Raw genomic sequence first — 144,179 nt, 5'->3', positions numbered from 1 at the left:
GTACCCAGATATGGGAATGGAGATATGCTGCCTGCTTGAGGCCACTTCCCATAACAGCAGATTTAAACCCATTGCTAAAGGTCACTAAATATTCACCAAACTTGCAGTTCGGTAAAAGACACCTGCTTTCTAAAAAAATTCTGGAGTGGAAAATCGACCAAAAATTTCAAAAGAGGGCAACCTTCCAAGAACACAATTTCAAGAGTTCTATTGTACTCCCAATTGTTTCCTTTTTTTTAACAGAAAAGAAAACGGTGGAGAAAAATGATGAGTTTACGAATTTTCAAAGACATGCAAACCCAAATTACAAAAACCTATCAGCTCACAGCAGCCAGAAGGGCCATTAGCATAAATGCTGCAAACAATATATGCTGAAGCGATTGTGGAGAAATGCGTACCCTCGATTCTAAGGGGGACGTGGTAAGAGCCACTAATGAAAACACAAAGAAGGTGCTTTGAAAAGGGAAACACGGTGCTACCAGTCAATCAATCACACCCACTGCTGGGCCTATCACCTGAGAAAAAATGAGAATCGAAAAGTCACAGCCTGGCAATCCTGCACTCCAACAATATTTACCATAGCCAACACTTGGAAGCAATGAAAATGTCCATCAACCGAGGAATGCACAAAGTAGAAGTGGTCCACGTACACAGTGGAAAATTACTGCAATAAAAAATAAAAATTAAATGTAAAAATCCAACAAAAGTAAGGAGACATCAGCTTGTGTGGGTTTGTCCGGGCACACTCCACTCTAATTTATAACCGAGAAACACCACAGGCCGCAAGGGCTTTTCCCTAGTTACCAGGGTGGGGGACATAGAAAGGCTGCCGCCCTCTGGCAGTTACCTGCAAAAGCAGCTTTAAAGCCTGTGCTAATGGTCACTTCATAGGAACAAGTACTGCAGAACTGTAAGTGAAACAGGCCCTCAAAATGTCTTGAGGGAGGTAAAGGCCAAAACATTTCAAAATGTGACACATACTTAAAGAGAACACTTTGAAGAACTAAGGGGTAATCACAGCTTGAAAAATAGCAAAGGACATGCCTTAAAGCTCAATTTCAACAGATTATGTGGCACATTCGAATTCAACCACAGAGAGGTATCAGCTCACACTTGTCAGAATAACCATCAGCAAGAAAACTACAAACAATAAATGCTGAAAGTGTTGTGGAGAAATGCATACCCTCAACTTCAAAGGGGACGTAACTTGGAAAGGGCCACGAATGAGAACAGAATGGAGGTGCCTTAAAAAGGTAAACATTGAGCTACTATATGATCCAGCAGGCCCACTCCTCGACGTAAAACCTAAGAAGAGAGAATTGGAAAGACACAGGCAGGCAAATCTGCACTGCACAGTATTACAATAGCCAAGATATGGAAGTAACCAAAAAGTCCACCAACAGATGGATGGACAAAGAAGAACTCCTCCATGTACAGATGGAATATTCGCTAGTGAAAAAAATGAAACAATGCCATTTGCAGCACCATAGATGAGTCTAGACGTAATCACGCCACGTGTAGTAAGTGAGAAAGCAAAAGCCACATATCCTATCATATCACTTTTAAGAGTTACTTAAAAATTGATACCAATGAAGATATTTCCACAGAGAAAGGCAATCACAGATTCATTAAAAAACTTATGGTTCACCAAATAGAAAGGGATGAGGATTGGATACATGGCCACATTGGGGTTAACAGAGATATACAAACCATGTGAAATATATAACCACCAAAGACGTACGGAAGACCAGGAGAAGACTACTCAACATTGTGTCATAACCTACATGGGAAAAGGATGCGAGGAACAATAGATACATGTATATGTGTGAAAGAACCACATCTTGCACACCTAGAACAAACAAACCATTGTAATCATATTTACTGGGATAAAAAATAAAAAGTAAACTACAAATATGAACAAGAAGTAATGAGACATAAACTTAAAGGGCTTTTCCCTGGCACATTCCATTCTAATTTACAACCTACAACACCACTTCCATTAAGGCTCTGTTTCCCTAGTAACCAAATATGGTAAAGGGGAAATGCTGCCACCTTGTGGCCGTTTCCTGCAAGAACAGCTTTAAACTCACAGCTAATGGTCACTTAACATTCCCAAGGACTCAGGGCTGTAAAGGACACCTGCCCTAAAAAATTGTGCTGAAGGAGGGAATGGACAAAACAATTCAAAACAGGCAAATGTTTCAAGAAGAGAGTATGAAGAGTTAAGTTTTACTCACGCTCTTTTAAAAAAAAAGGAAAATGGATAAAAGCTCAAACTCAGGGAGTGTTAGACCCATGCAATCTAATCTACAAAAAGTTTCAACTTACACCAGTCGACTGAACATGAGCAAAAAGTCTACAAACAATAAATGCTGAAGGGGTTTTAGAGAACTGTGTACCCTCTACCTGCTGGTGAGACGTGAAGGGGTAACAGCCAATAATGAGAACAGAAAGGAGCTGTGTTTAAAAGTAAAACTGCAGGCACCATTCAATGCAGCAGGCGCACCATTGGACCTCTCACCTGAGAAGACAAGAATCGAGAAGACACAGGCCGCAAAAGCTGCAGTGCAGCCTTATTCACAATAGCCAAGACAGTGGAGCAATCAAAATGTCCAACAACAGGTGAATGGATAAAGAAGAAGTGGTCCATGTACACAAGGGAATAATAGCCATGGAAAACAATGAACCACTGCTCTCTGAGGCACCACAAATGAATCTGGAAATAATCACGAAACATGAGGTAAGTCGGAAAGCAAAAGACCTATATTCTATGATATCACTTATAGGCGTTATCTACTAACTGACACAAAGGAACATATTTCCACAGAGAAAGACACTCACAGACTTAGAAAACAAACTATGCTCATCTAAAAGGAAAGGTGGGGGGAATAGATAAATTAAGATTAGTGTTACTATATGTATACAAACACATATTGTATCCATATCTCAAAAAGACCAACCATATAGCAAGGGAGGTCTGCGGAACCGTCAGTAACATTTTACATGGGAAGAGGATCTGTACTTGAATAGACATATATAATGTACAAACGAACCAGATGGTGTACACCTAGGACAAACAATATTCTAAGCTTTACCCCAATTAAAAAAAAATTTTAAAACCAAGAAGAAATAATGAGACATATACTTATGGGGCTTTCTCCATGCACATTCCAATGTAATTTACAAACTAGGAACACGACTTCCAGAAAGGCTCTGCTGCCCTAGTACCCAGATATGGGAATGGAGATATGCTGCCTGCTTGAGGCCACTTCCCACAACAGCAGATTTAAACCCATTGCTAAAGGTCACTAAATATTCACCAAACTTGCAGTTCGGTAAAAGACACCTGCTTTCTAAAAAAATTCTGGAGTGGAAAATCGACCAAAAATTTCAAAAGAGGGCAACCTTCCAAGAACACAATTTCAAGAGTTCTATTGTACTCCCAATTGTTTCCTTTTTTTTAACAGAAAAGAAAACGGTGGAGAAAAATGATGAGTTTTACGAATTTTCAAAGACATGCAAACCCAAATTACAAAAACCTATCAGCTCACAGCAGCCAGAAGGGCCATTAGCATAAATGCTGCAAACAATATATGCTGAAGCGATTGTGGAGAAATGCGTACCCTCGATTCTAAGGGGGACGTGGTAAGAGCCACTAATGAAAACACAAAGAAGGTGCTTTGAAAAGGGAAACACGGTGCTACCAGTCAATCAATTACACCCACTGCTGGGCCTATCACCTGAGAAAATGAGAATCGAAAAGTCACAGCCTGGCAATCCTGCACTCCAACAATATTTACCATAGCCAACACTTGGAAGCAATGAAAATGTCCATCAACCGAGGAATGCACAAAGTAGAAGTGGTCCACGTACACAGTGGAAAATTACTCCAATAAAAAATAAAAATTAAATGTAAAAATCCAACAAAAGTAAGGAGACATCAGCTTGTGTGGGTTTGTCCGGGCACACTCCACTCTAATTTATAACCGAGAAACACCACAGGCCGCAAGGGCTTTTCCCTAGTTACCAGGGTGGGGGACCTAGAAAGGCTGCCGCCCTCTGGCAGTTACCTGCAAAAGCAGCTTTAAAGCCTGTGCTAATGGTCACTTCATAGGAACAAGTACTGCAGAACTGTAAGTGAAACAGGCCCTCAAAATGTCTTGAGGGAGGTAAAGGCCAAAACATTTCAAAATGTGACACATACTTAAAGAGAACACTTTGAAGAACTAAGGGGTAATCACAGCTTGAAAAATAGCAAAGGACATGCCTTAAAGCTCAATTTCAACAGATTATGTGGCACATTCGAATTCAACCACAGAGAGGTATCAGCTCACACTTGTCAGAATAACCATCAGCAAGAAAACTACAAACAATAAATGCTGAAAGTGTTGTGGAGAAATGCATACCCTCAACTTCAAAGGGGACGTAACTTGGAAAGGGCCACGAATGAGAACAGAATGGAGGTGCCTTAAAAAGGTAAACATTGAGCTACTATATGATCCAGCAGGCCCACTCCTCGACGTAAAACCTAAGAAGAGAGAATTGGAAAGACACAGGCAGGCAAATCTGCACTGCACAGTATTACAATAGCCAAGATATGGAAGTAACCAAAAAGTCCACCAACAGATGGATGGACAAAGAAGAACTCCTCCATGTACAGATGGAATATTCGCTAGTGAAAAAAATGAAACAATGCCGTTTGCAGCACCATAGATGAGTCTAGACGTAATCACGCCACGTGTAGTAAGTGAGAAAGCAAAAGACACATATCCTATCATATCACTTTTAAGAGTTACTTAAAAATTGATACCAATGAAGATATTTCCACAGAGAAAGGCAATCACAGATTCATTAAAAAACTTATGGTTCACCAAATAGAAAGGGATGAGGATTGGATACATTGCCACATTGGGGTTAACAGAGATATACAAACCATGTGAAATATATAACCACCAAAGACGTACGGAAGACCAGGAGAAGACTACTCAACATTGTGTCATAACCTACATGGGAAAAGGATGCGAGGAACAATAGATACATGTATATGTGTGAAAGAACCACATCTTGCACACCTAGAACAAACAAACCATTGTAATCATATTTACTGGGATAAAAAATAAAAAGTAAACTACAAATATGAACAAGAAGTAATGAGACATAAACTTAAAGGGCTTTTCCCTGGCACATTCCATTCTAATTTACAACCTACAACACCACTTCCATTAAGGCTCTGTTTCCCTAGTAACCAAATATGGTAAAGGGGAAATGCTGCCACCTTGTGGCCGTTTCCTGCAAGAACAGCTTTAAACTCACAGCTAATGGTCACGTAACATTCCCAAGGACTCAGGGCTGTAAAGGACACCTGCCCTAAAAAATTGTGCTGAAGGAGGGAATGGACAAAACAATTCAAAACAGGCAAATGTTTCAAGAAGTGAGTATGAAGAGTTAAGTTTTACTCACGCTCTTTTAAAAAAAAAGGAAAATGGATAAAAGCTCAACCTCAGGGAGTGTTAGACCCATGCAATCTAATCTACAAAAAGTTTCAACTTACACCAGTCGACTGAACATGAGCAAAAAGTCTACAAACAGTAAATGCTGAAGGGGTTTTAGAGAACTGTGTACACTCTACCTGCTGGTGAGACGTGAAGGGGTAACAGCCAATAATGAGAACAGAAAGGAGCTGTGTTTAAAAGTAAAACTGCAGGCACCATTCAATCCAGCAGGCGCACCATTGGACCTCTCACCTGAGAAGACAAGAATCGAGAAGACACAGGCCGCAAAAGCTGCAGTGCAGCCTTATTCACAATAGCCAAGACAGTGGAGCAATCAAAATGTCCAACAACAGGTGAATGGATAAAGAAGAAGTGGTCCATGTACACAATGGAATAATAGCCATGGAAAACAATGAACCACTGCTCTCTGAGGCACCACAAATGAGTCTGGAGATAATCACGAAACATGAGGTAAGTCGGAAAGCAAAAGACCTATATTCTATGATATCACTTATAGGCGTTATCTAATAACTGACACAAAGGAACATATTTCCACAGAGAAAGACACTCACAGACTTAGAAAACAAACTATGCTCATCTAAAAGGAAAGGTGGGGGGAATGGATAAATTAAGATTAGTGTTACTATATGTATACAAACACATATTATATCCATATCTCAAAAAGACCAACCATATAGCAAGGGAGGTCTGCGGAACCGTCAGTAACATTTTACATGGGAAGAGGATCTGTACTTGAATAGACATCTATAATGTACAAACGAACCAGATGGTGTACACCTAGGACAAACTATATTCTAAGCTTTACCCCAATTAAAAAAAAATTTTAAAACCAAGAAGAAATAATGAGACATATACTTATGGGGCTTTCTCCATGCACATTCCAATGTAATTTACAAACTAGGAACACGACTTCCAGAAAGGCTCTGCTGCCCTAGTACCCAGATATGGGAATGGAGATATGCTGCCTGCTTGAGGCCACTTCCCACAACAGCAGATTTAAACCCATTGCTAAAGGTCACTAAATATTCACCAAACTTGCAGTTCGGTAAAAGACACCTGCTTTCTAAAAAAATTCTGGAGTGGAAAATCGACCAAAAATTTCAAAAGAGGGCAACCTTCCAAGAACACAATTTCAAGAGTTCTATTGTACTCCCAATTGTTTCCTTTTTTTTAACAGAAAAGAAAACGGTGGAGAAAAATGATGAGTTTTACGAATTTTCAAAGACATGCAAACCCAAATTACAAAAACCTATCAGCTCACAGCAGCCAGAAGGGCCATTAGCATAAATGCTGCAAACAATATATGCTGAAGCGATTGTGGAGAAATGCGTACCCTCGATTCTAAGGGGGACGTGGTAAGAGCCACTAATGAAAACACAAAGAAGGTGCTTTGAAAAGGGAAACACGGTGCTACCAGTCAATCAATCACACCCACTGGTGGGCCTATCACCTGAGAAAAAATGAGAATCGAAAAGTCACAGCCTGGCAATCCTGCACTCCAACAATATTTACCATAGCCAACACTTGGAAGCAATGAAAATGTCCATCAACCGAGGAATGCACAAAGTAGAAGTGGTCCACGTACACAGTGGAAAATTACTCCAATAAAAAATAAAAATTAAATGTAAAAATCCAACAAAAGTAAGGAGACATCAGCTTGTGTGGGTTTGTCCGGGCACACTCCACTCTAATTTATAACCGAGAAACACCACAGGCCGCAAGGGCTTTTCCCTAGTTACCAGGGTGGGGGACCTAGAAAGGCTGCCGCCCTCTGGCAGTTACCTGCAAAAGCAGCTTTAAAGCCTGTGCTAATGGTCACTTCATAGGAACAAGTACTGCAGAACTGTAAGTGAAACAGGCCCTCAAAATGTCTTGAGGGAGGTAAAGGCCAAAACATTTCAAAATGTGACACATACTTAAAGAGAACACTTTGAAGAACTAAGGGGTAATCACAGCTTGAAAAATAGCAAAGGACATGCCTTAAAGCTCAATTTCAACAGATTATGTGGCACATTCGAATTCAACCACAGAGAGGTATCAGCTCACACTTGTCAGAATAACCATCAGCAAGAAAACTACAAACAATAAATGCTGAAAGTGTTGTGGAGAAATGCATACCCTCAACTTCAAAGGGGACGTAACTTGGAAAGGGCCACGAATGAGAACAGAATGGAGGTGCCTTAAAAAGGTAAACATTGAGCTACTATATGATCCAGCAGGCCCACTCCTCGACGTAAAACCTAAGAAGAGAGAATTGGAAAGACACAGGCAGGCAAATCTGCACTGCACAGTATTACAATAGCCAAGATATGGAAGTAACCAAAAGGTCCACCAACAGATGGATGGACAAAGAAGAACTCCTCCATGTACAGATGGAATATTCGCTAGTGAAAAAAATGAAACAATGCCGTTTGCAGCACCATAGATGAGTCTAGACGTAATCACGCCACGTGTAGTAAGTGAGAAAGCAAAAGACACATATCCTATCATATCACTTTTAAGAGTTACTTAAAAATTGATACCAATGAAGATATTTCCACAGAGAAAGGCAATCACAGATTCATTAAAAAACTTATGGTTCACCAAATAGAAAGGGATGAGGATTGGATACATTGCCACATTGGGGTTAACAGAGATATACAAACCATGTGAAATATATAACCACCAAAGACGTACGGAAGACCAGGAGAAGACTACTCAACATTGTGTCATAACCTACATGGGAAAAGGATGCGAGGAACAATAGATACATGTATATGTGTGAAAGAACCACATCTTGCACACCTAGAACAAACAAACCATTGTAATCATATTTACTGGGATAAAAAATAAAAAGTAAACTACAAATATGAACAAGAAGTAATGAGACATAAACTTAAAGGGCTTTTCCCTGGCACATTCCATTCTAATTTACAACCTACAACACCACTTCCATTAAGGCTCTGTTTCCCTAGTAACCAAATATGGTAAAGGGGAAATGCTGCCACCTTGTGGCCGTTTCCTGCAAGAACAGCTTTAAACTCACAGCTAATGGTCACGTAACATTCCCAAGGACTCAGGGCTGTAAAGGACACCTGCCCTAAAAAATTGTGCTGAAGGAGGGAATGGACAAAACAATTCAAAACAGGCAAATGTTTCAAGACGAGAGTATGAAGAGTTAAGTTTTACTCACGCTCTTTTAAAAAAAAAGGAAAATGGATAAAAGCTCAACCTCAGGGAGTGTTAGACCCATGCAATCTAATCTACAAAAAGTTTCAACTTACACCAGTCGCCTGAACATGAGCAAAAAGTCTACAAACAATAAATGCTGAAGGGGTTTTAGGGAACTGTGTACCCTCTACCTGCTGGTGAGACGTAAAGGGGTAACAGCCAATAATGAGAACAGAAAGGAGCTGTGTTTAAAAGTAAAACTGCAGGCACCATTCAATGCAGCAGGCGCACCATTGGACCTCTCACCTGAGAAGACAAGAATCGAGAAGACACAGGCCGCAAAAGCTGCAGTGCAGCCTTATTCACAATAGCCAAGACAGTGGAGCAATCAAAATGTCCAACAACAGGTGAATGGATAAAGAAGAAGTGGTCCATGTACACAATGGAATAATAGCCATGGAAAACAATGAACCACTGCTCTCTGAGGCACCACAAATGAGTCTGGAGATAATCACGAAACATGAGGTAAGTCGGAAAGCAAAAGACCTATATTCTATGATATCACTTATAGGCGTTATCTAATAACTGACACAAAGGAACATATTTCCACAGAGAAAGACACTCACAGACTTAGAAAACAAACTATGCTCATCTAAAAGGAAAGGTGGGGGGAATGGATAAATTAAGATTAGTGTTACTATATGTATACAAACACATATTATATCCATATCTCAAAAAGACCAACCATATAGCAAGGGAGGTCTGCGGAACCGTCAGTAACATTTTACATGGGAAGAGGATCTGTACTTGAATAGACATCTATAATGTACAAACGAACCAGATGGTGTACACCTAGGACAAACAATATTCTAAGCTTTACCCCAATTAAAAAAAATTTTAAAACCAAGAAGAAATAATGAGACATATACTTATGGGGCTTTCTCCATGCACATTCCAATGTAATTTACAAACTAGGAACACGACTTCCAGAAAGGCTCTGCTGCCCTAGTACCCAGATATGGGAATGGAGATATGCTGCCTGCTTGAGGCCACTTCCCACAACAGCAGATTTAAACCCATTGCTAAAGGTCACTAAATATTCACCAAACTTGCAGTTCGGTAAAAGACACCTGCTTTCTAAAAAAATTCTGGAGTGGAAAATCGACCAAAAATTTCAAAAGAGGGCAACCTTCCAAGAACACAATTTCAAGAGTTCTATTGTACTCCCAATTGTTTCCTTTTTTTTAACAGAAAAGAAAACGGTGGAGAAAAATGATGAGTTTTACGAATTTTCAAAGACATGCAAACCCAAATTACAAAAACCTATCAGCTCACAGCAGCCAGAAGGGCCATTAGCATAAATGCTGCAAACAATATATGCTGAAGCGATTGTGGAGAAATGCGTACCCTCGATTCTAAGGGGGACGTGGTAAGAGCCACTAATGAAAACACAAAGAAGGTGCTTTGAAAAGGGAAACACGGTGCTACCAGTCAATCAATCACACCCACTGGTGGGCCTATCACCTGAGAAAAAATGAGAATCGAAAAGTCACAGCCTGGCAATCCTGCACTCCAACAATATTTACCATAGCCAACACTTGGAAGCAATGAAAATGTCCATCAACCGAGGAATGCACAAAGTAGAAGTGGTCCACGTACACAGTGGAAAATTACTCCAATAAAAAATAAAAATTAAATGTAAAAATCCAACAAAAGTAAGGAGACATCAGCTTGTGTGGGTTTGTCCGGGCACACTCCACTCTAATTTATAACCGAGAAACACCACAGGCCGCAAGGGCTTTTCCCTAGTTACCAGGGTGGGGGACCTAGAAAGGCTGCCGCCCTCTGGCAGTTACCTGCAAAAGCAGCTTTAAAGCCTGTGCTAATGGTCACTTCATAGGAACAAGTACTGCAGAACTGTAAGTGAAACAGGCCCTCAAAATGTCTTGAGGGAGGTAAAGGCCAAAACATTTCAAAATGTGACACATACTTAAAGAGAACACTTTGAAGAACTAAGGGGTAATCACAGCTTGAAAAATAGCAAAGGACATGCCTTAAAGCTCAATTTCAACAGATTATGTGGCACATTCGAATTCAACCACAGAGAGGTATCAGCTCACACTTGTCAGAATAACCATCAGCAAGAAAACTACAAACAATAAATGCTGAAAGTGTTGTGGAGAAATGCATACCCTCAACTTCAAAGGGGACGTAACTTGGAAAGGGCCACGAATGAGAACAGAATGGAGGTGCCTTAAAAAGGTAAACATTGAGCTACTATATGATCCAGCAGGCCCACTCCTCGACGTAAAACCTAAGAAGAGAGAATTGGAAAGACACAGGCAGGCAAATCTGCACTGCACAGTATTACAATAGCCAAGATATGGAAGTAACCAAAAGGTCCACCAACAGATGGATGGACAAAGAAGAACTCCTCCATGTACAGATGGAATATTCGCTAGTGAAAAAAATGAAACAATGCCGTTTGCAGCACCATAGATGAGTCTAGACGTAATCACGCCACGTGTAGTAAGTGAGAAAGCAAAAGACACATATCCTATCATATCACTTTTAAGAGTTACTTAAAAATTGATACCAATGAAGATATTTCCACAGAGAAAGGCAATCACAGATTCATTAAAAAACTTATGGTTCACCAAATAGAAAGGGATGAGGATTGGATACATTGCCACATTGGGGTTAACAGAGATATACAAACAATGTGAAATATATAACCACCAAAGACGTACGGAAGACCAGGAGAAGACTACTCAACATTGTGTCATAACCTACATGGGAAAAGGATGCGAGGAACAATAGATACATGTATATGTGTGAAAGAACCACATCTTGCACACCTAGAACAAACAAACCATTGTAATCATATTTACTGGGATAAAAAATAAAAAGTAAACTACAAATATGAACAAGAAGTAATGAGACATAAACTTAAAGGGCTTTTCCCTGGCACATTCCATTCTAATTTACAACCTACAACACCACTTCCATTAAGGCTCTGTTTCCCTAGTAACCAAATATGGTAAAGGGGAAATGCTGCCACCTTGTGGCCGTTTCCTGCAAGAACAGCTTTAAACTCACAGCTAATGGTCACTTAACATTCCCAAGGACTCAGGGCTGTAAAGGACACCTGCCCTAAAAAATTGTGCTGAAGGAGGGAATGGACAAAACAATTCAAAACAGGCAAATGTTTCAAGACGAGAGTATGAAGAGTTAAGTTTTACTCACGCTCTTTTAAAAAAAAAGGAAAATGGATAAAAGCTCAACCTCAGGGAGTGTTAGACCCATGCAATCTAATCTACAAAAAGTTTCAACTTACACCAGTCGCCTGAACATGAGCAAAAAGTCTACAAACAATAAATGCTGAAGGGGTTTTAGGGAACTGTGTACCCTCTACCTGCTGGTGAGACGTAAAGGGGTAACAGCCAATAATGAGAACAGAAAGGAGCTGTGTTTAAAAGTAAAACTGCAGGCACCATTCAATGCAGCAGGCGCACCATTGGACCTCTCACCTGAGAAGACAAGAATCGAGAAGACACAGGCCGCAAAAGCTGCAGTGCAGCCTTATTCACAATAGCCAAGACAGTGGAGCAATCAAAATGTCCAACAACAGGTGAATGGATAAAGAAGAAGTGGTCCATGTACACAATGGAATAATAGCCATGGAAAACAATGAACCACTGCTCTCTGAGGCACCACAAATGAGTCTGGAGATAATCACGAAACATGAGGTAAGTCGGAAAGCAAAAGACCTATATTCTATGATATCACTTATAGGCGTTATCTAATAACTGACACAAAGGAACATATTTCCACAGAGAAAGACACTCACAGACTTAGAAAACAAACTATGCTCATCTAAAAGGAAAGGTGGGGGGAATGGATAAATTAAGATTAGTGTTACTATATGTATACAAACACATATTATATCCATATCTCAAAAAGACCAACCATATAGCAAGGGAGGTCTGCGGAACCGTCAGTAACATTTTACATGGGAAGAGGATCTGTACTTGAATAGACATCTATAATGTACAAACGAACCAGATGGTGTACACCTAGGACAAACAATATTCTAAGCTTTACCCCAATTAAAAAAAAATTTTAAAACCAAGAAGAAATAATGAGACATATACTTATGGGGCTTTCTCCATGCACATTCCAATGTAATTTACAAACTAGGAACACGACTTCCAGAAAGGCTCTGCTGCCCTAGTACCCAGATATGGGAATGGAGATATGCTGCCTGCTTGAGGCCACTTCCCACAACAGCAGATTTAAACCCATTGCTAAAGGTCACTAAATATTCACCAAACTTGCAGTTCGCTAAAAGACACCTGCTTTCTAAAAAAATTCTGGAGTGGAAAATCGACCAAAAATTTCAAAAGAGGGCAACCTTCCAAGAACACAATTTCAAGAGTTCTATTGTACTCCCAATTGTTTCCTTTTTTTTTAACAGAAAAGAAAACGGTGGAGAAAAATGATGAGTTTTACGAATTTTCAAAGACATGCAAACCCAAATTACAAAAACCTATCAGCTCACAGCAGCCAGAAGGGCCATTAGCATAAATGCTGCAAACAATATATGCTGAAGCGATTGTGGAGAAATGCGTACCCTCGATTCTAAGGGGGACGTGGTAAGAGCCACTAATGAAAACACAAAGAAGGTGCTTTGAAAAGGGAAACACGGTGCTACCAGTCAATCAATCACACCCACTGCTGGGCCTATCACCTGAGAAAAAATGAGAATCGAAAAGTCACAGCCTGGCAATCCTGCACTCCAACAATATTTACCATAGCCAACACTTGGAAGCAATGAAAATGTCCATCAACCGAGGAATGCACAAAGTAGAAGTGGTCCACGTACACAGTGGAAAATTACTCCAATAAAAAATAAAAATTAAATGTAAAAATCCAACAAAAGTAAGGAGACATCAGCTTGTGTGGGTTTGTCCGGGCACACTCCACTCTAATTTATAACCGAGAAACACCACAGGCTGCAAGGGCTTTTCCCTAGTTACCAGGGTGGGGGACCTAGAAAGGCTGCCGCCCTCTGGCAGTTACCTGCAAAAGCAGCTTTAAAGCCTGTGCTAATGGTCACTTCATAGGAACAAGTACTGCAGAACTGTAAGTGAAACAGGCCCTCAAAATGTCTTGAGGGAGGTAAAGGCCAAAACATTTCAAAATGTGACACATACTTAAAGAGAACACTTTGAAGAACTAAGGGGTAATCACAGCTTGAAAAATAGCAAAGGACATGCCTTAAAGCTCAATTTCAACAGATTATGTGGCACATTCGAATTCAACCACAGAGAGGTATCAGCTCACACTTGTCAGAATAACCATCAGCAAGAAAACTACAAACAATAAATGCTGAAAGTGTTGTGGAGAAATGCATACCCTCAACTTCAAAGGGGACGTAACTTGGAAAGGGCCACGAATGAGAACAGAATGGAGGTGCCTTAAAAAGGTAAACATTGAGCTACTATATGATCCAGCAGGCCCACTCCTCGACGTAAAACCTAAGAAGAGAGAATTGGAAAGACACAGGCAGGCAAATCTGCACTGCACAGTATTACAATAGCCAAGATATGGAAGTAACCAAAAGGTCCACCAACAGATGGATGGACAAAGAAGAACTCCTCCATGTACAGATGGAATATTCGCTAGTGAAAAAAATGAAACAATGCCGTTTGCAGCACCATAGATGAGTCTAGACGTAATCACGCCACGTGTAGTAAGTGAGAAAGCAAAAGACACATATCCTATCATATCACTTTTAAGAGTTACTTAAAAATTGATACCAATGAAGATATTTCCACAGAGAAAGGCAATCACAGATTCATTAAAAAACTTATGGTTCACCAAATAGAAAGGGATGAGGATTGGATACATTGCCACATTGGGGTTAACAGAGATATACAAACAATGTGAAATATATAACCACCAAAGACGTACGGAAGACCAGGAGAAGACTACTCAACATTGTGTCATAACCTACATGGGAAAAGGATGCGAGGAACAATAGATACATGTATATGTGTGAAAGAACCACATCTTGCACACCTAGAACAAACAAACCATTGTAATCATATTTACTGGGATAAAAAATAAAAAGTAAACTACAAATATGAACAAGAAGTAATGAGACATAAACTTAAAGGGCTTTTCCCTGGCACATTCCATTCTAATTTACAACCTACAACACCACTTCCATTAAGGCTCTGTTTCCCTAGTAACCAAATATGGTAAAGGGGAAATGCTGCCACCTTGTGGCCGTTTCCTGCAAGAACAGCTTTAAACTCACAGCTAATGGTCACTTAACATTCCCAAGGACTCAGGGCTGTAAAGGACACCTGCCCTAAAAAATTGTGCTGAAGGAGGGAATGGACAAAACAATTCAAAACAGGCAAATGTTTCAAGACGAGAGTATGAAGAGTTAAGTTTTACTCACGCTCTTTTAAAAAAAAAGGAAAATGGATAAAAGCTCAACCTCAGGGAGTGTTAGACCCATGCAATCTAATCTACAAAAAGTTTCAACTTACACCAGTCGCCTGAACATGAGCAAAAAGTCTACAAACAATAAATGCTGAAGGGGTTTTAGGGAACTGTGTACCCTCTACCTGCTGGTGAGACGTAAAGGGGTAACAGCCAATAATGAGAACAGAAAGGAGCTGTGTTTAAAAGTAAAACTGCAGGCACCATTCAATGCAGCAGGCGCACCATTGGACCTCTCACCTGAGAAGACAAGAATCGAGAAGACACAGGCCGCAAAAGCTGCAGTGCAGCCTTATTCACAATAGCCAAGACAGTGGAGCAATCAAAATGTCCAACAACAGGTGAATGGATAAAGAAGAAGTGGTCCATGTACACAATGGAATAATAGCCATGGAAAACAATGAACCACTGCTCTCTGAGGCACCACAAATGAGTCTGGAGATAATCACGAAACATGAGGTAAGTCGGAAAGCAAAAGACCTATATTCTATGATATCACTTATAGGCGTTATCTAATAACTGACACAAAGGAACATATTTCCACAGAGAAAGACACTCACAGACTTAGAAAACAAACTATGCTCATCTAAAAGGAAAGGTGGGGGGAATGGATAAATTAAGATTAGTGTTACTATATGTATACAAACACATATTATATCCATATCTCAAAAAGACCAACCATATAGCAAGGGAGGTCTGCGGAACCGTCAGTAACATTTTACATGGGAAGAGGATCTGTACTTGAATAGACATCTATAATGTACAAACGAACCAGATGGTGTACACCTAGGACAAACAATATTCTAAGCTTTACCCCAATTAAAAAAAAATTTTAAAACCAAGAAGAAATAATGAGACATATACTTATGGGGCTTTCTCCATGCACATTCCAATGTAATTTACAAACTAGGAACACGACTTCCAGAAAGGCTCTGCTGCCCTAGTACCCAGATATGGGAATGGAGATATGCTGCCTGCTTGAGGCCACTTCCCACAACAGCAGATTTAAACCCATTGCTAAAGGTCACTAAATATTCACCAAACTTGCAGTTCGCTAAAAGACACCTGCTTTCTAAAAAAATTCTGGAGTGGAAAATCGACCAAAAATTTCAAAAGAGGGCAACCTTCCAAGAACACAATTTCAAGAGTTCTATTGTACTCCCAATTGTTTCCTTTTTTTTTAACAGAAAAGAAAACGGTGGAGAAAAATGATGAGTTTTACGAATTTTCAAAGACATGCAAACCCAAATTACAAAAACCTATCAGCTCACAGCAGCCAGAAGGGCCATTAGCATAAATGCTGCAAACAATATATGCTGAAGCGATTGTGGAGAAATGCGTACCCTCGATTCTAAGGGGGACGTGGTAAGAGCCACTAATGAAAACACAAAGAAGGTGCTTTGAAAAGGGAAACACGGTGCTACCAGTCAATCAATCACACCCACTGCTGGGCCTATCACCTGAGAAAAAATGAGAATCGAAAAGTCACAGCCTGGCAATCCTGCACTCCAACAATATTTACCATAGCCAACACTTGGAAGCAATGAAAATGTCCATCAACCGAGGAATGCACAAAGTAGAAGTGGTCCACGTACACAGTGGAAAATTACTCCAATAAAAAATAAAAATTAAATGTAAAAATCCAACAAAAGTAAGGAGACATCAGCTTGTGTGGGTTTGTCCGGGCACACTCTACTCTAATTTATAACCGAGAAACACCACAGGCCGCAAGGGCTTTTCCCTAGTTACCAGGGTGGGGGACCTAGAAAGGCTGCCGCCCTCTGGCAGTTACCTGCAAAAGCAGCTTTAAAGCCTGTGCTAATGGTCACTTCATAGGAACAAGTACTGCAGAACTGTAAGTGAAACAGGCCCTCAAAATGTCTTGAGGGAGGTAAAGGACAAAACATTTCAAAATGTGACACATACTTAAAGAGAACACTTTGAAGAACTAAGGGGTAATCACAGCTTGAAAAATAGCAAAGGACATGCCTTAAAGCTCAATTTCAACAGATTATGTGGCACATTCGAATTCAACCACAGAGAGGTATCAGCTCACACTTGTCAGAATAACCATCAGCAAGAAAACTACAAACAATAAATGCTGAAAGTGTTGTGGAGAAATGCATACCCTCAACTTCAAAGGGGACGTAACTTGGAAAGGGCCACGAATGAGAACAGAATGGAGGTGCCTTAAAAAGGTAAACATTGAGCTACTATATGATCCAGCAGGCCCACTCCTCGACGTAAAACCTAAGAAGAGAGAATTGGAAAGACACAGGCAGGCAAATCTGCACTGCACAGTATTACAATAGCCAAGATATGGAAGTAACCAAAAGGTCCACCAACAGATGGATGGACAAAGAAGAACTCCTCCATGTACAGATGGAATATTCGCTAGTGAAAAAAATGAAACAATGCCGTTTGCAGCACCATAGATGAGTCTAGACGTAATCACGCCACGTGTAGTAAGTGAGAAAGCAAAAGACACATATCCTATCATATCACTTTTAAGAGTTACTTAAAAATTGATACCAATGAAGATATTTCCACAGAGAAAGGCAATCACAGATTCATTAAAAAACTTATGGTTCACCAAATAGAAAGGGATGAGGATTGGATACATGGCCACATTGGGGTTAACAGAGATATACAAACCATGTGAAATATATAACCACCAAAGACGTACGGAAGACCAGGAGAAGACTACTCAACATTGTGTCATAACCTACATGGGAAAAGGATGCGAGGAACAATAGATACATGTATATGTGTGAAAGAACCACATCTTGCACACCTAGAACAAACAAACCATTGTAATCCTATTTACTGGGATAAAAAATAAAAAGTAAACTACAAATATGAACAAGAAGTAATGAGACATAAACTTAAAGGGCTTTTCCCTGGCACATTCCATTCTAATTTACAACCTACAACACCACTTCCATTAAGGCTCTGTTTCCCTAGTAACCAAATATGGTAAAGGGGAAATGCTGCCACCTTGTGGCCGTTTCCTGCAAGAACAGCTTTAAACTCACAGCTAATGGTCACGTAACATTCCCAAGGACTCAGGGCTGTAAAGGACACCTGCCCTAAAAAATTGTGCTGAAGGAGGGAATGGACAAAACAATTCAAAACAGGCAAATGTTTCAAGAAGAGAGTATGAAGAGTTAAGTTTTACTCACGCTCTTTTAAAAAAAAAGGAAAATGGATAAAAGCTCAACCTCAGGGAGTGTTAGACCCATGCAATCTAATCTACAAAAAGTTTCAACTTACACCAGTCGCCTGAACATGAGCAAAAAGTCTACAAACAATAAATGCTGAAGGGGTTTTAGAGAACTGTGTACCCTCTACCTGCTGGTGAGACGTGAAGGGGTAACAGCCAATAATGAGAACAGAAAGGAGCTGTGTTTAAAAGTAAAACTGCAGGCACCATTCAATGCAGCAGGCGCACCATTGGACCTCTCACCTGAGAAGACAAGAATCGAGAAGACACAGGCCGCAAAAGCTGCAGTGCAGCCTTATTCACAATAGCCAAGACAGTGGAGCAATCAAAATGTCCAACAACAGGTGAATGGATAAAGAAGAAGTGGTCCATGTACACAAGGGAATAATAGCCATGGAAAACAATGAACCACTGCTCTCTGAGGCACCACAAATGAATCTGGAAATAATCACGAAACATGAGGTAAGTCGGAAAGCAAAAGACCTATATTCTATGATATCACTTATAGGCGTTATCTAATAACTGACACAAAGGAACATATTTCCACAGAGAAAGACACTCACAGACTTAGAAAACAAACTATGCTCATCTAAAGGGAAAGGTGGGGGGAATAGATAAATTAAGATTAGTGTTACTATATGTATACAAACACATATTGTATCCATATCTCAAAAAGACCAACCATATAGCAAGGGAGGTCTGCGGAACCGTCAGTAACATTTTACATGGGAAGAGGATCTGTACTTGAATAGACATATATAATGTACAAACGAACCAGATGGTGTACACCTAGGACAAACAATATTCTAAGCTTTACCCCAATTAAAAAAAAATTTTAAAACCAAGAAGAAATAATGAGACATATACTTATGGGGCTTTCTCCATGCACATTCCAATGTAATTTACAAACTAGGAACACGACTTCCAGAAAGGCTCTGCTGCCCTAGTACCCAGATATGGGAATGGAGATATGCTGCCTGCTTGAGGCCACTTCCCACAACAGCAGATTTAAACCCATTGCTAAAGGTCACTAAATATTCACCAAACTTGCAGTTCGCTAAAAGACACCTGCTTTCTAAAAAAATTCTGGAGTGGAAAATCGACCAAAAATTTCAAAAGAGGGCAACCTTCCAAGAACACAATTTCAAGAGTTCTATTGTACTCCCAATTGTTTCCTTTTTTTTAACAGAAAAGAAAACGGTGGAGAAAAATGATGAGTTTTACGAATTTTCAAAGACATGCAAACCCAAATTACAAAAACCTATCAGCTCACAGCAGCCAGAAGGGCCATTAGCATAAATGCTGCAAACAATATATGCTGAAGCGATTGTGGAGAAATGCGTACCCTCGATTCTAAGGGGGACGTGGTAAGAGCCACTAATGAAAACACAAAGAAGGTGCTTTGAAAAGGGAAACACTGTGCTACCAGTCAATCAATTACACCCACTGCTGGGCCTATCACCTGAGAAAATGAGAATCGAAAAGTCACAGCCTGGCAATCCTGCACTCCAACAATATTTACCATAGCCAACACTTGGAAGCAATGAAAATGTCCATCAACCGAGGAATGCACAAAGTAGAAGTGGTCCACGTACACAGTGGAAAATTACTCCAATAAAAAATAAAAATTAAATGTAAAAATCCAACAAAAGTAAGGAGACATCAGCTTGTGTGGGTTTGTCCGGGCACACTCCACTCTAATTTATAACCGAGAAACACCACAGGCCGCAAGGGCTTTTCCCTAGTTACCAGGGTGGGGGACCTAGAAAGGCTGCCGCCCTCTGGCAGTTACCTGCAAAAGCAGCTTTAAAGCCTGTGCTAATGGTCACTTCATAGGAACAAGTACTGCAGAACTGTAAGTGAAACAGGCCCTCAAAATGTCTTGAGGGAGGTAAAGGCCAAAACATTTCAAAATGTGACACATACTTAAAGAGAACACTTTGAAGAACTAAGGGGTAATCACAGCTTGAAAAATAGCAAAGGACATGCCTTAAAGCTCAATTTCAACAGATTATGTGGCACATTCGAATTCAACCACAGAGAGGTATCAGCTCACACTTGTCAGAATAACCATCAGCAAGAAAACTACAAACAATAAATGCTGAAAGTGTTGTGGAGAAATGCATACCCTCAACTTCAAAGGGGACGTAACTTGGAAAGGGCCACGAATGAGAACAGAATGGAGGTGCCTTAAAAAGGTAAACATTGAGCTACTATATGATCCAGCAGGCCCACTCCTCGACGTAAAACCTAAGAAGAGAGAATTGGAAAGACACAGGCAGGCAAATCTGCACTGCACAGTATTACAATAGCCAAGATATGGAAGTAACCAAAAAGTCCACCAACAGATGGATGGACAAAGAAGAACTCCTCCATGTACAGATGGAATATTCGCTAGTGAAAAAAATGAAACAATGCCGTTTGCAGCACCATAGATGAGTCTAGACGTAATCACGCCACGTGTAGTAAGTGAGAAAGCAAAAGACACATATCCTATCATATCACTTTTAAGAGTTACTTAAAAATTGATACCAATGAAGATATTTCCACAGAGAAAGGCAATCACAGATTCATTAAAAAACTTATGGTTCACCAAATAGAAAGGGATGAGGATTGGATACATTGCCACATTGGGGTTAACAGAGATATACAAACCATGTGAAATATATAACCACCAAAGACGTACGGAAGACCAGGAGAAGACTACTCAACATTGTGTCATAACCTACATGGGAAAAGGATGCGAGGAACAATAGATACATGTATATGTGTGAAAGAACCACATCTTGCACACCTAGAACAAACAAACCATTGTAATCCTATTTACTGGGATAAAAAATAAAAAGTAAACTACAAATATGAACAAGAAGTAATGAGACATAAACTTAAAGGGCTTTTCCCTGGCACATTCCATTCTAATTTACAACCTACAACACCACTTCCATTAAGGCTCTGTTTCCCTAGTAACCAAATATGGTAAAGGGGAAATGCTGCCACCTTGTGGCCGTTTCCTGCAAGAACAGCTTTAAACTCACAGCTAATGGTCACTTAACATTCCCAAGGACTCAGGGCTGTAAAGGACACCTGCCCTAAAAAATTGTGCTGAAGGAGGGAATGGACAAAACAATTCAAAACAGGCAAATGTTTCAAGACGAGAGTATGAAGAGTTAAGTTTTACTCACGCTCTTTTAAAAAAAAAGGAAAATGGATAAAAGCTCAACCTCAGGGAGTGTTAGACCCATGCAATCTAATCTACAAAAAGTTTCAACTTACACCAGTCGCCTGAACATGAGCAAAAAGTCTACAAACAATAAATGCTGAAGGGGTTTTAGGGAACTGTGTACCCTCTACCTGCTGGTGAGACGTAAAGGGGTAACAGCCAATAATGAGAACAGAAAGGAGCTGTGTTTAAAAGTAAAACTGCAGGCACCATTCAATGCAGCAGGCGCACCATTGGACCTCTCACCTGAGAAGACAAGAATCGAGAAGACACAGGCCGCAAAAGCTGCAGTGCAGCCTTATTCACAATAGCCAAGACAGTGGAGCAATCAAAATGTCCAACAACAGGTGAATGGATAAAGAAGAAGTGGTCCATGTACACAATGGAATAATAGCCATGGAAAACAATGAACCACTGCTCTCTGAGGCACCACAAATGAGTCTGGAGATAATCACGAAACATGAGGTAAGTCGGAAAGCAAAAGACCTATATTCTATGATATCACTTATAGGCGTTATCTAATAACTGACACAAAGGAACATATTTCCACAGAGAAAGACACTCACAGACTTAGAAAACAAACTATGCTCATCTAAAAGGAAAGGTGGGGGGAATGGATAAATTAAGATTAGTGTTACTATATGTATACAAACACATATTATATCCATATCTCAAAAAGACCAACCATATAGCAAGGGAGGTCTGCGGAACCGTCAGTAACATTTTACATGGGAAGAGGATCTGTACTTGAATAGACATCTATAATGTACAAACGAACCAGATGGTGTACACCTAGGACAAACAATATTCTAAGCTTTACCCCAATTAAAAAAAAATTTTAAAACCAAGAAGAAATAATGAGACATATACTTATGGGGCTTTCTCCATGCACATTCCAATGTAATTTACAAACTAGGAACACGACTTCCAGAAAGGCTCTGCTGCCCTAGTACCCAGATATGGGAATGGAGATATGCTGCCTGCTTGAGGCCACTTCCCACAACAGCAGATTTAAACCCATTGCTAAAGGTCACTAAATATTCACCAAACTTGCAGTTCGCTAAAAGACACCTGCTTTCTAAAAAAATTCTGGAGTGGAAAATCGACCAAAAATTTCAAAAGAGGGCAACCTTCCAAGAACACAATTTCAAGAGTTCTATTGTACTCCCAATTGTTTCCTTTTTTTTTAACAGAAAAGAAAACGGTGGAGAAAAATGATGAGTTTACGAATTTTCAAAGACATGCAAACCCAAATTACAAAAACCTATCAGCTCACAGCAGCCAGAAGGGCCATTAGCATAAATGCTGCAAACAATATATGCTGAAGCGATTGTGGAGAAATGCGTACCCTCGATTCTAAGGGGGACGTGGTAAGAGCCACTAATGAAAACACAAAGAAGGTGCTTTGAAAAGGGAAACACGGTGCTACCAGTCAATCAATCACACCCACTGCTGGGCCTATCACCTGAGAAAATGAGAATCGAAAAGTCACAGCCTGGCAATCCTGCACTCCAACAATATTTACCATAGCCAACACTTGGAAGCAATGAAAATGTCCATCAACCGAGGAATGCACAAAGTAGAAGTGGTCCACGTACACAGTGGAAAATTACTCCAATAAAAAATAAAAATTAAATGTAAAAATCCAACAAAAGTAAGGAGACATCAGCTTGTGTGGGTTTGTCCGGGCACACTCCACTCTAATTTATAACCGAGAAACACCACAGGCCGCAAGGGCTTTTCCCTAGTTACCAGGGTGGGGGACCTAGAAAGGCTGCCGCCCTCTGGCAGTTACCTGCAAAAGCAGCTTTAAAGCCTGTGCTAATGGTCACTTCATAGGAACAAGTACTGCAGAACTGTAAGTGAAACAGGCCCTCAAAATGTCTTGAGGGAGGTAAAGGCCAAAACATTTCAAAATGTGACACATACTTAAAGAGAACACTTTGAAGAACTAAGGGGTAATCACAGCTTGAAAAATAGCAAAGGACATGCCTTAAAGCTCAATTTCAACAGATTATGTGGCACATTCGAATTCAACCACAGAGAGGTATCAGCTCACACTTGTCAGAATAACCATCAGCAAGAAAACTACAAACAATAAATGCTGAAAGTGTTGTGGAGAAATGCATACCCTCAACTTCAAAGGGGACGTAACTTGGAAAGGGCCACGAATGAGAACAGAATGGAGGTGCCTTAAAAAGGTAAACATTGAGCTACTATATGATCCAGCAGGCCCACTCCTCGACGTAAAACCTAAGAAGAGAGAATTGGAAAGACACAGGCAGGCAAATCTGCACTGCACAGTATTACAATAGCCAAGATATGGAAGTAACCAAAAGGTCCACCAACAGATGGATGGACAAAGAAGAACTCCTCCATGTACAGATGGAATATTCGCTAGTGAAAAAAATGAAACAATGCCGTTTGCAGCACCATAGATGAGTCTAGACGTAATCACGCCACGTGTAGTAAGTGAGAAAGCAAAAGACACATATCCTATCATATCACTTTTAAGAGTTACTTAAAAATTGATACCAATGAAGATATTTCCACAGAGAAAGGCAATCACAGATTCATTAAAAAACTTATGGTTCACCAAATAGAAAGGGATGAGGATTGGATACATTGCCACATTGGGGTTAACAGAGATATACAAACAATGTGAAATATATAACCACCAAAGACGTACGGAAGACCAGGAGAAGACTACTCAACATTGTGTCATAACCTACATGGGAAAAGGATGCGAGGAACAATAGATACATGTATATGTGTGAAAGAACCACATCTTGCACACCTAGAACAAACAAACCATTGTAATCATATTTACTGGGATAAAAAATAAAAAGTAAACTACAAATATGAACAAGAAGTAATGAGACATAAACTTAAAGGGCTTTTCCCTGGCACATTCCATTCTAATTTACAACCTACAACACCACTTCCATTAAGGCTCTGTTTCCCTAGTAACCAAATATGGTAAAGGGGAAATGCTGCCACCTTGTGGCCGTTTCCTGCAAGAACAGCTTTAAACTCACAGCTAATGGTCACTTAACATTCCCAAGGACTCAGGGCTGTAAAGGACACCTGCCCTAAAAAATTGTGCTGAAGGAGGGAATGGACAAAACAATTCAAAACAGGCAAATGTTTCAAGACGAGAGTATGAAGAGTTAAGTTTTACTCACGCTCTTTTAAAAAAAAAGGAAAATGGATAAAAGCTCAACCTCAGGGAGTGTTAGACCCATGCAATCTAATCTACAAAAAGTTTCAACTTACACCAGTCGCCTGAACATGAGCAAAAAGTCTACAAACAATAAATGCTGAAGGGGTTTTAGGGAACTGTGTACCCTCTACCTGCTGGTGAGACGTAAAGGGGTAACAGCCAATAATGAGAACAGAAAGGAGCTGTGTTTAAAAGTAAAACTGCAGGCACCATTCAATGCAGCAGGCGCACCATTGGACCTCTCACCTGAGAAGACAAGAATCGAGAAGACACAGGCCGCAAAAGCTGCAGTGCAGCCTTATTCACAATAGCCAAGACAGTGGAGCAATCAAAATGTCCAACAACAGGTGAATGGATAAAGAAGAAGTGGTCCATGTACACAATGGAATAATAGCCATGGAAAACAATGAACCACTGCTCTCTGAGGCACCACAAATGAGTCTGGAGATAATCACGAAACATGAGGTAAGTCGGAAAGCAAAAGACCTATATTCTATGATATCACTTATAGGCGTTATCTAATAACTGACACAAAGGAACATATTTCCACAGAGAAAGACACTCACAGACTTAGAAAACAAACTATGCTCATCTAAAAGGAAAGGTGGGGGGAATGGATAAATTAAGATTAGTGTTACTATATGTATACAAACACATATTATATCCATATCTCAAAAAGACCAACCATATAGCAAGGGAGGTCTGCGGAACCGTCAGTAACATTTTACATGGGAAGAGGATCTGTACTTGAATAGACATCTATAATGTACAAACGAACCAGATGGTGTACACCTAGGACAAACAATATTCTAAGCTTTACCCCAATTAAAAAAAAATTTTAAAACCAAGAAGAAATAATGAGACATATACTTATGGGGCTTTCTCCATGCACATTCCAATGTAATTTACAAACTAGGAACACGACTTCCAGAAAGGCTCTGCTGCCCTAGTACCCAGATATGGGAATGGAGATATGCTGCCTGCTTGAGGCCACTTCCCACAACAGCAGATTTAAACCCATTGCTAAAGGTCACTAAATATTCACCAAACTTGCAGTTCGCTAAAAGACACCTGCTTTCTAAAAAAATTCTGGAGTGGAAAATCGACCAAAAATTTCAAAAGAGGGCAACCTTCCAAGAACACAATTTCAAGAGTTCTATTGTACTCCCAATTGTTTCCTTTTTTTTTAACAGAAAAGAAAACGGTGGAGAAAAATGATGAGTTTTACGAATTTTCAAAGACATGCAAACCCAAATTACAAAAACCTATCAGCTCACAGCAGCCAGAAGGGCCATTAGCATAAATGCTGCAAACAATATATGCTGAAGCGATTGTGGAGAAATGCGTACCCTCGATTCTAAGGGGGACGTGGTAAGAGCCACTAATGAAAACACAAAGAAGGTGCTTTGAAAAGGGAAACACGGTGCTACCAGTCAATCAATCACACCCACTGCTGGGCCTATCACCTGAGAAAAAATGAGAATCGAAAAGTCACAGCCTGGCAATCCTGCACTCCAACAATATTTACCATAGCCAACACTTGGAAGCAATGAAAATGTCCATCAACCGAGGAATGCACAAAGTAGAAGTGGTCCACGTACACAGTGGAAAATTACTCCAATAAAAAATAAAAATTAAATGTAAAAATCCAACAAAAGTAAGGAGACATCAGCTTGTGTGGGTTTGTCCGGGCACACTCCACTCTAATTTATAACCGAGAAACACCACAGGCCGCAAGGGCTTTTCCCTAGTTACCAGGGTGGGGGACCTAGAAAGGCTGCCGCCCTCTGGCAGTTACCTGCAAAAGCAGCTTTAAAGCCTGTGCTAATGGTCACTTCATAGGAACAAGTACTGCAGAACTGTAAGTGAAACAGGCCCTCAAAATGTCTTGAGGGAGGTAAAGGCCAAAACATTTCAAAATGTGACACATACTTAAAGAGAACACTTTGAAGAACTAAGGGGTAATCACAGCTTGAAAAATAGCAAAGGACATGCCTTAAAGCTCAATTTCAACAGATTATGTGGCACATTCGAATTCAACCACAGAGAGGTATCAGCTCACACTTGTCAGAATAACCATCAGCAAGAAAACTACAAACAATAAATGCTGAAAGTGTTGTGGAGAAATGCATACCCTCAACTTCAAAGGGGACGTAACTTGGAAAGGGCCACGAATGAGAACAGAATGGAGGTGCCTTAAAAAGGTAAACATTGAGCTACTATATGATCCAGCAGGCCCACTCCTCGACGTAAAACCTAAGAAGAGAGAATTGGAAAGACACAGGCAGGCAAATCTGCACTGCACAGTATTACAATAGCCAAGATATGGAAGTAACCAAAAGGTCCACCAACAGATGGATGGACAAAGAAGAACTCCTCCATGTACAGATGGAATATTCGCTAGTGAAAAAAATGAAACAATGCCGTTTGCAGCACCATAGATGAGTCTAGACGTAATCACGCCACGTGTAGTAAGTGAGAAAGCAAAAGACACATATCCTATCATATCACTTTTAAGAGTTACTTAAAAATTGATACCAATGAAGATATTTCCACAGAGAAAGGCAATCACAGATTCATTAAAAAACTTATGGTTCACCAAATAGAAAGGGATGAGGATTGGATACATTGCCACATTGGGGTTAACAGAGATATACAAACAATGTGAAATATATAACCACCAAAGACGTACGGAAGACCAGGAGAAGACTACTCAACATTGTGTCATAACCTACATGGGAAAAGGATGCGAGGAACAATAGATACATGTATATGTGTGAAAGAACCACATCTTGCACACCTAGAACAAACAAACCATTGTAATCATATTTACTGGGATAAAAAATAAAAAGTAAACTACAAATATGAACAAGAAGTAATGAGACATAAACTTAAAGGGCTTTTCCCTGGCACATTCCATTCTAATTTACAACCTACAACACCACTTCCATTAAGGCTCTGTTTCCCTAGTAACCAAATATGGTAAAGGGGAAATGCTGCCACCTTGTGGCCGTTTCCTGCAAGAACAGCTTTAAACTCACAGCTAATGGTCACTTAACATTCCCAAGGACTCAGGGCTGTAAAGGACACCTGCCCTAAAAAATTGTGCTGAAGGAGGGAATGGACAAAACAATTCAAAACAGGCAAATGTTTCAAGACGAGAGTATGAAGAGTTAAGTTTTACTCACGCTCTTTTAAAAAAAAAGGAAAATGGATAAAAGCTCAACCTCAGGGAGTGTTAGACCCATGCAATCTAATCTACAAAAAGTTTCAACTTACACCAGTCGCCTGAACATGAGCAAAAAGTCTACAAACAATAAATGCTGAAGGGGTTTTAGGGAACTGTGTACCCTCTACCTGCTGGTGAGACGTAAAGGGGTAACAGCCAATAATGAGAACAGAAAGGAGCTGTGTTTAAAAGTAAAACTGCAGGCACCATTCAATGCAGCAGGCGCACCATTGGACCTCTCACCTGAGAAGACAAGAATCGAGAAGACACAGGCCGCAAAAGCTGCAGTGCAGCCTTATTCACAATAGCCAAGACAGTGGAGCAATCAAAATGTCCAACAACAGGTGAATGGATAAAGAAGAAGTGGTCCATGTACACAATGGAATAATAGCCATGGAAAACAATGAACCACTGCTCTCTGAGGCACCACAAATGAGTCTGGAGATAATCACGAAACATGAGGTAAGTCGGAAAGCAAAAGACCTATATTCTATGATATCACTTATAGGCGTTATCTAATAACTGACACAAAGGAACATATTTCCACAGAGAAAGACACTCACAGACTTAGAAAACAAACTATGCTCATCTAAAAGGAAAGGTGGGGGGAATGGATAAATTAAGATTAGTGTTACTATATGTATACAAACACATATTATATCCATATCTCAAAAAGACCAACCATATAGCAAGGGAGGTCTGCGGAACCGTCAGTAACATTTTACATGGGAAGAGGATCTGTACTTGAATAGACATCTATAATGTACAAACGAACCAGATGGTGTACACCTAGGACAAACAATATTCTAAGCTTTACCCCAATTAAAAAAAAATTTTAAAACCAAGAAGAAATAATGAGACATATACTTATGGGGCTTTCTCCATGCACATTCCAATGTAATTTACAAACTAGGAACACGACTTCCAGAAAGGCTCTGCTGCCCTAGTACCCAGATATGGGAATGGAGATATGCTGCCTGCTTGAGGCCACTTCCCACAACAGCAGATTTAAACCCATTGCTAAAGGTCACTAAATATTCACCAAACTTGCAGTTCGCTAAAAGACACCTGCTTTCTAAAAAAATTCTGGAGTGGAAAATCGACCAAAAATTTCAAAAGAGGGCAACCTTCCAAGAACACAATTTCAAGAGTTCTATTGTACTCCCAATTGTTTCCTTTTTTTTTAACAGAAAAGAAAACGGTGGAGAAAAATGATGAGTTTTACGAATTTTCAAAGACATGCAAACCCAAATTACAAAAACCTATCAGCTCACAGCAGCCAGAAGGGCCATTAGCATAAATGCTGCAAACAATATATGCTGAAGCGATTGTGGAGAAATGCGTACCCTCGATTCTAAGGGGGACGTGGTAAGAGCCACTAATGAAAACACAAAGAAGGTGCTTTGAAAAGGGAAACACGGTGCTACCAGTCAATCAATCACACCCACTGCTGGGCCTATCACCTGAGAAAAAATGAGAATCGAAAAGTCACAGCCTGGCAATCCTGCACTCCAACAATATTTACCATAGCCAACACTTGGAAGCAATGAAAATGTCCATCAACCGAGGAATGCACAAAGTAGAAGTGGTCCACGTACACAGTGGAAAATTACTCCAATAAAAAATAAAAATTAAATGTAAAAATCCAACAAAAGTAAGGAGACATCAGCTTGTGTGGGTTTGTCCGGGCACACTCCACTCTAATTTATAACCGAGAAACACCACAGGCCGCAAGGGCTTTTCCCTAGTTACCAGGGTGGGGGACCTAGAAAGGCTGCCGCCCTCTGGCAGTTACCTGCAAAAGCAGCTTTAAAGCCTGTGCTAATGGTCACTTCATAGGAACAAGTACTGCAGAACTGTAAGTGAAACAGGCCCTCAAAATGTCTTGAGGGAGGTAAAGGCCAAAACATTTCAAAATGTGACACATACTTAAAGAGAACACTTTGAAGAACTAAGGGGTAATCACAGCTTGAAAAATAGCAAAGGACATGCCTTAAAGCTCAATTTCAACAGATTATGTGGCACATTCGAATTCAACCACAGAGAGGTATCAGCTCACACTTGTCAGAATAACCATCAGCAAGAAAACTACAAACAATAAATGCTGAAAGTGTTGTGGAGAAATGCATACCCTCAACTTCAAAGGGGACGTAACTTGGAAAGGGCCACGAATGAGAACAGAATGGAGGTGCCTTAAAAAGGTAAACATTGAGCTACTATATGATCCAGCAGGCCCACTCCTCGACGTAAAACCTAAGAAGAGAGAATTGGAAAGACACAGGCAGGCAAATCTGCACTGCACAGTATTACAATAGCCAAGATATGGAAGTAACCAAAAGGTCCACCAACAGATGGATGGACAAAGAAGAACTCCTCCATGTACAGATGGAATATTCGCTAGTGAAAAAAATGAAACAATGCCGTTTGCAGCACCATAGATGAGTCTAGACGTAATCACGCCACGTGTAGTAAGTGAGAAAGCAAAAGACACATATCCTATCATATCACTTTTAAGAGTTACTTAAAAATTGATACCAATGAAGATATTTCCACAGAGAAAGGCAATCACAGATTCATTAAAAAACTTATGGTTCACCAAATAGAAAGGGATGAGGATTGGATACATTGCCACATTGGGGTTAACAGAGATATACAAACAATGTGAAATATATAACCACCAAAGACGTACGGAAGACCAGGAGAAGACTACTCAACATTGTGTCATAACCTACATGGGAAAAGGATGCGAGGAACAATAGATACATGTATATGTGTGAAAGAACCACATCTTGCACACCTAGAACAAACAAACCATTGTAATCATATTTACTGGGATAAAAAATAAAAAGTAAACTACAAATATGAACAAGAAGTAATGAGACATAAACTTAAAGGGCTTTTCCCTGGCACATTCCATTCTAATTTACAACCTACAACACCACTTCCATTAAGGCTCTGTTTCCCTAGTAACCAAATATGGTAAAGGGGAAATGCTGCCACCTTGTGGCCGTTTCCTGCAAGAACAGCTTTAAACTCACAGCTAATGGTCACTTAACATTCCCAAGGACTCAGGGCTGTAAAGGACACCTGCCCTAAAAAATTGTGCTGAAGGAGGGAATGGACAAAACAATTCAAAACAGGCAAATGTTTCAAGACGAGAGTATGAAGAGTTAAGTTTTACTCACGCTCTTTTAAAAAAAAAGGAAAATGGATAAAAGCTCAACCTCAGGGAGTGTTAGACCCATGCAATCTAATCTACAAAAAGTTTCAACTTACACCAGTCGCCTGAACATGAGCAAAAAGTCTACAAACAATAAATGCTGAAGGGGTTTTAGGGAACTGTGTACCCTCTACCTGCTGGTGAGACGTAAAGGGGTAACAGCCAATAATGAGAACAGAAAGGAGCTGTGTTTAAAAGTAAAACTGCAGGCACCATTCAATGCAGCAGGCGCACCATTGGACCTCTCACCTGAGAAGACAAGAATCGAGAAGACACAGGCCGCAAAAGCTGCAGTGCAGCCTTATTCACAATAGCCAAGACAGTGGAGCAATCAAAATGTCCAACAACAGGTGAATGGATAAAGAAGAAGTGGTCCATGTACACAATGGAATAATAGCCATGGAAAACAATGAACCACTGCTCTCTGAGGCACCACAAATGAGTCTGGAGATAATCACGAAACATGAGGTAAGTCGGAAAGCAAAAGACCTATATTCTATGATATCACTTATAGGCGTTATCTAATAACTGACACAAAGGAACATATTTCCACAGAGAAAGACACTCACAGACTTAGAAAACAAACTATGCTCATCTAAAAGGAAAGGTGGGGGGAATGGATAAATTAAGATTAGTGTTACTATATGTATACAAACACATATTATATCCATATCTCAAAAAGACCAACCATATAGCAAGGGAGGTCTGCGGAACCGTCAGTAACATTTTACATGGGAAGAGGATCTGTACTTGAATAGACATCTATAATGTACAAACGAACCAGATGGTGTACACCTAGGACAAACAATATTCTAAGCTTTACCCCAATTAAAAAAAAATTTTAAAACCAAGAAGAAATAATGAGACATATACTTATGGGGCTTTCTCCATGCACATTCCAATGTAATTTACAAACTAGGAACACGACTTCCAGAAAGGCTCTGCTGCCCTAGTACCCAGATATGGGAATGGAGATATGCTGCCTGCTTGAGGCCACTTCCCACAACAGCAGATTTAAACCCATTGCTAAAGGTCACTAAATATTCACCAAACTTGCAGTTCGCTAAAAGACACCTGCTTTCTAAAAAAATTCTGGAGTGGAAAATCGACCAAAAATTTCAAAAGAGGGCAACCTTCCAAGAACACAATTTCAAGAGTTCTATTGTACTCCCAATTGTTTCCTTTTTTTTTAACAGAAAAGAAAACGGTGGAGAAAAATGATGAGTTTTACGAATTTTCAAAGACATGCAAACCCAAATTACAAAAACCTATCAGCTCACAGCAGCCAGAAGGGCCATTAGCATAAATGCTGCAAACAATATATGCTGAAGCGATTGTGGAGAAATGCGTACCCTCGATTCTAAGGGGGACGTGGTAAGAGCCACTAATGAAAACACAAAGAAGGTGCTTTGAAAAGGGAAACACGGTGCTACCAGTCAATCAATCACACCCACTGCTGGGCCTATCACCTGAGAAAAAATGAGAATCGAAAAGTCACAGCCTGGCAATCCTGCACTCCAACAATATTTACCATAGCCAACACTTGGAAGCAATGAAAATGTCCATCAACCGAGGAATGCACAAAGTAGAAGTGGTCCACGTACACAGTGGAAAATTACTCCAATAAAAAATAAAAATTAAATGTAAAAATCCAACAAAAGTAAGGAGACATCAGCTTGTGTGGGTTTGTCCGGGCACACTCCACTCTAATTTATAACCGAGAAACACCACAGGCCGCAAGGGCTTTTCCCTAGTTACCAGGGTGGGGGACCTAGAAAGGCTGCCGCCCTCTGGCAGTTACCTGCAAAAGCAGCTTTAAAGCCTGTGCTAATGGTCACTTCATAGGAACAAGTACTGCAGAACTGTAAGTGAAACAGGCCCTCAAAATGTCTTGAGGGAGGTAAAGGCCAAAACATTTCAAAATGTGACACATACTTAAAGAGAACACTTTGAAGAACTAAGGGGTAATCACAGCTTGAAAAATAGCAAAGGACATGCCTTAAAGCTCAATTTCAACAGATTATGTGGCACATTCGAATTCAACCACAGAGAGGTATCAGCTCACACTTGTCAGAATAACCATCAGCAAGAAAACTACAAACAATAAATGCTGAAAGTGTTGTGGAGAAATGCATACCCTCAACTTCAAAGGGGACGTAACTTGGAAAGGGCCACGAATGAGAACAGAATGGAGGTGCCTTAAAAAGGTAAACATTGAGCTACTATATGATCCAGCAGGCCCACTCCTCGACGTAAAACCTAAGAAGAGAGAATTGGAAAGACACAGGCAGGCAAATCTGCACTGCACAGTATTACAATAGCCAAGATATGGAAGTAACCAAAAGGTCCACCAACAGATGGATGGACAAAGAAGAACTCCTCCATGTACAGATGGAATATTCGCTAGTGAAAAAAATGAAACAATGCCGTTTGCAGCACCATAGATGAGTCTAGACGTAATCACGCCACGTGTAGTAAGTGAGAAAGCAAAAGACACATATCCTATCATATCACTTTTAAGAGTTACTTAAAAATTGATACCAATGAAGATATTTCCACAGAGAAAGGCAATCACAGATTCATTAAAAAACTTATGGTTCACCAAATAGAAAGGGATGAGGATTGGATACATGGCCACATTGGGGTTAACAGAGATATACAAACCATGTGAAATATATAACCACCAAAGACGTACGGAAGACCAGGAGAAGACTACTCAACATTGTGTCATAACCTACATGGGAAAAGGATGCGAGGAAGAACAGATACATGTATATGTGTGAAAGAACCACATCTTGCACACCTAGAACAAACAAACCATTGTAATCATATTTACTGGGATAAAAAATAAAAAGTAAACTACAAATATGAACAAGAAGTAATGAGACATAAACTTAAAGGGCTTTTCCCTGGCACATTCCATTCTAATTTACAACCTACAACACCACTTCCATTAAGGCTCTGTTTCCCTAGTAACCAAATATGGTAAAGGGGAAATGCTGCCACCTTGTGGCCGTTTCCTGCAAGAACAGCTTTAAACTCACAGCTAATGGTCACGTAACATTCCCAAGGACTCAGGGCTGTAAAGGACACCTGCCCTAAAAAATTGTGCTGAAGGAGGGAATGGACAAAACAATTCAAAACAGGCAAATGTTTCAAGAAGAGAGTATGAAGAGTTAAGTTTTACTCACGCTCTTTTAAAAAAAAAGGAAAATGGATAAAAGCTCAACCTCAGGGAGTGTTAGACCCATGCAATCTAATCTACAAAAAGTTTCAACTTACACCAGTCGCCTGAACATGAGCAAAAAGTCTACAAACAATAAATGCTGAAGGGGTTTTAGAGAACTGTGTACCCTCTACCTGCTGGTGAGACGTGAAGGGGTAACAGCCAATAATGAGAACAGAAAGGAGCTGTGTTTAAAAGTAAAACTGCAGGCACCATTCAATGCAGCAGGCGCACCATTGGACCTCTCACCTGAGAAGACAAGAATCGAGAAGACACAGGCCGCAAAAGCTGCAGTGCAGCCTTATTCACAATAGCCAAGACAGTGGAGCAATCAAAATGTCCAACAACAGGTGAATGGATAAAGAAGAAGTGGTCCATGTACACAAGGGAATAATAGCCATGGAAAACAATGAACCACTGCTCTCTGAGGCACCACAAATGAATCTGGAAATAATCACGAAACATGAGGTAAGTCGGAAAGCAAAAGACCTATATTCTATGATATCACTTATAGGCGTTATCTAATAACTGACACAAAGGAACATATTTCCACAGAGAAAGACACTCACAGACTTAGAAAACAAACTATGCTCATCTAAAAGGAAAGGTGGGGGGAATAGATAAATTAAGATTAGTGTTACTATATGTATACAAACACATATTGTATCCATATCTCAAAAAGACCAACCATATAGCAAGGGAGGTCTGCGGAACCGTCAGTAACATTTTACATGGGAAGAGGATCTGTACTTGAATAGACATCTATAATGTACAAACGAACCAGATGGTGTACACCTAGGACAAACAATATTCTAAGCTTTACCCCAATTAAAAAAAAATTTTAAAACCAAGAAGAAATAATGAGACATATACTTATGGGGCTTTCTCCATGCACATTCCAATGTAATTTACAAACTAGGAACACGACTTCCAGAAAGGCTCTGCTGCCCTAGTACCCAGATATGGGAATGGAGATATGCTGCCTGCTTGAGGCCACTTCCCACAACAGCAGATTTAAACCCATTGCTAAAGGTCACTAAATATTCACCAAACTTGCAGTTCGCTAAAAGACACCTGCTTTCTAAAAAAATTCTGGAGTGGAAAATCGACCAAAAATTTCAAAAGAGGGCAACCTTCCAAGAACACAATTTCAAGAGTTCTATTGTACTCCCAATTTTTTCCTTTTTTTTAACAGAAAAGAAAACGGTGGAGAAAAATGATGAGTTTTACGAATTTTCAAAGACATGCAAACCCAAATTACAAAAACCTATCAGCTCACAGCAGCCAGAAGGGCCATTAGCATAAATGCTGCAAACAATATATGCTGAAGCGATTGTGGAGAAATGTGTACCCTGGATTCTAAGGGGGACGTGGTAAGAGCCACTAATGAAAACACAAAGAAGGTGCTTTGAAAAGGGAAACACGGTGCTACCAGTCAATCAATTACACCCACTGCTGGGCCTATCACCTGAGAAAATGAGAATCGAAAAGTCACAGCCTGGCAATCCTGCACTCCAACAATATTTACCATAGCCAACACTTGGAAGCAATGAAAATGTCCATCAACCGAGGAATGCACAAAGTAGAAGTGGTCCACGTACACAGTGGAAAATTACTCCAATAAAAAATAAAAATTAAATGTAAAAATCCAACAAAAGTAAGGAGACATCAGCTTGTGTGGGTTTGTCCGGGCACACTCCACTCTAATTTATAACCGAGAAACACCACAGGCCGCAAGGGCTTTTCCCTAGTTACCAGGGTGGGGGACATAGAAAGGCTGCCGCCCTCTGGCAGTTACCTGCAAAAGCAGCTTTAAAGCCTGTGCTAATGGTCACTTCATAGGAACAAGTACTGCAGAACTGTAAATGAAACAGGCCCTCAAAATGTCTTGAGGGAGGTAAAGGCCAAAACATTTCAAAATGTGACACATACTTAAAGAGAACACTTTGAAGAACTAAGGGGTAATCACAGCTTGAAAAATAGCAAAGGACATGCCTTAAAGCTCAATTTCAACAGATTATGTGGCACATTCGAATTCAACCACAGAGAGGTATCAGCTCACACTTGTCAGAATAACCATCAGCAAGAAAACTACAAACAATAAATGCTGAAAGTGTTGTGGAGAAATGCATACCCTCAACTTCAAAGGGGACGTAACTTGGAAAGGGCCACGAATGAGAACAGAATGGAGGTGCCTTAAAAAGGTAAACATTGAGCTACTATATGATCCAGCAGGTCCACTCCTCGACGTAAAACCTAAGAAGAGAGAATTGGAAAGACACAGGCAGGCAAATCTGCACTGCACAGTATTACAATAGCCAAGATATGGAAGTAACCAAAAGGTCCACCAACAGATGGATGGACAAAGAAGAACTCCTCCATGTACAGATGGAATATTCGCTAGTGAAAAAAATGAAACAATGCCGTTTGCAGCACCATAGATGAGTCTAGACGTAATCACGCCACGTGTAGTAAGTGAGAAAGCAAAAGACACATATCCTATCATATCACTTTTAAGAGTTACTTAAAAATTGATACCAATGAAGATATTTCCACAGAGAAAGGCAATCACAGATTCATTAAAAAACTTATGGTTCACCAAATAGAAAGGGATGAGGATTGGATACATTGCCACATTGGGGTTAACAGAGATATACAAACCATGTGAAATATATAACCACCAAAGACGTACGGAAGACCAGGAGAAGACTACTCAACATTGTGTCATAACCTACATGGGAAAAGGATGCGAGGAACAATAGATACATGTATATGTTTGAAAGAACCACATCTTGCACACCTAGAACAAACAAACCATTGTAATCATATTTACTGGGATAAAAAATAAAAAGTAAACTACAAATATGAACAAGAAGTAATGAGACATAAACTTAAAGGGCTTTTCCCTGGCACATTCCATTCTAATTTACAACCTACAACACCACTTCCATTAAGGCTCTGTTTCCCTAGTAACCAAATATGGTAAAGGGGAAATGCTGCCACCTTGTGGCCGTTTCCTGCAAGAACAGCTTTAAACTCACAGCTAATGGTCACGTAACATTCCCAAGGACTCAGGGCTGTAAAGGACACCTGCCCTAAAAAATTGTGCTGAAGGAGGGAATGGACAAAACAATTCAAAACAGGCAAATGTTTCAAGAAGAGAGTATGAAGAGTTAAGTTTTACTCACGCTCTTTTAAAAAAAAAGGAAAATGGATAAAAGCTCAACCTCAGGGAGTGTTAGACCCATGCAATCTAATCTACAAAAAGTTTCAACTTACACCAGTCGACTGAACATGAGCAAAAAGTCTACAAACAATAAATGCTGAAGGGGTTTTAGAGAACTGTGTACCCTCTACCTGCTGGTGAGACGTGAAGGGGTAACAGCCAATAATGAGAACAGAAAGGAGCTGTGTTTAAAAGTAAAACTGCAGGCACCATTCAATGCAGCAGGCGCACCATTGGACCTCTCACCTGAGAAGACAAGAATCGAGAAGACACAGGCCGCAAAAGCTGCAGTGCAGCCTTATTCACATTAGCCAAGACAGTGGAGCAATCAAAATGTCCAACAACCGGTGAATGGATAAAGAAGAAGTGGTCCATGTACACAATGGAATAATAGCCATGGAAAACAATGAACCACTGTTCTCTGAGGCACCACAAATGAGTCTGGAGATAATCACGAAACATGAGGTAAGTCGGAAAGCAAAAGACCTATATTCTATGATATCACTTATAGGCGTTATCTAATAACTGACACAAAGGAACATATTTCCACAGAGAAAGACACTCACAGACTTAGAAAACAAACTATGCTCATCTAAAAGGAAAGGTGGGGGGAATGGATAAATTAAGATTAGTGTTACTATATGAATACAAACACATATTATATCCATATCTCAAAAAGACCAACCATATAGCAAGGGAGGTCTGCGGAACCGTCAGTAACATTTTACATGGGAAGAGGATCTGTACTTGAATAGACATATATAATGTACAAACGAACCAGATGGTGTACACCTAGGACAAACAATATTCTAAGCTTTACCCCAATTAAAAAAAAATTTTAAAAACAAGAAGAAATAATGAGACATATACTTATGGGGCTTTCTCCATGCACATTCCAATGTAATTTACAAACTAGGAACACGACTTCCAGAAAGGCTCTGCTGCCCTAGTACCCAGATATGGGAATGGAGATATGCTGCCTGCTTGAGGCCACTTCCCACAACAGCAGATTTAAACCCATTGCTAAAGGTCACTAAATATTCACCAAACTTGCAGTTCGCTAAAAGACACCTGCTTTCTAAAAAAATTCTGGAGTGGAAAATCGACCAAAAATTTTAAAAGAGGGCAACCTTCCAAGAACACAATTTCAAGAGTTCTATTGTACTCCCAATTGTTTCCTTTTTTTTAACAGAAAAGAAAACGGTGGAGAAAAATGATGAGTTTTACGAATTTTCAAAGACATGCAAACCCAAATTACAAAAACCTATCAGCTCACAGCAGCCAGAAGGGCCATTAGCATAAATGCTGCAAACAATATATGCTGAAGCGATTGTGGAGAAATGCGTACCCTCGATTCTAAGGGGGACGTGGTAAGAGCCACTAATGAAAACACAAAGAAGGTGCTTTGAAAAGGGAAACACGGTGCTACCAGTCAATCAATTACACCCACTGCTGGGCCTATCACCTGAGAAAATGAGAATCGAAAAGTCACAGGCTGGCAATCCTGCACTCCAACAATATTTACCATAGCCAACACTTGGAAGCAATGAAAATGTCCATCAACCGAGGAATGCACAAAGTAGAAGTGGTCCACGTACACAGTGGAAAATTACTCCAATAAAAAATAAAAATTAAATGTAAAAATCCAACAAAAGTAAGGAGACATCAGCTTGTGTGGGTTTGTCCGGGCACACTCCACTCTAATTTATAACCGAGAAACACCACAGGCCGCAAGGGCTTTTCCCTAGTTACCAGGGTGGGGGACCTAGAAAGGCTGCCGCCCTCTGGCAGTTACCTGCAAAAGCAGCTTTAAAGCCTGTGCTAATGGTCACTTCATAGGAACAAGTACTGCAGAACTGTAAGTGAAACAGGCCCTCAAAATGTCTTGAGGGAGGTAAAGGCCAAAACATTTCAAAATGTGACACATACTTAAAGAGAACACTTTGAAGAACTAAGGGGTAATCACAGCTTGAAAAATAGCAAAGGACATGCCTTAAAGCTCAATTTCAACAGATTATGTGGCACATTCGAATTCAACCACAGAGAGGTATCAGCTCACACTTGTCAGAATAACCATCAGCAAGAAAACTACAAACAATAAATGCTGAAAGTGTTGTGGAGAAATGCATACCCTCAACTTCAAAGGAGACGTAACTTGGAAAGGGCCACGAATGAGAACAGAATGGAGGTGCCTTAAAAAGGTAAACATTGAGCTACTATATGATCCAGCAGGCCCACTCCTCGACGTAATACCTAAGAAGAGAGAATTGGAAAGACACAGGCAGGCAAATCTGCACTGCACAGTATTACAATAGCCAAGATATGGAAGTAACCAAAAGGTCCACCAACAGATGGATGGACAAAGAAGAACTCCTCCATGTACAGATGGAATATTCGCTAGTGAAAAAAATGAAACAATGCCGTTTGCAGCACCATAGATGAGTCTAGACGTAATCACGCCACGTGTAGTAAGTGAGAAAGCAAAAGACACATATCCTATCATATCACTTTTAAGAGTTACTTAAAAATTGATACCAATGAAGATATTTCCACAGAGAAAGGCAATCACAGATTCATTAAAAAACTTATGGTTCACCAAATAGAAAGGGATGAGGATCGGATACATTGCCACATTGGGGTTAACAGAGATATACAAACCATGTGAAATATATAACCACCAAAGACGTACGGAAGACCAGGAGAAGACTACTCAACATTGTGTCATAACCTACATGGGAAAAGGATGCGAGGAACAATAGATACATGTATATGTGTGAAAGAACCACATCTTGCACACCTAGAACAAACAAACCATTGTAATCATATTTACTGGGATAAAAAATAAAAAGTAAACTACAAATATGAACAAGAAGTAATGAGACATAAACTTAAAGGGCTTTTCCCTGGCACATTCCATTCTGATTTACAACCTACAACACCACTTCCATTAAGGCTCTGTTTCCCTAGTAACCAAATATGGTAAAGGGGAAATGCTGCCACCTTGTGGCCGTTTCCTGCAAGAACAGCTTTAAACTCACAGCTAATGGTCACTTAACATTCCCAAGGACTCAGGGCTGTAAAGGACACCTGCCCTAAAAAATTGTGCTGAAGGAGGGAATGGACAAAACAATTCAAAACAGGCAAATGTTTCAAGAAGAGAGTATGAAGAGTTAAGTTTTACTCACGCACTTTTAAAAAAAAGGAAAATGGATAAAAGCTCAACCTCAGGGAGTGTTAGACCCATGCAATCTAATCTACAAAAAGTTTCAACTTACACCAGTCGCCTGAACATGAGCAAAAAGTCTACAAACAATAAATGCTGAAGGGGTTTTAGGGAACTGTGTACCCTCTACCTGCTGGTGAGACGTAAAGTGGTAACAGCCAATAATGAGAACAGAAAGGAGCTGTGTTGAAAAGTAAAAATGGAGGTACCATTCAATCCAGCAGGCGCACCAATGGACCTCTCACTTGAGAAGACAAGAATCGAGAAGACACAGGCCGCAAAAGCTGCAGTGCAGCCTTATTCACAATAGCCAAGACAGTGAAGCAATCAAAATGTCCAACAACAGGTGAATGGATAAAGAAGAAGTGGTCCATGTACACAATGGAATAATAGCCATGGAAAACAATGAACCACTGCTCTCTGAGGCACCACAAATGAGTCTGGAGATAATCACGAAACATGAGGTAAGTCGGAAAGCAAAAGACCTATATTCTATGATATCACTTATAGGCGTTATCTAATAACTGACACAAAGGAACATATTTCCACAGAGAAAGACACTCACAGACTTAGAAAACAAACTATGCTCATCTAAAAGGAAAGGTGGGGGGAATGGATAAATTAAGATTAGTGTTACTATATGTATACAAACACATATTATATCCATATCTCAAAAAGACCAACCATATAGCAAGGGAGGTCTGCGGAACCGTCAGTAACATTTTACATGGGAAGAGGATCTGTACTTGAATAGACATATATAATGTACAAACGAACCAGATGGTGTACACCTAGGACAAACAATATTCTAAGCTTTACCCCAATTAAAAAAAAATTTTAAAACCAAGAAGAAATAATGAGACATATACTTATGGGGCTTTCTCCATGCACATTCCAATGTAATTTACAAACTAGGAACACGACTTCCAGAAAGGGTCTGCTGCCCTAGTACCCAGATATGGGAATGGAGATATGCTGCCTGCTTGAGGCCACTTCCCACAACAGCAGATTTAAACCCATTGCTAAAGGTCACTAAATATTCACCAAACTTGCAGTTCGGTAAAAGACACCTGCTTTCTAAAAAAATTCTGGAGTGGAAAATCGACCAAAAATTTCAAAAGAGGGCAACCTTCCAAGAACACAATTTCAAGAGTTCTATTGTACTCCCAATTGTTTCCTTTTTTTTTAACAGAAAAGAAAACGGTGGAGAAAAATGATGAGTTTTACGAATTTTCAAAGACATGCAAACCCAAATTACAAAAACCTATCAGCTCACAGCAGCCAGAAGGGCCATTAGCATAAATGCTGCAAACAATATATGCTGAAGCGATTGTGGAGAAATGCGTACCCTCGATTCTAAGGGGGACGTGGTAAGAGCCACTAATGAAAACACAAAGAAGGTGCTTTGAAAAGGGAAACACGGTGCTACCAATCAATCAATCACACCCACTGGTGGGCCTATCACCTGAGAAAAAATGAGAATCGAAAAGTCACAGCCTGGCAATCCTGCACTCCAACAATATTTACCATAGCCAACACTTGGAAGCAATGAAAATGTCCATCAACCGAGGAATGCACAAAGTAGAAGTGGTCCACGTACACAGTGGAAAATTACTCCAATAAAAAATAAAAATTAAATGTAAAAATCCAACAAAAGTAAGGAGACATCAGCTTGTGTGGGTTTGTCCGGGCACACTCCACTCTAATTTATAACCGAGAAACACCACAGGCCGCAAGGGCTTTTCCCTAGTTACCAGGGTGGGGGACCTAGAAAGGCTGCCGCCCTCTGGCAGTTACCTGCAAAAGCAGCTTTAAAGCCTGTGCTAATGGTCACTTCATAGGAACAAGTACTGCAGAACTGTAAGTGAAACAGGCCCTCAAAATGTCTTGAGGGAGGTAAAGGCCAAAACATTTCAAAATGTGACACATACTTAAAGAGAACACTTTGAAGAACTAAGGGGTAATCACAGCTTGAAAAATAGCAAAGGACATGCCTTAAAGCTCAATTTCAACAGATTATGTGGCACATTCGAATTCAACCACAGAGAGGTATCAGCTCACACTTGTCAGAATAACCATCAGCAAGAAAACTACAAACAATAAATGCTGAAAGTGTTGTGGAGAAATGCATACCCTCAACTTCAAAGGGGACGTAACTTGGAAAGGGCCACGAATGAGAACAGAATGGAGGTGCCTTAAAAAGGTAAACATTGAGCTACTATATGATCCAGCAGGCCCACTCCTCGACGTAAAACCTAAGAAGAGAGAATTGGAAAGACACAGGCAGGCAAATCTGCACTGCACAGTATTACAATAGCCAAGATATGGAAGTAACCAAAAAGTCCACCAACAGATGGATGGACAAAGAAGAACTCCTCCATGTACAGATGGAATATTCGCTAGTGAAAAAAATGAAACAATGCCATTTGCAGCACCATAGATGAGTCTAGACGTAATCACGCCACGTGTAGTAAGTGAGAAAGCAAAAGACACATATCCTATCATATCACTTTTAAGAGTTACTTAAAAATTGATACCAATGAAGATATTTCCACAGAGAAAGGCAATCACAGATTCATTAAAAAACTTATGGTTCACCAAATAGAAAGGGATGAGGATTGGATACATGGCCACATTGGGGTTAACAGAGATATACAAACCATGTGAAATATATAACCACCAAAGACGTACGGAAGACCAGGAGAAGACTACTCAACATTGTGTCATAACCTACATGGGAAAAGGAGGCGAGGAACAATAGATACATGTATATGTGTGAAAGAACCACATCTTGCACACCTAGAACAAACAAACCATTGTAATCATATTTACTGGGATAAAAAATAAAAAGTAAACTACAAATATGAACAAGAAGTAATGAGACATAAACTTAAAGGGCTTTTCCCTGGCACATTCCATTCTAATTTACAACCTACAACACCACTTCCATTAAGGCTCTGTTTCCCTAGTAACCAAATATGGTAAAGGGGAAATGCTGCCACCTTGTGGCCGTTTCCTGCAAGAACAGCTTTAAACTCACAGCTAATGGTCACGTAACATTCCCAAGGACTCAGGGCTGTAAAGGACACCTGCCCTAAAAAATTGTGCTGAAGGAGGGAATGGACAAAACAATTCAAAACAGGCAAATGTTTCAAGAAGAGAGTATGAAGAGTTAAGTTTTACTCACGCTCTTTTAAAAAAAAAGGAAAATGGATAAAAGCTCAACCTCAGGGAGTGTTAGACCCATGCAATCTAATCTACAAAAAGTTTCAACTTACACCAGTCGACTGAACATGAGCAAAAAGTCTACAAACAATAAATGCTGAAGGGGTTTTAGAGAACTGTGTACCCTCTACCTGCTGGTGAGACGTGAAGGGGTAACAGCCAATAATGAGAACAGAAAGGAGCTGTGTTTAAAAGTAAAACTGCAGGCACCATTCAATGCAGCAGGCGCACCATTGGACCTCTCACCTGAGAAGACAAGAATCGAGAAGACACAGGCCGCAAAAGCTGCAGTGCAGCCTTATTCACAATAGCCAAGACAGTGGAGCAATCAAAATGTCCAACAACAGGTGAATGGATAAAGAAGAAGTGGTCCATGTACACAAGGGAATAATAGCCATGGAAAACAATGAACCACTGCTCTCTGAGGCACCACAAATGAATCTGGAAATAATCACGAAACATGAGGTAAGTCGGAAAGCAAAAGACCTATATTCTATGATATCACTTATAGGCGTTATCTACTAACTGACACAAAGGAACATATTTCCACAGAGAAAGACACTCACAGACTTAGAAAACAAACTATGCTCATCTAAAAGGAAAGGTGGGGGGAATAGATAAATTAAGATTAGTGTTACTATATGTATACAAACACATATTGTATCCATATCTCAAAAAGACCAACCATATAGCAAGGGAGGTCTGCGGAACCGTCAGTAACATTTTACATGGGAAGAGGATCTGTACTTGAATAGTCATATATAATGTACAAACGAACCAGATGGTGTACACCTAGGACAAACAATATTCTAAGCTTTACCCCAATTAAAAAAAAATTTTAAAACCAAGAAGAAATAATGAGACATATACTTATGGGGCTTTCTCCATGCACATTCCAATGTAATTTACAAACTAGGAACACGACTTCCAGAAAGGCTCTGCTGCCCTAGTACCCAGATATGGGAATGGAGATATGCTGCCTGCTTGAGGCCACTTCCCACAACAGCAGATTTAAACCCATTGCTAAAGGTCACTAAATATTCACCAAACTTGCAGTTCGGTAAAAGACACCTGCTTTCTAAAAAAATTCTGGAGTGGAAAATCGACCAAAAATTTCAAAAGAGGGCAACCTTCCAAGAACACAATTTCAAGAGTTCTATTGTACTCCCAATTGTTTCCTTTTTTTTTAACAGAAAAGAAAACGGTGGAGAAAAATGATGAGTTTTACGAATTTTCAAAGACATGCAAACCCAAATTACAAAAACCTATCAGCTCACAGCAGCCAGAAGGGCCATTAGCATAAATGCTGCAAACAATATATGCTGAAGCGATTGTGGAGAAATGCGTACCCTCGATTCTAAGGGGGACGTGGTAAGAGCCACTAATGAAAACACAAAGAAGGTGCTTTGAAAAGGGAAACACGGTGCTACCAGTCAATCAATCACACCCACTGGTGGGCCTATCACCTGAGAAAAAATGAGAATCGAAAAGTCACAGCCTGGCAATCCTGCACTCCAACAATATTTACCATAGCCAACACTTGGAAGCAATGAAAATGTCCATCAACCGAGGAATGCACAAAGTAGAAGTGGTCCACGTACACAGTGGAAAATTACTCCAATAAAAAATAAAAATTAAATGTAAAAATCCAACAAAAGTAAGGAGACATCAGCTTGTGTGGGTTTGTCCGGGCACACTCCACTCTAATTTATAACCGAGAAACACCACAGGCCGCAAGGGCTTTTCCCTAGTTACCAGGGTGGGGGACCTAGAAAGGCTGCCGCCCTCTGGCAGTTACCTGCAAAAGCAGCTTTAAAGCCTGTGCTAATGGTCACTTCATAGGAACAAGTACTGCAGAACTGTAAGTGAAACAGGCCCTCAAAATGTCTTGAGGGAGGTAAAGGCCAAAACGTTTCAAAATGTGACACATACTTAAAGAGAACACTTTGAAGAACTAAGGGGTAATCACAGCTTGAAAAATAGCAAAGGACATGCCTTAAAGCTCAATTTCAACAGATTATGTGGCACATTCGAATTCAACCACAGAGAGGTATCAGCTCACACTTGTCAGAATAACCATCAGCAAGAAAACTACAAACAATAAATGCTGAAAGTGTTGTGGAGAAATGCATACCCTCAACTTCAAAGGGGACGTAACTTGGAAAGGGCCACGAATGAGAACAGAATGGAGGTGCCTTAAAAAGGTAAACATTGAGCTACTATATGATCCAGCAGGCCCACTCCTCGACGTAAAACCTAAGAAGAGAGAATTGGAAAGACACAGGCAGGCAAATCTGCACTGCACAGTATTACAATAGCCAAGATATGGAAGTAACCAAAAGGTCCACCAACAGATGGATGGACAAAGAAGAACTCCTCCATGTACAGATGGAATATTCGCTAGTGAAAAAAATGAAACAATGCCGTTTGCAGCACCATAGATGAGTCTAGACGTAATCACGCCACGTGTAGTAAGTGAGAAAGCAAAAGACACATATCCTATCATATCACTTTTAAGAGTTACTTAAAAATTGATACCAATGAAGATATTTCCACAGAGAAAGGCAATCACAGATTCATTAAAAAACTTATGGTTCACCAAATAGAAAGGGATGAGGATTGGATACATTGCCACATTGGGGTTAACAGAGATATACAAACAATGTGAAATATATAACCACCAAAGACGTACGGAAGACCAGGAGAAGACTACTCAACATTGTGTCATAACCTACATGGGAAAAGGATGCGAGGAACAATAGATACATGTATATGTGTGAAAGAACCACATCTTGCACACCTAGAACAAACAAACCATTGTAATCATATTTACTGGGATAAAAAATAAAAAGTAAACTACAAATATGAACAAGAAGTAATGAGACATAAACTTAAAGGGCTTTTCCCTGGCACATTCCATTCTAATTTACAACCTAGAACACCACTTCCATTAAGGCTCTGTTTCCCTAGTAACCAAATATGGTAAAGGGGAAATGCTGCCACCTTGTGGCCGTTTCCTGCAAGAACAGCTTTAAACTCACAGCTAATGGTCACTTAACATTCCCAAGGACTCAGGGCTGTAAAGGACACCTGCCCTAAAAAATTGTGCTGAAGGAGGGAATGGACAAAACAATTCAAAACAGGCAAATGTTTCAAGACGAGAGTATGAAGAGTTAAGTTTTACTCACGCTCTTTTAAAAAAAAAGGAAAATGGATAAAAGCTCAACCTCAGGGAGTGTTAGACCCATGCAATCTAATCTACAAAAAGTTTCAACTTACACCAGTCGCCTGAACATGAGCAAAAAGTCTACAAACAATAAATGCTGAAGGGGTTTTAGGGAACTGTGTACCCTCTACCTGCTGGTGAGACGTAAAGGGGTAACAGCCAATAATGAGAACAGAAAGGAGCTGTGTTTAAAAGTAAAACTGCAGGCACCATTCAATGCAGCAGGCGCACCATTGGACCTCTCACCTGAGAAGACAAGAATCGAGAAGACACAGGCCGCAAAAGCTGCAGTGCAGCCTTATTCACAATAGCCAAGACAGTGGAGCAATCAAAATGTCCAACAACAGGTGAATGGATAAAGAAGAAGTGGTCCATGTACACAATGGAATAATAGCCATGGAAAACAATGAACCACTGCTCTCTGAGGCACCACAAATGAGTCTGGAGATAATCACGAAACATGAGGTAAGTCGGAAAGCAAAAGACCTATATTCTATGATATCACTTATAGGCGTTATCTAATAACTGACACAAAGGAACATATTTCCACAGAGAAAGACACTCACAGACTTAGAAAACAAACTATGCTCATCTAAAAGGAAAGGTGGGGGGAATGGATAAATTAAGATTAGTGTTACTATATGTATACAAACACATATTATATCCATATCTCAAAAAGACCAACCATATAGCAAGGGAGGTCTGCGGAACCGTCAGTAACATTTTACATGGGAAGAGGATCTGTACTTGAATAGACATCTATAATGTACAAACGAACCAGATGGTGTACACCTAGGACAAACAATATTCTAAGCTTTACCCCAATTAAAAAAAAATTTTAAAACCAAGAAGAAATAATGAGACATATACTTATGGGGCTTTCTCCATGCACATTCCAATGTAATTTACAAACTAGGAACACGACTTCCAGAAAGGCTCTGCTGCCCTAGTACCCAGATATGGGAATGGAGATATGCTGCCTGCTTGAGGCCACTTCCCACAACAGCAGATTTAAACCCATTGCTAAAGGTCACTAAATATTCACCAAACTTGCAGTTCGCTAAAAGACACCTGCTTTCTAAAAAAATTCTGGAGTGGAAAATCGACCAAAAATTTCAAAAGAGGGCAACCTTCCAAGAACACAATTTCAAGAGTTCTATTGTACTCCCAATTGTTTCCTTTTTTTTTAACAGAAAAGAAAACGGTGGAGAAAAATGATGAGTTTTACGAATTTTCAAAGACATGCAAACCCAAATTACAAAAACCTATCAGCTCACAGCAGCCAGAAGGGCCATTAGCATAAATGCTGCAAACAATATATGCTGAAGCGATTGTGGAGAAATGCGTACCCTCGATTCTAAGGGGGACGTGGTAAGAGCCACTAATGAAAACACAAAGAAGGTGCTTTGAAAAGGGAAACACGGTGCTACCAGTCAATCAATCACACCCACTGCTGGGCCTATCACCTGAGAAAAAATGAGAATCGAAAAGTCACAGCCTGGCAATCCTGCACTCCAACAATATTTACCATAGCCAACACTTGGAAGCAATGAAAATGTCCATCAACCGAGGAATGCACAAAGTAGAAGTGGTCCACGTACACAGTGGAAAATTACTCCAATAAAAAATAAAAATTAAATGTAAAAATCCAACAAAAGTAAGGAGACATCAGCTTGTGTGGGTTTGTCCGGGCACACTCCACTCTAATTTATAACCGAGAAACACCACAGGCCGCAAGGGCTTTTCCCTAGTTACCAGGGTGGGGGACCTAGAAAGGCTGCCGCCCTCTGGCAGTTACCTGCAAAAGCAGCTTTAAAGCCTGTGCTAATGGTCACTTCATAGGAACAAGTACTGCAGAACTGTAAGTGAAACAGGCCCTCAAAATGTCTTGAGGGAGGTAAAGGCCAAAACATTTCAAAATGTGACACATACTTAAAGAGAACACTTTGAAGAACTAAGGGGTAATCACAGCTTGAAAAATAGCAAAGGACATGCCTTAAAGCTCAATTTCAACAGATTATGTGGCACATTCGAATTCAACCACAGAGAGGTATCAGCTCACACTTGTCAGAATAACCATCAGCAAGAAAACTACAAACAATAAATGCTGAAAGTGTTGTGGAGAAATGCATACCCTCAACTTCAAAGGGGACGTAACTTGGAAAGGGCCACGAATGAGAACAGAATGGAGGTGCCTTAAAAAGGTAAACATTGAGCTACTATATGATCCAGCAGGCCCACTCCTCGACGTAAAACCTAAGAAGAGAGAATTGGAAAGACACAGGCAGGCAAATCTGCACTGCACAGTATTACAATAGCCAAGATATGGAAGTAACCAAAAGGTCCACCAACAGATGGATGGACAAAGAAGAACTCCTCCATGTACAGATGGAATATTCGCTAGTGAAAAAAATGAAACAATGCCGTTTGCAGCACCATAGATGAGTCTAGACGTAATCACGCCACGTGTAGTAAGTGAGAAAGCAAAAGACACATATCCTATCATATCACTTTTAAGAGTTACTTAAAAATTGATACCAATGAAGATATTTCCACAGAGAAAGGCAATCACAGATTCATTAAAAAACTTATGGTTCACCAAATAGAAAGGGATGAGGATTGGATACATGGCCACATTGGGGTTAACAGAGATATACAAACCATGTGAAATATATAACCACCAAAGACGTACGGAAGACCAGGAGAAGACTACTCAACATTGTGTCATAACCTACATGGGAAAAGGATGCGAGGAACAATAGATACATGTATATGTGTGAAAGAACCACATCTTGCACACCTAGAACAAACAAACCATTGTAATCATATTTACTGGGATAAAAAATAAAAAGTAAACTACAAATATGAACAAGAAGTAATGAGACATAAACTTAAAGGGCTTTTCCCTGGCACATTCCATTCTAATTTACAACCTACAACACCACTTCCATTAAGGCTCTGTTTCCCTAGTAACCAAATATGGTAAAGGGGAAATGCTGCCACCTTGTGGCCGTTTCCTGCAAGAACAGCTTTAAACTCACAGCTAATGGTCACGTAACATTCCCAAGGACTCAGGGCTGTAAAGGACACCTGCCCTAAAAAATTGTGCTGAAGGAGGGAATGGACAAAACAATTCAAAACAGGCAAATGTTTCAAGAAGAGAGTATGAAGAGTTAAGTTTTACTCACGCTCTTTTAAAAAAAAAGGAAAATGGATAAAAGCTCAACCTCAGGGAGTGTTAGACCCATGCAATCTAATCTACAAAAAGTTTCAACTTACACCAGTCGCCTGAACATGAGCAAAAAGTCTACAAACAATAAATGCTGAAGGGGTTTTAGAGAACTGTGTACCCTCTACCTGCTGGTGAGACGTGAAGGGGTAACAGCCAATAATGAGAACAGAAAGGAGCTGTGTTTAAAAGTAAAACTGCAGGCACCATTCAATGCAGCAGGCGCACCATTGGACCTCTCACCTGAGAAGACAAGAATCGAGAAGACACAGGCCGCAAAAGCTGCAGTGCAGCCTTATTCACAATAGCCAAGACAGTGGAGCAATCAAAATGTCCAACAACAGGTGAATGGATAAAGAAGAAGTGGTCCATGTACACAAGGGAATAATAGCCATGGAAAACAATGAACCACTGCTCTCTGAGGCACCACAAATGAATCTGGAAATAATCACGAAACATGAGGTAAGTCGGAAAGCAAAAGACCTATATTCTATGATATCACTTATAGGCGTTATCTAATAACTGACACAAAGGAACATATTTCCACAGAGAAAGACACTCACAGACTTAGAAAACAAACTATGCTCATCTAAAAGGAAAGGTGGGGGGAATAGATAAATTAAGATTAGTGTTACTATATGTATACAAACACATATTGTATCCATATCTCAAAAAGACCAACCATATAGCAAGGGAGGTCTGCGGAACCGTCAGTAACATTTTACATGGGAAGAGGATCTGTACTTGAATAGACATCTATAATGTACAAACGAACCAGATGGTGTACACCTAGGACAAACAATATTCTAAGCTTTACCCCAATTAAAAAAAAATTTTAAAACCAAGAAGAAATAATGAGACATATACTTATGGGGCTTTCTCCATGCACATTCCAATGTAATTTACAAACTAGGAACACGACTTCCAGAAAGGCTCTGCTGCCCTAGTACCCAGATATGGGAATGGAGATATGCTGCCTGCTTGAGGCCACTTCCCACAACAGCAGATTTAAACCCATTGCTAAAGGTCACTAAATATTCACCAAACTTGCAGTTCGGTAAAAGACACCTGCTTTCTAAAAAAATTCTGGAGTGGAAAATCGACCAAAAATTTCAAAAGAGGGCAACCTTCCAAGAACACAATTTCAAGAGTTCTATTGTACTCCCAATTGTTTCCTTTTTTTTAACAGAAAAGAAAACGGTGGAGAAAAATGATGAGTTTTACGAATTTTCAAAGACATGCAAACCCAAATTACAAAAACCTATCAGCTCACAGCAGCCAGAAGGGCCATTAGCATAAATGCTGCAAACAATAAATGCTGGAGCGATTGTGGAGAAATGCGTACCCTGGATTCTAAGGGGGACGTGGTAAGAGCCACTAATGAAAACACAAAGAAGGTGCTTTGAAAAGGGAAACACGGTGCTACCAGTCAATCAATTACACCCACTGCTGGGCCTATCACCTGAGAAAATGAGAATCGAAAAGTCACAGCCTGGCAATCCTGCACTCCAACAATATTTACCATAGCCAACACTTGGAAGCAATGAAAATGTCCATCAACCGAGGAATGCACAAAGTAGAAGTGGTCCACGTACACAGTGGAAAATTACTCCAATAAAAAATAAAAATTAAATGTAAAAATCCAACAAAAGTAAGGAGACATCAGCTTGTGTGGGTTTGTCCGGGCACACTCCACTCTAATTTATAACCGAGAAACACCACAGGCCGCAAGGGCTTTTCCCTAGTTACCAGGGTGGGGGACCTAGAAAGGCTGCCGCCCTCTGGCAGTTACCTGCAAAAGCAGCTTTAAAGCCTGTGCTAATGGTCACTTCATAGGAACAAGTACTGCAGAACTGTAAATGAAACAGGCCCTCAAAATGTCTTGAGGGAGGTAAAGGCCTAAACATTTCAAAATGTGACACATACTTAAAGAGAACACTTTGAAGAACTAAGGGGTAATCACAGCTTGAAAAATAGCAAAGGACATGCCTTAAAGCTCAATTTCAACAGATTATGTGGCACATTCGAATTCAACCACAGAGAGGTATCAGCTCACACTTGTCAGAATAACCATCAGCAAGAAAACTACAAACAATAAATGCTGAAAGTGTTGTGGAGAAATGCATACCCTCAACTTCAAAGGGGACGTAACTTGGAAAGGGCCACGAATGAGAACAGAATGGAGGTGCCTTAAAAAGGTAAACATTGAGCTACTATATGATCCAGCAGGCCCACTCCTCGACGTAAAACCTAAGAAGAGAGAATTGGAAAGACACAGGCAGGCAAATCTGCACTGCACAGTATTACAATAGCCAAGATATGGAAGTAACCAAAAGGTCCACCAACAGATGGATGGACAAAGAAGAACTCCTCCATGTACAGATGGAATATTCGCTAGTGAAAAAAATGAAACAATGCCGTTTGCAGCACCATAGATGAGTCTAGACGTAATCACGCCACGTGTAGTAAGTGAGAAAGCAAAAGACACATATCCTATCATATCACTTTTAAGAGTTACTTAAAAATTGATACCAATGAAGATATTTCCACAGAGAAAGGCAATCACAGATTCATTAAAAAACTTATGGTTCACCAAATAGAAAGGGATGAGGATTGGATACATGGCCACATTGGGGTTAACAGAGATATACAAACCATGTGAAATATATAACCACCAAAGACGTACGGAAGACCAGGAGAAGACTACTCAACATTGTGTCATAACCTACATGGGAAAAGGATGCGAGGAACAATAGATACATGTATATGTGTGAAAGAACCACATCTTGCACACCTAGAACAAACAAACCATTGTAATCATATTTACTGGGATAAAAAATAAAAAGTAAACTACAAATATGAACAAGAAGTAATGAGACATAAACTTAAAGGGCTTTTCCCTGGCACATTCCATTCTAATTTACAACCTACAACACCACTTCCATTAAGGCTCTGTTTCCCTAGTAACCAAATATGGTAAAGGGGAAATGCTGCCACCTTGTGGCCGTTTCCTGCAAGAACAGCTTTAAACTCACAGCTAATGGTCACGTAACATTCCCAAGGACTCAGGGCTGTAAAGGACACCTGCCCTAAAAAATTGTGCTGAAGGAGGGAATGGACAAAACAATTCAAAACAGGCAAATGTTTCAAGAAGAGAGTATGAAGAGTTAAGTTTTACTCACGCTCTTTTAAAAAAAAAAGGAAAATGGATAAAAGCTCAACCTCAGGGAGTGTTAGACCCATGCAATCTAATCTACAAAAAGTTTCAACTTACACCAGTCGCCTGAACATGAGCAAAAAGTCTACAAACAATAAATGCTGAAGGGGTTTTAGAGAACTGTGTACCCTCTACCTGCTGGTGAGACATGAAGGGGTAACAGCCAATAATGAGAACAGAAAGGAGCTGTGTTTAAAAGTAAAACTGCAGGCACCATTCAATGCAGCAGGCGCACCATTGGACCTCCCACCTGAGAAGACAAGAATCGAGAAGACACAGGCCGCAAAAGCTGCAGTGCAGCCTTATTCACAATAGCCAAGACAGTGGAGCAATCAAAATGTCCAACAACAGGTGAATGGATAAAGAAGAAGTGGTCCATGTACACAAGGGAATAATAGCCATGGAAAACAATGAACCACTGCTCTCTGAGGCACCACAAATGAATCTGGAAATAATCACGAAACATGAGGTAAGTCGGAAAGCAAAAGACCTATATTCTATGATATCACTTATAGGCGTTATCTAATAACTGACACAAAGGAACATATTTCCACAGAGAAAGACACTCACAGACTTAGAAAACAAACTATGCTCATCTAAAAGGAAAGGTGGGGGGAATGGATAAATTAAGATTAGTGTTACTATATGTATACAAACATATATTATATCCATATCTCAAAAAGACCAACCATATAGCAAGGGAGGTCTGCGGAACCGTCAGTAACATTTTACATGGGAAGAGGATCTGTACCTGAATAGACATATATAATGTACAAACGAACCAGATGGTGTACACCTAGGACAAACAATATTCTAAGCTTTACCCCAATTAAAAAAAAATTTTAAAACCAAGAAGAAATAATGAGACATATACTTATGGGGCTTTCTCCATGCACATTCCAATGTAATTTACAAACTAGGAACACGACTTCCAGAAAGGCTCTGCTGCCCTAGTACCCAGATACGGGAATGGAGATATGCTGCCTGCTTGAGGCCACTTCCCACAACAGCAGATTTAAACCCATTGCTAAAGGTCACTAAATATTCACCAAACTTGCAGTTCGGTAAAAGACACCTGCTTTCTAAAAAAATTCTGGAGTGGAAAATCGACCAAAAATTTCAAAAGAGGGCAACCTTCCAAGAACACAATTTCAAGAGTTCTATTGTACTCCCAATTGTTTCCTTTTTTTTAACAGAAAAGAAAACGGTGGAGAAAAATGATGAGTTTTACGAATTTTCAAAGACATGCAAACCCAAATTACAAAAACCTATCAGCTCACAGCAGCCAGAAGGGCCATTAGCATAAATGCTGCAAACAATATATGCTGAAGCGATTGTGGAGAAATGCGTACCCTCGATTCTAAGGGGGACGTGGTAAGAGCCACTAATGAAAACACAAAGAAGGTGCTTTGAAAAGGGAAACACGGTGCTACCAGTCAATCAATTACACCCACTGCTGGGCCTATCACCTGAGAAAATGAGAATCGAAAAGTCACAGCCTGGCAATCCTGCACTCCAACAATATTTACCATAGCCAACACTTGGAAGCAATGAAAATGTCCATCAACCGAGGAATGCACAAAGTAGAAGTGGTCCACGTACACAGTGGAAAATTACTCCAATAAAAAATAAAAATTAAATGTAAAAATCCAACAAAAGTAAGGAGACATCAGCTTGTGTGGGTTTGTCCGGGCACACTCCACTCTAATTTATAACCGAGAAACACCACAGGCCGCAAGGGCTTTTCCCTAGTTACCAGGTTGGGGGACATAGAAAGGCTGCCGCCCTCTGGCAGTTACCTGCAAAAGCAGCTTTAAAGCCTGTGCTAATGGTCACTTCATAGGAACAAGTACCGCAGAACTGTAAATGAAACAGGCCCTCAAAATGTCTTGAGGGAGGTAAAGGCCAAAACATTTCAAAATGTGACACATACTTAAAGAGAACACTTTGAAGAACTAAGGGGTAATCACAGCTTGAAAAATAGAAAAGGACATGCCTTAAAGCTCAATTTCAACAGATTATGTGGCACATTCGAATTCAACCACAGAGAGGTATCAGCTCACACTTATCAGAGTAACCATCAGCAAGAAAACTACAAACAATAAATGCTGAAAGTGTTGTGGAGAAATGCATACCCTCAACTTCAAAGGGGACGTAACTTGGAAAGGGCCACGAATGAGAACAGAATGGAGGTGCCTTAAAAAGGTAAACATTGAGCTACTATATGATCCAGCAGGCCCACTCCTCGACGTAAAACCTAAGAAGAGAGAATTGGAAAGACACAGGCAGGCAAATCTGCACTGCACAGTATTAAAATAGCCAAGATATGGAAGTAACCAAAAAGTCCACCAACAGATGGATGGACAAAGAAGAACTCCTCCATGTACAGATGGAATATTCGCTAGTGAAAAAAATGAAACAATGCCGTTTGCAGCACCATAGATGAGTCTAGACGTAATCACGCCACGTGTAGTAAGTGAGAAAGCAAACGACACATATCCTATCATATCACTTTTAAGAGTTACTTAAAAATTGATACCAATGAAGATATTTCCACAGAGAAAGGCAATCACAGATTCATTAAAAAACTTATGGTTCACCAAATAGAAAGGGATGAGGATTGGATACATTGCCACATTGGGGTTAACAGAGATATACAAACCATGTGAAATATATAACCACCAAAGACGTACGGAAGACCAGGAGAAGACTACTCAACATTGTGTCATAACCTACATGGGAAAAGGATGCGAGGAACAATAGATACATGTATATGTGTGAAACAACCACATCTTGCACACCTAGAACAAACAAACCATTGTAATCATATTTACTGGGATAAAAAATAAAAAGTAAACTACAAATATGAACAAGAAGTAATGAGACATAAACTTAAAGGGCTTTTCCCTGGCACATTCCATTCTAATTTACAACCTACAACACCACTTCCATTAAGGCTCTGTTTCCCTAGTAACCAAATATGGTAAAGGGGAAATGCTGCCACCTTGTGGCCGTTTCCTGCAAGAACAGCTTTAAACTCACAGCTAATGGTCACTTAACATTCCCAAGGACTCAGGGCTGTAAAGGACACCTGCCCTAAAAAATTGTGCTGAAGGAAGGAATGGACAAAAAAATTCAAAACAGGCAAATGTTTCAAGAAGAGAGTATGAAGAGTTAAGTTTTACTCACGTTCTTTTAAAAAAAAGGAAAATGGATAAAAGCTCAACCTCACGGAGTGTTAGACCCATGCAATCTAATCTACAAAAAGTTTCAACTTACACCAGTTGACTTACCATCAGCAAAAGTCAACAAACAATAAATGCTGAAGGGGTTTTAGAGAACTGTGTACACTCTACCTGCTGGTGAGACGTGAAGGGGTAACAGCCAATAATGAGAACAGAAAGGAGCTGTGTTTAAAAGTAAAACTGCAGGCACCATTCAATGCAGCAGGCGCACCATTGGACCTCTCACCTGAGAAGACAAGAATCGAGAAGACACAGGCCGCAAAAGCTGCAGTGCAGCCTTATTCACAATAGCCAAGACAGTGGAGCAATCAAAATGTCCAACAACAGGTGAATGGATAAAGAAGAAGTGGTCCATGTACACAATGGAATAATAGCCATGGAAAACAATGAACCACTGCTCTCTGAGTCACCACAAATGAATCTGGGGATAATCACGAAACATGAGGTAAGTCGGAAAGCAAAAGACCTATATTCTATGATATCACTTATAGGCGTTATCTAATAACTGACACAAAGGAACATATTTCCACAGAGAAAGACACTCACAGACTTAGAAAACAAACTATGCTCATCTAAAAGGAAAGGTGGGGGGAATGGATAAATTAAGATTAGTGTTACTATATGTATACAAACACATATTATATCCATATCTCAAAAAGACCAACCATATAGCAAGGGAGGTCTGCGGAACCGTCAGTAACATTTTACATGGGAAGAGGATCTGTACTTGAATAGACATATATAATGTACAAACGAACCAGATTGTGTACACCTACGACAAACAATATTCTAAGCTTTACCCCAATTAAAAACAACTTTAAAACCAAGAAGAAATAATGAGACATATACTTATGGGGCTTTCTCCATGCACATTCCAATGTAATTTACAAACTAGGAACACGACTTCCAGAAAGGCTCTGCTGCCCTAGTACCCAGATATGGGAATGGAGATATGCTGCCTGCTTGAGGCCACTTCCCACAACAGCAGCTTTAAACCCATTGCTAAAGGTCACTAAATATTCACCAAACTTGCAGTTCGGTAAAAGACACCTGCTTTCTAAAAAAATTCTGGAGTGGAAAATCGACCAAAAATTTCAAAAGAGGGCAACCTTCCAAGAACACAATTTCAAGAGTTCTATTGTACTCCCACTTGTTTCCTTTTTTTTAACAGAAAAGAAAACGGTGGAGAAAAATGATGAGTTTTACGAATTTTCAAAGACATGCAAACCCAAATTACAAAAACCTATCAGCTCACAGCAGCCAGAAGGGCCATTAGCATAAATGCTGCAAACAACATATGCTGAAGCGATTGTGGAGAAATGCGTACCCTCGATTCTAAGGGGGACGTGGTAAGAGCCACTAATGAAAACACAAATAAGGTGCTTTGAAAAGGGAAACACGGTGCTACCAGTCAATCAATTACACCCACTGCTGGGCCTATCACCTGAGAAAATGAGAATCGAAAAGTCACAGCCTGGCAATCCTGCACTCCAACAATATTTACCATAGCCAACACTTGGAAGCAATGAAAATGTCCATCAACCGAGGATTGCACAAAGTAGAAGTGGTCCACGTACACAGTGGAAAATTACTCCAATAAAAAATAAAAATTAAATGCAAAAATCCAACAAAAGTAAGGAGACATCAGCTTGTGTGGGTTTGTCCGGGCACACTCCACTCTAATTTATAACCGAGAAACACCACAGGCCGCAAGGGCTTTTCCCTAGTTACCAGGGTGGGGGACATAGAAAGGCTGCCGCCCTCTGGCAGTTACCTGCAAAAGCAGCTTTAAAGCCTGTGCTAATGGTCACTTCATAGGAACAAGTACCGCAGAACTGTAAATGAAACAGGCCCTCAAAATGTCTTGAGGGAGGTAAAGGCCAAAACATTTCAAAATGTGACACATACTTAAAGAGAACACTTTGAAGAACTAAGGGGTAATCACAGCTTGAAAAATAGAAAAGGACATGCCTTAAAGCTCAATTTCAACAGATTATGTGGTACATTCGAATTCAACCACAGAGAGGTATCAGCTCACACTTATCAGAGTAACCATCAGCAAGAAAACTACAAACAATAAATGCTGAAAGTGTTGTGGAGAAATGCATACCCTCAACTTCAAAGGGGACGTAACTTGGAAAGGGCCACGAATGAGAACAGAATGGAGGTGCCTTAAAAAGGTAAACATTGAGCTACTATATGATCCAGCAGGCCCACTCCTCGACGTATAACCTAAGAAGAGAGAATTGGAAAGACACAGGCAGGCAAATCTGCATTGCACACCATTACAATAGCCAAGATATGGAAGTAACCAAAAAGTCCACCAACAGATGGATGGACAAAGAAGAACTCCTCCATGTACAGATGGAATATTCGCTAGTGAAAAAAATGAGACAATGCCATTTGAAGCACCATAGATGAGTCTAGACGTAATCACGCCACGTGTAGTAAGTGAGAAAGCAAAAGGCACATATCCTATCATATCACTTTTAAGAGTTACTTAAAAATTGATACCAATGAAGATATTTCCACAGAGAAAGGCAATCACAGATTCATTAAAAAACTTATGGTTCACCAAATAGAAAGGGATGAGGATTGGATACATTGCCACATTGGGGTTAACAGAGATATACAAACCATGTGAAATATATAACCACCAAAGACGTACGGAAGACCAGGAGAAGACTACTCAACATTGTGTCATAACCTACATGGGAAAAGGATGCGAGGAACAATAGATACATGTATATGTGGGAAAGAACCACATCTTGCACACCTAGAACAAACAAACCATTGTAATCATATTTACTGGGATAAAAAATAAAAAGTAAACTACAAATATGAACAAGAAGTAATGAGACATAAACTTAAAGGGCTTTTCCCTGGCACATTCCATTCTAATTTACAACCTACAACACCACTTCCATTAAGGCTCTGTTTCCCTAGTAACCAAATATGGTAAAGGGGAAATGCTGCCACCTTGTGGCCGTTTCCTGCAAGAACAGCTTTAAACTCACAGCTAATGGTCACTTAACATTCCCAAGGACTCAGGGCTGTAAAGGACACCTGCCCTTAAAAATTGTGCTGAAGGAAGGAATGGACAAAAAAATTCAAAACAGGCAAATGTTTCAAGAAGAGAGTATGAAGAGTTAAGTTTTACTCACGTTCTTTTAAAAAAAAGGAAAATGGATAAAAGCTCAACCTCAGGGAGTGTTAGACCCATGCAATCTAATCTACAAAAAGTTTCAACTTACACCAGTTGACTTACCATCAGCAAAAAGTCAACAAACAATAAATGCTGAAGGGGTTTTAGAGAACTGTGTACACTCTACCTGCTGGTGAGACGTGAAGGGGTAACAGCCAATAATGAGAACAGAAAGGAGCTGTGTTTAAAAGTAAAACTGCAGGCACCATTCAATGCAGCAGGCGCACCATTGGACCTCTCACCTAAGAAGACAAGAATCGAGAAGACACAGGCCGCAAAAGCTGCAGTGCAGCCTTATTCACAATAGCCAAGACAGTGGAGCAATCAAAATGTCCAACAACAGGTGAATGGATAAAGAAGAAGTGGTCCATGTACACAATGGAATAATAGCCATGGAAAACAATGAACCACTGCTCTCTGAGGCACCACAAATGAGTCTGGAGATAATCACGAAACATGAGGTAAGTCGGAAAGCAAAGGACCTATATTCTATGATATCACTTATAGGCGTTATCTAATAACTGACACAAAGGAACATATTTCCACAGAGAAAGACACTCACAGACTTAGAAAACAAACTATGCTCATCTAAAAGGAAAGGTGGGGGGAATGGATAAATTAAGATTAGTGTTACTATATGTATACAAACACATATTATATCCATATCTCAAAAAGACCAACCATATAGCAAGGGAGGTCTGCGGAACCGTCAGTAACATTTTACATGGGAAGAGGATCTGTACTTGAATAGACATATATAATGTACAAACGAACCAGATGGTGTACACCTAGGACAAACAATATTCTAAGCTTTACCCCAATTAAAAAAAAATTTTAAAAACAAGAAGAAATAATGAGACATATACTTATGGGGCTTTCTCCATGCACATTCCAATGTAATTTACAAACTAGGAACACGACTTCCAGAAAGGCTCTGCTGCCCTAGTACCCAGATATGGGAATGGAGATATGCTGCCTGCTTGAGGCCACTTCCCACAACAGCAGATTTAAACCCATTGCTAAAGGTCACTAAATATTCACCAAACTTGCAGTTCGCTAAAAGACACCTGCTTTCTAAAAAAATTCTGGAGTGGAAAATCGACCAAAAATTTTAAAAGAGGGCAACCTTCCAAGAACACAATTTCAAGAGTTCTATTGTACTCCCAATTGTTTCCTTTTTTTTAACAGAAAAGAAAACGGTGGAGAAAAATGATGAGTTTTACGAATTTTCAAAGACATGCAAACCCAAATTACAAAAACCTATCAGCTCACAGCAGCCAGAAGGGCCATTAGCATAAATGCTGCAAACAATATATGCTGAAGCGATTGTGGAGAAATGCGTACCCTCGATTCTAAGGGGGACGTGGTAAGAGCCACTAATGAAAACACAAAGAAGGTGCTTTGAAAAGGGAAACACGGTGCTACCAGTCAATCAATTACACCCACTGCTGGGCCTATCACCTGAGAAAATGAGAATCGAAAAGTCACAGGCTGGCAATCCTGCACTCCAACAATATTTACCATAGCCAACACTTGGAAGCAATGAAAATGTCCATCAACCGAGGAATGCACAAAGTAGAAGTGGTCCACGTACACAGTGGAAAATTACTCCAATAAAAAATAAAAATTAAATGTAAAAATCCAACAAAAGTAAGGAGACATCAGCTTGTGTGGGTTTGTCCGGGCACACTCCACTCTAATTTATAACCGAGAAACACCACAGGCCGCAAGGGCTTTTCCCTAGTTACCAGGGTGGGGGACCTAGAAAGGCTGCCGCCCTCTGGCAGTTACCTGCAAAAGCAGCTTTAAAGCCTGTGCTAATGGTCACTTCATAGGAACAAGTACTGCAGAACTGTAAGTGAAACAGGCCCTCAAAATGTCTTGAGGGAGGTAAAGGCCAAAACATTTCAAAATGTGACACATACTTAAAGAGAACACTTTGAAGAACTAAGGGGTAATCACAGCTTGAAAAATAGCAAAGGACATGCCTTAAAGCTCAATTTCAACAGATTATGTGGCACATTCGAATTCAACCACAGAGAGGTATCAGCTCACACTTGTCAGAATAACCATCAGCAAGAAAACTACAAACAATAAATGCTGAAAGTGTTGTGGAGAAATGCATACCCTCAACTTCAAAGGAGACGTAACTTGGAAAGGGCCACGAATGAGAACAGAATGGAGGTGCCTTAAAAAGGTAAACATTGAGCTACTATATGATCCAGCAGGCCCACTCCTCGACGTAATACCTAAGAAGAGAGAATTGGAAAGACACAGGCAGGCAAATCTGCACTGCACAGTATTACAATAGCCAAGATATGGAAGTAACCAAAAGGTCCACCAACAGATGGATGGACAAAGAAGAACTCCTCCATGTACAGATGGAATATTCGCTAGTGAAAAAAATGAAACAATGCCGTTTGCAGCACCATAGATGAGTCTAGACGTAATCACGCCACGTGTAGTAAGTGAGAAAGCAAAAGACACATATCCTATCATATCACTTTTAAGAGTTACTTAAAAATTGATACCAATGAAGATATTTCCACAGAGAAAGGCAATCACAGATTCATTAAAAAACTTATGGTTCACCAAATAGAAAGGGATGAGGATCGGATACATTGCCACATTGGGGTTAACAGAGATATACAAACCATGTGAAATATATAACCACCAAAGACGTACGGAAGACCAGGAGAAGACTACTCAACATTGTGTCATAACCTACATGGGAAAAGGATGCGAGGAACAATAGATACATGTATATGTGTGAAAGAACCACATCTTGCACACCTAGAACAAACAAACCATTGTAATCATATTTACTGGGATAAAAAATAAAAAGTAAACTACAAATATGAACAAGAAGTAATGAGACATAAACTTAAAGGGCTTTTCCCTGGCACATTCCATTCTGATTTACAACCTACAACACCACTTCCATTAAGGCTCTGTTTCCCTAGTAACCAAATATGGTAAAGGGGAAATGCTGCCACCTTGTGGCCGTTTCCTGCAAGAACAGCTTTAAACTCACAGCTAATGGTCACTTAACATTCCCAAGGACTCAGGGCTGTAAAGGACACCTGCCCTAAAAAATTGTGCTGAAGGAGGGAATGGACAAAACAATTCAAAACAGGCAAATGTTTCAAGAAGAGAGTATGAAGAGTTAAGTTTTACTCACGCACTTTTAAAAAAAAGGAAAATGGATAAAAGCTCAACCTCAGGGAGTGTTAGACCCATGCAATCTAATCTACAAAAAGTTTCAACTTACACCAGTCGCCTGAACATGAGCAAAAAGTCTACAAACAATAAATGCTGAAGGGGTTTTAGGGAACTGTGTACCCTCTACCTGCTGGTGAGACGTAAAGTGGTAACAGCCAATAATGAGAACAGAAAGGAGCTGTGTTGAAAAGTAAAAATGGAGGTACCATTCAATCCAGCAGGCGCACCAATGGACCTCTCACTTGAGAAGACAAGAATCGAGAAGACACAGGCCGCAAAAGCTGCAGTGCAGCCTTATTCACAATAGCCAAGACAGTGAAGCAATCAAAATGTCCAACAACAGGTGAATGGATAAAGAAGAAGTGGTCCATGTACACAATGGAATAATAGCCATGGAAAACAATGAACCACTGCTCTCTGAGGCACCACAAATGAGTCTGGAGATAATCACGAAACATGAGGTAAGTCGGAAAGCAAAAGACCTATATTCTATGATATCACTTATAGGCGTTATCTAATAACTGACACAAAGGAACATATTTCCACAGAGAAAGACACTCACAGACTTAGAAAACAAACTATGCTCATCTAAAAGGAAAGGTGGGGGGAATGGATAAATTAAGATTAGTGTTACTATATGTATACAAACACATATTATATCCATATCTCAAAAAGACCAACCATATAGCAAGGGAGGTCTGCGGAACCGTCAGTAACATTTTACATGGGAAGAGGATCTGTACTTGAATAGACATATATAATGTACAAACGAACCAGATGGTGTACACCTAGGACAAACAATATTCTAAGCTTTACCCCAATTAAAAAAAAATTTTAAAACCAAGAAGAAATAATGAGACATATACTTATGGGGCTTTCTCCATGCACATTCCAATGTAATTTACAAACTAGGAACACGACTTCCAGAAAGGGTCTGCTGCCCTAGTACCCAGATATGGGAATGGAGATATGCTGCCTGCTTGAGGCCACTTCCCACAACAGCAGATTTAAACCCATTGCTAAAGGTCACTAAATATTCACCAAACTTGCAGTTCGGTAAAAGACACCTGCTTTCTAAAAAAATTCTGGAGTGGAAAATCGACCAAAAATTTCAAAAGAGGGCAACCTTCCAAGAACACAATTTCAAGAGTTCTATTGTACTCCCAATTGTTTCCTTTTTTTTTAACAGAAAAGAAAACGGTGGAGAAAAATGATGAGTTTTACGAATTTTCAAAGACATGCAAACCCAAATTACAAAAACCTATCAGCTCACAGCAGCCAGAAGGGCCATTAGCATAAATGCTGCAAACAATATATGCTGAAGCGATTGTGGAGAAATGCGTACCCTCGATTCTAAGGGGGACGTGGTAAGAGCCACTAATGAAAACACAAAGAAGGTGCTTTGAAAAGGGAAACACGGTGCTACCAATCAATCAATCACACCCACTGGTGGGCCTATCACCTGAGAAAAAATGAGAATCGAAAAGTCACAGCCTGGCAATCCTGCACTCCAACAATATTTACCATAGCCAACACTTGGAAGCAATGAAAATGTCCATCAACCGAGGAATGCACAAAGTAGAAGTGGTCCACGTACACAGTGGAAAATTACTCCAATAAAAAATAAAAATTAAATGTAAAAATCCAACAAAAGTAAGGAGACATCAGCTTGTGTGGGTTTGTCCGGGCACACTCCACTCTAATTTATAACCGAGAAACACCACAGGCCGCAAGGGCTTTTCCCTAGTTACCAGGGTGGGGGACCTAGAAAGGCTGCCGCCCTCTGGCAGTTACCTGCAAAAGCAGCTTTAAAGCCTGTGCTAATGGTCACTTCATAGGAACAAGTACTGCAGAACTGTAAGTGAAACAGGCCCTCAAAATGTCTTGAGGGAGGTAAAGGCCAAAACATTTCAAAATGTGACACATACTTAAAGAGAACACTTTGAAGAACTAAGGGGTAATCACAGCTTGAAAAATAGCAAAGGACATGCCTTAAAGCTCAATTTCAACAGATTATGTGGCACATTCGAATTCAACCACAGAGAGGTATCAGCTCACACTTGTCAGAATAACCATCAGCAAGAAAACTACAAACAATAAATGCTGAAAGTGTTGTGGAGAAATGCATACCCTCAACTTCAAAGGGGACGTAACTTGGAAAGGGCCACGAATGAGAACAGAATGGAGGTGCCTTAAAAAGGTAAACATTGAGCTACTATATGATCCAGCAGGCCCACTCCTCGACGTAAAACCTAAGAAGAGAGAATTGGAAAGACACAGGCAGGCAAATCTGCACTGCACAGTATTACAATAGCCAAGATATGGAAGTAACCAAAAAGTCCACCAACAGATGGATGGACAAAGAAGAACTCCTCCATGTACAGATGGAATATTCGCTAGTGAAAAAAATGAAACAATGCCATTTGCAGCACCATAGATGAGTCTAGACGTAATCACGCCACGTGTAGTAAGTGAGAAAGCAAAAGACACATATCCTATCATATCACTTTTAAGAGTTACTTAAAAATTGATACCAATGAAGATATTTCCACAGAGAAAGGCAATCACAGATTCATTAAAAAACTTATGGTTCACCAAATAGAAAGGGATGAGGATTGGATACATGGCCACATTGGGGTTAACAGAGATATACAAACCATGTGAAATATATAACCACCAAAGACGTACGGAAGACCAGGAGAAGACTACTCAACATTGTGTCATAACCTACATGGGAAAAGGAGGCGAGGAACAATAGATACATGTATATGTGTGAAAGAACCACATCTTGCACACCTAGAACAAACAAACCATTGTAATCATATTTACTGGGATAAAAAATAAAAAGTAAACTACAAATATGAACAAGAAGTAATGAGACATAAACTTAAAGGGCTTTTCCCTGGCACATTCCATTCTAATTTACAACCTACAACACCACTTCCATTAAGGCTCTGTTTCCCTAGTAACCAAATATGGTAAAGGGGAAATGCTGCCACCTTGTGGCCGTTTCCTGCAAGAACAGCTTTAAACTCACAGCTAATGGTCACGTAACATTCCCAAGGACTCAGGGCTGTAAAGGACACCTGCCCTAAAAAATTGTGCTGAAGGAGGGAATGGACAAAACAATTCAAAACAGGCAAATGTTTCAAGAAGAGAGTATGAAGAGTTAAGTTTTACTCACGCTCTTTTAAAAAAAAAGGAAAATGGATAAAAGCTCAACCTCAGGGAGTGTTAGACCCATGCAATCTAATCTACAAAAAGTTTCAACTTACACCAGTCGACTGAACATGAGCAAAAAGTCTACAAACAATAAATGCTGAAGGGGTTTTAGAGAACTGTGTACCCTCTACCTGCTGGTGAGACGTGAAGGGGTAACAGCCAATAATGAGAACAGAAAGGAGCTGTGTTTAAAAGTAAAACTGCAGGCACCATTCAATGCAGCAGGCGCACCATTGGACCTCTCACCTGAGAAGACAAGAATCGAGAAGACACAGGCCGCAAAAGCTGCAGTGCAGCCTTATTCACAATAGCCAAGACAGTGGAGCAATCAAAATGTCCAACAACAGGTGAATGGATAAAGAAGAAGTGGTCCATGTACACAAGGGAATAATAGCCATGGAAAACAATGAACCACTGCTCTCTGAGGCACCACAAATGAATCTGGAAATAATCACGAAACATGAGGTAAGTCGGAAAGCAAAAGACCTATATTCTATGATATCACTTATAGGCGTTATCTACTAACTGACACAAAGGAACATATTTCCACAGAGAAAGACACTCACAGACTTAGAAAACAAACTATGCTCATCTAAAAGGAAAGGTGGGGGGAATAGATAAATTAAGATTAGTGTTACTATATGTATACAAACACATATTGTATCCATATCTCAAAAAGACCAACCATATAGCAAGGGAGGTCTGCGGAACCGTCAGTAACATTTTACATGGGAAGAGGATCTGTACTTGAATAGTCATATATAATGTACAAACGAACCAGATGGTGTACACCTAGGACAAACAATATTCTAAGCTTTACCCCAATTAAAAAAAAATTTTAAAACCAAGAAGAAATAATGAGACATATACTTATGGGGCTTTCTCCATGCACATTCCAATGTAATTTACAAACTAGGAACACGACTTCCAGAAAGGCTCTGCTGCCCTAGTACCCAGATATGGGAATGGAGATATGCTGCCTGCTTGAGGCCACTTCCCACAACAGCAGATTTAAACCCATTGCTAAAGGTCACTAAATATTCACCAAACTTGCAGTTCGGTAAAAGACACCTGCTTTCTAAAAAAATTCTGGAGTGGAAAATCGACCAAAAATTTCAAAAGAGGGCAACCTTCCAAGAACACAATTTCAAGAGTTCTATTGTACTCCCAATTGTTTCCTTTTTTTTTAACAGAAAAGAAAACGGTGGAGAAAAATGATGAGTTTTACGAATTTTCAAAGACATGCAAACCCAAATTACAAAAACCTATCAGCTCACAGCAGCCAGAAGGGCCATTAGCATAAATGCTGCAAACAATATATGCTGAAGCGATTGTGGAGAAATGCGTACCCTCGATTCTAAGGGGGACGTGGTAAGAGCCACTAATGAAAACACAAAGAAGGTGCTTTGAAAAGGGAAACACGGTGCTACCAGTCAATCAATCACACCCACTGGTGGGCCTATCACCTGAGAAAAAATGAGAATCGAAAAGTCACAGCCTGGCAATCCTGCACTCCAACAATATTTACCATAGCCAACACTTGGAAGCAATGAAAATGTCCATCAACCGAGGAATGCACAAAGTAGAAGTGGTCCACGTACACAGTGGAAAATTACTCCAATAAAAAATAAAAATTAAATGTAAAAATCCAACAAAAGTAAGGAGACATCAGCTTGTGTGGGTTTGTCCGGGCACACTCCACTCTAATTTATAACCGAGAAACACCACAGGCCGCAAGGGCTTTTCCCTAGTTACCAGGGTGGGGGACCTAGAAAGGCTGCCGCCCTCTGGCAGTTACCTGCAAAAGCAGCTTTAAAGCCTGTGCTAATGGTCACTTCATAGGAACAAGTACTGCAGAACTGTAAGTGAAACAGGCCCTCAAAATGTCTTGAGGGAGGTAAAGGCCAAAACGTTTCAAAATGTGACACATACTTAAAGAGAACACTTTGAAGAACTAAGGGGTAATCACAGCTTGAAAAATAGCAAAGGACATGCCTTAAAGCTCAATTTCAACAGATTATGTGGCACATTCGAATTCAACCACAGAGAGGTATCAGCTCACACTTGTCAGAATAACCATCAGCAAGAAAACTACAAACAATAAATGCTGAAAGTGTTGTGGAGAAATGCATACCCTCAACTTCAAAGGGGACGTAACTTGGAAAGGGCCACGAATGAGAACAGAATGGAGGTGCCTTAAAAAGGTAAACATTGAGCTACTATATGATCCAGCAGGCCCACTCCTCGACGTAAAACCTAAGAAGAGAGAATTGGAAAGACACAGGCAGGCAAATCTGCACTGCACAGTATTACAATAGCCAAGATATGGAAGTAACCAAAAGGTCCACCAACAGATGGATGGACAAAGAAGAACTCCTCCATGTACAGATGGAATATTCGCTAGTGAAAAAAATGAAACAATGCCGTTTGCAGCACCATAGATGAGTCTAGACGTAATCACGCCACGTGTAGTAAGTGAGAAAGCAAAAGACACATATCCTATCATATCACTTTTAAGAGTTACTTAAAAATTGATACCAATGAAGATATTTCCACAGAGAAAGGCAATCACAGATTCATTAAAAAACTTATGGTTCACCAAATAGAAAGGGATGAGGATTGGATACATTGCCACATTGGGGTTAACAGAGATATACAAACAATGTGAAATATATAACCACCAAAGACGTACGGAAGACCAGGAGAAGACTACTCAACATTGTGTCATAACCTACATGGGAAAAGGATGCGAGGAACAATAGATACATGTATATGTGTGAAAGAACCACATCTTGCACACCTAGAACAAACAAACCATTGTAATCATATTTACTGGGATAAAAAATAAAAAGTAAACTACAAATATGAACAAGAAGTAATGAGACATAAACTTAAAGGGCTTTTCCCTGGCACATTCCATTCTAATTTACAACCTAGAACACCACTTCCATTAAGGCTCTGTTTCCCTAGTAACCAAATATGGTAAAGGGGAAATGCTGCCACCTTGTGGCCGTTTCCTGCAAGAACAGCTTTAAACTCACAGCTAATGGTCACTTAACATTCCCAAGGACTCAGGGCTGTAAAGGACACCTGCCCTAAAAAATTGTGCTGAAGGAGGGAATGGACAAAACAATTCAAAACAGGCAAATGTTTCAAGACGAGAGTATGAAGAGTTAAGTTTTACTCACGCTCTTTTAAAAAAAAAGGAAAATGGATAAAAGCTCAACCTCAGGGAGTGTTAGACCCATGCAATCTAATCTACAAAAAGTTTCAACTTACACCAGTCGCCTGAACATGAGCAAAAAGTCTACAAACAATAAATGCTGAAGGGGTTTTAGGGAACTGTGTACCCTCTACCTGCTGGTGAGACGTAAAGGGGTAACAGCCAATAATGAGAACAGAAAGGAGCTGTGTTTAAAAGTAAAACTGCAGGCACCATTCAATGCAGCAGGCGCACCATTGGACCTCTCACCTGAGAAGACAAGAATCGAGAAGACACAGGCCGCAAAAGCTGCAGTGCAGCCTTATTCACAATAGCCAAGACAGTGGAGCAATCAAAATGTCCAACAACAGGTGAATGGATAAAGAAGAAGTGGTCCATGTACACAATGGAATAATAGCCATGGAAAACAATGAACCACTGCTCTCTGAGGCACCACAAATGAGTCTGGAGATAATCACGAAACATGAGGTAAGTCGGAAAGCAAAAGACCTATATTCTATGATATCACTTATAGGCGTTATCTAATAACTGACACAAAGGAACATATTTCCACAGAGAAAGACACTCACAGACTTAGAAAACAAACTATGCTCATCTAAAAGGAAAGGTGGGGGGAATGGATAAATTAAGATTAGTGTTACTATATGTATACAAACACATATTATATCCATATCTCAAAAAGACCAACCATATAGCAAGGGAGGTCTGCGGAACCGTCAGTAACATTTTACATGGGAAGAGGATCTGTACTTGAATAGACATCTATAATGTACAAACGAACCAGATGGTGTACACCTAGGACAAACAATATTCTAAGCTTTACCCCAATTAAAAAAAAATTTTAAAACCAAGAAGAAATAATGAGACATATACTTATGGGGCTTTCTCCATGCACATTCCAATGTAATTTACAAACTAGGAACACGACTTCCAGAAAGGCTCTGCTGCCCTAGTACCCAGATATGGGAATGGAGATATGCTGCCTGCTTGAGGCCACTTCCCACAACAGCAGATTTAAACCCATTGCTAAAGGTCACTAAATATTCACCAAACTTGCAGTTCGCTAAAAGACACCTGCTTTCTAAAAAAATTCTGGAGTGGAAAATCGACCAAAAATTTCAAAAGAGGGCAACCTTCCAAGAACACAATTTCAAGAGTTCTATTGTACTCCCAATTGTTTCCTTTTTTTTTAACAGAAAAGAAAACGGTGGAGAAAAATGATGAGTTTTACGAATTTTCAAAGACATGCAAACCCAAATTACAAAAACCTATCAGCTCACAGCAGCCAGAAGGGCCATTAGCATAAATGCTGCAAACAATATATGCTGAAGCGATTGTGGAGAAATGCGTACCCTCGATTCTAAGGGGGACGTGGTAAGAGCCACTAATGAAAACACAAAGAAGGTGCTTTGAAAAGGGAAACACGGTGCTACCAGTCAATCAATCACACCCACTGCTGGGCCTATCACCTGAGAAAAAATGAGAATCGAAAAGTCACAGCCTGGCAATCCTGCACTCCAACAATATTTACCATAGCCAACACTTGGAAGCAATGAAAATGTCCATCAACCGAGGAATGCACAAAGTAGAAGTGGTCCACGTACACAGTGGAAAATTACTCCAATAAAAAATAAAAATTAAATGTAAAAATCCAACAAAAGTAAGGAGACATCAGCTTGTGTGGGTTTGTCCGGGCACACTCCACTCTAATTTATAACCGAGAAACACCACAGGCCGCAAGGGCTTTTCCCTAGTTACCAGGGTGGGGGACCTAGAAAGGCTGCCGCCCTCTGGCAGTTACCTGCAAAAGCAGCTTTAAAGCCTGTGCTAATGGTCACTTCATAGGAACAAGTACTGCAGAACTGTAAGTGAAACAGGCCCTCAAAATGTCTTGAGGGAGGTAAAGGCCAAAACATTTCAAAATGTGACACATACTTAAAGAGAACACTTTGAAGAACTAAGGGGTAATCACAGCTTGAAAAATAGCAAAGGACATGCCTTAAAGCTCAATTTCAACAGATTATGTGGCACATTCGAATTCAACCACAGAGAGGTATCAGCTCACACTTGTCAGAATAACCATCAGCAAGAAAACTACAAACAATAAATGCTGAAAGTGTTGTGGAGAAATGCATACCCTCAACTTCAAAGGGGACGTAACTTGGAAAGGGCCACGAATGAGAACAGAATGGAGGTGCCTTAAAAAGGTAAACATTGAGCTACTATATGATCCAGCAGGCCCACTCCTCGACGTAAAACCTAAGAAGAGAGAATTGGAAAGACACAGGCAGGCAAATCTGCACTGCACAGTATTACAATAGCCAAGATATGGAAGTAACCAAAAGGTCCACCAACAGATGGATGGACAAAGAAGAACTCCTCCATGTACAGATGGAATATTCGCTAGTGAAAAAAATGAAACAATGCCGTTTGCAGCACCATAGATGAGTCTAGACGTAATCACGCCACGTGTAGTAAGTGAGAAAGCAAAAGACACATATCCTATCATATCACTTTTAAGAGTTACTTAAAAATTGATACCAATGAAGATATTTCCACAGAGAAAGGCAATCACAGATTCATTAAAAAACTTATGGTTCACCAAATAGAAAGGGATGAGGATTGGATACATGGCCACATTGGGGTTAACAGAGATATACAAACCATGTGAAATATATAACCACCAAAGACGTACGGAAGACCAGGAGAAGACTACTCAACATTGTGTCATAACCTACATGGGAAAAGGATGCGAGGAACAATAGATACATGTATATGTGTGAAAGAACCACATCTTGCACACCTAGAACAAACAAACCATTGTAATCATATTTACTGGGATAAAAAATAAAAAGTAAACTACAAATATGAACAAGAAGTAATGAGACATAAACTTAAAGGGCTTTTCCCTGGCACATTCCATTCTAATTTACAACCTACAACACCACTTCCATTAAGGCTCTGTTTCCCTAGTAACCAAATATGGTAAAGGGGAAATGCTGCCACCTTGTGGCCGTTTCCTGCAAGAACAGCTTTAAACTCACAGCTAATGGTCACGTAACATTCCCAAGGACTCAGGGCTGTAAAGGACACCTGCCCTAAAAAATTGTGCTGAAGGAGGGAATGGACAAAACAATTCAAAACAGGCAAATGTTTCAAGAAGAGAGTATGAAGAGTTAAGTTTTACTCACGCTCTTTTAAAAAAAAAGGAAAATGGATAAAAGCTCAACCTCAGGGAGTGTTAGACCCATGCAATCTAATCTACAAAAAGTTTCAACTTACACCAGTCGCCTGAACATGAGCAAAAAGTCTACAAACAATAAATGCTGAAGGGGTTTTAGAGAACTGTGTACCCTCTACCTGCTGGTGAGACGTGAAGGGGTAACAGCCAATAATGAGAACAGAAAGGAGCTGTGTTTAAAAGTAAAACTGCAGGCACCATTCAATGCAGCAGGCGCACCATTGGACCTCTCACCTGAGAAGACAAGAATCGAGAAGACACAGGCCGCAAAAGCTGCAGTGCAGCCTTATTCACAATAGCCAAGACAGTGGAGCAATCAAAATGTCCAACAACAGGTGAATGGATAAAGAAGAAGTGGTCCATGTACACAAGGGAATAATAGCCATGGAAAACAATGAACCACTGCTCTCTGAGGCACCACAAATGAATCTGGAAATAATCACGAAACATGAGGTAAGTCGGAAAGCAAAAGACCTATATTCTATGATATCACTTATAGGCGTTATCTAATAACTGACACAAAGGAACATATTTCCACAGAGAAAGACACTCACAGACTTAGAAAACAAACTATGCTCATCTAAAAGGAAAGGTGGGGGGAATAGATAAATTAAGATTAGTGTTACTATATGTATACAAACACATATTGTATCCATATCTCAAAAAGACCAACCATATAGCAAGGGAGGTCTGCGGAACCGTCAGTAACATTTTACATGGGAAGAGGATCTGTACTTGAATAGACATCTATAATGTACAAACGAACCAGATGGTGTACACCTAGGACAAACAATATTCTAAGCTTTACCCCAATTAAAAAAAAATTTTAAAACCAAGAAGAAATAATGAGACATATACTTATGGGGCTTTCTCCATGCACATTCCAATGTAATTTACAAACTAGGAACACGACTTCCAGAAAGGCTCTGCTGCCCTAGTACCCAGATATGGGAATGGAGATATGCTGCCTGCTTGAGGCCACTTCCCACAACAGCAGATTTAAACCCATTGCTAAAGGTCACTAAATATTCACCAAACTTGCAGTTCGGTAAAAGACACCTGCTTTCTAAAAAAATTCTGGAGTGGAAAATCGACCAAAAATTTCAAAAGAGGGCAACCTTCCAAGAACACAATTTCAAGAGTTCTATTGTACTCCCAATTGTTTCCTTTTTTTTAACAGAAAAGAAAACGGTGGAGAAAAATGATGAGTTTTACGAATTTTCAAAGACATGCAAACCCAAATTACAAAAACCTATCAGCTCACAGCAGCCAGAAGGGCCATTAGCATAAATGCTGCAAACAATAAATGCTGGAGCGATTGTGGAGAAATGCGTACCCTGGATTCTAAGGGGGACGTGGTAAGAGCCACTAATGAAAACACAAAGAAGGTGCTTTGAAAAGGGAAACACGGTGCTACCAGTCAATCAATTACACCCACTGCTGGGCCTATCACCTGAGAAAATGAGAATCGAAAAGTCACAGCCTGGCAATCCTGCACTCCAACAATATTTACCATAGCCAACACTTGGAAGCAATGAAAATGTCCATCAACCGAGGAATGCACAAAGTAGAAGTGGTCCACGTACACAGTGGAAAATTACTCCAATAAAAAATAAAAATTAAATGTAAAAATCCAACAAAAGTAAGGAGACATCAGCTTGTGTGGGTTTGTCCGGGCACACTCCACTCTAATTTATAACCGAGAAACACCACAGGCCGCAAGGGCTTTTCCCTAGTTACCAGGGTGGGGGACCTAGAAAGGCTGCCGCCCTCTGGCAGTTACCTGCAAAAGCAGCTTTAAAGCCTGTGCTAATGGTCACTTCATAGGAACAAGTACTGCAGAACTGTAAATGAAACAGGCCCTCAAAATGTCTTGAGGGAGGTAAAGGCCTAAACATTTCAAAATGTGACACATACTTAAAGAGAACACTTTGAAGAACTAAGGGGTAATCACAGCTTGAAAAATAGCAAAGGACATGCCTTAAAGCTCAATTTCAACAGATTATGTGGCACATTCGAATTCAACCACAGAGAGGTATCAGCTCACACTTGTCAGAATAACCATCAGCAAGAAAACTACAAACAATAAATGCTGAAAGTGTTGTGGAGAAATGCATACCCTCAACTTCAAAGGGGACGTAACTTGGAAAGGGCCACGAATGAGAACAGAATGGAGGTGCCTTAAAAAGGTAAACATTGAGCTACTATATGATCCAGCAGGCCCACTCCTCGACGTAAAACCTAAGAAGAGAGAATTGGAAAGACACAGGCAGGCAAATCTGCACTGCACAGTATTACAATAGCCAAGATATGGAAGTAACCAAAAGGTCCACCAACAGATGGATGGACAAAGAAGAACTCCTCCATGTACAGATGGAATATTCGCTAGTGAAAAAAATGAAACAATGCCGTTTGCAGCACCATAGATGAGTCTAGACGTAATCACGCCACGTGTAGTAAGTGAGAAAGCAAAAGACACATATCCTATCATATCACTTTTAAGAGTTACTTAAAAATTGATACCAATGAAGATATTTCCACAGAGAAAGGCAATCACAGATTCATTAAAAAACTTATGGTTCACCAAATAGAAAGGGATGAGGATTGGATACATGGCCACATTGGGGTTAACAGAGATATACAAACCATGTGAAATATATAACCACCAAAGACGTACGGAAGACCAGGAGAAGACTACTCAACATTGTGTCATAACCTACATGGGAAAAGGATGCGAGGAACAATAGATACATGTATATGTGTGAAAGAACCACATCTTGCACACCTAGAACAAACAAACCATTGTAATCATATTTACTGGGATAAAAAATAAAAAGTAAACTACAAATATGAACAAGAAGTAATGAGACATAAACTTAAAGGGCTTTTCCCTGGCACATTCCATTCTAATTTACAACCTACAACACCACTTCCATTAAGGCTCTGTTTCCCTAGTAACCAAATATGGTAAAGGGGAAATGCTGCCACCTTGTGGCCGTTTCCTGCAAGAACAGCTTTAAACTCACAGCTAATGGTCACGTAACATTCCCAAGGACTCAGGGCTGTAAAGGACACCTGCCCTAAAAAATTGTGCTGAAGGAGGGAATGGACAAAACAATTCAAAACAGGCAAATGTTTCAAGAAGAGAGTATGAAGAGTTAAGTTTTACTCACGCTCTTTTAAAAAAAAAAGGAAAATGGATAAAAGCTCAACCTCAGGGAGTGTTAGACCCATGCAATCTAATCTACAAAAAGTTTCAACTTACACCAGTCGCCTGAACATGAGCAAAAAGTCTACAAACAATAAATGCTGAAGGGGTTTTAGAGAACTGTGTACCCTCTACCTGCTGGTGAGACATGAAGGGGTAACAGCCAATAATGAGAACAGAAAGGAGCTGTGTTTAAAAGTAAAACTGCAGGCACCATTCAATGCAGCAGGCGCACCATTGGACCTCCCACCTGAGAAGACAAGAATCGAGAAGACACAGGCCGCAAAAGCTGCAGTGCAGCCTTATTCACAATAGCCAAGACAGTGGAGCAATCAAAATGTCCAACAACAGGTGAATGGATAAAGAAGAAGTGGTCCATGTACACAAGGGAATAATAGCCATGGAAAACAATGAACCACTGCTCTCTGAGGCACCACAAATGAATCTGGAAATAATCACGAAACATGAGGTAAGTCGGAAAGCAAAAGACCTATATTCTATGATATCACTTATAGGCGTTATCTAATAACTGACACAAAGGAACATATTTCCACAGAGAAAGACACTCACAGACTTAGAAAACAAACTATGCTCATCTAAAAGGAAAGGTGGGGGGAATGGATAAATTAAGATTAGTGTTACTATATGTATACAAACATATATTATATCCATATCTCAAAAAGACCAACCATATAGCAAGGGAGGTCTGCGGAACCGTCAGTAACATTTTACATGGGAAGAGGATCTGTACCTGAATAGACATATATAATGTACAAACGAACCAGATGGTGTACACCTAGGACAAACAATATTCTAAGCTTTACCCCAATTAAAAAAAAATTTTAAAACCAAGAAGAAATAATGAGACATATACTTATGGGGCTTTCTCCATGCACATTCCAATGTAATTTACAAACTAGGAACACGACTTCCAGAAAGGCTCTGCTGCCCTAGTACCCAGATACGGGAATGGAGATATGCTGCCTGCTTGAGGCCACTTCCCACAACAGCAGATTTAAACCCATTGCTAAAGGTCACTAAATATTCACCAAACTTGCAGTTCGGTAAAAGACACCTGCTTTCTAAAAAAATTCTGGAGTGGAAAATCGACCAAAAATTTCAAAAGAGGGCAACCTTCCAAGAACACAATTTCAAGAGTTCTATTGTACTCCCAATTGTTTCCTTTTTTTTAACAGAAAAGAAAACGGTGGAGAAAAATGATGAGTTTTACGAATTTTCAAAGACATGCAAACCCAAATTACAAAAACCTATCAGCTCACAGCAGCCAGAAGGGCCATTAGCATAAATGCTGCAAACAATATATGCTGAAGCGATTGTGGAGAAATGCGTACCCTCGATTCTAAGGGGGACGTGGTAAGAGCCACTAATGAAAACACAAAGAAGGTGCTTTGAAAAGGGAAACACGGTGCTACCAGTCAATCAATTACACCCACTGCTGGGCCTATCACCTGAGAAAATGAGAATCGAAAAGTCACAGCCTGGCAATCCTGCACTCCAACAATATTTACCATAGCCAACACTTGGAAGCAATGAAAATGTCCATCAACCGAGGAATGCACAAAGTAGAAGTGGTCCACGTACACAGTGGAAAATTACTCCAATAAAAAATAAAAATTAAATGTAAAAATCCAACAAAAGTAAGGAGACATCAGCTTGTGTGGGTTTGTCCGGGCACACTCCACTCTAATTTATAACCGAGAAACACCACAGGCCGCAAGGGCTTTTCCCTAGTTACCAGGTTGGGGGACATAGAAAGGCTGCCGCCCTCTGGCAGTTACCTGCAAAAGCAGCTTTAAAGCCTGTGCTAATGGTCACTTCATAGGAACAAGTACCGCAGAACTGTAAATGAAACAGGCCCTCAAAATGTCTTGAGGGAGGTAAAGGCCAAAACATTTCAAAATGTGACACATACTTAAAGAGAACACTTTGAAGAACTAAGGGGTAATCACAGCTTGAAAAATAGAAAAGGACATGCCTTAAAGCTCAATTTCAACAGATTATGTGGCACATTCGAATTCAACCACAGAGAGGTATCAGCTCACACTTATCAGAGTAACCATCAGCAAGAAAACTACAAACAATAAATGCTGAAAGTGTTGTGGAGAAATGCATACCCTCAACTTCAAAGGGGACGTAACTTGGAAAGGGCCACGAATGAGAACAGAATGGAGGTGCCTTAAAAAGGTAAACATTGAGCTACTATATGATCCAGCAGGCCCACTCCTCGACGTAAAACCTAAGAAGAGAGAATTGGAAAGACACAGGCAGGCAAATCTGCACTGCACAGTATTAAAATAGCCAAGATATGGAAGTAACCAAAAAGTCCACCAACAGATGGATGGACAAAGAAGAACTCCTCCATGTACAGATGGAATATTCGCTAGTGAAAAAAATGAAACAATGCCGTTTGCAGCACCATAGATGAGTCTAGACGTAATCACGCCACGTGTAGTAAGTGAGAAAGCAAACGACACATATCCTATCATATCACTTTTAAGAGTTACTTAAAAATTGATACCAATGAAGATATTTCCACAGAGAAAGGCAATCACAGATTCATTAAAAAACTTATGGTTCACCAAATAGAAAGGGATGAGGATTGGATACATTGCCACATTGGGGTTAACAGAGATATACAAACCATGTGAAATATATAACCACCAAAGACGTACGGAAGACCAGGAGAAGACTACTCAACATTGTGTCATAACCTACATGGGAAAAGGATGCGAGGAACAATAGATACATGTATATGTGTGAAACAACCACATCTTGCACACCTAGAACAAACAAACCATTGTAATCATATTTACTGGGATAAAAAATAAAAAGTAAACTACAAATATGAACAAGAAGTAATGAGACATAAACTTAAAGGGCTTTTCCCTGGCACATTCCATTCTAATTTACAACCTACAACACCACTTCCATTAAGGCTCTGTTTCCCTAGTAACCAAATATGGTAAAGGGGAAATGCTGCCACCTTGTGGCCGTTTCCTGCAAGAACAGCTTTAAACTCACAGCTAATGGTCACTTAACATTCCCAAGGACTCAGGGCTGTAAAGGACACCTGCCCTAAAAAATTGTGCTGAAGGAAGGAATGGACAAAAAAATTCAAAACAGGCAAATGTTTCAAGAAGAGAGTATGAAGAGTTAAGTTTTACTCACGTTCTTTTAAAAAAAAGGAAAATGGATAAAAGCTCAACCTCACGGAGTGTTAGACCCATGCAATCTAATCTACAAAAAGTTTCAACTTACACCAGTTGACTTACCATCAGCAAAAGTCAACAAACAATAAATGCTGAAGGGGTTTTAGAGAACTGTGTACACTCTACCTGCTGGTGAGACGTGAAGGGGTAACAGCCAATAATGAGAACAGAAAGGAGCTGTGTTTAAAAGTAAAACTGCAGGCACCATTCAATGCAGCAGGCGCACCATTGGACCTCTCACCTGAGAAGACAAGAATCGAGAAGACACAGGCCGCAAAAGCTGCAGTGCAGCCTTATTCACAATAGCCAAGACAGTGGAGCAATCAAAATGTCCAACAACAGGTGAATGGATAAAGAAGAAGTGGTCCATGTACACAATGGAATAATAGCCATGGAAAACAATGAACCACTGCTCTCTGAGTCACCACAAATGAATCTGGGGATAATCACGAAACATGAGGTAAGTCGGAAAGCAAAAGACCTATATTCTATGATATCACTTATAGGCGTTATCTAATAACTGACACAAAGGAACATATTTCCACAGAGAAAGACACTCACAGACTTAGAAAACAAACTATGCTCATCTAAAAGGAAAGGTGGGGGGAATGGATAAATTAAGATTAGTGTTACTATATGTATACAAACACATATTATATCCATATCTCAAAAAGACCAACCATATAGCAAGGGAGGTCTGCGGAACCGTCAGTAACATTTTACATGGGAAGAGGATCTGTACTTGAATAGACATATATAATGTACAAACGAACCAGATTGTGTACACCTACGACAAACAATATTCTAAGCTTTACCCCAATTAAAAACAACTTTAAAACCAAGAAGAAATAATGAGACATATACTTATGGGGCTTTCTCCATGCACATTCCAATGTAATTTACAAACTAGGAACACGACTTCCAGAAAGGCTCTGCTGCCCTAGTACCCAGATATGGGAATGGAGATATGCTGCCTGCTTGAGGCCACTTCCCACAACAGCAGCTTTAAACCCATTGCTAAAGGTCACTAAATATTCACCAAACTTGCAGTTCGGTAAAAGACACCTGCTTTCTAAAAAAATTCTGGAGTGGAAAATCGACCAAAAATTTCAAAAGAGGGCAACCTTCCAAGAACACAATTTCAAGAGTTCTATTGTACTCCCACTTGTTTCCTTTTTTTTAACAGAAAAGAAAACGGTGGAGAAAAATGATGAGTTTTACGAATTTTCAAAGACATGCAAACCCAAATTACAAAAACCTATCAGCTCACAGCAGCCAGAAGGGCCATTAGCATAAATGCTGCAAACAACATATGCTGAAGCGATTGTGGAGAAATGCGTACCCTCGATTCTAAGGGGGACGTGGTAAGAGCCACTAATGAAAACACAAATAAGGTGCTTTGAAAAGGGAAACACGGTGCTACCAGTCAATCAATTACACCCACTGCTGGGCCTATCACCTGAGAAAATGAGAATCGAAAAGTCACAGCCTGGCAATCCTGCACTCCAACAATATTTACCATAGCCAACACTTGGAAGCAATGAAAATGTCCATCAACCGAGGATTGCACAAAGTAGAAGTGGTCCACGTACACAGTGGAAAATTACTCCAATAAAAAATAAAAATTAAATGCAAAAATCCAACAAAAGTAAGGAGACATCAGCTTGTGTGGGTTTGTCCGGGCACACTCCACTCTAATTTATAACCGAGAAACACCACAGGCCGCAAGGGCTTTTCCCTAGTTACCAGGGTGGGGGACATAGAAAGGCTGCCGCCCTCTGGCAGTTACCTGCAAAAGCAGCTTTAAAGCCTGTGCTAATGGTCACTTCATAGGAACAAGTACCGCAGAACTGTAAATGAAACAGGCCCTCAAAATGTCTTGAGGGAGGTAAAGGCCAAAACATTTCAAAATGTGACACATACTTAAAGAGAACACTTTGAAGAACTAAGGGGTAATCACAGCTTGAAAAATAGAAAAGGACATGCCTTAAAGCTCAATTTCAACAGATTATGTGGTACATTCGAATTCAACCACAGAGAGGTATCAGCTCACACTTATCAGAGTAACCATCAGCAAGAAAACTACAAACAATAAATGCTGAAAGTGTTGTGGAGAAATGCATACCCTCAACTTCAAAGGGGACGTAACTTGGAAAGGGCCACGAATGAGAACAGAATGGAGGTGCCTTAAAAAGGTAAACATTGAGCTACTATATGATCCAGCAGGCCCACTCCTCGACGTATAACCTAAGAAGAGAGAATTGGAAAGACACAGGCAGGCAAATCTGCATTGCACACCATTACAATAGCCAAGATATGGAAGTAACCAAAAAGTCCACCAACAGATGGATGGACAAAGAAGAACTCCTCCATGTACAGATGGAATATTCGCTAGTGAAAAAAATGAGACAATGCCATTTGAAGCACCATAGATGAGTCTAGACGTAATCACGCCACGTGTAGTAAGTGAGAAAGCAAAAGGCACATATCCTATCATATCACTTTTAAGAGTTACTTAAAAATTGATACCAATGAAGATATTTCCACAGAGAAAGGCAATCACAGATTCATTAAAAAACTTATGGTTCACCAAATAGAAAGGGATGAGGATTGGATACATTGCCACATTGGGGTTAACAGAGATATACAAACCATGTGAAATATATAACCACCAAAGACGTACGGAAGACCAGGAGAAGACTACTCAACATTGTGTCATAACCTACATGGGAAAAGGATGCGAGGAACAATAGATACATGTATATGTGGGAAAGAACCACATCTTGCACACCTAGAACAAACAAACCATTGTAATCATATTTACTGGGATAAAAAATAAAAAGTAAACTACAAATATGAACAAGAAGTAATGAGACATAAACTTAAAGGGCTTTTCCCTGGCACATTCCATTCTAATTTACAACCTACAACACCACTTCCATTAAGGCTCTGTTTCCCTAGTAACCAAATATGGTAAAGGGGAAATGCTGCCACCTTGTGGCCGTTTCCTGCAAGAACAGCTTTAAACTCACAGCTAATGGTCACTTAACATTCCCAAGGACTCAGGGCTGTAAAGGACACCTGCCCTTAAAAATTGTGCTGAAGGAAGGAATGGACAAAAAAATTCAAAACAGGCAAATGTTTCAAGAAGAGAGTATGAAGAGTTAAGTTTTACTCACGTTCTTTTAAAAAAAAGGAAAATGGATAAAAGCTCAACCTCAGGGAGTGTTAGACCCATGCAATCTAATCTACAAAAAGTTTCAACTTACACCAGTTGACTTACCATCAGCAAAAAGTCAACAAACAATAAATGCTGAAGGGGTTTTAGAGAACTGTGTACACTCTACCTGCTGGTGAGACGTGAAGGGGTAACAGCCAATAATGAGAACAGAAAGGAGCTGTGTTTAAAAGTAAAACTGCAGGCACCATTCAATGCAGCAGGCGCACCATTGGACCTCTCACCTAAGAAGACAAGAATCGAGAAGACACAGGCCGCAAAAGCTGCAGTGCAGCCTTATTCACAATAGCCAAGACAGTGGAGCAATCAAAATGTCCAACAACAGGTGAATGGATAAAGAAGAAGTGGTCCATGTACACAATGGAATAATAGCCATGGAAAACAATGAACCACTGCTCTCTGAGGCACCACAAATGAGTCTGGAGATAATCACGAAACATGAGGTAAGTCGGAAAGCAAAGGACCTATATTCTATGATATCACTTATAGGCGTTATCTAATAACTGACACAAAGGAACATATTTCCACAGAGAAAGACACTCACAGACTTAGAAAACAAACTATGCTCATCTAAAAGGAAAGGTGGGGGGAATGGATAAATTAAGATTAGTGTTACTATATGTATACAAACACATATTATATCCATATCTCAAAAAGACCAACCATATAGCAAGGGAGGTCTGCGGAACCGTCAGTAATATTTTACATGGGAAGAAGATCTGTACTTGAATAGACATATATAATGTACAAACGAACCAGATTGTGTACACCTAGGACAAACAATATTCTAAGCTTTACCCCAATTAAAAACAAATTTAAAACCAAGAAGAAATAATGAGACATATACTTATGGGGCTTTCTCCATGCAGATTCCAATGTAATTTACAAACTAGGAACACGACTTCCAGAAAGGCTCTGCTGCTCTAGTACCCAGATATGGGAATGGAGATATGCTGCCTGCTTGAGGCCACTTCCCACAACAGCAGATTTAAACCCATTGCTAAAGGTCACTAAATATTCACCAAACTTGCAGTTCGGTAAAAGACACCTGCTTTCTAAAAAAATTCTGGAGTGAAAAATCGACCAAAAATTTCAAAAGAGGGCAACCTTCCAAGAACACAATTTCAAGAGTTCTATTGTACTCCCAATTGTTTCCTTTTTTTTAACAGAAAAGAAAACGGTGGAGAAAAATGATGAGTTTTACGAATTTTCAAAGACATGCAAACCCAAATTACAAAAACCTATCAGCTCACAGCAGCCAGAAGGGCCATTAGCATAAATGCTGCAAACAATATATGCTGAAGCGATTGTGGAGAAATGCGTACCCTCGATTCTAAGGGGGACGTGGTAAGAGCCACTAATGAAAACACAAAGAAGGTGCTTTGAAAAGGGAAACACGGTGCTACCAGTCAATCAATTACACCCACTGCTGGGCCTATCACCTGAGAAAATGAGAATCGAAAAGTCACAGCCTGGCAATCCTGCACTCCAACAATATTTACCATAGCCAACACTTGGAAGCAATGAAAATGTCCATCAACCGAGGATTGCACAAAGTAGAAGTGGTCCACGTACACAGTGGAAAATTACTCCAATAAAAAATAAAAATTAAATGTAAAAATCCAACAAAAGTAAGGAGACATCAGCTTGTGTGGGTTTGTCCGGGCACACTCCACTCTAATTTATAACCGAGAAACACCACAGGCCGCAAGGGCTTTTCCCTAGTTACCAGGGTGGGGGACATAGAAAGGCTGCCGCCCTCTGGCAGTTACCTGCAAAAACAGCTTTAAAGCCTGTGCTAATGGTCACTTCATAGGAACAAGTACTGCAGAACTGTAAATGAAACAGGCCCTCAAAATGTCTTGAGGGAGGTAAAGGCCTAAACATTTCAAAATGTGACACATACTTAAAGAGAACACTTTGAAGAACTAAGGGGTAATCACAGCTTGAAAAATAGAAAAGGACATGCCTTAAAGCTCAATTTCAACAGATTATGTGGCACATTCGAATTCAACCACAGAGAGGTATCAGCTCACACTTGTCAGAATAACCATCAGCAAGAAAACTACAAACAATAAATGCTGAAAGTGTTGTGGAGAAATGCATACCCTCAACTTCAAAGGGGACGTAACTTGGAAAGGGCCACGAATGAGAACAGAATGGAGGTGCCTTAAAAAGGTAAACATTGAGCTACTATATGATCCAGCAGGCCCACTCCTCGACGTATAACCTAAGAAGAGAGAATTGGAAAGACACAGGCAGGCAAATCTGCATTGCACACCATTACAATAGCCAAGATATGGAAGTAACCAAAAAGTCCACCAACAGATGGATGGACAAAGAAGAACTCCTCCATGTACAGATGGAATATTCGCTAGTGAAAAAAATGAGACAATGCCATTTGAAGCACCATAGATGAGTCTAGACGTAATCACGCCACGTGTAGTAAGTGAGAAAGCAAAAGGCACATATCCTATCATATCACTTTTAAGAGTTACTTAAAAATTGATACCAATGAAGATATTTCCACAGAGAAAGGCAATCACAGATTCATTAAAAAACTTATGGTTCACCAAATAGAAAGGGATGAGGATTGGATACATTGACACATTGGGGTTAACAGAGATATACAAACCATGTGAAATATATAACCACCAAAGACGTACGGAAGACCAGGAGAAGACTACTCAACATTGTGTCATAACCTACATGGGAAAAGGATGCGAGGAAGAATAGATACATGTATATGTGTGAAAGAACCACATCTTGCACACCTAGAACAAACAAACCATTGTAATCATATTTACTGGGATAAAAAATAAAAAGTAAACTACAAATATGAACAAGAAGTAATGAGACATAAACTTAAAGGGCTTTTCCCTGGCACATTCCATTCTAATTTACAACCTACAACACCACTTCCATTAAGGCTCTGTTTCCCTAGTAACCAAATATGGTAAAGGGGAAATGCTGCCACCTTGTGGCCGTTTCCTGCAAGAACAGCTTTAAACTCACAGCTAATGGTCACGTAACATTCCCAAGGACTCAGGGCTGTAAAGGACACCTGCCCTAAAAAATTGTGCTGAAGGAGGGAATGGACAAAACAATTCAAAACAGGCAAATGTTTCAAGAAGAGAGTATGAAGAGTTAAGTTTTACTCCCGCTCTTTTAAATAAAAGGAAAATGGATAAAAGCTCAACCTCAGGGAGTGTTAGACCCATGCAATCTAATCTACAAAAAGTTTCAACTTACACCAGTCGACTGACCATGAGCAAAAAGTCTACAAACAACAAATGCTGAAGGGGTTTTAGGGAACTGTGTACCCTCTACCTGCTGGTGAGACGTAAAGGGGTAACAGCCAATAATGAGAACAGAAAGGAGCTGTTTCTAAAAGTAAAAATGGAGGTACCATTCAATCCAGCAGGCGCACCAATGGACCTCTCACTTGAGAAGACAAGAATCGAGAAGACACAGGCCGCAAAAGCTGCAGTGCAGCCTTATTCACAATAGCCAAGACAGTGGAGCAATCAAAATGTCCAACAACAGGTGAATGGATAAAGAAGAAGTGGTCCATGTACACAAGGGAATAATAGCCATGGAAAACAATGAACCACTGCTCTCTGAGGCACCACAAATGAATCTGGAGATAATCACAAAACATGAGGTAAGTCGGAAAGCAAAAGACCTATATTCTATGATATCACTTATAGGCGTTATCTACTAACTGACACAAAGGAACATATTTCCACAGAGAAAGACACTCACAGACTTAGAAAACAAACTATGCTCATCTAAAAGGAAAGGTGGGGGGAATAGATAAATTAAGATTAGTGTTACTATATGTATACAAACACATATTGTATCCATATCTCAAAAAGACCAACCATATAGCAAGGGAGGTCTGCGGAACCGTCAGTAACATTTTACATGGGAAGAGGATCTGTACTTGAATAGACATATATAATGTACAAACGAACCAGATGGTGTACACCTAGGACAAACAATATTCTAAGCTTTACCCCAATTAAAAAAAAATTTTAAAACCAAGAAGAAATAATGAGACATATACTTATGGGGCTTTCTCCATGCACATTCCAATGTAATTTACAAACTAGGAACACGACTTCCAGAAAGGCTCTGCTGCCCTAGTACCCAGATATGGGAATGGAGATATGCTGCCTGCTTGAGGCCACTTCCCACAACAGCAGATTTAAACCCATTGCTAAAGGTCACTAAATATTCACCAAACTTGCAGTTCGGTAAAAGACACCTGCTTTCTAAAAAAATTCTGGAGTGGAAAATCGACCAAAAATTTCAAAAGAGGGCAACCTTCCAAGAACACAATTTCAAGAGTTCTATTGTACTCCCAATTGTTTCCTTTTTTTTAACAGAAAAGAAAACGGTGGAGAAAAATGATGAGTTTTACGAATTTTCAAAGACATGCAAACCCAAATTACAAAAACCTATCAGCTCACAGCAGCCAGAAGGGCCATTAGCATAAATGCTGCAAACAATATATGCTGAAGCGATTGTGGAGAAATGCGTACCCTCGATTCTAAGGGGGACGTGGTAAGAGCCACTAATGAAAACACAAAGAAGGTGCTTTGAAAAGGGAAACACTGTGCTACCAGTCAATCAATTACACCCACTGCTGGGCCTATCACCTGAGAAAATGAGAATCGAAAAGTCACAGCCTGGCAATCCTGCACTCCAACAATATTTACCATAGCCAACACTTGGAAGCAATGAAAATGTCCATCAACCGAGGAATGCACAAAGTAGAAGTGGTCCACGTACACAGTGGAAAATTACTCCAATAAAAAATAAAAATTAAATGTAAAAATCCAACAAAAGTAAGGAGACATCAGCTTGTGTGGGTTTGTCCGGGCACACTCCACTCTAATTTATAACCGAGAAACACCACAGGCCGCAAGGGCTTTTCCCTAGTTACCAGGGTGGGGGACCTAGAAAGGCTGCCGCCCTCTGGCAGTTACCTGCAAAAGCAGCTTTAAAGCCTGTGCTAATGGTCACTTCATAGGAACAAGTACTGCAGAACTGTAAGTGAAACAGGCCCTCAAAATGTCTTGAGGGAGGTAAAGGCCAAAACATTTCAAAATGTGACACATACTTAAAGAGAACACTTTGAAGAACTAAGGGGTAATCACAGCTTGAAAAATAGCAAAGGACATGCCTTAAAGCTCAATTTCAACAGATTATGTGGCACATTCGAATTCAACCACAGAGAGGTATCAGCTCACACTTGTCAGAATAACCATCAGCAAGAAAACTACAAACAATAAATGCTGAAAGTGTTGTGGAGAAATGCATACCCTCAACTTCAAAGGGGACGTAACTTGGAAAGGGCCACGAATGAGAACAGAATGGAGGTGCCTTAAAAAGGTAAACATTGAGCTACTATATGATCCAGCAGGCCCACTCCTCGACGTAAAACCTAAGAAGAGAGAATTGGAAAGACACAGGCAGGCAAATCTGCACTGCACAGTATTACAATAGCCAAGATATGGAAGTAACCAAAAAGTCCACCAACAGATGGATGGACAAAGAAGAACTCCTCCATGTACAGATGGAATATTCGCTAGTGAAAAAAATGAAACAATGCCGTTTGCAGCACCATAGATGAGTCTAGACGTAATCACGCCACGTGTAGTAAGTGAGAAAGCAAAAGACACATATCCTATCATATCACTTTTAAGAGTTACTTAAAAATTGATACCAATGAAGATATTTCCACAGAGAAAGGCAATCACAGATTCATTAAAAAACTTATGGTTCACCAAATAGAAAGGGATGAGGATTGGATACATTGCCACATTGGGGTTAACAGAGATATACAAACCATGTGAAATATATAACCACCAAAGACGTACGGAAGACCAGGAGAAGACTACTCAACATTGTGTCATAACCTACATGGGAAAAGGATGCGAGGAACAATAGATACATGTATATGTGTGAAAGAACCACATCTTGCACACCTAGAACAAACAAACCATTGTAATCATATTTACTGGGATAAAAAATAAAAAGTAAACTACAAATATGAACAAGAAGTAATGAGACATAAACTTAAAGGGCTTTTCCCTGGCACATTCCATTCTAATTTACAACCTACAACACCACTTCCATTAAGGCTCTGTTTCCCTAGTAACCAAATATGGTAAAGGGGAAATGCTGCCACCTTGTGGCCGTTTCCTGCAAGAACAGCTTTAAACTCACAGCTAATGGTCACGTAACATTCCCAAGGACTCAGGGCTGTAAAGGACACCTGCCCTAAAAAATTGTGCTGAAGGAGGGAATGGACAAAACAATTCAAAACAGGCAAATGTTTCAAGAAGTGAGTATGAAGAGTTAAGTTTTACTCACGCTCTTTTAAAAAAAAAGGAAAATGGATAAAAGCTCAACCTCAGGGAGTGTTAGACCCATGCAATCTAATCTACAAAAAGTTTCAACTTACACCAGTCGACTGAACATGAGCAAAAAGTCTACAAACAGTAAATGCTGAAGGGGTTTTAGAGAACTGTGTACACTCTACCTGCTGGTGAGACGTGAAGGGGTAACAGCCAATAATGAGAACAGAAAGGAGCTGTGTTTAAAAGTAAAACTGCAGGCACCATTCAATGCAGCAGGCGCACCATTGGACCTCTCACCTGAGAAGACAAGAATCGAGAAGACACAGGCCGCAAAAGCTGCAGTGCAGCCTTATTCACAATAGCCAAGACAGTGGAGCAATCAAAATGTCCAACAACAGGTGAATGGATAAAGAAGAAGTGGTCCATGTACACAATGGAATAATAGCCATGGAAAACAATGAACCACTGCTCTCTGAGGCACCACAAATGAGTCTGGAGATAATCACGAAACATGAGGTAAGTCGGAAAGCAAAAGACCTATATTCTATGATATCACTTATAGGCGTTATCTAATAACTGACACAAAGGAACATATTTCCACAGAGAAAGACACTCACAGACTTAGAAAACAAACTATGCTCATCTAAAAGGAAAGGTGGGGGGAATGGATAAATTAAGATTAGTGTTACTATATGTATACAAACACATATTATATCCATATCTCAAAAAGACCAACCATATAGCAAGGGAGGTCTGCGGAACCGTCAGTAACATTTTACATGGGAAGAGGATCTGTACTTGAATAGACATATATAATGTACAAACGAACCAGATGGTGTACACCTAGGACAAACAATATTCTAAGCTTTACCCCAATTAAAAAAAAATTTTAAAACCAAGAAGAAATAATGAGACATATACTTATGGGGCTTTCTCCATGCACATTCCAATGTAATTTACAAACTAGGAACACGACTTCCAGAAAGGCTCTGCTGCCCTAGTACCCAGATATGGGAATGGAGATATGCTGCCTGCTTGAGGCCACTTCCCATAACAGCAGATTTAAACCCATTGCTAAAGGTCACTAAATATTCACCAAACTTGCAGTTCGGTAAAAGACACCTGCTTTCTAAAAAAATTCTGGAGTGGAAAATCGACCAAAAATTTCAAAAGAGGGCAACCTTCCAAGAACACAATTTCAAGAGTTCTATTGTACTCCCAATTGTTTCCTTTTTTTTAACAGAAAAGAAAACGGTGGAGAAAAATGATGAGTTTACGAATTTTCAAAGACATGCAAACCCAAATTACAAAAACCTATCAGCTCACAGCAGCCAGAAGGGCCATTAGCATAAATGCTGCAAACAATATATGCTGAAGCGATTGTGGAGAAATGCGTACCCTCGATTCTAAGGGGGACGTGGTAAGAGCCACTAATGAAAACACAAAGAAGGTGCTTTGAAAAGGGAAACACGGTGCTACCAGTCAATCAATCACACCCACTGCTGGGCCTATCACCTGAGAAAAAATGAGAATCGAAAAGTCACAGCCTGGCAATCCTGCACTCCAACAATATTTACCATAGCCAACACTTGGAAGCAATGAAAATGTCCATCAACCGAGGAATGCACAAAGTAGAAGTGGTCCACGTACACAGTGGAAAATTACTGCAATAAAAAATAAAAATTAAATGTAAAAATCCAACAAAAGTAAGGAGACATCAGCTTGTGTGGGTTTGTCCGGGCACACTCCACTCTAATTTATAACCGAGAAACACCACAGGCCGCAAGGGCTTTTCCCTAGTTACCAGGGTGGGGGACCTAGAAAGGCTGCCGCCCTCTGGCAGTTACCTGCAAAAGCAGCTTTAAAGCCTGTGCTAATGGTCACTTCATAGGAACAAGTACTGCAGAACTGTAAGTGAAACAGGCCCTCAAAATGTCTTGAGGGAGGTAAAGGCCAAAACATTTCAAAATGTGACACATACTTAAAGAGAACACTTTGAAGAACTAAGGGGTAATCACAGCTTGAAAAATAGCAAAGGACATGCCTTAAAGCTCAATTTCAACAGATTATGTGGCACATTCGAATTCAACCACAGAGAGGTATCAGCTCACACTTGTCAGAATAACCATCAGCAAGAAAACTACAAACAATAAATGCTGAAAGTGTTGTGGAGAAATGCATACCCTCAACTTCAAAGGGGACGTAACTTGGAAAGGGCCACGAATGAGAACAGAATGGAGGTGCCTTAAAAAGGTAAACATTGAGCTACTATATGATCCAGCAGGCCCACTCCTCGACGTAAAACCTAAGAAGAGAGAATTGGAAAGACACAGGCAGGCAAATCTGCACTGCACAGTATTACAATAGCCAAGATATGGAAGTAACCAAAAAGTCCACCAACAGATGGATGGACAAAGAAGAACTCCTCCATGTACAGATGGAATATTCGCTAGTGAAAAAAATGAAACAATGCCATTTGCAGCACCATAGATGAGTCTAGACGTAATCACGCCACGTGTAGTAAGTGAGAAAGCAAAAGCCACATATCCTATCATATCACTTTTAAGAGTTACTTAAAAATTGATACCAATGAAGATATTTCCACAGAGAAAGGCAATCACAGATTCATTAAAAAACTTATGGTTCACCAAATAGAAAGGGATGAGGATTGGATACATGGCCACATTGGGGTTAACAGAGATATACAAACCATGTGAAATATATAACCACCAAAGACGTACGGAAGACCAGGAGAAGACTACTCAACATTGTGTCATAACCTACATGGGAAAAGGATTCGAGGAAGAATAGATACATGTATATGTGTGAAAGAACCACATCTTGCACACCTAGAACAAACAAACCATTGTAATCATATTTACTGGGATAAAAAATAAAAAGTAAACTACAAATATGAACAAGAAGTAATGAGACATAAACTTAAAGGGCTTTTCCCTGGCACATTCCATTCTAATTTACAACCTACAACACCACTTCCATTAAGGCTCTGTTTCCCTAGTAACCAAATATGGTAAAGGGGAAATGCTGCCACCTTGTGGCCGTTTCCTGCAAGAACAGCTTTAAACTCACAGCTAATGGTCACTTAACATTCCCAAGGACTCAGGGCTGTAAAGGACACCTGCCCTAAAAAATTGTGCTGAAGGAGGGAATGGACAAAACAATTCAAAACAGGCAAATGTTTCAAGAAGAGAGTATGAAGAGTTAAGTTTTACTCACGCTCTTTTAAAAAAAAAGGAAAATGGATAAAAGCTCAAACTCAGGGAGTGTTAGACCCATGCAATCTAATCTACAAAAAGTTTCAACTTACACCAGTCGACTGAACATGAGCAAAAAGTCTACAAACAATAAATGCTGAAGGGGTTTTAGAGAACTGTGTACCCTCTACCTGCTGGTGAGACGTGAAGGGGTAACAGCCAATAATGAGAACAGAAAGGAGCTGTGTTTAAAAGTAAAACTGCAGGCACCATTCAATGCAGCAGGCGCACCATTGGACCTCTCACCTGAGAAGACAAGAATCGAGAAGACACAGGCCGCAAAAGCTGCAGTGCAGCCTTATTCACAATAGCCAAGACAGTGGAGCAATCAAAATGTCCAACAACAGGTGAATGGATAAAGAAGAAGTGGTCCATGTACACAAGGGAATAATAGCCATGGAAAACAATGAACCACTGCTCTCTGAGGCACCACAAATGAATCTGGAAATAATCACGAAACATGAGGTAAGTCGGAAAGCAAAAGACCTATATTCTATGATATCACTTATAGGCGTTATCTACTAACTGACACAAAGGAACATATTTCCACAGAGAAAGACACTCACAGACTTAGAAAACAAACTATGCTCATCTAAAAGGAAAGGTGGGGGGAATAGATAAATTAAGATTAGTGTTACTATATGTATACAAACACATATTGTATCCATATCTCAAAAAGACCAACCATATAGCAAGGGAGGTCTGCGGAACCGTCAGTAACATTTTACATGGGAAGAGGATCTGTACTTGAATAGACATATATAATGTACAAACGAACCAGATGGTGTACACCTAGGACAAACAATATTCTAAGCTTTACCCCAATTAAAAAAAAATTTTAAAACCAAGAAGAAATAATGAGACATATACTTATGGGGCTTTCTCCATGCACATTCCAATGTAATTTACAAACTAGGAACACGACTTCCAGAAAGGCTCTGCTGCCCTAGTACCCAGATATGGGAATGGAGACATGCTGCCTGCTTGAGGCCACTTCCCACAACAGCAGATTTAAACCCATTGCTAAAGGTCACTAAATATTCACCAAACTTGCAGTTCGGTAAAAGACACCTGCTTTCTAAAAAAATTCTGGAGTGGAAAATCGACCAAAAATTTCAAAAGAGGGCAACCTTCCAAGAACACAATTTCAAGAGTTCTATTGTACTCCCAATTGTTTCCTTTTTTTTAACAGAAAAGAAAACGGTGGAGAAAAATGATGAGTTTTACGAATTTTCAAAGACATGCAAACCCAAATTACAAAAACCTATCAGCTCACAGCAGCCAGAAGGGCCATTAGCATAAATGCTGCAAACAATATATGCTGAAGCGATTGTGGAGAAATGCGTACCCTCGATTCTAAGGGGGACGTGGTAAGAGTCACTAATGAAAACACAAAGAAGGTGCTTTGAAAAGGGAAACACTGTGCTACCAGTCAATCAATTACACCCACTGCTGGGCCTATCACCTGAGAAAATGAGAATCGAAAAGTCACAGCCTGGCAATCCTGCACTCCAACAATATTTACCATAGCCAACACTTGGAAGCAATGAAAATGTCCATCAACCGAGGAATGCACAAAGTAGAAGTGGTCCACGTACACAGTGGAAAATTACTCCAATAAAAAATAAAAATTAAATGTAAAAATCCAACAAAAGTAAGGAGACATCAGCTTGTGTGGGTTTGTCCGGGCACACTCCACTCTAATTTATAACCGAGAAACACCACAGGCCGCAAGGGCTTTTCCCTAGTTACCAGGGTGGGGGACCTAGAAAGGCTGCCGCCCTCTGGCAGTTACCTGCAAAAGCAGCTTTAAAGCCTGTGCTAATGGTCACTTCATAGGAACAAGTACTGCAGAACTGTAAGTGAAACAGGCCCTCAAAATGTCTTGAGGGAGGTAAAGGCCAAAACATTTCAAAATGTGACACATACTTAAAGAGAACACTTTGAAGAACTAAGGGGTAATCACAGCTTGAAAAATAGCAAAGGACATGCCTTAAAGCTCAATTTCAACAGATTATGTGGCACATTCGAATTCAACCACAGAGAGGTATCAGCTCACACTTGTCAGAATAACCATCAGCAAGAAAACTACAAACAATAAATGCTGAAAGTGTTGTGGAGAAATGCATACCCTCAACTTCAAAGGGGACGTAACTTGGAAAGGGCCACGAATGAGAACAGAATGGAGGTGCCTTAAAAAGGTAAACATTGAGCTACTATATGATCCAGCAGGCCCACTCCTCGACGTAAAACCTAAGAAGAGAGAATTGGAAAGACACAGGCAGGCAAATCTGCACTGCACAGTATTACAATAGCCAAGATATGGAAGTAACCAAAAAGTCCACCAACAGATGGATGGACAAAGAAGAACTCCTCCATGTACAGATGGAATATTCGCTAGTGAAAAAAATGAAACAATGCCGTTTGCAGCACCATAGATGAGTCTAGACGTAATCACGCCACGTGTAGTAAGTGAGAAAGCAAAAGACACATATCCTATCATATCACTTTTAAGAGTTACTTAAAAATTGATACCAATGAAGATATTTCCACAGAGAAAGGCAATCACAGATTCATTAAAAAACTTATGGTTCACCAAATAGAAAGGGATGAGGATTGGATACATTGCCACATTGGGGTTAACAGAGATATACAAACCATGTGAAATATATAACCACCAAAGACGTACGGAAGACCAGGAGAAGACTACTCAACATTGTGTCATAACCTACATGGGAAAAGGATGCGAGGAACAATAGATACATGTATATGTGTGAAAGAACCACATCTTGCACACCTAGAACAAACAAACCATTGTAATCATATTTACTGGGATAAAAAATAAAAAGTAAACTACAAATATGAACAAGAAGTAATGAGACATAAACTTAAAGGGCTTTTCCCTGGCACATTCCATTCTAATTTACAACCTACAACACCACTTCCATTAAGGCTCTGTTTCCCTAGTAACCAAATATGGTAAAGGGGAAATGCTGCCACCTTGTGGCCGTTTCCTGCAAGAACAGCTTTAAACTCACAGCTAATGGTCACGTAACATTCCCAAGGACTCAGGGCTGTAAAGGACACCTGCCCTAAAAAATTGTGCTGAAGGAGGGAATGGACAAAACAATTCAAAACAGGCAAATGTTTCAAGAAGTGAGTATGAAGAGTTAAGTTTTACTCACGCTCTTTTAAAAAAAAAGGAAAATGGATAAAAGCTCAACCTCAGGGAGTGTTAGACCCATGCAATCTAATCTACAAAAAGTTTCAACTTACACCAGTCGACTGAACATGAGCAAAAAGTCTACAAACAGTAAATGCTGAAGGGGTTTTAGAGAACTGTGTACACTCTACCTGCTGGTGAGACGTGAAGGGGTAACAGCCAATAATGAGAACAGAAAGGAGCTGTGTTTAAAAGTAAAACTGCAGGCACCATTCAATGCAGCAGGCGCACCATTGGACCTCTCACCTGAGAAGACAAGAATCGAGAAGACACAGGCCGCAAAAGCTGCAGTGCAGCCTTATTCACAATAGCCAAGACAGTGGAGCAATCAAAATGTCCAACAACAGGTGAATGGATAAAGAAGAAGTGGTCCATGTACACAATGGAATAATAGCCATGGAAAACAATGAACCACTGCTCTCTGAGGCACCACAAATGAGTCTGGAGATAATCACGAAACATGAGGTAAGTCGGAAAGCAAAAGACCTATATTCTATGATATCACTTATAGGCGTTATCTAATAACTGACACAAAGGAACATATTTCCACAGAGAAAGACACTCACAGACTTAGAAAACAAACTATGCTCATCTAAAAGGAAAGGTGGGGGGAATGGATAAATTAAGATTAGTGTTACTATATGTATACAAACACATATTATATCCATATCTCAAAAAGACCAACCATATAGCAAGGGAGGTCTGCGGAACCGTCAGTAACATTTTACATGGGAAGAGGATCTGTACTTGAATAGACATATATAATGTACAAACGAACCAGATGGTGTACACCTAGGACAAACAATATTCTAAGCTTTACCCCAATTAAAAAAAAATTTTAAAACCAAGAAGAAATAATGAGACATATACTTATGGGGCTTTCTCCATGCACATTCCAATGTAATTTACAAACTAGGAACACGACTTCCAGAAAGGCTCTGCTGCCCTAGTACCCAGATATGGGAATGGAGATATGCTGCCTGCTTGAGGCCACTTCCCATAACAGCAGATTTAAACCCATTGCTAAAGGTCACTAAATATTCACCAAACTTGCAGTTCGGTAAAAGACACCTGCTTTCTAAAAAAATTCTGGAGTGGAAAATCGACCAAAAATTTCAAAAGAGGGCAACCTTCCAAGAACACAATTTCAAGAGTTCTATTGTACTCCCAATTGTTTCCTTTTTTTTAACAGAAAAGAAAACGGTGGAGAAAAATGATGAGTTTACGAATTTTCAAAGACATGCAAACCCAAATTACAAAAACCTATCAGCTCACAGCAGCCAGAAGGGCCATTAGCATAAATGCTGCAAACAATATATGCTGAAGCGATTGTGGAGAAATGCGTACCCTCGATTCTAAGGGGGACGTGGTAAGAGCCACTAATGAAAACTCAAAGAAGGTGCTTTGAAAAGGGAAACACGGTGCTACCAGTCAATCAATCACACCCACTGCTGGGCCTATCACCTGAGAAAATGAGAATCGAAAAGTCACAGCCTGGCAATCCTGCACTCCAACAATATTTACCATAGCCAACACTTGGAAGCAATGAAAATGTCCATCAACCGAGGAATGCACAAAGTAGAAGTGGTCCACGTACACAGTGGAAAATTACTCCAATAAAAAATAAAAATTAAATGTAAAAATCCAACAAAAGTAAGGAGACATCAGCTTGTGTGGGTTTGTCCGGGCACACTCCACTCTAATTTATAACCGAGAAACACCACAGGCCGCAAGGGCTTTTCCCTAGTTACCAGGGTGGGGGACATAGAAAGGCTGCCGCCCTCTGGCAGTTACCTGCAAAAGCAGCTTTAAAGCCTGTGCTAATGGTCACTTCATAGGAACAAGTACTGCAGAACTGTAAATGAAACAGGCCCTCAAAATGTCTTGAGGGAGGTAAAGGCCAAAACATTTCAAAATGTGACACATACTTAAAGAGAACACTTTGAAGAACTAAGGGGTAATCACAGCTTGAAAAATAGCAAAGGACATGCCTTAAAGCTCAATTTCAACAGATTATGTGGCACATTCGAATTCAACCACAGAGAGGTATCAGCTCACACTTGTCAGAATAACCATCAGCAAGAAAACTACAAACAATAAATGCTGAAAGTGTTGTGGAGAAATGCATACCCTCAACTTCAAAGGGGACGTAACTTGGAAAGGGCCACGAATGAGAACAGAATGGAGGTGCCTTAAAAAGGTAAACATTGAGCTACTATATGATCCAGCAGGCCCACTCCTCGACGTAAAACCTAAGAAGAGAGAATTGGAAAGACACAGGCAGGCAAATCTGCACTGCACAGTATTACAATAGCCAAGATATGGAAGTAACCAAAAGGTCCACCAACAGATGGATGGACAAAGAAGAACTCCTCCATGTACAGATGGAATATTCGCTAGTGAAAAAAATGAAACAATGCCGTTTGCAGCACCATAGATGAGTCTAGACGTAATCACGCCACGTGTAGTAAGTGAGAAAGCAAAAGACACATATCCTATCATATCACTTTTAAGAGTTACTTAAAAATTGATACCAATGAAGATATTTCCACAGAGAAAGGCAATCACAGATTCATTAAAAAACTTATGGTTCACCAAATAGAAAGGGATGAGGATTGGATACATTGCCACATTGGGGTTAACAGAGATATACAAACCATGTGAAATATATAACCACCAAAGACGTACGGAAGACCAGGAGAAGACTACTCAACATTGTGTCATAACCTACATGGGAAAAGGATGCGAGGAACAATAGATACATGTATATGTGTGAAAGAACCACATCTTGCACACCTAGAACAAACAAACCATTGTAATCATATTTACTGGGATAAAAAATAAAAAGTAAACTACAAATATGAACAAGAAGTAATGAGACATAAACTTAAAGGGCTTTTCCCTGGCACATTCCATTCTAATTTACAACCTACAACACCACTTCCATTAAGGCTCTGTTTCCCTAGTAACCAAATATGGTAAAGGGGAAATGCTGCCACCTTGTGGCCGTTTCCTGCAAGAACAGCTTTAAACTCACAGCTAATGGTCACTTAACATTCCCAAGGACTCAGGGCTGTAAAGGACACCTGCCCTAAAAAATTGTGCTGAAGGAGGGAATGGACAAAACAATTCAAAACAGGCAAATGTTTCAAGACGAGAGTATGAAGAGTTAAGTTTTACTCACGCTCTTTTAAAAAAAAAGGAAAATGGATAAAAGCTCAACCTCAGGGAGTGTTAGACCCATGCAATCTAATCTACAAAAAGTTTCAACTTACACCAGTCGCCTGAACATGAGCAAAAAGTCTACAAACAATAAATGCTGAAGGGGTTTTAGGGAACTGTGTACCCTCTACCTGCTGGTGAGACGTAAAGGGGTAACAGCCAATAATGAGAACAGAAAGGAGCTGTGTTTAAAAGTAAAACTGCAGGCACCATTCAATGCAGCAGGCGCACCATTGGACCTCTCACCTGAGAAGACAAGAATCGAGAAGACACAGGCCGCAAAAGCTGCAGTGCAGCCTTATTCACAATAGCCAAGACAGTGGAGCAATCAAAATGTCCAACAACAGGTGAATGGATAAAGAAGAAGTGGTCCATGTACACAATGGAATAATAGCCATGGAAAACAATGAACCACTGCTCTCTGAGGCACCACAAATGAGTCTGGAGATAATCACGAAACATGAGGTAAGTCGGAAAGCAAAAGACCTATATTCTATGATATCACTTATAGGCGTTATCTAATAACTGACACAAAGGAACATATTTCCACAGAGAAAGACACTCACAGACTTAGAAAACAAACTATGCTCATCTAAAAGGAAAGGTGGGGGGAATGGATAAATTAAGATTAGTGTTACTATATGTATACAAACACATATTATATCCATATCTCAAAAAGACCAACCATATAGCAAGGGAGGTCTGCGGAACCGTCAGTAACATTTTACATGGGAAGAGGATCTGTACTTGAATAGACATCTATAATGTACAAACGAACCAGATGGTGTACACCTAGGACAAACAATATTCTAAGCTTTACCCCAATTAAAAAAAAATTTTAAAACCAAGAAGAAATAATGAGACATATACTTATGGGGCTTTCTCCATGCACATTCCAATGTAATTTACAAACTAGGAACACGACTTCCAGAAAGGCTCTGCTGCCCTAGTACCCAGATATGGGAATGGAGATATGCTGCCTGCTTGAGGCCACTTCCCACAACAGCAGATTTAAACCCATTGCTAAAGGTCACTAAATATTCACCAAACTTGCAGTTCGCTAAAAGACACCTGCTTTCTAAAAAAATTCTGGAGTGGAAAATCGACCAAAAATTTCAAAAGAGGGCAACCTTCCAAGAACACAATTTCAAGAGTTCTATTGTACTCCCAATTGTTTCCTTTTTTTTTAACAGAAAAGAAAACGGTGGAGAAAAATGATGAGTTTTACGAATTTTCAAAGACATGCAAACCCAAATTACAAAAACCTATCAGCTCACAGCAGCCAGAAGGGCCATTAGCATAAATGCTGCAAACAATATATGCTGAAGCGATTGTGGAGAAATGCGTACCCTCGATTCTAAGGGGGACGTGGTAAGAGCCACTAATGAAAACACAAAGAAGGTGCTTTGAAAAGGGAAACACGGTGCTACCAGTCAATCAATCACACCCACTGCTGGGCCTATCACCTGAGAAAAAATGAGAATCGAAAAGTCACAGCCTGGCAATCCTGCACTCCAACAATATTTACCATAGCCAACACTTGGAAGCAATGAAAATGTCCATCAACCGAGGAATGCACAAAGTAGAAGTGGTCCACGTACACAGTGGAAAATTACTCCAATAAAAAATAAAAATTAAATGTAAAAATCCAACAAAAGTAAGGAGACATCAGCTTGTGTGGGTTTGTCCGGGCACACTCCACTCTAATTTATAACCGAGAAACACCACAGGCCGCAAGGGCTTTTCCCTAGTTACCAGGGTGGGGGCCTAGAAAGGCTGCCGCCCTCTGGCAGTTACCTGCAAAAGCAGCTTTAAAGCCTGTGCTAATGGTCACTTCATAGGAACAAGTACTGCAGAACTGTAAGTGAAACAGGCCCTCAAAATGTCTTGAGGGAGGTAAAGGCCAAAACATTTCAAAATGTGACACATACTTAAAGAGAACACTTTGAAGAACTAAGGGGTAATCACAGCTTGAAAAATAGCAAAGGACATGCCTTAAAGCTCAATTTCAACAGATTATGTGGCACATTCGAATTCAACCACAGAGAGGTATCAGCTCACACTTGTCAGAATAACCATCAGCAAGAAAACTACAAACAATAAATGCTGAAAGTGTTGTGGAGAAATGCATACCCTCAACTTCAAAGGGGACGTAACTTGGAAAGGGCCACGAATGAGAACAGAATGGAGGTGCCTTAAAAAGGTAAACATTGAGCTACTATATGATCCAGCAGGCCCACTCCTCGACGTAAAACCTAAGAAGAGAGAATTGGAAAGACACAGGCAGGCAAATCTGCACTGCACAGTATTACAATAGCCAAGATATGGAAGTAACCAAAAAGTCCACCAACAGATGGATGGACAAAGAAGAACTCCTCCATGTACAGATGGAATATTCGCTAGTGAAAAAAATGAAACAATGCCATTTGCAGCACCATAGATGAGTCTAGACGTAATCACGCCACGTGTAGTAAGTGAGAAAGCAAAAGACACATATCCTATCATATCACTTTTAAGAGTTACTTAAAAATTGATACCAATGAAGATATTTCCACAGAGAAAGGCAATCACAGATTCATTAAAAAACTTATGGTTCACCAAATAGAAAGGGATGAGGATTGGATACATGGCCACATTGGGGTTAACAGAGATATACAAACCATGTGAAATATATAACCACCAAAGACGTACGGAAGACCAGGAGAAGACTACTCAACATTGTGTCATAACCTACATGGGAAAAGGATGCGAGGAACAATAGATACATGTATATGTGTGAAAGAACCACATCTTGCACACCTAGAACAAACAAACCATTGTAATCATATTTACTGGGATAAAAAATAAAAAGTAAACTACAAATATGAACAAGAAGTAATGAGACATAAACTTAAAGGGCTTTTCCCTGGCACATTCCATTCTAATTTACAACCTACAACACCACTTCCATTAAGGCTCTGTTTCCCTAGTAACCAAATATGGTAAAGGGGAAATGCTGCCACCTTGTGGCCGTTTCCTGCAAGAACAGCTTTAAACTCACAGCTAATGGTCACTTAACATTCCCAAGGACTCAGGGCTGTAAAGGACACCTGCCCTAAAAAATTGTGCTGAAGGAGGGAATGGACAAAACAATTCAAAACAGGCAAATGTTTCAAGAAGAGAGTATGAAGAATTAAGTTTTACTCACGCTCTTTTAAAAAAAAAGGAAAATGGATAAAAGCTCAACCTCAGGGAGTGTTAGACCCATGCAATCTAATCTACAAAAAGTTTCAACTTACACCAGTCGACTGAACATGAGCAAAAAGTCTACAAACAATAAATGCTGAAGGGGTTTTAGAGAACTGTGTACCCTCTACCTGCTGGTGAGACGTGAAGGGGTAACAGCCAATAATGAGAACAGAAAGGAGCTGTGTTTAAAAGTAAAACTGCAGGCACCATTCAATGCAGCAGGCGCACCATTGGACCTCTCACCTGAGAAGACAAGAATCGAGAAGACACAGGCCGCAAAAGCTGCAGTGCAGCCTTATTCACAATAGCCAAGACAGTGGAGCAATCAAAATGTCCAACAACAGGTGAATGGATAAAGAAGAAGTGGTCCATGTACACAAGGGAATAATAGCCATGGAAAACAATGAACCACTGCTCTCTGAGGCACCACAAATGAATCTGGAAATAATCACGAAACATGAGGTAAGTCGGAAAGCAAAAGACCTATATTCTATGATATCACTTATAGGCGTTATCTACTAACTGACACAAAGGAACATATTTCCACAGAGAAAGACACTCACAGACTTAGAAAACAAACTATGCTCATCTAAAAGGAAAGGTGGGGGGAATAGATAAATTAAGATTAGTGTTACTATATGTATACAAACACATATTGTATCCATATCTCAAAAAGACCAACCATATAGCAAGGGAGGTCTGCGGAACCGTCAGTAACATTTTACATGGGAAGAGGATCTGTACTTGAATAGACATATATAATGTACAAACGAACCAGATGGTGTACACCTAGGACAAACAATATTCTAAGCTTTACCCCAATTAAAAAAAAATTTTAAAACCAAGAAGAAATAATGAGACATATACTTATGGGGCTTTCTCCATGCACATTCCAATGTAATTTACAAACTAGGAACACGACTTCCAGAAAGGCTCTGCTGCCCTAGTACCCAGATATGGGAATGGAGATATGCTGCCTGCTTGAGGCCACTTCCCACAACAGCAGATTTAAACCCATTGCTAAAGGTCACTAAATATTCACCAAACTTGCAGTTCGGTAAAAGACACCTGCTTTCTAAAAAAATTCTGGAGTGGAAAATCGACCAAAAATTTCAAAAGAGGGCAACCTTCCAAGAACACAATTTCAAGAGTTCTATTGTACTCCCAATTGTTTCCTTTTTTTTTAACAGAAAAGAAAACGGTGGAGAAAAATGATGAGTTTTACGAATTTTCAAAGACATGCAAACCCAAATTACAAAAACCTATCAGCTCACAGCAGCCAGAAGGGCCATTAGCATAAATGCTGCAAACAATATATGCTGAAGCGATTGTGGAGAAATGCGTACCCTCGATTCTAAGGGGGACGTGGTAAGAGCCACTAATGAAAACACAAAGAAGGTGCTTTGAAAAGGGAAACACGGTGCTACCAGTCAATCAATCACACCCACTGCTGGGCCTATCACCTGAGAAAAAATGAGAATCGAAAAGTCACAGCCTGGCAATCCTGCACTCCAACAATATTTACCATAGCCAACACTTGGAAGCAATGAAAATGTCCATCAACCGAGGAATGCACAAAGTAGAAGTGGTCCACGTACACAGTGGAAAATTACTCCAATAAAAAATAAAAATTAAATGTAAAAATCCAACAAAAGTAAGGAGACATCAGCTTGTGTGGGTTTGTCCGGGCACACTCCACTCTAATTTATAACCGAGAAACACCACAGGCCGCAAGGGCTTTTCCCTAGTTACCAGGGTGGGGGACCTAGAAAGGCTGCCGCCCTCTGGCAGTTACCTGCAAAAGCAGCTTTAAAGCCTGTGCTAATGGTCACTTCATAGGAACAAGTACTGCAGAACTGTAAGTGAAACAGGCCCTCAAAATGTCTTGAGGGAGGTAAAGGCCAAAACATTTCAAAATGTGACACATACTTAAAGAGAACACTTTGAAGAACTAAGGGGTAATCACAGCTTGAAAAATAGCAAAGGACATGCCTTAAAGCTCAATTTCAACAGATTATGTGGCACATTCGAATTCAACCACAGAGAGGTATCAGCTCACACTTGTCAGAATAACCATCAGCAAGAAAACTACAAACAATAAATGCTGAAAGTGTTGTGGAGAAATGCATACCCTCAACTTCAAAGGGGACGTAACTTGGAAAGGGCCACGAATGAGAACAGAATGGAGGTGCCTTAAAAAGGTAAACATTGAGCTACTATATGATCCAGCAGGCCCACTCCTCGACGTAAAACCTAAGAAGAGAGAATTGGAAAGACACAGGCAGGCAAATCTGCACTGCACAGTATTACAATAGCCAAGATATGGAAGTAACCAAAAAGTCCACCAACAGATGGATGGACAAAGAAGAACTCCTCCATGTACAGATGGAATATTCGCTAGTGAAAAAAATGAAACAATGCCGTTTGCAGCACCATAGATGAGTCTAGACGTAATCACGCCACGTGTAGTAAGTGAGAAAGCAAAAGACACATATCCTATCATATCACTTTTAAGAGTTACTTAAAAATTGATACCAATGAAGATATTTCCACAGAGAAAGGCAATCACAGATTCATTAAAAAACTTATGGTTCACCAAATAGAAAGGGATGAGGATTGGATACATTGCCACATTGGGGTTAACAGAGATATACAAACCATGTGAAATATATAACCACCAAAGACGTACGGAAGACCAGGAGAAGACTACTCAACATTGTGTCATAACCTACATGGGAAAAGGATGCGAGGAACAATAGATACATGTATATGTGTGAAAGAACCACATCTTGCACACCTAGAACAAACAAACCATTGTAATCATATTTACTGGGATAAAAAATAAAAAGTAAACTACAAATATGAACAAGAAGTAATGAGACATAAACTTAAAGGGCTTTTCCCTGGCACATTCCATTCTAATTTACAACCTACAACACCACTTCCATTAAGGCTCTGTTTCCCTAGTAACCAAATATGGTAAAGGGGAAATGCTGCCACCTTGTGGCCGTTTCCTGCAAGAACAGCTTTAAACTCACAGCTAATGGTCACGTAACATTCCCAAGGACTCAGGGCTGTAAAGGACACCTGCCCTAAAAAATTGTGCTGAAGGAGGGAATGGACAAAACAATTCAAAACAGGCAAATGTTTCAAGAAGTGAGTATGAAGAGTTAAGTTTTACTCACGCTCTTTTAAAAAAAAAGGAAAATGGATAAAAGCTCAACCTCAGGGAGTGTTAGACCCATGCAATCTAATCTACAAAAAGTTTCAACTTACACCAGTCGACTGAACATGAGCAAAAAGTCTACAAACAGTAAATGCTGAAGGGGTTTTAGAGAACTGTGTACACTCTACCTGCTGGTGAGACGTGAAGGGGTAACAGCCAATAATGAGAACAGAAAGGAGCTGTGTTTAAAAGTAAAACTGCAGGCACCATTCAATGCAGCAGGCGCACCATTGGACCTCTCACCTGAGAAGACAAGAATCGAGAAGACACAGGCCGCAAAAGCTGCAGTGCAGCCTTATTCACAATAGCCAAGACAGTGGAGCAATCAAAATGTCCAACAACAGGTGAATGGATAAAGAAGAAGTGGTCCATGTACACAATGGAATAATAGCCATGGAAAACAATGAACCACTGCTCTCTGAGGCACCACAAATGAGTCTGGAGATAATCACGAAACATGAGGTAAGTCGGAAAGCAAAAGACCTATATTCTATGATATCACTTATAGGCGTTATCTAATAACTGACACAAAGGAACATATTTCCACAGAGAAAGACACTCACAGACTTAGAAAACAAACTATGCTCATCTAAAAGGAAAGGTGGGGGGAATGGATAAATTAAGATTAGTGTTACTATATGTATACAAACACATATTATATCCATATCTCAAAAAGACCAACCATATAGCAAGGGAGGTCTGCGGAACCGTCAGTAACATTTTACATGGGAAGAGGATCTGTACTTGAATAGACATATATAATGTACAAACGAACCAGATGGTGTACACCTAGGACAAACAATATTCTAAGCTTTACCCCAATTAAAAAAAAATTTTAAAACCAAGAAGAAATAATGAGACATATACTTATGGGGCTTTCTCCATGCACATTCCAATGTAATTTACAAACTAGGAACACGACTTCCAGAAAGGCTCTGCTGCCCTAGTACCCAGATATGGGAATGGAGATATGCTGCCTGCTTGAGGCCACTTCCCATAACAGCAGATTTAAACCCATTGCTAAAGGTCACTAAATATTCACCAAACTTGCAGTTCGGTAAAAGACACCTGCTTTCTAAAAAAATTCTGGAGTGGAAAATCGACCAAAAATTTCAAAAGAGGGCAACCTTCCAAGAACACAATTTCAAGAGTTCTATTGTACTCCCAATTGTTTCCTTTTTTTTAACAGAAAAGAAAACGGTGGAGAAAAATGATGAGTTTACGAATTTTCAAAGACATGCAAACCCAAATTACAAAAACCTATCAGCTCACAGCAGCCAGAAGGGCCATTAGCATAAATGCTGCAAACAATATATGCTGAAGCGATTGTGGAGAAATGCGTACCCTCGATTCTAAGGGGGACGTGGTAAGAGCCACTAATGAAAACTCAAAGAAGGTGCTTTGAAAAGGGAAACACGGTGCTACCAGTCAATCAATCACACCCACTGCTGGGCCTATCACCTGAGAAAATGAGAATCGAAAAGTCACAGCCTGGCAATCCTGCACTCCAACAATATTTACCATAGCCAACACTTGGAAGCAATGAAAATGTCCATCAACCGAGGAATGCACAAAGTAGAAGTGGTCCACGTACACAGTGGAAAATTACTCCAATAAAAAATAAAAATTAAATGTAAAAATCCAACAAAAGTAAGGAGACATCAGCTTGTGTGGGTTTGTCCGGGCACACTCCACTCTAATTTATAACCGAGAAACACCACAGGCCGCAAGGGCTTTTCCCTAGTTACCAGGGTGGGGGACATAGAAAGGCTGCCGCCCTCTGGCAGTTACCTGCAAAAGCAGCTTTAAAGCCTGTGCTAATGGTCACTTCATAGGAACAAGTACTGCAGAACTGTAAATGAAACAGGCCCTCAAAATGTCTTGAGGGAGGTAAAGGCCAAAACATTTCAAAATGTGACACATACTTAAAGAGAACACTTTGAAGAACTAAGGGGTAATCACAGCTTGAAAAATAGCAAAGGACATGCCTTAAAGCTCAATTTCAACAGATTATGTGGCACATTCGAATTCAACCACAGAGAGGTATCAGCTCACACTTGTCAGAATAACCATCAGCAAGAAAACTACAAACAATAAATGCTGAAAGTGTTGTGGAGAAATGCATACCCTCAACTTCAAAGGGGACGTAACTTGGAAAGGGCCACGAATGAGAACAGAATGGAGGTGCCTTAAAAAGGTAAACATTGAGCTACTATATGATCCAGCAGGCCCACTCCTCGACGTAAAACCTAAGAAGAGAGAATTGGAAAGACACAGGCAGGCAAATCTGCACTGCACAGTATTACAATAGCCAAGATATGGAAGTAACCAAAAGGTCCACCAACAGATGGATGGACAAAGAAGAACTCCTCCATGTACAGATGGAATATTCGCTAGTGAAAAAAATGAAACAATGCCGTTTGCAGCACCATAGATGAGTCTAGACGTAATCACGCCACGTGTAGTAAGTGAGAAAGCAAAAGACACATATCCTATCATATCACTTTTAAGAGTTACTTAAAAATTGATACCAATGAAGATATTTCCACAGAGAAAGGCAATCACAGATTCATTAAAAAACTTATGGTTCACCAAATAGAAAGGGATGAGGATTGGATACATTGCCACATTGGGGTTAACAGAGATATACAAACCATGTGAAATATATAACCACCAAAGACGTACGGAAGACCAGGAGAAGACTACTCAACATTGTGTCATAACCTACATGGGAAAAGGATGCGAGGAACAATAGATACATGTATATGTGTGAAAGAACCACATCTTGCACACCTAGAACAAACAAACCATTGTAATCATATTTACTGGGATAAAAAATAAAAAGTAAACTACAAATATGAACAAGAAGTAATGAGACATAAACTTAAAGGGCTTTTCCCTGGCACATTCCATTCTAATTTACAACCTACAACACCACTTCCATTAAGGCTCTGTTTCCCTAGTAACCAAATATGGTAAAGGGGAAATGCTGCCACCTTGTGGCCGTTTCCTGCAAGAACAGCTTTAAACTCACAGCTAATGGTCACTTAACATTCCCAAGGACTCAGGGCTGTAAAGGACACCTGCCCTAAAAAATTGTGCTGAAGGAGGGAATGGACAAAACAATTCAAAACAGGCAAATGTTTCAAGACGAGAGTATGAAGAGTTAAGTTTTACTCACGCTCTTTTAAAAAAAAAGGAAAATGGATAAAAGCTCAACCTCAGGGAGTGTTAGACCCATGCAATCTAATCTACAAAAAGTTTCAACTTACACCAGTCGCCTGAACATGAGCAAAAAGTCTACAAACAATAAATGCTGAAGGGGTTTTAGGGAACTGTGTACCCTCTACCTGCTGGTGAGACGTAAAGGGGTAACAGCCAATAATGAGAACAGAAAGGAGCTGTGTTTAAAAGTAAAACTGCAGGCACCATTCAATGCAGCAGGCGCACCATTGGACCTCTCACCTGAGAAGACAAGAATCGAGAAGACACAGGCCGCAAAAGCTGCAGTGCAGCCTTATTCACAATAGCCAAGACAGTGGAGCAATCAAAATGTCCAACAACAGGTGAATGGATAAAGAAGAAGTGGTCCATGTACACAATGGAATAATAGCCATGGAAAACAATGAACCACTGCTCTCTGAGGCACCACAAATGAGTCTGGAGATAATCACGAAACATGAGGTAAGTCGGAAAGCAAAAGACCTATATTCTATGATATCACTTATAGGCGTTATCTAATAACTGACACAAAGGAACATATTTCCACAGAGAAAGACACTCACAGACTTAGAAAACAAACTATGCTCATCTAAAAGGAAAGGTGGGGGGAATGGATAAATTAAGATTAGTGTTACTATATGTATACAAACACATATTATATCCATATCTCAAAAAGACCAACCATATAGCAAGGGAGGTCTGCGGAACCGTCAGTAACATTTTACATGGGAAGAGGATCTGTACTTGAATAGACATCTATAATGTACAAACGAACCAGATGGTGTACACCTAGGACAAACAATATTCTAAGCTTTACCCCAATTAAAAAAAAATTTTAAAACCAAGAAGAAATAATGAGACATATACTTATGGGGCTTTCTCCATGCACATTCCAATGTAATTTACAAACTAGGAACACGACTTCCAGAAAGGCTCTGCTGCCCTAGTACCCAGATATGGGAATGGAGATATGCTGCCTGCTTGAGGCCACTTCCCACAACAGCAGATTTAAACCCATTGCTAAAGGTCACTAAATATTCACCAAACTTGCAGTTCGCTAAAAGACACCTGCTTTCTAAAAAAATTCTGGAGTGGAAAATCGACCAAAAATTTCAAAAGAGGGCAACCTTCCAAGAACACAATTTCAAGAGTTCTATTGTACTCCCAATTGTTTCCTTTTTTTTTAACAGAAAAGAAAACGGTGGAGAAAAATGATGAGTTTTACGAATTTTCAAAGACATGCAAACCCAAATTACAAAAACCTATCAGCTCACAGCAGCCAGAAGGGCCATTAGCATAAATGCTGCAAACAATATATGCTGAAGCGATTGTGGAGAAATGCGTACCCTCGATTCTAAGGGGGACGTGGTAAGAGCCACTAATGAAAACACAAAGAAGGTGCTTTGAAAAGGGAAACACGGTGCTACCAGTCAATCAATCACACCCACTGCTGGGCCTATCACCTGAGAAAAAATGAGAATCGAAAAGTCACAGCCTGGCAATCCTGCACTCCAACAATATTTACCATAGCCAACACTTGGAAGCAATGAAAATGTCCATCAACCGAGGAATGCACAAAGTAGAAGTGGTCCACGTACACAGTGGAAAATTACTCCAATAAAAAATAAAAATTAAATGTAAAAATCCAACAAAAGTAAGGAGACATCAGCTTGTGTGGGTTTGTCCGGGCACACTCCACTCTAATTTATAACCGAGAAACACCACAGGCCGCAAGGGCTTTTCCCTAGTTACCAGGGTGGGGGCCTAGAAAGGCTGCCGCCCTCTGGCAGTTACCTGCAAAAGCAGCTTTAAAGCCTGTGCTAATGGTCACTTCATAGGAACAAGTACTGCAGAACTGTAAGTGAAACAGGCCCTCAAAATGTCTTGAGGGAGGTAAAGGCCAAAACATTTCAAAATGTGACACATACTTAAAGAGAACACTTTGAAGAACTAAGGGGTAATCACAGCTTGAAAAATAGCAAAGGACATGCCTTAAAGCTCAATTTCAACAGATTATGTGGCACATTCGAATTCAACCACAGAGAGGTATCAGCTCACACTTGTCAGAATAACCATCAGCAAGAAAACTACAAACAATAAATGCTGAAAGTGTTGTGGAGAAATGCATACCCTCAACTTCAAAGGGGACGTAACTTGGAAAGGGCCACGAATGAGAACAGAATGGAGGTGCCTTAAAAAGGTAAACATTGAGCTACTATATGATCCAGCAGGCCCACTCCTCGACGTAAAACCTAAGAAGAGAGAATTGGAAAGACACAGGCAGGCAAATCTGCACTGCACAGTATTACAATAGCCAAGATATGGAAGTAACCAAAAAGTCCACCAACAGATGGATGGACAAAGAAGAACTCCTCCATGTACAGATGGAATATTCGCTAGTGAAAAAAATGAAACAATGCCATTTGCAGCACCATAGATGAGTCTAGACGTAATCACGCCACGTGTAGTAAGTGAGAAAGCAAAAGACACATATCCTATCATATCACTTTTAAGAGTTACTTAAAAATTGATACCAATGAAGATATTTCCACAGAGAAAGGCAATCACAGATTCATTAAAAAACTTATGGTTCACCAAATAGAAAGGGATGAGGATTGGATACATGGCCACATTGGGGTTAACAGAGATATACAAACCATGTGAAATATATAACCACCAAAGACGTACGGAAGACCAGGAGAAGACTACTCAACATTGTGTCATAACCTACATGGGAAAAGGATGCGAGGAACAATAGATACATGTATATGTGTGAAAGAACCACATCTTGCACACCTAGAACAAACAAACCATTGTAATCATATTTACTGGGATAAAAAATAAAAAGTAAACTACAAATATGAACAAGAAGTAATGAGACATAAACTTAAAGGGCTTTTCCCTGGCACATTCCATTCTAATTTACAACCTACAACACCACTTCCATTAAGGCTCTGTTTCCCTAGTAACCAAATATGGTAAAGGGGAAATGCTGCCACCTTGTGGCCGTTTCCTGCAAGAACAGCTTTAAACTCACAGCTAATGGTCACTTAACATTCCCAAGGACTCAGGGCTGTAAAGGACACCTGCCCTAAAAAATTGTGCTGAAGGAGGGAATGGACAAAACAATTCAAAACAGGCAAATGTTTCAAGAAGAGAGTATGAAGAATTAAGTTTTACTCACGCTCTTTTAAAAAAAAAGGAAAATGGATAAAAGCTCAACCTCAGGGAGTGTTAGACCCATGCAATCTAATCTACAAAAAGTTTCAACTTACACCAGTCGACTGAACATGAGCAAAAAGTCTACAAACAATAAATGCTGAAGGGGTTTTAGAGAACTGTGTACCCTCTACCTGCTGGTGAGACGTGAAGGGGTAACAGCCAATAATGAGAACAGAAAGGAGCTGTGTTTAAAAGTAAAACTGCAGGCACCATTCAATGCAGCAGGCGCACCATTGGACCTCTCACCTGAGAAGACAAGAATCGAGAAGACACAGGCCGCAAAAGCTGCAGTGCAGCCTTATTCACAATAGCCAAGACAGTGGAGCAATCAAAATGTCCAACAACAGGTGAATGGATAAAGAAGAAGTGGTCCATGTACACAAGGGAATAATAGCCATGGAAAACAATGAACCACTGCTCTCTGAGGCACCACAAATGAATCTGGAAATAATCACGAAACATGAGGTAAGTCGGAAAGCAAAAGACCTATATTCTATGATATCACTTATAGGCGTTATCTACTAACTGACACAAAGGAACATATTTCCACAGAGAAAGACACTCACAGACTTAGAAAACAAACTATGCTCATCTAAAAGGAAAGGTGGGGGGAATAGATAAATTAAGATTAGTGTTACTATATGTATACAAACACATATTGTATCCATATCTCAAAAAGACCAACCATATAGCAAGGGAGGTCTGCGGAACCGTCAGTAACATTTTACATGGGAAGAGGATCTGTACTTGAATAGACATATATAATGTACAAACGAACCAGATGGTGTACACCTAGGACAAACAATATTCTAAGCTTTACCCCAATTAAAAAAAAATTTTAAAACCAAGAAGAAATAATGAGACATATACTTATGGGGCTTTCTCCATGCACATTCCAATGTAATTTACAAACTAGGAACACGACTTCCAGAAAGGCTCTGCTGCCCTAGTACCCAGATATGGGAATGGAGATATGCTGCCTGCTTGAGGCCACTTCCCACAACAGCAGATTTAAACCCATTGCTAAAGGTCACTAAATATTCACCAAACTTGCAGTTCGGTAAAAGACACCTGCTTTCTAAAAAAATTCTGGAGTGGAAAATCGACCAAAAATTTCAAAAGAGGGCAACCTTCCAAGAACACAATTTCAAGAGTTCTATTGTACTCCCAATTGTTTCCTTTTTTTTTAACAGAAAAGAAAACGGTGGAGAAAAATGATGAGTTTTACGAATTTTCAAAGACATGCAAACCCAAATTACAAAAACCTATCAGCTCACAGCAGCCAGAAGGGCCATTAGCATAAATGCTGCAAACAATATATGCTGAAGCGATTGTGGAGAAATGCGTACCCTCGATTCTAAGGGGGACGTGGTAAGAGCCACTAATGAAAACACAAAGAAGGTGCTTTGAAAAGGGAAACACGGTGCTACCAGTCAATCAATCACACCCACTGCTGGGCCTATCACCTGAGAAAAAATGAGAATCGAAAAGTCACAGCCTGGCAATCCTGCACTCCAACAATATTTACCATAGCCAACACTTGGAAGCAATGAAAATGTCCATCAACCGAGGAATGCACAAAGTAGAAGTGGTCCACGTACACAGTGGAAAATTACTCCAATAAAAAATAAAAATTAAATGTAAAAATCCAACAAAAGTAAGGAGACATCAGCTTGTGTGGGTTTGTCCGGGCACACTCCACTCTAATTTATAACCGAGAAACACCACAGGCCGCAAGGGCTTTTCCCTAGTTACCAGGGTGGGGGACCTAGAAAGGCTGCCGCCCTCTGGCAGTTACCTGCAAAAGCAGCTTTAAAGCCTGTGCTAATGGTCACTTCATAGGAACAAGTACTGCAGAACTGTAAGTGAAACAGGCCCTCAAAATGTCTTGAGGGAGGTAAAGGCCAAAACATTTCAAAATGTGACACATACTTAAAGAGAACACTTTGAAGAACTAAGGGGTAATCACAGCTTGAAAAATAGCAAAGGACATGCCTTAAAGCTCAATTTCAACAGATTATGTGGCACATTCGAATTCAACCACAGAGAGGTATCAGCTCACACTTGTCAGAATAACCATCAGCAAGAAAACTACAAACAATAAATGCTGAAAGTGTTGTGGAGAAATGCATACCCTCAACTTCAAAGGGGACGTAACTTGGAAAGGGCCACGAATGAGAACAGAATGGAGGTGCCTTAAAAAGGTAAACATTGAGCTACTATATGATCCAGCAGGCCCACTCCTCGACGTAAAACCTAAGAAGAGAGAATTGGAAAGACACAGGCAGGCAAATCTGCACTGCACAGTATTACAATAGCCAAGATATGGAAGTAACCAAAAGGTCCACCAACAGATGGATGGACAAAGAAGAACTCCTCCATGTACAGATGGAATATTCGCTAGTGAAAAAAATGAAACAATGCCGTTTGCAGCACCATAGATGAGTCTAGACGTAATCACGCCACGTGTAGTAAGTGAGAAAGCAAAAGACACATATCCTATCATATCACTTTTAAGAGTTACTTAAAAATTGATACCAATGAAGATATTTCCACAGAGAAAGGCAATCACAGATTCATTAAAAAACTTATGGTTCACCAAATAGAAAGGGATGAGGATTGGATACATTGCCACATTGGGGTTAACAGAGATATACAAACAATGTGAAATATATAACCACCAAAGACGTACGGAAGACCAGGAGAAGACTACTCAACATTGTGTCATAACCTACATGGGAAAAGGATGCGAGGAACAATAGATACATGTATATGTGTGAAAGAACCACATCTTGCACACCTAGAACAAACAAACCATTGTAATCATATTTACTGGGATAAAAAATAAAAAGTAAACTACAAATATGAACAAGAAGTAATGAGACATAAACTTAAAGGGCTTTTCCCTGGCACATTCCATTCTAATTTACAACCTACAACACCACTTCCATTAAGGCTCTGTTTCCCTAGTAACCAAATATGGTAAAGGGGAAATGCTGCCACCTTGTGGCCGTTTCCTGCAAGAACAGCTTTAAACTCACAGCTAATGGTCACTTAACATTCCCAAGGACTCAGGGCTGTAAAGGACACCTGCCCTAAAAAATTGTGCTGAAGGAGGGAATGGACAAAACAATTCAAAACAGGCAAATGTTTCAAGACGAGAGTATGAAGAGTTAAGTTTTACTCACGCTCTTTTAAAAAAAAAGGAAAATGGATAAAAGCTCAACCTCAGGGAGTGTTAGACCCATGCAATCTAATCTACAAAAAGTTTCAACTTACACCAGTCGCCTGAACATGAGCAAAAAGTCTACAAACAATAAATGCTGAAGGGGTTTTAGGGAACTGTGTACCCTCTACCTGCTGGTGAGACGTAAAGGGGTAACAGCCAATAATGAGAACAGAAAGGAGCTGTGTTTAAAAGTAAAACTGCAGGCACCATTCAATGCAGCAGGCGCACCATTGGACCTCTCACCTGAGAAGACAAGAATCGAGAAGACACAGGCCGCAAAAGCTGCAGTGCAGCCTTATTCACAATAGCCAAGACAGTGGAGCAATCAAAATGTCCAACAACAGGTGAATGGATAAAGAAGAAGTGGTCCATGTACACAATGGAATAATAGCCATGGAAAACAATGAACCACTGCTCTCTGAGGCACCACAAATGAGTCTGGAGATAATCACGAAACATGAGGTAAGTCGGAAAGCAAAAGACCTATATTCTATGATATCACTTATAGGCGTTATCTAATAACTGACACAAAGGAACATATTTCCACAGAGAAAGACACTCACAGACTTAGAAAACAAACTATGCTCATCTAAAAGGAAAGGTGGGGGGAATGGATAAATTAAGATTAGTGTTACTATATGTATACAAACACATATTATATCCATATCTCAAAAAGACCAACCATATAGCAAGGGAGGTCTGCGGAACCGTCAGTAACATTTTACATGGGAAGAGGATCTGTACTTGAATAGACATCTATAATGTACAAACGAACCAGATGGTGTACACCTAGGACAAACAATATTCTAAGCTTTACCCCAATTAAAAAAAAATTTTAAAACCAAGAAGAAATAATGAGACATATACTTATGGGGCTTTCTCCATGCACATTCCAATGTAATTTACAAACTAGGAACACGACTTCCAGAAAGGCTCTGCTGCCCTAGTACCCAGATATGGGAATGGAGATATGCTGCCTGCTTGAGGCCACTTCCCACAACAGCAGATTTAAACCCATTGCTAAAGGTCACTAAATATTCACCAAACTTGCAGTTCGCTAAAAGACACCTGCTTTCTAAAAAAATTCTGGAGTGGAAAATCGACCAAAAATTTCAAAAGAGGGCAACCTTCCAAGAACACAATTTCAAGAGTTCTATTGTACTCCCAATTGTTTCCTTTTTTTTAACAGAAAAGAAAACGGTGGAGAAAAATGATGAGTTTTACGAATTTTCAAAGACATGCAAACCCAAATTACAAAAACCTATCAGCTCACAGCAGCCAGAAGGGCCATTAGCATAAATGCTGCAAACAATATATGCTGAAGCGATTGTGGAGAAATGCGTACCCTCGATTCTAAGGGGGACGTGGTAAGAGCCACTAATGAAAACACAAAGAAGGTGCTTTGAAAAGGGAAACACGGTGCTACCAGTCAATCAATCACACCCACTGCTGGGCCTATCACCTGAGAAAAAATGAGAATCGAAAAGTCACAGCCTGGCAATCCTGCACTCCAACAATATTTACCATAGCCAACACTTGGAAGCAATGAAAATGTCCATCAACCGAGGAATGCACAAAGTAGAAGTGGTCCACGTACACAGTGGAAAATTACTCCAATAAAAAATAAAAATTAAATGTAAAAATCCAACAAAAGTAAGGAGACATCAGCTTGTGTGGGTTTGTCCGGGCACACTCCACTCTAATTTATAACCGAGAAACACCACAGGCCGCAAGGGCTTTTCCCTAGTTACCAGGGTGGGGGACCTAGAAAGGCTGCCGCCCTCTGGCAGTTACCTGCAAAAGCAGCTTTAAAGCCTGTGCTAATGGTCACTTCATAGGAACAAGTACTGCAGAACTGTAAGTGAAACAGGCCCTCAAAATATCTTGAGGGAGGTAAAGGCCAAAACATTTCAAAATGTGACACATACTTAAAGAGAACACTTTGAAGAACTAAGGGGTAATCACAGCTTGAAAAATAGCAAAGGACATGCCTTAAAGCTCAATTTCAACAGATTATGTGGCACATTCGAATTCAACCACAGAGAGGTATCAGCTCACACTTGTCAGAATAACCATCAGCAAGAAAACTACAAACAATAAATGCTGAAAGTGTTGTGGAGAAATGCATACCCTCAACTTCAAAGGGGACGTAACTTGGAAAGGGCCACGAATGAGAACAGAATGGAGGTGCCTTAAAAAGGTAAACATTGAGCTACTATATGATCCAGCAGGCCCACTCCTCGACGTAAAACCTAAGAAGAGAGAATTGGAAAGACACAGGCAGGCAAATCTGCACTGCACAGTATTACAATAGCCAAGATATGGAAGTAACCAAAAGGTCCACCAACAGATGGATGGACAAAGAAGAACTCCTCCATGTACAGATGGAATATTCGCTAGTGAAAAAAATGAAACAATGCCGTTTGCAGCACCATAGATGAGTCTAGACGTAATCACGCCACGTGTAGTAAGTGAGAAAGCAAAAGACACATATCCTATCATATCACTTTTAAGAGTTACTTAAAAATTGATACCAATGAAGATATTTCCACAGAGAAAGGCAATCACAGATTCATTAAAAAACTTATGGTTCACCAAATAGAAAGGGATGAGGATTGGATACATTGCCACATTGGGGTTAACAGAGATATACAAACAATGTGAAATATATAACCACCAAAGACGTACGGAAGACCAGGAGAAGACTACTCAACATTGTGTCATAACCTACATGGGAAAAGGATGCGAGGAACAATAGATACATGTATATGTGTGAAAGAACCACATCTTGCACACCTAGAACAAACAAACCATTGTAATCATATTTACTGGGATAAAAAATAAAAAGTAAACTACAAATATGAACAAGAAGTAATGAGACATAAACTTAAAGGGCTTTTCCCTGGCACATTCCATTCTAATTTACAACCTACAACACCACTTCCATTAAGGCTCTGTTTCCCTAGTAACCAAATATGGTAAAGGGGAAATGCTGCCACCTTGTGGCCGTTTCCTGCAAGAACAGCTTTAAACTCACAGCTAATGGTCACTTAACATTCCCAAGGACTCAGGGCTGTAAAGGACACCTGCCCTAAAAAATTGTGCTGAAGGAGGGAATGGACAAAACAATTCAAAACAGGCAAATGTTTCAAGACGAGAGTATGAAGAGTTAAGTTTTACTCACGCTCTTTTAAAAAAAAAGGAAAATGGATAAAAGCTCAACCTCAGGGAGTGTTAGACCCATGCAATCTAATCTACAAAAAGTTTCAACTTACACCAGTCGCCTGAACATGAGCAAAAAGTCTACAAACAATAAATGCTGAAGGGGTTTTAGGGAACTGTGTACCCTCTACCTGCTGGTGAGACGTAAAGGGGTAACAGCCAATAATGAGAACAGAAAGGAGCTGTGTTTAAAAGTAAAACTGCAGGCACCATTCAATGCAGCAGGCGCACCATTGGACCTCTCACCTGAGAAGACAAGAATCGAGAAGACACAGGCCGCAAAAGCTGCAGTGCAGCCTTATTCACAATAGCCAAGACAGTGGAGCAATCAAAATGTCCAACAACAGGTGAATGGATAAAGAAGAAGTGGTCCATGTACACAATGGAATAATAGCCATGGAAAACAATGAACCACTGCTCTCTGAGGCACCACAAATGAGTCTGGAGATAATCACGAAACATGAGGTAAGTCGGAAAGCAAAAGACCTATATTCTATGATATCACTTATAGGCGTTATCTAATAACTGACACAAAGGAACATATTTCCACAGAGAAAGACACTCACAGACTTAGAAAACAAACTATGCTCATCTAAAAGGAAAGGTGGGGGGAATGGATAAATTAAGATTAGTGTTACTATATGTATACAAACACATATTATATCCATATCTCAAAAAGACCAACCATATAGCAAGGGAGGTCTGCGGAACCGTCAGTAACATTTTACATGGGAAGAGGATCTGTACTTGAATAGACATCTATAATGTACAAACGAACCAGATGGTGTACACCTAGGACAAACAATATTCTAAGCTTTACCCCAATTAAAAAAAAATTTTAAAACCAAGAAGAAATAATGAGACATATACTTATGGGGCTTTCTCCATGCACATTCCAATGTAATTTACAAACTAGGAACACGACTTCCAGAAAGGCTCTGCTGCCCTAGTACCCAGATATGGGAATGGAGATATGCTGCCTGCTTGAGGCCACTTCCCACAACAGCAGATTTAAACCCATTGCTAAAGGTCACTAAATATTCACCAAACTTGCAGTTCGCTAAAAGACACCTGCTTTCTAAAAAAATTCTGGAGTGGAAAATCGACCAAAAATTTCAAAAGAGGGCAACCTTCCAAGAACACAATTTCAAGAGTTCTATTGTACTCCCAATTGTTTCCTTTTTTTTTAACAGAAAAGAAAACGGTGGAGAAAAATGATGAGTTTTACGAATTTTCAAAGACATGCAAACCCAAATTACAAAAACCTATCAGCTCACAGCAGCCAGAAGGGCCATTAGCATAAATGCTGCAAACAATATATGCTGAAGCGATTGTGGAGAAATGCGTACCCTCGATTCTAAGGGGGACGTGGTAAGAGCCACTAATGAAAACACAAAGAAGGTGCTTTGAAAAGGGAAACACGGTGCTACCAGTCAATCAATCACACCCACTGCTGGGCCTATCACCTGAGAAAAAATGAGAATCGAAAAGTCACAGCCTGGCAATCCTGCACTCCAACAATATTTACCATAGCCAACACTTGGAAGCAATGAAAATGTCCATCAACCGAGGAATGCACAAAGTAGAAGTGGTCCACGTACACAGTGGAAAATTACTCCAATAAAAAATAAAAATTAAATGTAAAAATCCAACAAAAGTAAGGAGACATCAGCTTGTGTGGGTTTGTCCGGGCACACTCCACTCTAATTTATAACCGAGAAACACCACAGGCCGCAAGGGCTTTTCCCTAGTTACCAGGGTGGGGGCCTAGAAAGGCTGCCGCCCTCTGGCAGTTACCTGCAAAAGCAGCTTTAAAGCCTGTGCTAATGGTCACTTCATAGGAACAAGTACTGCAGAACTGTAAGTGAAACAGGCCCTCAAAATGTCTTGAGGGAGGTAAAGGCCAAAACATTTCAAAATGTGACACATACTTAAAGAGAACACTTTGAAGAACTAAGGGGTAATCACAGCTTGAAAAATAGCAAAGGACATGCCTTAAAGCTCAATTTCAACAGATTATGTGGCACATTCGAATTCAACCACAGAGAGGTATCAGCTCACACTTGTCAGAATAACCATCAGCAAGAAAACTACAAACAATAAATGCTGAAAGTGTTGTGGAGAAATGCATACCCTCAACTTCAAAGGGGACGTAACTTGGAAAGGGCCACGAATGAGAACAGAATGGAGGTGCCTTAAAAAGGTAAACATTGAGCTACTATATGATCCAGCAGGCCCACTCCTCGACGTAAAACCTAAGAAGAGAGAATTGGAAAGACACAGGCAGGCAAATCTGCACTGCACAGTATTACAATAGCCAAGATATGGAAGTAACCAAAAAGTCCACCAACAGATGGATGGACAAAGAAGAACTCCTCCATGTACAGATGGAATATTCGCTAGTGAAAAAAATGAAACAATGCCATTTGCAGCACCATAGATGAGTCTAGACGTAATCACGCCACGTGTAGTAAGTGAGAAAGCAAAAGACACATATCCTATCATATCACTTTTAAGAGTTACTTAAAAATTGATACCAATGAAGATATTTCCACAGAGAAAGGCAATCACAGATTCATTAAAAAACTTATGGTTCACCAAATAGAAAGGGATGAGGATTGGATACATGGCCACATTGGGGTTAACAGAGATATACAAACCATGTGAAATATATAACCACCAAAGACGTACGGAAGACCAGGAGAAGACTACTCAACATTGTGTCATAACCTACATGGGAAAAGGATGCGAGGAACAATAGATACATGTATATGTGTGAAAGAACCACATCTTGCACACCTAGAACAAACAAACCATTGTAATCATATTTACTGGGATAAAAAATAAAAAGTAAACTACAAATATGAACAAGAAGTAATGAGACATAAACTTAAAGGGCTTTTCCCTGGCACATTCCATTCTAATTTACAACCTACAACACCACTTCCATTAAGGCTCTGTTTCCCTAGTAACCAAATATGGTAAAGGGGAAATGCTGCCACCTTGTGGCCGTTTCCTGCAAGAACAGCTTTAAACTCACAGCTAATGGTCACTTAACATTCCCAAGGACTCAGGGCTGTAAAGGACACCTGCCCTAAAAAATTGTGCTGAAGGAGGGAATGGACAAAACAATTCAAAACAGGCAAATGTTTCAAGAAGAGAGTATGAAGAATTAAGTTTTACTCACGCTCTTTTAAAAAAAAAGGAAAATGGATAAAAGCTCAACCTCAGGGAGTGTTAGACCCATGCAATCTAATCTACAAAAAGTTTCAACTTACACCAGTCGACTGAACATGAGCAAAAAGTCTACAAACAATAAATGCTGAAGGGGTTTTAGAGAACTCTGTACCCTCTACCTGCTGGTGAGACGTGAAGGGGTAACAGCCAATAATGAGAACAGAAAGGAGCTGTGTTTAAAAGTAAAACTGCAGGCACCATTCAATGCAGCAGGCGCACCATTGGACCTCTCACCTGAGAAGACAAGAATCGAGAAGACACAGGCCGCAAAAGCTGCAGTGCAGCCTTATTCACAATAGCCAAGACAGTGGAGCAATCAAAATGTCCAACAACAGGTGAATGGATAAAGAAGAAGTGGTCCATGTACACAAGGGAATAATAGCCATGGAAAACAATGAACCACTGCTCTCTGAGGCACCACAAATGAATCTGGAAATAAACACGAAACATGAGGTAAGTCGGAAAGCAAAAGACCTATATTCTATGATATCACTTATAGGCGTTATCTACTAACTGACACAAAGGAACATATTTCCACAGAGAAAGACACTCACAGACTTAGAAAACAAACTATGCTCATCTAAAAGGAAAGGTGGGGGGAATAGATAAATTAAGATTAGTGTTACTATATGTATACAAACACATATTGTATCCATATCTCAAAAAGACCAACCATATAGCAAGGGAGGTCTGCGGAACCGTCAGTAACATTTTACATGGGAAGAGGATCTGTACTTGAATAGACATATATAATGTACAAACGAACCAGATGGTGTACACCTAGGACAAACAATATTCTAAGCTTTACCCCAATTAAAAAAAAATTTTAAAACCAAGAAGAAATAATGAGACATATACTTATGGGGCTTTCTCCATGCACATTCCAATGTAATTTACAAACTAGGAACACGACTTCCAGAAAGGCTCTGCTGCCCTAGTACCCAGATATGGGAATGGAGATATGCTGCCTGCTTGAGGCCACTTCCCACAACAGCAGATTTAAACCCATTGCTAAAGGTCACTAAATATTCACCAAACTTGCAGTTCGCTAAAAGACACCTGCTTTCTAAAAAAATTCTGGAGTGGAAAATCGACCAGAAATTTCAAAAGAGGGCAACCTTCCAAGAACACAATTTCAAGAGTTCTATTGTACTCCCAATTGTTTCCTTTTTTTTTAACAGAAAAGAAAACGGTGGAGAAAAATGATGAGTTTTACGAATTTTCAGAGACATGCAAACCCAAATTACAAAAACCTATCAGCTCACAGCAGCCAGAAGGGCCATTAGCATAAATGCTGCAAACAATATATGCTGAAGCGATTGTGGAGAAATGCGTACCCTCGATTCTAAGGGGGACGTGGTAAGAGCCACTAATGAAAACACAAAGAAGGTGCTTTGAAAAGGGAAACACGGTGCTACCAGTCAATCAATCACACCCACTGGTGGGCCTATCACCTGAGAAAAAATGAGAATCGAAAAGTCACAGCCTGGCAATCCTGCACTCCAACAATATTTACCATAGCCAACACTTGGAAGCAATGAAAATGTCCATCAACCGAGGAATGCACAAAGTAGAAGTGGTCCACGTACACAGTGGAAAATTACTCCAATAAAAAATAAAAATTAAATGTAAAAATCCAACAAAAGTAAGGAGACATCAGCTTGTGTGGGTTTGTCCGGGCACACTCCACTCTAATTTATAACCGAGAAACACCACAGGCCGCAAGGGCTTTTCCCTAGTTACCAGGGTGGGGGACCTAGAAAGGCTGCCGCCCTCTGGCAGTTACCTGCAAAAGCAGCTTTAAAGCCTGTGCTAATGGTCACTTCATAGGAACAAGTACTGCAGAACTGTAAGTGAAACAGGCCCTCAAAATGTCTTGAGGGAGGTAAAGGCCAAAACATTTCAAAATGTGACACATACTTAAAGAGAACACTTTGAAGAACTAAGGGGTAATCACAGCTTGAAAAATAGCAAAGGACATGCCTTAAAGCTCAATTTCAACAGATTATGTGGCACATTCGAATTCAACCACAGAGAGGTATCAGCTCACACTTGTCAGAATAACCATCAGCAAGAAAACTACAAACAATAAATGCTGAAAGTGTTGTGGAGAAATGCATACCCTCAACTTCAAAGGGGACGTAACTTGGAAAGGGCCACGAATGAGAACAGAATGGAGGTGCCTTAAAAAGGTAAACATTGAGCTACTATATGATCCAGCAGGCCCACTCCTCGACGTAAAACCTAAGAAGAGAGAATTGGAAAGACACAGGCAGGCAAATCTGCACTGCACAGTATTACAATAGCCAAGATATGGAAGTAACCAAAAGGTCCACCAACAGATGGATGGACAAAGAAGAACTCCTCCATGTACAGATGGAATATTCGCTAGTGAAAAAAATGAAACAATGCCGTTTGCAGCACCATAGATGAGTCTAGACGTAATCACGCCACGTGTAGTAAGTGAGAAAGCAAAAGACACATATCCTATCATATCACTTTTAAGAGTTACTTAAAAATTGATACCAATGAAGATATTTCCACAGAGAAAGGCAATCACAGATTCATTAAAAAACTTATGGTTCACCAAATAGAAAGGGATGAGGATTGGATACATTGCCACATTGGGGTTAACAGAGATATACAAACAATGTGAAATATATAACCACCAAAGACGTACGGAAGACCAGGAGAAGACTACTCAACATTGTGTCATAACCTACATGGGAAAAGGATGCGAGGAACAATAGATACATGTATATGTGTGAAAGAACCACATCTTGCACACCTAGAACAAACAAACCATTGTAATCATATTTACTGGGATAAAAAATAAAAAGTAAACTACAAATATGAACAAGAAGTAATGAGACATAAACTTAAAGGGCTTTTCCCTGGCACATTCCATTCTAATTTACAACCTACAACACCACTTCCATTAAGGCTCTGTTTCCCTAGTAACCAAATATGGTAAAGGGGAAATGCTGCCACCTTGTGGCCGTTTCCTGCAAGAACAGCTTTAAACTCACAGCTAATGGTCACTTAACATTCCCAAGGACTCAGGGCTGTAAAGGACACCTGCCCTAAAAAATTGTGCTGAAGGAGGGAATGGACAAAACAATTCAAAACAGGCAAATGTTTCAAGACGAGAGTATGAAGAGTTAAGTTTTACTCACGCTCTTTTAAAAAAAAAGGAAAATGGATAAAAGCTCAACCTCAGGGAGTGTTAGACCCATGCAATCTAATCTACAAAAAGTTTCAACTTACACCAGTCGCCTGAACATGAGCAAAAAGTCTACAAACAATAAATGCTGAAGGGGTTTTAGGGAACTGTGTACCCTCTACCTGCTGGTGAGACGTAAAGGGGTAACAGCCAATAATGAGAACAGAAAGGAGCTGTGTTTAAAAGTAAAACTGCAGGCACCATTCAATGCAGCAGGCGCACCATTGGACCTCTCACCTGAGAAGACAAGAATCGAGAAGACACAGGCCGCAAAAGCTGCAGTGCAGCCTTATTCACAATAGCCAAGACAGTGGAGCAATCAAAATGTCCAACAACAGGTGAATGGATAAAGAAGAAGTGGTCCATGTACACAATGGAATAATAACCATGGAAAACAATGAACCACTGCTCTCTGAGGCACCACAAATGAGTCTGGAGATAATCACGAAACATGAGGTAAGTCGGAAAGCAAAAGACCTATATTCTATGATATCACTTATAGGCGTTATCTAATAACTGACACAAAGGAACATATTTCCACAGAGAAAGACACTCACAGACTTAGAAAACAAACTATGCTCATCTAAAAGGAAAGGTGGGGGGAATGGATAAATTAAGATTAGTGTTACTATATGTATACAAACACATATTATATCCATATCTCAAAAAGACCAACCATATAGCAAGGGAGGTCTGCGGAACCGTCAGTAACATTTTACATGGGAAGAGGATCTGTACTTGAATAGACATCTATAATGTACAAACGAACCAGATGGTGTACACCTAGGACAAACAATATTCTAAGCTTTACCCCAATTAAAAAAAAATTTTAAAACCAAGAAGAAATAATGAGACATATACTTATGGGGCTTTCTCCATGCACATTCCAATGTAATTTACAAACTAGGAACACGACTTCCAGAAAGGCTCTGCTGCCCTAGTACCCAGATATGGGAATGGAGATATGCTGCCTGCTTGAGGCCACTTCCCACAACAGCAGATTTAAACCCATTGCTAAAGGTCACTAAATATTCACCAAACTTGCAGTTCGGTAAAAGACACCTGCTTTCTAAAAAAATTCTGGAGTGGAAAATCGACCAAAAATTTCAAAAGAGGGCAACCTTCCAAGAACACAATTTCAAGAGTTCTATTGTACTCCCAATTGTTTCCTTTTTTTTTAACAGAAAAGAAAACGGTGGAGAAAAATGATGAGTTTTACGAATTTTCAAAGACATGCAAACCCAAATTACAAAAACCTATCAGCTCACAGCAGCCAGAAGGGCCATTAGCATAAATGCTGCAAACAATATATGCTGAAGCGATTGTGGAGAAATGCGTACCCTCGATTCTAAGGGGGACGTGGTAAGAGCCACTAATGAAAACACAAAGAAGGTGCTTTGAAAAGGGAAACACGGTGCTACCAGTCAATCAATCACACCCACTGCTGGGCCTATCACCTGAGAAAAAATGAGAATCGAAAAGTCACAGCCTGGCAATCCTGCACTCCAACAATATTTACCATAGCCAACACTTGGAAGCAATGAAAATGTCCATCAACCGAGGAATGCACAAAGTAGAAGTGGTCCACGTACACAGTGGAAAATTACTCCAATAAAAAATAAAAATTAAATGTAAAAATCCAACAAAAGTAAGGAGACATCAGCTTGTGTGGGTTTGTCCGGGCACACTCTACTCTAATTTATAACCGAGAAACACCACAGGCCGCAAGGGCTTTTCCCTAGTTACCAGGGTGGGGGACCTAGAAAGGCTGCCGCCCTCTGGCAGTTACCTGCAAAAGCAGCTTTAAAGCCTGTGCTAATGGTCACTTCATAGGAACAAGTACTGCAGAACTGTAAGTGAAACAGGCCCTCAAAATGTCTTGAGGGAGGTAAAGGCCAAAACATTTCAAAATGTGACACATACTTAAAGAGAACACTTTGAAGAACTAAGGGGTAATCACAGCTTGAAAAATAGCAAAGGACATGCCTTAAAGCTCAATTTCAACAGATTATGTGGCACATTCGAATTCAACCACAGAGAGGTATCAGCTCACACTTGTCAGAATAACCATCAGCAAGAAAACTACAAACAATAAATGCTGAAAGTGTTGTGGAGAAATGCATACCCTCAACTTCAAAGGGGACGTAACTTGGAAAGGGCCACGAATGAGAACAGAATGGAGGTGCCTTAAAAAGGTAAACATTGAGCTACTATATGATCCAGCAGGCCCACTCCTCGACGTAAAACCTAAGAAGAGAGAATTGGAAAGACACAGGCAGGCAAATCTGCACTGCACAGTATTACAATAGCCAAGATATGGAAGTAACCAAAAGGTCCACCAACAGATGGATGGACAAAGAAGAACTCCTCCATGTACAGATGGAATATTCGCTAGTGAAAAAAATGAAACAATGCCGTTTGCAGCACCATAGATGAGTCTAGACGTAATCACGCCACGTGTAGTAAGTGAGAAAGCAAAAGACACATATCCTATCATATCACTTTTAAGAGTTACTTAAAAATTGATACCAATGAAGATATTTCCACAGAGAAAGGCAATCACAGATTCATTAAAAAACTTATGGTTCACCAAATAGAAAGGGATGAGGATTGGATACATGGCCACATTGGGGTTAACAGAGATATACAAACCATGTGAAATATATAACCACCAAAGACGTACGGAAGACCAGGAGAAGACTACTCAACATTGTGTCATAACCTACATGGGAAAAGGATGCGAGGAACAATAGATACATGTATATGTGTGAAAGAACCACATCTTGCACACCTAGAACAAACAAACCATTGTAATCATATTTACTGGGATAAAAAATAAAAAGTAAACTACAAATATGAACAAGAAGTAATGAGACATAAACTTAAAGGGCTTTTCCCTGGCACATTCCATTCTAATTTACAACCTACAACACCACTTCCATTAAGGCTCTGTTTCCCTAGTAACCAAATATGGTAAAGGGGAAATGCTGCCACCTTGTGGCCGTTTCCTGCAAGAACAGCTTTACACTCACAGCTAATGGTCACGTAACATTCCCAAGGACTCAGGGCTGTAAAGGACACCTGCCCTAAAAAATTGTGCTGAAGGAGGGAATGGACAAAACAATTCAAAACAGGCAAATGTTTCAAGAAGAGAGTATGAAGAGTTAAGTTTTACTCACGCTCTTTTAAAAAAAAAGGAAAATGGATAAAAGCTCAACCTCAGGGAGTGTTAGACCCATGCAATCTAATCTACAAAAAGTTTCAACTTACACCAGTCGCCTGAACATGAGCAAAAAGTCTACAAACAATAAATGCTGAAGGGGTTTTAGGGAACTGTGTACCCTCTACCTGCTGGTGAGACGTAAAGGGGTAACAGCCAATAATGAGAACAGAAAGGAGCTGTGTTTAAAAGTAAAACTGCAGGCACCATTCAATGCAGCAGGCGCACCATTGGACCTCTCACCTGAGAAGACAAGAATCGAGAAGACACAGGCCGCAAAAGCTGCAGTGCAGCCTTATTCACAATAGCCAAGACAGTGGAGCAATCAAAATGTCCAACAACAGGTGAATGGATAAAGAAGAAGTGGTCCATGTACACAATGGAATAATAGCCATGGAAAACAATGAACCACTGCTCTCTGAGGCACCACAAATGAGTCTGGAGATAATCACGAAACATGAGGTAAGTCGGAAAGCAAAAGACCTATATTCTATGATATCACTTATAGGCGTTATCTAATAACTGACACAAAGGAACATATTTCCACAGAGAAAGACACTCACAGACTTAGAAAACAAACTATGCTCATCTAAAAGGAAAGGTGGGGGGAATGGATAAATTAAGATTAGTGTTACTATATGTATACAAACACATATTATATCCATATCTCAAAAAGACCAACCATATAGCAAGGGAGGTCTGCGGAACCGTCAGTAACATTTTACATGGGAAGAGGATCTGTACTTGAATAGACATCTATAATGTACAAACGAACCAGATGGTGTACACCTAGGACAAACAATATTCTAAGCTTTACCCCAATTAAAAAAAAATTTTAAAACCAAGAAGAAATAATGAGACATATACTTATGGGGCTTTCTCCATGCACATTCCAATGTAATTTACAAACTAGGAACACGACTTCCAGAAAGGCTCTGCTGCCCTAGTACCCAGATATGGGAATGGAGATATGCTGCCTGCTTGAGGCCACTTCCCACAACAGCAGATTTAAACCCATTGCTAAAGGTCACTAAATATTCACCAAACTTGCAGTTCGCTAAAAGACACCTGCTTTCTAAAAAAATTCTGGAGTGGAAAATCGACCAAAAATTTCAAAAGAGGGCAACCTTCCAAGAACACAATTTCAAGAGTTCTATTGTACTCCCAATTGTTTCCTTTTTTTTTAACAGAAAAGAAAACGGTGGAGAAAAATGATGAGTTTTACGAATTTTCAAAGACATGCAAACCCAAATTACAAAAACCTATCAGCTCACAGCAGCCAGAAGGGCCATTAGCATAAATGCTGCAAACAATATATGCTGAAGCGATTGTGGAGAAATGCGTACCCTCGATTCTAAGGGGGACGTGGTAAGAGCCACTAATGAAAACACAAAGAAGGTGCTTTGAAAAGGGAAACACGGTGCTACCAGTCAATCAATCACACCCACTGCTGGGCCTATCACCTGAGAAAAAATGAGAATCGAAAAGTCACAGCCTGGCAATCCTGCACTCCAACAATATTTACCATAGCCAACACTTGGAAGCAATGAAAATGTCCATCAACCGAGGAATGCACAAAGTAGAAGTGGTCCACGTACACAGTGGAAAATTACTCCAATAAAAAATAAAAATTAAATGTAAAAATCCAACAAAAGTAAGGAGACATCAGCTTGTGTGGGTTTGTCCGGGCACACTCCACTCTAATTTATAACCGAGAAACACCACAGGCCGCAAGGGCTTTTCCCTAGTTACCAGGGTGGGGGACCTAGAAAGGCTGCCGCCCTCTGGCAGTTACCTGCAAAAGCAGCTTTAAAGCCTGTGCTAATGGTCACTTCATAGGAACAAGTACTGCAGAACTGTAAGTGAAACAGGCCCTCAAAATGTCTTGAGGGAGGTAAAGGCCAAAACATTTCAAAATGTGACACATACTTAAAGAGAACACTTTGAAGAACTAAGGGGTAATCACAGCTTGAAAAATAGCAAAGGACATGCCTTAAAGCTCAATTTCAACAGATTATGTGGCACATTCGAATTCAACCACAGAGAGGTATCAGCTCACACTTGTCAGAATAACCATCAGCAAGAAAACTACAAACAATAAATGCTGAAAGTGTTGTGGAGAAATGCATACCCTCAACTTCAAAGGGGACGTAACTTGGAAAGGGCCACGAATGAGAACAGAATGGAGGTGCCTTAAAAAGGTAAACATTGAGCTACTATATGATCCAGCAGGCCCACTCCTCGACGTAAAACCTAAGAAGAGAGAATTGGAAAGACACAGGCAGGCAAATCTGCACTGCACAGTATTACAATAGCCAAGATATGGAAGTAACCAAAAGGTCCACCAACAGATGGATGGACAAAGAAGAACTCCTCCATGTACAGATGGAATATTCGCTAGTGAAAAAAATGAAACAATGCCGTTTGCAGCACCATAGATGAGTCTAGACGTAATCACGCCACGTGTAGTAAGTGAGAAAGCAAAAGACACATATCCTATCATATCACTTTTAAGAGTTACTTAAAAATTGATACCAATGAAGATATTTCCACAGAGAAAGGCAATCACAGATTCATTAAAAAACTTATGGTTCACCAAATAGAAAGGGATGAGGATTGGATACATTGCCACATTGGGGTTAACAGAGATATACAAACAATGTGAAATATATAACCACCAAAGACGTATGGAAGACCAGGAGAAGACTACTCAACATTGTGTCATAACCTACATGGGAAAAGGATGCGAGGAACAATAGATACATGTATATGTGTGAAAGAACCACATCTTGCACACCTAGAACAAACAAACCATTGTAATCATATTTACTGGGATAAAAAATAAAAAGTAAACTACAAATATGAACAAGAAGTAATGAGACATAAACTTAAAGGGCTTTTCCCTGGCACATTCCATTCTAATTTACAACCTACAACACCACTTCCATTAAGGCTCTGTTTCCCTAGTAACCAAATATGGTAAAGGGGAAATGCTGCCACCTTGTGGCCGTTTCCTGCAAGAACAGCTTTAAACTCACAGCTAATGGTCACTTAACATTCCCAAGGACTCAGGGCTGTAAAGGACACCTGCCCTAAAAAATTGTGCTGAAGGAGGGAATGGACAAAACAATTCAAAACAGGCAAATGTTTCAAGACGAGAGTATGAAGAGTTAAGTTTTACTCACGCTCTTTTAAAAAAAAAGGAAAATGGATAAAAGCTCAACCTCAGGGAGTGTTAGACCCATGCAATCTAATCTACAAAAAGTTTCAACTTACACCAGTCGCCTGAACATGAGCAAAAAGTCTACAAACAATAAATGCTGAAGGGGTTTTAGGGAACTGTGTACCCTCTACCTGCTGGTGAGACGTAAAGGGGTAACAGCCAATAATGAGAACAGAAAGGAGCTGTGTTTAAAAGTAAAACTGCAGGCACCATTCAATGCAGCAGGCGCACCATTGGACCTCTCACCTGAGAAGACAAGAATCGAGAAGACACAGGCCGCAAAAGCTGCAGTGCAGCCTTATTCACAATAGCCAAGACAGTGGAGCAATCAAAATGTCCAACAACAGGTGAATGGATAAAGAAGAAGTGGTCCATGTACACAATGGAATAATAGCCATGGAAAACAATGAACCACTGCTCTCTGAGGCACCACAAATGAGTCTGGAGATAATCACGAAACATGAGGTAAGTCGGAAAGCAAAAGACCTATATTCTATGATATCACTTATAGGCGTTATCTAATAACTGACACAAAGGAACATATTTCCACAGAGAAAGACACTCACAGACTTAGAAAACAAACTATGCTCATCTAAAAGGAAAGGTGGGGGGAATGGATAAATTAAGATTAGTGTTACTATATGTATACAAACACATATTATATCCATATCTCAAAAAGACCAACCATATAGCAAGGGAGGTCTGCGGAACCGTCAGTAACATTTTACATGGGAAGAGGATCTGTACTTGAATAGACATCTATAATGTACAAACGAACCAGATGGTGTACACCTAGGACAAACAATATTCTAAGCTTTACCCCAATTAAAAAAAAATTTTAAAACCAAGAAGAAATAATGAGACATATACTTATGGGGCTTTCTCCATGCACATTCCAATGTAATTTACAAACTAGGAACACGACTTCCAGAAAGGCTCTGCTGCCCTAGTACCCAGATATGGGAATGGAGATATGCTGCCTGCTTGAGGCCACTTCCCACAACAGCAGATTTAAACCCATTGCTAAAGGTCACTAAATATTCACCAAACTTGCAGTTCGCTAAAAGACACCTGCTTTCTAAAAAAATTCTGGAGTGGAAAATCGACCAGAAATTTCAAAAGAGGGCAACCTTCCAAGAACACAATTTCAAGAGTTCTATTGTACTCCCAATTGTTTCCTTTTTTTTAACAGAAAAGAAAACGGTGGAGAAAAATGATGAGTTTTACGAATTTTCAAAGACATGCAAACCCAAATTACAAAAACCTATCAGCTCACAGCAGCCAGAAGGGCCATTAGCATAAATGCTGCAAACAATATATGCTGAAGCGATTGTGGAGAAATGCGTACCCTCGATTCTAAGGGGGACGTGGTAAGAGCCACTAATGAAAACACAAAGAAGGTGCTTTGAAAAGGGAAACACGGTGCTACCAGTCAATCAATCACACCCACTGCTGGGCCTATCACCTGAGAAAAAATGAGAATCGAAAAGTCACAGCCTGGCAATCCTGCACTCCAACAATATTTACCATAGCCAACACTTGGAAGCAATGAAAATGTCCATCAACCGAGGAATGCACAAAGTAGAAGTGGTCCACGTACACAGTGGAAAATTACTCCAATAAAAAATAAAAATTAAATGTAAAAATCCAACAAAAGTAAGGAGACATCAGCTTGTGTGGGTTTGTCCGGGCACACTCCACTCTAATTTATAACCGAGAAACACCACAGGCCGCAAGGGCTTTTCCCTAGTTACCAGGGTGGGGGACCTAGAAAGGCTGCCGCCCTCTGGCAGTTACCTGCAAAAGCAGCTTTAAAGCCTGTGCTAATGGTCACTTCATAGGAACAAGTACTGCAGAACTGTAAGTGAAACAGGCCCTCAAAATATCTTGAGGGAGGTAAAGGCCAAAACATTTCAAAATGTGACACATACTTAAAGAGAACACTTTGAAGAACTAAGGGGTAATCACAGCTTGAAAAATAGCAAAGGACATGCCTTAAAGCTCAATTTCAACAGATTATGTGGCACATTCGAATTCAACCACAGAGAGGTATCAGCTCACACTTGTCAGAATAACCATCAGCAAGAAAACTACAAACAATAAATGCTGAAAGTGTTGTGGAGAAATGCATACCCTCAACTTCAAAGGGGACGTAACTTGGAAAGGGCCACGAATGAGAACAGAATGGAGGTGCCTTAAAAAGGTAAACATTGAGCTACTATATGATCCAGCAGGCCCACTCCTCGACGTAAAACCTAAGAAGAGAGAATTGGAAAGACACAGGCAGGCAAATCTGCACTGCACAGTATTACAATAGCCAAGATATGGAAGTAACCAAAAGGTCCACCAACAGATGGATGGACAAAGAAGAACTCCTCCATGTACAGATGGAATATTCGCTAGTGAAAAAAATGAAACAATGCCGTTTGCAGCACCATAGATGAGTCTAGACGTAATCACGCCACGTGTAGTAAGTGAGAAAGCAAAAGACACATATCCTATCATATCACTTTTAAGAGTTACTTAAAAATTGATACCAATGAAGATATTTCCACAGAGAAAGGCAATCACAGATTCATTAAAAAACTTATGGTTCACCAAATAGAAAGGGATGAGGATTGGATACATTGCCACATTGGGGTTAACAGAGATATACAAACAATGTGAAATATATAACCACCAAAGACGTACGGAAGACCAGGAGAAGACTACTCAACATTGTGTCATAACCTACATGGGAAAAGGATGCGAGGAACAATAGATACATGTATATGTGTGAAAGAACCACATCTTGCACACCTAGAACAAACAAACCATTGTAATCATATTTACTGGGATAAAAAATAAAAAGTAAACTACAAATATGAACAAGAAGTAATGAGACATAAACTTAAAGGGCTTTTCCCTGGCACATTCCATTCTAATTTACAACCTACAACACCACTTCCATTAAGGCTCTGTTTCCCTAGTAACCAAATATGGTAAAGGGGAAATGCTGCCACCTTGTGGCCGTTTCCTGCAAGAACAGCTTTAAACTCACAGCTAATGGTCACTTAACATTCCCAAGGACTCAGGGCTGTAAAGGACACCTGCCCTAAAAAATTGTGCTGAAGGAGGGAATGGACAAAACAATTCAAAACAGGCAAATGTTTCAAGACGAGAGTATGAAGAGTTAAGTTTTACTCACGCTCTTTTAAAAAAAAAGGAAAATGGATAAAAGCTCAACCTCAGGGAGTGTTAGACCCATGCAATCTAATCTACAAAAAGTTTCAACTTACACCAGTCGCCTGAACATGAGCAAAAAGTCTACAAACAATAAATGCTGAAGGGGTTTTAGGGAACTGTGTACCCTCTACCTGCTGGTGAGACGTAAAGGGGTAACAGCCAATAATGAGAACAGAAAGGAGCTGTGTTTAAAAGTAAAACTGCAGGCACCATTCAATGCAGCAGGCGCACCATTGGACCTCTCACCTGAGAAGACAAGAATCGAGAAGACACAGGCCGCAAAAGCTGCAGTGCAGCCTTATTCACAATAGCCAAGACAGTGGAGCAATCAAAATGTCCAACAACAGGTGAATGGATAAAGAAGAAGTGGTCCATGTACACAATGGAATAATAGCCATGGAAAACAATGAACCACTGCTCTCTGAGGCACCACAAATGAGTCTGGAGATAATCACGAAACATGAGGTAAGTCGGAAAGCAAAAGACCTATATTCTATGATATCACTTATAGGCGTTATCTAATAACTGACACAAAGGAACATATTTCCACAGAGAAAGACACTCACAGACTTAGAAAACAAACTATGCTCATCTAAAAGGAAAGGTGGGGGGAATGGATAAATTAAGATTAGTGTTACTATATGTATACAAACACATATTATATCCATATCTCAAAAAGACCAACCATATAGCAAGGGAGGTCTGCGGAACCGTCAGTAACATTTTACATGGGAAGAGGATCTGTACTTGAATAGACATCTATAATGTACAAACGAACCAGATGGTGTACACCTAGGACAAACAATATTCTAAGCTTTACCCCAATTAAAAAAAAATTTTAAAACCAAGAAGAAATAATGAGACATATACTTATGGGGCTTTCTCCATGCACATTCCAATGTAATTTACAAACTAGGAACACGACTTCCAGAAAGGCTCTGCTGCCCTAGTACCCAGATATGGGAATGGAGATATGCTGCCTGCTTGAGGCCACTTCCCACAACAGCAGATTTAAACCCATTGCTAAAGGTCACTAAATATTCACCAAACTTGCAGTTCGCTAAAAGACACCTGCTTTCTAAAAAAATTCTGGAGTGGAAAATCGACCAAAAATTTCAAAAGAGGGCAACCTTCCAAGAACACAATTTCAAGAGTTCTATTGTACTCCCAATTGTTTCCTTTTTTTTTAACAGAAAAGAAAACGGTGGAGAAAAATGATGAGTTTTACGAATTTTCAAAGACATGCAAACCCAAATTACAAAAACCTATCAGCTCACAGCAGCCAGAAGGGCCATTAGCATAAATGCTGCAAACAATATATGCTGAAGCGATTGTGGAGAAATGCGTACCCTCGATTCTAAGGGGGACGTGGTAAGAGCCACTAATGAAAACACAAAGAAGGTGCTTTGAAAAGGGAAACACGGTGCTACCAGTCAATCAATCACACCCACTGCTGGGCCTATCACCTGAGAAAAAATGAGAATCGAAAAGTCACAGCCTGGCAATCCTGCACTCCAACAATATTTACCATAGCCAACACTTGGAAGCAATGAAAATGTCCATCAACCGAGGAATGCACAAAGTAGAAGTGGTCCACGTACACAGTGGAAAATTACTCCAATAAAAAATAAAAATTAAATGTAAAAATCCAACAAAAGTAAGGAGACATCAGCTTGTGTGGGTTTGTCCGGGCACACTCCACTCTAATTTATAACCGAGAAACACCACAGGCCGCAAGGGCTTTTCCCTAGTTACCAGGGTGGGGGACCTAGAAAGGCTGCCGCCCTCTGGCAGTTACCTGCAAAAGCAGCTTTAAAGCCTGTGCTAATGGTCACTTCATAGGAACAAGTACTGCAGAACTGTAAGTGAAACAGGCCCTCAAAATGTCTTGAGGGAGGTAAAGGCCAAAACATTTCAAAATGTGACACATACTTAAAGAGAACACTTTGAAGAACTAAGGGGTAATCACAGCTTGAAAAATAGCAAAGGACATGCCTTAAAGCTCAATTTCAACAGATTATGTGGCACATTCGAATTCAACCACAGAGAGGTATCAGCTCACACTTGTCAGAATAACCATCAGCAAGAAAACTACAAACAATAAATGCTGAAAGTGTTGTGGAGAAATGCATACCCTCAACTTCAAAGGGGACGTAACTTGGAAAGGGCCACGAATGAGAACAGAATGGAGGTGCCTTAAAAAGGTAAACATTGAGCTACTATATGATCCAGCAGGCCCACTCCTCGACGTAAAACCTAAGAAGAGAGAATTGGAAAGACACAGGCAGGCAAATCTGCACTGCACAGTATTACAATAGCCAAGATATGGAAGTAACCAAAAGGTCCACCAACAGATGGATGGACAAAGAAGAACTCCTCCATGTACAGATGGAATATTCGCTAGTGAAAAAAATGAAACAATGCCGTTTGCAGCACCATAGATGAGTCTAGACGTAATCACGCCACGTGTAGTAAGTGAGAAAGCAAAAGACACATATCCTATCATATCACTTTTAAGAGTTACTTAAAAATTGATACCAATGAAGATATTTCCACAGAGAAAGGCAATCACAGATTCATTAAAAAACTTATGGTTCACCAAATAGAAAGGGATGAGGATTGGATACATTGCCACATTGGGGTTAACAGAGATATACAAACAATGTGAAATATATAACCACCAAAGACGTACGGAAGACCAGGAGAAGACTACTCAACATTGTGTCATAACCTACATGGGAAAAGGATGCGAGGAACAATAGATACATGTATATGTGTGAAAGAACCACATCTTGCACACCTAGAACAAACAAACCATTGTAATCATATTTACTGGGATAAAAAATAAAAAGTAAACTACAAATATGAACAAGAAGTAATGAGACATAAACTTAAAGGGCTTTTCCCTGGCACATTCCATTCTAATTTACAACCTACAACACCACTTCCATTAAGGCTCTGTTTCCCTAGTAACCAAATATGGTAAAGGGGAAATGCTGCCACCTTGTGGCCGTTTCCTGCAAGAACAGCTTTAAACTCACAGCTAATGGTCACTTAACATTCCCAAGGACTCAGGGCTGTAAAGGACACCTGCCCTAAAAAATTGTGCTGAAGGAGGGAATGGACAAAACAATTCAAAACAGGCAAATGTTTCAAGACGAGAGTATGAAGAGTTAAGTTTTACTCACGCTCTTTTAAAAAAAAAGGAAAATGGATAAAAGCTCAACCTCAGGGAGTGTTAGACCCATGCAATCTAATCTACAAAAAGTTTCAACTTACACCAGTCGCCTGAACATGAGCAAAAAGTCTACAAACAATAAATGCTGAAGGGGTTTTAGGGAACTGTGTACCCTCTACCTGCTGGTGAGACGTAAAGGGGTAACAGCCAATAATGAGAACAGAAAGGAGCTGTGTTTAAAAGTAAAACTGCAGGCACCATTCAATGCAGCAGGCGCACCATTGGACCTCTCACCTGAGAAGACAAGAATCGAGAAGACACAGGCCGCAAAAGCTGCAGTGCAGCCTTATTCACAATAGCCAAGACAGTGGAGCAATCAAAATGTCCAACAACAGGTGAATGGATAAAGAAGAAGTGGTCCATGTACACAATGGAATAATAGCCATGGAAAACAATGAACCACTGCTCTCTGAGGCACCACAAATGAGTCTGGAGATAATCACGAAACATGAGGTAAGTCGGAAAGCAAAAGACCTATATTCTATGATATCACTTATAGGCGTTATCTAATAACTGACACAAAGGAACATATTTCCACAGAGAAAGACACTCACAGACTTAGAAAACAAACTATGCTCATCTAAAAGGAAAGGTGGGGGGAATGGATAAATTAAGATTAGTGTTACTATATGTATACAAACACATATTATATCCATATCTCAAAAAGACCAACCATATAGCAAGGGAGGTCTGCGGAACCGTCAGTAACATTTTACATGGGAAGAGGATCTGTACTTGAATAGACATCTATAATGTACAAACGAACCAGATGGTGTACACCTAGGACAAACAATATTCTAAGCTTTACCCCAATTAAAAAAAAATTTTAAAACCAAGAAGAAATAATGAGACATATACTTATGGGGCTTTCTCCATGCACATTCCAATGTAATTTACAAACTAGGAACACGACTTCCAGAAAGGCTCTGCTGCCCTAGTACCCAGATATGGGAATGGAGATATGCTGCCTGCTTGAGGCCACTTCCCACAACAGCAGATTTAAACCCATTGCTAAAGGTCACTAAATATTCACCAAACTTGCAGTTCGCTAAAAGACACCTGCTTTCTAAAAAAATTCTGGAGTGGAAAATCGACCAAAAATTTCAAAAGAGGGCAACCTTCCAAGAACACAATTTCAAGAGTTCTATTGTACTCCCAATTGTTTCCTTTTTTTTAACAGAAAAGAAAACGGTGGAGAAAAATGATGAGTTTTACGAATTTTCAAAGACATGCAAACCCAAATTACAAAAACCTATCAGCTCACAGCAGCCAGAAGGGCCATTAGCATAAATGCTGCAAACAATATATGCTGAAGCGATTGTGGAGAAATGCGTACCCTCGATTCTAAGGGGGACGTGGTAAGAGCCACTAATGAAAACACAAAGAAGGTGCTTTGAAAAGGGAAACACGGTGCTACCAGTCAATCAATCACACCCACTGCTGGGCCTATCACCTGAGAAAAAATGAGAATCGAAAAGTCACAGCCTGGCAATCCTGCACTCCAACAATATTTACCATAGCCAACACTTGGAAGCAATGAAAATGTCCATCAACCGAGGAATGCACAAAGTAGAAGTGGTCCACGTACACAGTGGAAAATTACTCCAATAAAAAATAAAAATTAAATGTAAAAATCCAACAAAAGTAAGGAGACATCAGCTTGTGTGGGTTTGTCCGGGCACACTCCACTCTAATTTATAACCGAGAAACACCACAGGCCGCAAGGGCTTTTCCCTAGTTACCAGGGTGGGGGACCTAGAAAGGCTGCCGCCCTCTGGCAGTTACCTGCAAAAGCAGCTTTAAAGCCTGTGCTAATGGTCACTTCATAGGAACAAGTACTGCAGAACTGTAAGTGAAACAGGCCCTCAAAATATCTTGAGGGAGGTAAAGGCCAAAACATTTCAAAATGTGACACATACTTAAAGAGAACACTTTGAAGAACTAAGGGGTAATCACAGCTTGAAAAATAGCAAAGGACATGCCTTAAAGCTCAATTTCAACAGATTATGTGGCACATTCGAATTCAACCACAGAGAGGTATCAGCTCACACTTGTCAGAATAACCATCAGCAAGAAAACTACAAACAATAAATGCTGAAAGTGTTGTGGAGAAATGCATACCCTCAACTTCAAAGGGGACGTAACTTGGAAAGGGCCACGAATGAGAACAGAATGGAGGTGCCTTAAAAAGGTAAACATTGAGCTACTATATGATCCAGCAGGCCCACTCCTCGACGTAAAACCTAAGAAGAGAGAATTGGAAAGACACAGGCAGGCAAATCTGCACTGCACAGTATTACAATAGCCAAGATATGGAAGTAACCAAAAGGTCCACCAACAGATGGATGGACAAAGAAGAACTCCTCCATGTACAGATGGAATATTCGCTAGTGAAAAAAATGAAACAATGCCGTTTGCAGCACCATAGATGAGTCTAGACGTAATCACGCCACGTGTAGTAAGTGAGAAAGCAAAAGACACATATCCTATCATATCACTTTTAAGAGTTACTTAAAAATTGATACCAATGAAGATATTTCCACAGAGAAAGGCAATCACAGATTCATTAAAAAACTTATGGTTCACCAAATAGAAAGGGATGAGGATTGGATACATTGCCACATTGGGGTTAACAGAGATATACAAACAATGTGAAATATATAACCACCAAAGACGTACGGAAGACCAGGAGAAGACTACTCAACATTGTGTCATAACCTACATGGGAAAAGGATGCGAGGAACAATAGATACATGTATATGTGTGAAAGAACCACATCTTGCACACCTAGAACAAACAAACCATTGTAATCATATTTACTGGGATAAAAAATAAAAAGTAAACTACAAATATGAACAAGAAGTAATGAGACATAAACTTAAAGGGCTTTTCCCTGGCACATTCCATTCTAATTTACAACCTACAACACCACTTCCATTAAGGCTCTGTTTCCCTAGTAACCAAATATGGTAAAGGGGAAATGCTGCCACCTTGTGGCCGTTTCCTGCAAGAACAGCTTTAAACTCACAGCTAATGGTCACTTAACATTCCCAAGGACTCAGGGCTGTAAAGGACACCTGCCCTAAAAAATTGTGCTGAAGGAGGGAATGGACAAAACAATTCAAAACAGGCAAATGTTTCAAGACGAGAGTATGAAGAGTTAAGTTTTACTCACGCTCTTTTAAAAAAAAAGGAAAATGGATAAAAGCTCAACCTCAGGGAGTGTTAGACCCATGCAATCTAATCTACAAAAAGTTTCAACTTACACCAGTCGCCTGAACATGAGCAAAAAGTCTACAAACAATAAATGCTGAAGGGGTTTTAGGGAACTGTGTACCCTCTACCTGCTGGTGAGACGTAAAGGGGTAACAGCCAATAATGAGAACAGAAAGGAGCTGTGTTTAAAAGTAAAACTGCAGGCACCATTCAATGCAGCAGGCGCACCATTGGACCTCTCACCTGAGAAGACAAGAATCGAGAAGACACAGGCCGCAAAAGCTGCAGTGCAGCCTTATTCACAATAGCCAAGACAGTGGAGCAATCAAAATGTCCAACAACAGGTGAATGGATAAAGAAGAAGTGGTCCATGTACACAATGGAATAATAGCCATGGAAAACAATGAACCACTGCTCTCTGAGGCACCACAAATGAGTCTGGAGATAATCACGAAACATGAGGTAAGTCGGAAAGCAAAAGACCTATATTCTATGATATCACTTATAGGCGTTATCTAATAACTGACACAAAGGAACATATTTCCACAGAGAAAGACACTCACAGACTTAGAAAACAAACTATGCTCATCTAAAAGGAAAGGTGGGGGGAATGGATAAATTAAGATTAGTGTTACTATATGTATACAAACACATATTATATCCATATCTCAAAAAGACCAACCATATAGCAAGGGAGGTCTGCGGAACCGTCAGTAACATTTTACATGGGAAGAGGATCTGTACTTGAATAGACATCTATAATGTACAAACGAACCAGATGGTGTACACCTAGGACAAACAATATTCTAAGCTTTACCCCAATTAAAAAAAAATTTTAAAACCAAGAAGAAATAATGAGACATATACTTATGGGGCTTTCTCCATGCACATTCCAATGTAATTTACAAACTAGGAACACGACTTCCAGAAAGGCTCTGCTGCCCTAGTACCCAGATATGGGAATGGAGATATGCTGCCTGCTTGAGGCCACTTCCCACAACAGCAGATTTAAACCCATTGCTAAAGGTCACTAAATATTCACCAAACTTGCAGTTCGCTAAAAGACACCTGCTTTCTAAAAAAATTCTGGAGTGGAAAATCGACCAAAAATTTCAAAAGAGGGCAACCTTCCAAGAACACAATTTCAAGAGTTCTATTGTACTCCCAATTGTTTCCTTTTTTTTAACAGAAAAGAAAACGGTGGAGAAAAATGATGAGTTTTACGAATTTTCAAAGACATGCAAACCCAAATTACAAAAACCTATCAGCTCACAGCAGCCAGAAGGGCCATTAGCATAAATGCTGCAAACAATATATGCTGAAGCGATTGTGGAGAAATGCGTACCCTCGATTCTAAGGGGGACGTGGTAAGAGCCACTAATGAAAACACAAAGAAGGTGCTTTGAAAAGGGAAACACGGTGCTACCAGTCAATCAATCACACCCACTGCTGGGCCTATCACCTGAGAAAAAATGAGAATCGAAAAGTCACAGCCTGGCAATCCTGCACTCCAACAATATTTACCATAGCCAACACTTGGAAGCAATGAAAATGTCCATCAACCGAGGAATGCACAAAGTAGAAGTGGTCCACGTACACAGTGGAAAATTACTCCAATAAAAAATAAAAATTAAATGTAAAAATCCAACAAAAGTAAGGAGACATCAGCTTGTGTGGGTTTGTCCGGGCACACTCCACTCTAATTTATAACCGAGAAACACCACAGGCCGCAAGGGCTTTTCCCTAGTTACCAGGGTGGGGGACCTAGAAAGGCTGCCGCCCTCTGGCAGTTACCTGCAAAAGCAGCTTTAAAGCCTGTGCTAATGGTCACTTCATAGGAACAAGTACTGCAGAACTGTAAGTGAAACAGGCCCTCAAAATATCTTGAGGGAGGTAAAGGCCAAAACATTTCAAAATGTGACACATACTTAAAGAGAACACTTTGAAGAACTAAGGGGTAATCACAGCTTGAAAAATAGCAAAGGACATGCCTTAAAGCTCAATTTCAACAGATTATGTGGCACATTCGAATTCAACCACAGAGAGGTATCAGCTCACACTTGTCAGAATAACCATCAGCAAGAAAACTACAAACAATAAATGCTGAAAGTGTTGTGGAGAAATGCATACCCTCAACTTCAAAGGGGACGTAACTTGGAAAGGGCCACGAATGAGAACAGAATGGAGGTGCCTTAAAAAGGTAAACATTGAGCTACTATATGATCCAGCAGGCCCACTCCTCGACGTAAAACCTAAGAAGAGAGAATTGGAAAGACACAGGCAGGCAAATCTGCACTGCACAGTATTACAATAGCCAAGATATGGAAGTAACCAAAAGGTCCACCAACAGATGGATGGACAAAGAAGAACTCCTCCATGTACAGATGGAATATTCGCTAGTGAAAAAAATGAAACAATGCCGTTTGCAGCACCATAGATGAGTCTAGACGTAATCACGCCACGTGTAGTAAGTGAGAAAGCAAAAGACACATATCCTATCATATCACTTTTAAGAGTTACTTAAAAATTGATACCAATGAAGATATTTCCACAGAGAAAGGCAATCACAGATTCATTAAAAAACTTATGGTTCACCAAATAGAAAGGGATGAGGATTGGATACATTGCCACATTGGGGTTAACAGAGATATACAAACAATGTGAAATATATAACCACCAAAGACGTACGGAAGACCAGGAGAAGACTACTCAACATTGTGTCATAACCTACATGGGAAAAGGATGCGAGGAACAATAGATACATGTATATGTGTGAAAGAACCACATCTTGCACACCTAGAACAAACAAACCATTGTAATCATATTTACTGGGATAAAAAATAAAAAGTAAACTACAAATATGAACAAGAAGTAATGAGACATAAACTTAAAGGGCTTTTCCCTGGCACATTCCATTCTAATTTACAACCTACAACACCACTTCCATTAAGGCTCTGTTTCCCTAGTAACCAAATATGGTAAAGGGGAAATGCTGCCACCTTGTGGCCGTTTCCTGCAAGAACAGCTTTAAACTCACAGCTAATGGTCACTTAACATTCCCAAGGACTCAGGGCTGTAAAGGACACCTGCCCTAAAAAATTGTGCTGAAGGAGGGAATGGACAAAACAATTCAAAACAGGCAAATGTTTCAAGACGAGAGTATGAAGAGTTAAGTTTTACTCACGCTCTTTTAAAAAAAAAGGAAAATGGATAAAAGCTCAACCTCAGGGAGTGTTAGACCCATGCAATCTAATCTA

This window comes from Balaenoptera borealis (assembly GCF_965194805.1).
Source record: "Balaenoptera borealis genome assembly, chromosome: 7".
Taxonomy (NCBI): Eukaryota; Metazoa; Chordata; class Mammalia; order Artiodactyla; family Balaenopteridae; genus Balaenoptera; species Balaenoptera borealis.
The sequence above is the reverse complement of the archived record's forward strand: the minus strand, read 5'-3'. Positions refer to the sequence as shown.